The sequence below is a fragment of the Coptis chinensis genome, chromosome 8, assembly GCF_015680905.1.
Source record: "Coptis chinensis isolate HL-2020 chromosome 8, ASM1568090v1, whole genome shotgun sequence".
In the NCBI taxonomy this organism is placed as follows: domain Eukaryota; kingdom Viridiplantae; phylum Streptophyta; class Magnoliopsida; order Ranunculales; family Ranunculaceae; genus Coptis; species Coptis chinensis.
The window spans coordinates 58,229,323-58,368,609 of record NC_141463.1 but is presented as its reverse complement, the minus strand read 5'-3'; the positions used below and the strand labels follow the sequence as shown (position 1 = coordinate 58,368,609).

Here is a 139,287-nt window from a genome sequence, read left to right as displayed (position 1 = left end):
CTCGCATTACAAAATCCATCTCTCTGTCTCCTTACTGAGACAAGAGACGAAAACCCTTCTCAAAACCAGTTTTGCTCTTTTAACAAAGAAAATAAATCCCCGCTACCCAGATTTCGCAAAAAACCATTTCACACGAAAGCTATTCATATATTTAGTTTATATCGAGTAAAAACAATGCAAAACATGAATATCACATATACATGCATGGTTGAATACGCAAACTATCTTTCCCAATTTAAAACAATCAAATCATGCATGAAAATAAGCATGCTACATATTGGTATGCAAGTTCCTACCTTAGCAAGCTCCATTCTCCTCAAACCCACTTAACCGAATCGATCCCGCTTAACCGAATCCACTCTTATTTAACTCCTATAACAGCATATACACGTAGGTTATTAGAATTTATCGAACGAACGCGAAATTCTTATCTAACGTAAGTCGAGAAGAATCTCGACACTAAGAATTTGGTTTCGTGTAATTGTTCCTCTAACTTCTGAGTTAACAAAAGCTGAGGCCATTTCTAGCAATTTATACCTCGACAGTCTCCAGCGGGCTATTTCCAGCCACTGCAGGCCCTCACCTCAACGCCAATCATATCACTTCCACTAACAAGTGAGATTTTTCCTAACTCCAACAACAACCAAGTCCACACCTTCAATTCACATTAATTCTAACAATAAAATCGGTGGGTGCTTCTTCTCCTCCACTCAATAATCAACATGAACTGCTCCAAATGGAGTGAATAACAAAAATTCTTACTCAGTCAGTAGGAATCGCTCCTTTAGCTTGCTTCTTTACCAATATTGCTCAACTCTAACTTCTCCAACTCGCATCGCCAAAATTAAAACCCCTACCATTATTTTCAGTAATACATCACAAGCTATCGAAATAAGTTTAAAAATTTGTTTGAAATGAAATTAAACTCACCTCTCGCAGCGATACGACGAAATTCCAATCAATTTGAATCTTCACGCTTGGGTTTAAGTTTTCTAAGATTGGGTGTGAAGAATTGTTGGTTTGGATCGATTGAATTTGGGCAAAATGGGGTTTCTCTCTCCTAGGTTTTCAACTAGCGAAATGGGGGAAAATTTTGGGTACGATATTGGGGTTGTGCGATTTGTCTGGTGCGATTTTTCTAAGTTTTAGCTAAAAAGGCCATCCTATCCCTTACCTTGTAATTTAGCATCCAACAAGGTTTTGATCCCCGCTCTCGCGTGTAACGCCTCAAGTTTGCGCACGTGATACCGTAATCGCGACGCTGTGGTCGAAGGACTTGCCCAGTTCTACAATTTCCGAGTTTACAGGCGACAGACTCCTCTTGACTATGCAAGTAGTTAATTATGCGCACACGAATTTATCATGTATCGAATTATTTTATCACTTATTTTTTTTTTTCGATCTTCGTATATTCTAAGTAACCAATGTTATGAAATTTTAGAATTTTCCAAGTGGTTTTTCCTGAACTAACTTGGTTTTTCTTGGTCGGTGTTAAATTAATTTACGTTACGTCATGCTAACGACTATCCGACTGGCCACGTATGTAATTGTCCCTAAGGTTCGAGTGTCTTTTACTAATTTACCCTTAATAAGAATTCAGGACTTTACATATATTATGAAAGGCATAAATAGAAAATGGAGTGAACAGCAGCCAAGAAGCACGCCAATAAACATATGTTATGATTATAGTTTGTGACTGTGGGACTACGTCAATATTCAGGTTAGGTCATTGCCTAAACCGACAGTTTCACATTCCAGAACATCTCAACAGTTGTTTGAGTTCTTCAATTAAAGACGGTTCTATAGGAAAGGGGGAGCAATATTCTTATTTTTATTTTTGTCATCCAAACTGTAATATGCATAGTTTGCGTAATTACAGCTTGAGGGGGAGTGTTAAAGTATGTAAAGTATCCCATGTTTCTATAAGTGTGGATATGTAATTATGTAAAGTATCTCACGTTTCTTTAAGTCTGGATATGTAAAGTATCTCACGTTTTGAGTAGCTTGACATCCAAGTAAGTCAAGTATAAATATATGAACTAAAATAGAGAAAAATATGACTCTAACCTTATTATTCTAGCCTCCTTTCTTATCAATTCTTCTTCTTCTTGGTTTTTCTCTCATTAGAACAATGTCACAACTCTCTTAGCATCACCACTAACATGGAATTCTACACCAATATTATTGAGATTCGCCTAAAGCCCGCACTTTACATATCTAAGTGTCCACCAATATTACTTCACTAATAACGATATTTAGCTTCATCATTTACTTGCTCCAAAATCATTAAATCCTTTTACTTCACGTTTCAACCCTTAATAAATGTGAAATCAATTCTAAACATAAGTAATATTGACGGTTAACTAACTTGTTCGAAAAGAAACTATTGGGTATCCATACCGGCCGAGCCTCAAGTTATTTTAAGTCCACAATACAATACGATAGTTGGTAAAGCAAAGTTTTCACTCCAGCCCAATTTAAATATTTAGTATATATCAACCCATATCAATCAGCTGCTATATATATTCACTAGTCAATGGCACGTGCTACGCACGTGTCTCTATTTCTCTCTCTACTTTACGGTCTCTCTCACGTCTCTCTCTAATTTACACAGCTATCGTTAAATTTGAAAACAAAAAGACAAAAGAACGATATTAACTATTTTGCCATGCCAAAAGACAAAAGGACAAAAAAACAAAGTAATTGCCCTGTAGTGGGCGATAGTAACGATTTTTGCCATACAAAAAAGCCAAAATACGATGAGTTTTAGAGATACATTAAAAAAATATTAAATTACTATTGCTCTACTATTTTAGATATATTGCTCTACTGTAGCTAAGGGTCGCGAGAATTAAAATATTTTAGATATATTATTTGTTGGGTGAGAGGTCAGCAAAACTAATTGCTAAACTTTATATGCACATTCGCACCTCTTGTTTTTCTATATTCTCAACGATATTTTCAAGTTCGATTTACCAATTATTTCACATATACTACTTTCCTGGCCATGGTTGGATGCAAATATGCAATGTGAGTTTGAATGCAGATTGGTACATATGTTTTTCGATCATATATTTCACTCGCCCTAATAGAGATAAGTACCAAGATGGAAAAGTAATCGGATTGAACTATTGAAGTCCAAATATTTCCAAAGGAGACTTGCTTCCACTTGGCAAAGTTTGTTATCCGTTACTATAAAAATTTGAAGTGATGAATGTAGGGGAGTAATATCTTCATTAAGGAATATCATGCACGCGTGAAGCATAAGCGAACTCAGGACATCGACTTCCAAGACCGATCTGTGAGTAGCTCCCTTGTGAAGACATACGCACGCAGCATAGGCAAACCCAAGACACCGATCTCCAAGACCGATCTGTGAGCAGCTCCTTTCATGTAGGTGGTACGAACAAGGATGTCTCAGTACAAAGAAACGGCCAGAGACAGAATGCCTCAGATAAAGTCACCACCAGGGGTAATCATTACCAAAATCTTACTTGTACTTTCCACCACCGGAAAATAGGGACTACCACGCCAACTCCCAATCAGCACACAACTTATACTAAAACCAGCCCAACACTCATTCACAATCTCCACCTTACACGTGTGCAAGAGACACACGTGTCTCTAAGATTGACACTTCCACAAGCCTATAAATACCACCTATTTGAACTACGTGAGACCTGATTCCTCTCTCCCCTGAAAAAACCAAAAGAGGATACGTAGGCAGCTCGCTCATCAGCGAACTCGGTCTCTCCAGAAAGCTTCAACCCATTCCCCTTTCTTCGCTACATCTAAAGGAAAACCAAAACGCCCCTTTACAATGAGGGATCCCCATTGGCTTCTCTTCCTTTAATTGTTTGGTGAAGTTAGTTAGTTAACTGTTACAGTCATTATGTTTTTTCAAAAGCTTGACATTACATTTAAACATTGTTCCAATCTGTAATCACGTTTCAAATGCCTGAAGTAAAAAAATACATTAGTGGCCTGGAACATTAATAACGGTTTTTATTTAATATTTTATTCTTAATTAATGGTATCAATGTATAAGGTCATACGTAACGGTTACACTCAAAATATAGGTCAAATTTTTACATGCTTTGTTTGCAAGCTTCGTTGATTCTTTCGTGCAACTTGCCCCAGTGGACAATTCACATGCATGCACACACCATTATTAATCATCTTCGTTCTATATAAAGCTGGTTTTCGTCATTCTAATAAGCCACTGACATAATCCTTAGAAATAGAAGAAGAAGGAAAACTAATTCAAATGTCAAGAGATGAAGATGATGCAAGGCAATTTCACTGTGTTAGGAAGTATGAAACAATTGTTAAACAGGTAGATTAGATACATATACATATCTGTGGAAAGAAAATTTTAACTGTCCTCCTTTTTATTCTCCCATATTCTGCTAATCATACTGAGCTACTAGCTGGAGAAGACCATCGTAGTCATTGTATCCATGTCTTCTTCTATTTGTATAGGATCGAGCGAATTATATTTACCGCACTGCCCAGCCAAACGTGTATTTACGTGTGTATTTGTGAATGATAGTAAATATGAGATTAGGATCACTAATGTACTTGTGTACGTTTAGAAGTCTATACTGTATGTAGAAATTAGGATCACTAATTAGTGATCAGGTAGGATATATATAATTTGAAGGTCTGTTCGTAACTAAATCCCTGAGATTGAGCACAGTAAATTAGCATACCATATATATAATATCCCTGAGAATTATATATGGTATACAATTCAAGTATACCTAAATTATAGCACACTAAATCCCTGGAAAAAAAAAATACTTGAATTGTATACCATATATATAATATGCTATAATTTACATTATGTCTTTTTGCTATTTTTCCATCCATGTAAATTTTGATTTGTAATAGATACTTGTAAGTAATTTCTAACTGCGACCTATAGGCCACTCTTACATTCTTTATCGTTCATGACCGATACTTTCTAGAAAATACCCATTACAAGGCCGGTATGATAATAATGAGAACTACCCTTGCAAATAAGTGTGATGCAGGGGTGATCCAGCTATAGTATACTGTCTACGTGCTATAACTTCTATAAGAGAGAAACTGTTGTTATTCATGACATATATATAGATTTGTGTTGGACATTTTGGCATCTTGAATCAATGGTTTTTGCAAATTAAGTGATGACTTGAACTATCAATAGATACGATTCAGGATTCGAAAAAAAAAACATACCAAGTTGTTATATTTTTGCATACTAAACATGCCATTGATCGTTAGTTATAATATATTACTTCCACGTATAAAACTTAATAGGGGTGTGGGTCATCTGTTTTCCGGTTCAATGAGCTGATCGGCATGGTAGATGCTAGAACAAGGCCACAAAAGCGACGGAAGGTTTCTTCGGTAAAGGTTTTTCCTGTTTTGTTTCTTTTATTGAATTATTTATTTTGGATTTCAACTCAAACTGAATGAGATAACCCCGTCAAAATTAATTTCTTTGTTAGTTCTTTTTATTGGCACATGAAAATCTCAAATATTTCTATCACAAATACGAATGAGTAGCTCTGAAATATTTCCCTGTTTCTGCTTTTCAGAGCTGCTCTGAAATAGTTTGGTACCAAAAAATAAACCTCTGGAATATTTTCTTAAGTAATACTAATATAAGTTCGTTTCATTATGTTGTAGAGCAAAAGAGGAAGCACCAATCTGGCTGCCGCACCGAGTGAACCTGGGATTAATGAAGTGTTTGTCGAAACCATCACAAAGTATCTCAATGAATTGAATGCAGAAGACTAATCTTTGCATATGCCAGATGGATGCCTTGTGCTGATATTAAATAATTTTAATTGTAAACTAACTATTGAATGATTAGTGTAATCCAGCCTTCTAATCAATGATGTAAACGTATATAGTCATCCTGCTTCAACATTGAATCATTGATGGGAATTGGTCATATAGAATAAAAGTACCTTTTAAAATATTATTCTATGAAGTAATGCAACTAGCTTAGTGTAATACATTAATGTATGTATGTTCTAGGAGTGTGAAAAAAAACCGTTGATCCATTCTGGGAGAAATCAGAGAAGGCGCAGGCACACTTATGTTGCACATGATGAAGGCGCGGGCGCGCTCTAGTCGGTTTTGACAGAGGTTCGATAGATTTGTATGTTTTCTATAAAGGAAAGTCTCCACTCCTTTTAGAAACTAGAGATATAAATATGCACTCATATTGTGCTATATATAACCCTCTATAACACAAACCTAAATCAATCAAGCAATAAACCTTTCTTCTCCCGTGGACGTAGGCTGGGGCATTGGCACCGAACAACTATAAATTCTTGTGTTTTGTCTCTTTGATTGGTTGTTTAATTCTACATGGTATCAGAGCGGAGCGCTTAATTTCTCCTCTAAATCAATCTAAATAAACACAAAATACTATGTCAGATCCAAAACCAAACCCAAAATCTGCTGTAACAACAGAGACTGATTCTATTCCCGGTTGGAAACTGTCATCAATTCTCTTGAATGGAACAAACTATATATATCTTGGTCTAGGGCTGTTTCACTATCTCTGGGTGGCAAGAGGAAATTAGGGTTCATTAATGGTGCAAAGGTGTGTCGTGCCATTGATGATGCCGAATATAAGAATTGGGTTTCTAATGATCAGCTTGTTCGATCTTGGTTACTCAATTCTATGGAGTCAATTATTGCTGGAATTTTTACTTTCTCTGATTCTGCAAAGGAGATGTGGGATTCAATTGAAGATTTATACGAAAACCAGAACAATTATGCCCGTGTTTTTGAACTTCAACTCGCAATCGGTGCTTTGCAACAAGGTGAGAAGACTTTTACAGAACACCTTGGGAATTTGAAGAAATTGTGGGATGAGTTAAACATATATCATCCACTTTTACAGATTTTTCACAATATTTCGTAGTCTTAAACCAGAATATGAAAAATCTGAAAAGCAATATTCTAATGGAAAGCACCCTTCCATCACTTGCTGCTGTTTGTGCAACTATTCAAAGAGAGGAAACAAGAAAGAAAACCATGAACTCCGAGGTGAAGTCCTCAATCTCTGAATCTACTGTATTACTTGCAGAAAACAATTTTCGAAAGAAGTCACAGGGATTTGAAAAAGGTAAGGGAAAAAGGGAACCGTCTCACTGTGATCATTGTGGAAAGAACTGGCACACCAAGGACCGTTGTTGGGAATTATATCCGCATCTTAAAAGGGAAAAGGAACTGTCCAAGAAAGAGCATGCTGCAGTAGCCGAGACATCAATGTCCAACTAAGATATTAGTCATCAATTGAGTCAAATTCTCCAACAACTCACTAAGTCCATGCCATCTAGCAAAGGTCAGTATGTCTCAACTCATGTGTCAGGTAATTTACATGCCTATTTTATTATGCCAGAAAATAGTAACTCATGGATAATTGATTCGGGGGCTACTAATCATATGGCTAATTGCCCTGCCTCTGTCCATAATTTTGTGTCCAAAACGGAAAAATATAATATTTCCATAGCCAATGGATCCACCGTTCCCATTCTAGGTAGTGTTCAAGTGAATTTTTTTCAATCAAAGTCTCAAGAGTGACGCTCTAGTTGTTCCTTCCTTCCCTGTCCAACATCTATCTGTTGGCAAACTTACAAATTCCTTAAATTGTGATGTCATTTTTTCTCCTAACTCTGTCGTCTTTCAGGATCGAAAGTCAAAGAGGACGATTGGTGAAGGGATTTATTCCAATGGGCTCTATTTGTTGAAGTTGCATAAGGAGGCGTGTCAAGCTAGTGGTTTACTTGAGAGTCGCATTTTGCATAAAAGACTTGGGCATCCATCTAGTCATGTCCTGTCAAATTTGTTTCCACATATTTTTATAAACTCTGATGATGTTTGTCAATTTTCTAAACAAACTCGTTTACCTTTTCTAAACTCGCATACTATGTCTAATAATTTGTTTGAGTTAATCCACTCTGATTTATGGTGACCTGCTCCCGTTAATTCTTATAATGGCTATAAGTATTTTGTGTTCTTTATTAATGATAAATCTCGTGCTACATGGTTATATTTGTTGAAATCGAAGACTGAGGTTGTGAATGTTTTCAAAGATTTTCATAATATGGTTACTAATCAGTTTGGTGGAAAAATCAAGATATTCATATCAGACAATGGCACTGAGGTTTGTAAAGGTCTGTTACCTGAGTACTTTCGTAGCCAGGGGATAATTCATCAAACTAGCTGTGTTGGCACACCTCAGCAGAATGGTGTGGCTGAAAGAAAAAACATACACCTTTTGGAGACCACTCATGCTCTTATGTTGGGCATGAATGTTTCTAAGCAATACTGGTGTCATGGCGTCTTAACTGCTGCTTATTTGATTAATTGTCTTCCCAGTCAGATTTTTGGTTTTAAATCCCCATTGGAAGTGCTTAAATCTAGGTCGTTGGATCTCTCTCATCTACGAGTTTTTGGGTGTGTTTGTTATATACATTAGCAAGCTCTTCACCGCGATAAATTCAATGCTCAGGCTACTCGATGCATTTTTGTTGGTTATTTTACCACATAGAAAGGCTACATTTGTTACAATCCGGTGACAAGAAAACTGGTTGTCTCTTGTGATGTACGATTTGTGGAATCTGAAGCTTTCTTTCAAGATCTAGCTATGCCTGGGAATCGGTCCCAGGGAGAGTGTTTGGCAGATTTGGCACGTCTCCCAGTAGTTATGGCTGATTTGGCACCTCTCCCAGCAGTTGGTGAAGGCATGGTTCCTGTCCCAGCGGTTGGTGCAGGTATAGTTCCTGCCGCTGAAGTTATGGGTTCTACTAAAGAAAGGGCACGGGCGCGCTCCCAGACTGAGCAACTAAGGGGAACACGCTCTCTAGTGCCTGACGATTTTTCAGTAACAGAGGCACGAGCGCGCTCCCAGAATGAGCAAACTGAGGCGCTGGCGCGCTCTAGTGCTCCTCCAGCTCCTCGACAATCTGAACGAGAGAGACGACCTCCAGTAACTCTCAAGGATTACTATAAATCTGATAGAAAACTGCATCCTCCAGTGACTCACATGAATTTTTATTCTTTGCATGATGTTTCATATCCTAAGAACCTAAGAACTTTAGAGAAGCTAACTCTCGTCCAGTATGGAGAAAGGCAATACAAGAATAACTTCGTGCTCTAGACGAGAATAAAACTTAGGAGATTGTTATGTTACTGTACGGAAAGAAAACTGTTGATTGTCGGTGGGTGTTCAGAAACAAGTTCAACAGTGATGGTTCCTTAGAGAGGCCTAAAGCTCGACTTGTTGCAAGAGGATTCACCCAAACTTATGGTCAAGACTACAAGGAGACTTTTGCACCATTTGCAAAGATGAACACGTTTAGAGTTCTTGTATCTCTAGCTGTAAATCAAGACTGGAAATTATTTCAGATGGATGTTAAAAATGTATTCTTACATGGAGATCTTAAAGAAGAAGTGTATATGAGCTTCCCACCTAGACATATGAAGGAGACTAAGGTTGGATTAGTATGCATTTTAAAAAAAATTATCTATGGACTTAAACAATCTCCACGAGTGTGGTATGCCAAGCTCAATTTTGTTCTAGCTATGACCGGCCTTAAGTGAAGTGATGTTGATCCTTCCTTAATTGTTAAATCTAGCAGGTCAGGCTTGGTTGTTGTTATTATTTATGTTGATGACATAGTTATCACAGGTAATGACCATATCGAAATCTCTAAGCTCAAAGATTTACTACACAAGAAATTTGCCATCAAGGATCTGGGTATTATGAAGTACTTTCTTGGGATCAAAATTGCTTATTCAAAAAGAGGCATATTTCTTAATCAAAGAAAGTATGTGTTGGATATTTTGAGTGAAGCAGGTAAGCTAGGGGTAAAACCATCTGATTCTCCAAATGATAGTGGAGCCAAGTTGTACAACACCGGTGATCTTCTTACTAACATTGGTCAGTATCAGCGATTAGTTGGTAAACTGATATATTTAACTATTACCCGACCAGATATTTCTTATGCAATAAGCTTGGTTAGTCATTTTATGCATGCTCCAAGGACTCCACATATGAATTCCGTCTCTAGAATATTGTAGTATCTGAAAGGGTCACCAGGCAGAGGTATTTGGATGTGGAAAAATGGGCATACATCTATTACTACTTATACAGATGCTGATTGGGCAGGATGTCCAGTTGATTGGCGGTCTACTTTCAGTTATTGTACCTTTGTGGGAGGTAATTTAGTCACTTGGAAGAGCAAGAAACAGAATGTAGTGGCTTGTTCTAGTGCAGAAGCTGAGGATATGGCTATGGCTTCCACCACCAGTGAAATCAAATGGCTTCGTGCTCTTCTGAAGGATTTGTGTTTTGGTTTGCATCTGCCAACTACACTTTACTGTGATAATCAAGCTGCTATGCACATTGCTGCAAATTCAGTGTTTTAAGAGAGAACTAAGTATATTGAAGTTGACTGTCATTTTGTGCGTGAAAAAGTACAGTCTAACATTGTCACTACCTCTTTTGTTATAAGTGACCAACAGCTTGCAGACATTTTTACTAAGGGATTTCCAGCTTCCAAGTTCCATGATATTCTCTCCAAGTTGGGCTCGCTGGATATCTTCGCACTAACTTGAAGGGGAGTGTGGAAGAAGTCAGAGAAGGCGCGGGCGAGCTTATGTTGCACATGATGAAGGCGCGGGCGCGCCCTAGTCGGTTTTGACAGGGATTCGATAGATTCATATGTTTTCTATAAAGGAAAGTATCCACTCCTTTTAGAAACTAGAGATACGAGTATGCACTCATGTTGTGCTATATATAACCCCCTTGTAACACAAACCTAAATCAATCAAGCAATAAACCTTTCCTCTCCTATGAACGTAGGCTGCCACATTGGCACCGAACCACTATAAATTCTTATGTTTTGTCTCTTTGATTGGTTGTTTAATTCTACACCTATCACCCAGTAAGGCACCCGCCACCCAAACCCACACCGACCCGCAAATAGACCTGCCCCACCCCGCTACCGTTTCTACGCGGTCGGGCTATGGGTGTAGGTTATATGCTCAAACCCGACTCGTCGAGCTGCATGACCCACACTGTTCCAAAAGCCGTTGACCCAACCACATTGACCCGCACCGTTCCAAGACTCTAACTCTAATATATTTGTTCTTTTAATTAACTTTTGTAGGAATTTGGGAGATATGAACACAAACTTATGAGTTCAGCATCAATTTTGAAAAGTTTGAACATTGTGCAAATATCAAAAGTTATTCAACTTTTGAATTTTGGAGAAAATGAACCATTCGCCCTTGTATTAATTTCGAATTTTTTTAGTTTATATTTTATTATTTTGTACCATAAATCCTTTCATCTTCATTTTATCATACTATGGAAGACAATCAATTTACAAATGGTAAATCATATTAAAAAAGTTCCAAATTTTCATATATGGTTTTGGGTTGGTTCAAGTTATAGTTTTTCATTTTTGTTTATTTTTCATTGATTGATTCTATTTTTTTTAAATCTATATTATGAATTGGAAGGATATTACTTGCATAATTAGGATTTTTTTTTTTTTTTTTTTTTTTGGTGTGAAATTGGGTTAAAATGACAATTTCCACTTGATCCGGATGACCCGTCCAAAATCCGCCCCGTAAGAACAGGCTGGTGATGGTATCCCCTAGACCCGTCCCGTTATTGTGTTGACCTGCAGTTGACCCGACCCACCCCGTATTACACTACCTCTATGCTCAAGTATCTTTATTTTCTATGGAAAATTAATCAACTTTTGTTTCTACAACACATTTTGCGATATCTTTTCAAATTCTATAAGCTATAAGCTATGTAGAATAAACATTTTTATTTTGATTGTGGAAAAAAATATGTCAAGATAATTAGTCGAGATAAGATAAAGGTAAAGTTAAATTACATTCTCACACATGATTTGGAAAGATAAATTTATTACTTCGCATGGATCTTTATGTGAATGGCTCATATACACTTTTTCTCTCTACCTTTACTTCCATATATATATATAGTTGAAATTGGGACAAGGTTCCATTTAAATTTTGTAGTAAGACTCTGTTGCTCAAGGATTGAAAGCGGTGTTTCATGAAAAGAGTAGCATCGAGTAGGAACTACCACTAGTTGGCAAAGTAGTACACGGTAGCGAGTAATGAACTTAATTAGACACATCTTTAAAAGCTAATATTAGTTCTACCCTCTTCAATTGAGGAAACGTTTCTAGAGTATCCACGTGTCATGACTAATTACGAAAAATCAGGAAAACCTCATCAATTGAGGGAGAGTTTTCAGAGGGTCCACGTGTCATTGCTAATTATGAAAAAACAGGAAAATCAAAGAAAAGATGCCCAAAACACTAGCCTCAATTTTCAGAGTGTCTACGTATCATTGCTAATTACGAAAAAGAAAAGATGCCCAAAACACTCGCTAATAACCAAATCTAATTACAAAAAAGTAGGAAATAAAGTAGGAAACACATCAATATTCACGAAGCATACACCATCCTTAAAAGGTCTCTGAATTCCTTCCATTGAAGGTTCATATTTTTTTCCTTGACTCAAGGTTCGTATTTTTTTCCCCTGGTACACCATCCTTGAAACGGCTCCAAATTCCTTCCATTGAAGGTTCATATTTTTTTTCCTTGGTAATAATAAGAAGGAAAAAGTCTCTTTGTATGTAGTTTTTGGTACATAAGAAGATTTATTTGTTGCTTCCTACAAAAGCTTTCACCACTCTGACCACCACCATCACTAATACGCACTAGTCCACCAATTCCATATTTATCCACACTGACACCTCCAATTAGTATCGAGTTTTACAGTGCTCAACTCAAATTTGGTCAAACACATTTGGCTGCTTCTGAGTTAGCTGACTCCTTTTCTTTCCAGGCTTCCAGCAGTATTATGTTCTACATGATTTCTGTTGACGAGAATTTATCCAGCAGAAAGCGATGGACACCAACAACAGTCCAACTTGAAAAAGTGCATCAGGTATTTGATCAATTCAATGGAAGTCCAAATAAAGAGATGATTAACAATTTGAAAGCTTAACTAAATCAACACGGTAATGTTTCAGAAAAAAAATATATAGTTACTTGGTTTCACAACATGCGTGCTAAGTTGAAAAGAAAAGCACTCATTAACACAAAGAAAGATTCGGATGAAATTCAAAAATTCAAATTTCTCCAAAGAAGATCAAGCCTAATAATGTGGAATAAACTTCTGGTGACATTGTTCCTTCACAAGAAAGTATGTCTTAACTTACAATGATTCTAACAAGTACTTTATATATTCATCATACTAATATTAATTACTCTTAATTAAATTGCATCCAGGTCAGCATCAGGTATCAGTTAGAAAAACAACATCTAATAATGTGGAAAGAAACTTTTGCTGACATTGTTCCTTCACAAGAAAGTATGCCTTAACTTACAATGATTATGACAACTACTTTATATATTCATCATACTAATATTACTCTTAAATTGTAGGTCAGCTTCAAGTATCGGTTACAAGAACAACAACCACAAAGTCTACCGTACCCCAATCAAAAGAAAACAAAGGAGGAAAACACAGAAGAGAAGTTATAAATCTAATCGTCTTAGTAGAAAGAAACGTAATGGTAAATATTTTCTTCTTATGTATTCAATTTATTGTTCTTATACCATCAAATACTTTATTAAATGACATATTATTATTTTTAAAATAGTATTTATGCCGGGAACAAATGAAGAAGAAGCTAAAATAAATAGAGCTAAACGAAAAGATATGCTGAATTTGAAGAGCATTGGAAACGATAATTACATTGATGATGATTACCTATCACAAATGAGTAGATCTAATTCCGACATTGAAGTGGATAATGAAACTGAAGTTTCCATTTCACGTGGAATAGATGTCTCACATAAAAGTAATTTTCTTACAATAATGTTTTATATTCTTATTATAATAAAATTCTTTAATTTTAATTAATATTTTGCCATGCAGGAGGTTGTTTTGAACCTTTGGATTTTGGATGTCCAACATCCATATGTTCTCACTGTGGAGCTATTGTCTTGTACAAAAAAAGGAATGATAGTGGCAAAAAACCTATTAATCCTAAATTCTCCATATGTTGTCAGAATGGAAAAGTTCAATTGCCTCTTCAAAAGATACTCCATAATTTTTGAAGAATCTTTTGGATTGTAATGGAGGGTCAAAATCATTAAATTTCATGGAAAATATCAGCATTTATAACTCAATGTTTGCGTTCACATCCACTGGTGGACAAGTTCAGAGCCCAGTTAATGATGGAAAGGCACCCTTTGTTTATAAAATAAAAGGGCAAAATCACCACAAAATTGGAACATTACTTCCAACTGAAGGAGTACGTCCAAGGTTTGCACAGTTGTACATACATGATACTGAAAATGAAGTCACCCACAGGATGAACTCTCTCAGTAAGAAAATTGTTAAGAGGAATCCAAAATATGCTTTAGATTCTAGCATTGTTCAAGGGTTGATAAATATGTTGAATGTTACCAACGAACTCACCAAGACTTATAGAATGGCAAGGGATAGATTTAAAGAATGTCATATGGCCGACATCAACATACGATTAATAGAAGAGAAAAAGATTGGAGACTTTATAATTTGCCATCATCAAAAGAGATAGCTGGTCTAATCATTGGTAATGGTGATGAATTTAACGAGCACATAGGTATTATTGTGGACAAGAAAGGATTTGGCTTGAAGAGAATCAACGAATTGCTTCCAAGTTTCATGGCAATGTAGTATCCACTTTTGTTCCCCCATGCTGAAACTGGATACAGACTTGACATTCCATATATAATAAACAATATAGTAGTGGGGAAAAGAAAAAATATTAGCATGAGAGAATATTATGCTTTTAGATTACAACTCAGACTTAATGAAGGCCAGACTATAGTTCGTGGGAAAAAATTAAGAAAACAACTTTGTGTAGATGCTTATACAGCTGTTAAACAAAATAGAATGGATTGGGTTTGAAATAACCAACAAATGATTCGTGCAGAATTGTATCAAGGATTAGCAGATGCAGTTGTTGTTGGTGACACGAGGCCTGGTACTGTAGGCAAACAATTAGTTCTTCCTTCATCTTTCACAGGAGGTCTGTGGTACATGGTACAAAACTATCAAGATACCATTGCAATATGCAGACACACGGGTTTCCCATATCTCTTCATTACTTTTACATGTAACCCTAAATGGCCATAAATACAAAGATCTATTGACATGATAGCTCCTGGTTATAAACCAGAAGACTTTCTTGACGATATTGTTGCAAGAGTTTTTGAGATGAAATTGCATGAACTGATGACTGATTTACAAAAGTGCAAGAAATTTGGAAAGGCTTGGGCAAGTAACCTATATACTATACTGTTTTAAATAATTTAAAAAGTCAAAATATTTTATGAAGATGTTAATAAACACGGTTTTTGTTAATGTTTTGTAGCATTATACACTATTGAATTCCAAAAGAGAGGTTTAGCACATGCTCACATTTTACTTTTTCTGGACAACGCTTCGAAGCCCACTACTCCTTCAATAATCAACAAGCTCATATCAACAGAGTTACCTGACCTAATTGGTGACAAAATTGCCAATGATTTAGTTGTATAATTCATGATACATGGGCCATATGGAATAGAAAACTTAGATTCCCCTTGCATGAATGAGAAAAAGTGTACTAAGTTCTATCCAAGACCATTTAGTGAAGAAACAACTGTTGACGACAATGACTTCACAGTTTATAGGAGGCGGAATAACAATTGGAAGGGAATGTGAAGAAGAATATAGAAGTTGATAACAGATGGGTTGTTCCACACAATGTTGATTTGATGGTTAAGTACCAAGCTCATATTAATGTGGAACACTACAACAAGAGAAGATCAATCAAATACCTTTTTAAATACATTAACAAGGGAAGGGACAGAGCTACTACAATTATTGTTGAAAACTTGGTTACAGACTAAGATAGTAATCATCAAATAGTAAAAAACGTTGATGAAGTTGCAAATTTCTTAGACTGCCGATTTTTATCTGCTTCTAAAGCGGTTTGGAGACTATTGAAATTTGATATTCAGTACAGAAGACCAGGCATTGAAAGGTTACCATTCCATCTTGAAGATGAGCATTTGGTTTATTAGAGTGAGAGAGATGATGCAAGAGATGTAATAAAGAGGGAATCTTCATCAAAAACCAAGTTCACATATATAGTGGTTTAAAGCAAATGTTGAGTATCCAGAATTAGCTAGGGGTCTTATGTATGTCGATTTTCCTACTAAATTCGTATGGGATAAAATGGAAAGGAAGTGGAAGCCAAGAAAAAGTGGGAAGAAAATTGGACGTGTCTACTACGCACATCCCACATCAGGAGAAAGATTTTATCTGCGCCTGTTGCTGAATATCATCAAAGGTCCTTTGACTTATGAAGATATTAAAATTGTTAATGGAAAAGTTTATCCAACTTTTAGAGGAGCATGTCAGGTATATTTTTTATTACATATTACATATTAACTTTTTTTTTTTGTGTATATTGTTTTCTCGCCTAAAATCTGTCACATATACTTTTAGAAGTTCAAACTGATTCATATGTACTATTTAAAAATATTGTTATATATTATTATGAAATTAAAAGTGATGCATGCAGACCAAAAAACATATTTATTTCACAATTTTGACTGATAGGGAAAACTAATTTTATAGAATAAATGCAAACCTCTCTATTTATAACTTGATAAGCACTATTCTTCAGTTGTGGACCATCTATTCCCTTGAGAAAAAAAAAATTGTATCAAACATACAAAAAACCTTTCATCAGAAAAAGATATTGAAACAAAAATAAAATAGCATTAATCATAAAACCTCTTTTATGATGGTTTACTATTAAAATGTAATTCATATTGTTACATTCTTATTCCAATGTTTCATTTTTATATCAAGGCACATGGATTACTTGAGGACGACATCGAATGGGATGACGCTATAGAGGAAGCAAGTCATTGGCAAGTTCCAAAAATTTTAAGACAATTGTTCGTTACATTGATTTTGTTTTGTGGGGTGACATATCCTAAAAAACTTTGGGAGAAACATCAAAAGCACCTCGGAGAAGATATTTTGTTTTGATATAGAGAGAAGAACAATATTTTTAGGAAATGTGTTGTTAAAATAATCTTGAGCTAAGCTCTCGATCATGCTAACCTCCCCATCTATAGACGGATCTGGTAATTGTTTCATCATTTTAAAAACATTTACCTCAACTGTAAGATGGCCAAAAGATAAGGACATCTTACCATCACGGCAATTTATAAGGGCGTTGGCAGTTGCTAAGAAGGGGCGCCCTAAGATGAACGGTAATGTAATCGTTGGCGACTAATTTCGTATCGAGGATAACAAAATCAGCAGGAAAGTTAAAAATCATGAACCTTAACAAGCACGTTTTCCACTACACCCTTAGGATACTTAATTGACCTGTCCGCTAATTGCAACGTTATTTTTGTAGGTTGCATTTCCTGTAGACCTATTTGTTTATACAAATAATATGGGAGTAAGTTAACACTCGCCCCCAGGTCTAATAACACGGTCGTCGTGTGGGAATCTCCTAGGATGCATTTTACAGTAGGACGACCAGGGTCCTTGTACTTAACAATTCCATTATTTTCGGATAAAGTTGGGAATTGTTCAGTTAGAAAGGCGTCTTTAGGTATGTTGGTCTTACGCCTAGTAGTGCACAACTCTTTAAGAAACTTAGCGTGATTAGGTAGCTTTTTAATAGCTTTGAGAAAATGAAGGTTTATCGTTAGATTCTTGAAAACGTTCCTAATCTCCTCAAAGTTTGTATCCCTGGTTACCATGGCTAACTTCTGAGGGAATGGTGGTTTTGCTCTATATTTAGCGTATGGCTCGACTTGATTTGTTACCTTGGCTTTCTGTTTCTTAGGTTGTGGTTTAACTGGTACATCTACTGTGGTAGGCTCTTCAGTTTCTATTTCGGTATCTAGTTCGATATCCGGTGTAGGGAGTACTGATGGGGTAATTATAGGCATAGTTACTTTGTTATCAACCACTCTTCCGAGAATCCGGAGAGTGGTGATGGCATTCGTGTCACCTACTATTGTCGTTTCCGTACTAGTATTACCGTTTACCCTCAAAAGGTCGTGTTTGTTGTTTTAGGGTTTGGTAAAGCTTGTCCCGAAACACGCCTTTTGGTTGGGCTTTCTCTTGGGCTAATTGTTGTATGCCCTGATTTATAGATTGTAAGATCTATTGATTTGATTGAGTCATTGATTGGAAAAGTTGTTGGGTAACCCGTATAAAGGCGTCGATACGGTCCGGTTGTGTAGGTGTAGTAGTCACGTGGTGCGATGTGAAACTATCTCACGTTGATTATTTATGGGTGGGTTTTGATAGTTACTATTGTTAACCAAAACGATACCTCTATTGGTATTATAACTATTATAATTACTCTGACCTTGTGCTACACCTTGTCGTGGTTGCGCTTGGTTGTTATAATTATTATAATTTCCTTGACCTTGTCCCTGTCCTTGCCTAGGTGAAGCTTGATTATAGTTGTTTGCTTGCCTAACATTTTGGTTATTAAACCCTGGAGGTGTAACTTGTTGATTGTTTTGCCAACTAAAGTTGGGATGTTGTCTCCATGGGGCATTAGGAATAGGATAGTTATTAATGGAGCAAACATTATCTTGCTCTAATTGTTGTTGTTCATAGGCTTAGAGGACAATAGGAGTCGTGGTGCTTCGGGACTCAAACAGAAATTACATGGGTTGGAGTTGACATTCATGACGGGGATAGGCTTTTGTTTAATAGAAATAGCCTCTACCTTTTTAGTTAGAGATTCGATTAAATTTTTAAGTTCTGGATCGGGTTTCATCTCAAACATACCGGTGGCCTTAATCTGTTGAAGAGGAACTAGCGAGCCGGGGGATATCATCACTCCCCAATTGTTATCAAGCGTTTAGTTTGTTCTTCTAAAAATTTGTAAGCCTCCGAGGCTCCTTTACTTAGGAAACTACCCCATTCATTATGTCAAGGACTTCTTTATGATGATGTTGAAGTCATTTGAAAAGGCACTAACTAACGTGTCTTTTGCTAGGTTATGGTGTGGACACTCTATAAGCAGATCGGTGAACGATTCCAAGCCTCGTAAAATGATTCGTGAGGATTCCGCCGGAAAAAATGAATCTTGGAAAGCATCTCATCCGTTTTTAGGGGTGGGTAAAAATGTTCCATAAATAGTGAACAAGTTTAGCCCACGAGTCCACAGAGTTAGGCTTGGGCGAGTTAACCAAAGACGCCTTTATCGGGCTAAGGTGAAGGAAATACCACCGGTTTAATTTGTTCCGCACCAACCGTAGGATGATGGAATGTTGTAAGAACTTGTTCAATCCTACGCATGTGTTGGTAAGGTTTTTCATGGCCTAAACCATGGAAAACGGGTAACAAATTAAATATGTTTGGGGAATTCGAAAATCCATTTAACGGGTCTCTAGAACGATGCAAGATTTAGGGCTATCGCCAAAGCTTTGTAGAAGTCGGAGAGAGGAGTCTCTCTTCTTGACCATTATGTCAGGTATGGTTGGTGGGATAGTAGTTAGAGGTGTAGTGATTGGTATACTCGATATGTTTGTTTGTTGACGGTTAATTACGTTCGGTGTTTTTCTCCGACCAGACCTTAATCTCATGCAAGTCTAAGTCTAAACACGAAAACAATCCAAACAATCTTGATATATTAGTATGAGCCTCTAACTGGAGATGCGAGGTATGGAAGAAAGGAATACCTGATAGCGTCCTTGCTTCGCTTATGAATAGCGTCTTATTTACGCGTGTTCAGTGTAAATAACAAGTTAGAACACTGAAAAACTTAAAAATCGAAGTTTGAAACAAACCTGTTAAAATCCGGGATTTTTGGCTTAGGGCGCGGGTGCGCTCGCTTAGGGCGTGGTCGCGCTCCGTGTAACTTCAAGTTACAGTGTTTTAGGGCGGGTCGCGCTCAATATGGGGGTGGGTCGCGCTCAAGGTTCCAGCGTTTTGAAAGAATTCCGTTTGAAAGGTAGCGCAAAGGTAATTTTTCGCGGAACTTTTCAACGCTAAAACGGACAACCAAGATGAATCAAACAAGGGTGGGTGGGTTTAATGGGACTTAAAAATGACTAATTATACTATGAAAACAATGCTAAAGTGAAACTAAGATGGCAGCGGCGCCATTTGATAAATGATAAAATGAATAGTTTACCTACGAAATAAAGCGATGAAACTCTATACGAAAGTAAAACTACAAACTATTTACAAGTCTATATTTATCAAAGTTTCTACTCTCAAATCTATCGAAATAGAGTGGAGTAACAAGTTCGTTCCACTCCTAGTTCTCTAGCATGTGATGTTTTCTAGTCTAATTAGTCGGTCTTAAGTCTAATAAAAGGTTTACAAGGGGAATTCTATACTACGAGGTGAATGAAATTAACAAGTTACAAATAACGAAATGATACTGAATATTGAATATGAATCTAGATAAAGAATTAGAGGGGAATTGATTCCACCTCGAATCCAACTTAATCACCTAGCATAGACTGTTGTAATCCAATTTTTGGACTGAAAGAATTGGGTTTTGGGCCTGATTCTCTGGCCCAAAACATGGCTCTAAGCCCATGCACGATTTTTGGATCTGAAAGTATAAAAACAAAAGCTTAGCTCTTTGTTAATGGTAGATAATTAATGGTAGATAGGTTAGAGTAAAAAGTAGCCATTAGAATAGCTTCTAGATCTAGATTTAATTGTTTTAATTAAGTTTAATTTCAATCCAATTCTTGTTTTAGATTAAATTCTTAGAATCATTGTTCTTAATTAGTTTGATAAATAAAATAGCTAGTTTGTCAATTTCGATTCTTGTCATTTACATTTGTGTTAGATCTGATTTCATTTATTACTTGTTACCATTTCTTAGTTGTTAATTAGAATTTAATCATTGTTTAATTAGATTAGTAAATTTCGAATTCTTTATATCATGTTTAGTTTAACTTTAATCGGAAATGATTGTGTAATGATTCTCGGCTAAACCTCCATTAGAGGGGGTTGAGAAGCCTTGATGAAAGCTTGATTCCGACTATCGTAGAATCGTCGTAATTTCCTTTCCACTCTAGAAACGATTAGTTCACCAAGAGAATGGGTTTAATCATTCACATGCTAGTTATGAATTGGTAGGAATGTCATGTGTAATTAGGGATTAGGAAGAACCAATTGTTCTGCGAAGCAGTTCAATTCGGATTACAACGATTCGTCGTTAATAGGATTAAGTCGAGTTAAGGTGGAATCAATCCCCCTCTAACTCCTTATCATTGAATCAACGTAGCATTCCCTTAGTTATTTTGATAACCGACTAGTTGCATCTTGTGGGTAGTTGCATCGTAGTCTATTTGCCTTTTCGTAAATCTCTCATAAGACTTAAAGTTAAGAGTATTTACACGTAGAGAACAATAACATGCGGAAGGACTAGGAGTGGAACGAATCACTCTACTCCACTATATCTCATAGGATTGAGAGTAGAATCTTTGATAAACATAGGCTCATAAGATTAGTTTTAGTTTTACTTCCGTTTAGAGTTCCATCGCTTTATTTCGTAGGTAAGACTATTTCAAATTTTAGTTTTATCAAATGGCGACGACGCTCGTCCCGGCAGCGGCGCCATTTGATAAATGATAAAATGAATAGTTTACCTACGAAATGAACGATGAAACTCAAAACGTAAGTAAACTAAAACTAAGTTATGTGTCTATATTTATCAAGTTTTCTACTCTCAATTCTATCAAAATAGAGTGGAGTAACAAATTCGTTCCACTCCTAGTTCTCTAGCATGGAATGATTTCATAGTTAACTAATCAGTCTTAAGTCTAATGAGAGGTTTACGAGGGGAATTCTATACTACGAGGTGAATGAAATTAACAAGTTACGAATAACGAAATGATACTGAATACTGAATGTGAATCTAGATAAAGAATTAGAGGGGAATTGATTCCACCTCGAATCCAACTTAATCACCTAGCATAGACTCGTTGTAATCCAATTTTTACGCGTTCTTGTAAAGGATTGCTTCGTTCTAATCCCTAATTAACATGGCATTTCTACCAATTATAACTAGCATGTGAGGTCGTTACCCATTCTCATGGCGAAACACGACCTTCTAGAATGGAATAGACTCTACAACGATTCTACACTTATACAACTAAGCTTTCATCAAGGCTTCATCAACCCTCTAATGGAGGTTTAGCCTTGATTCATCAAACCATCATTTCCCATATTATTATAACTAAACATCATATCAAAATTCTAACTTGACTAATTTAACTAACAATACTTCAATCTAATTTAACAACTCAGAAATGATAATCAACAAGAATTTAAAACTAGATCTATAATTTGAAATGACAAAAATCGAAATTGACAAATAGCTATTTTATTTATCAAACTAATTAAGAACAATGATTCTAAGAGTTTAATCTAAAACAAGAATTGAATTTAAACTAAACTTAATTTAATTAATGAAAACTAGATCTAGAATTATCTATTGTTTTAGATCTAACTAGCTACCATTAACAAAGAGCTAAGCTTTGGTTTTTATATGTCCAGATCCAAAAATCGTGCATGGGCTTGGAGCCATGTTTTGGGCCAGAGAATCAGGCCCAAAACCCCATTCTTTCAGTCCAAAAAGGCCTCTTCAGCTGCAGTTGGCTTCAACAGACTTTTCGTCCACTTCTGCTCCTCTGATTGGGTCAAGGCTTGGACCATTGGAAAGCTCTTTCCGAGCCGGCCGTTTTGACATAAGGTAGGCCCCATTCCAAAGTCCGAGTCCAAAGATACGGCCTTCGGAAGTTCTCACGACTTGTGTCTTTGTTTGGCCCGTGTCGACTTTTCACTTTTGGACCGGGCTTTAGGAAGGCTTTGTCTTCTTGAATCTAGACCTTTAATCACGGAACTCCTTAGTAACCGACCTTAGCTCCTTTATCTCGCTAAAGTGGCACATTTCTGCACATAATGGACTTTGAAACCTGAAATGCATAAAAACACGTAATCAGTGTTAACTCTTAATTATTACTCACATAATTGGTCTAAAAGTATGACTGTTATAGGGTTAAAACTACAGTTTTGGGCTCTTATCAATTACCATTTGGTATTCTAGGCGTGCATAGCCTTGTCAACTACATGTGTGAGGGAGTTCTTGATTTTCCCTCATTTCTTGAAACTTTTGGCTCTTCATTGCAAGACAAAAAGTTAAATAACATATTTCAAACTATGAGGATATTCAAAGTATCAGCAAAGTCACTTACAATGAACTTTCTCCTTGACATTTGCTTAAGAAACATCTCCCATTCTGGTAAGTCACAGTCTGTTGGCTTGAGACATGCAATGTCCTTCTTCTTTTTTCTATAAATTCTTATCTTTCCCCTCAATCTTGATTTATGCGCCCGCCACAACCTTCCAATTTGTTGGAGGGCATAAGTTCTGCGCCCTTCATCTAAGATAAATTTTTGCTACAAGAAATAAGAAATAGTACGTAAAATGTTTTGACAACCCCACCATCATAACTATATATATTTACTGAAAAGCAAAGTAAAAAAATAAACAAAAACACTTGTGCTTACCAAAACTGATTGCCAATACAGATCTTTGTACCTTTTTCTGATTGCCCTCCAATCACTATAAGTTAGTGGCACCATCTCAGATGCAATACTTCCCAAATAAGAAGAAAACTTGTCTGAATTTTCTCCTACAAGTTGCCCAATCGCATTGAAGGTCACCGTTAACTTACATCCACTATCAGTTGCCATTACCTTGGATCTACAAAGACCTCTTGGTGTCTTGCTTGATTGGTGAGATTCTTTGGTAGAAGGATCATCCTCATCACTTTCAGATTCTTCATCCGAGTCGATAGCAACATCCTCATCACTAGAATCTCCTTCACTCTCTTCTTCAATCAGTGGTCCCTTTGACTTGGCTCGGTTGGCAGTACCCTTACTTCCATCCTCGTCGCTACAATAATCTTCATCACTTGAGTCATGAGACGAATCCATTTTTGTCCTAGATCTTTTTTCAACTTTTTTGAAGCTCTATGATAAAACCCCATTAAATGAAAATAAAAGATTATAGTAAGTTATAAACAACGCTTAACAAAAGAAACACGAATAACTAACATATATAAACAAAAATATTATGCAAAACATATTTAAACAACACCTTAGACTTTGTAGAACCCCCCCCCCCTCCTTTGTTGAGTTGTGAGATTCATTTGAAGTAGGGTTCTTTCTACTGCCATGAGAATAAGAATTTGGGATTATTTCGTCGTCTTCACTGAAATCATGGGCATCTTCTTCCGCACTAAAGTCCCCATCAGTGGGATCAACGTTGTTAGTATCTCGGCTTGCCATTTTACTCATCTTAGATCGTTTAGTTGCTCCTTTTACACTCTGTGATTGTAATTAATATAATATAAGTGTTAACATAAAACACACTTAGATTGAATTAAAGTGTAACATCGAGGATTGGGAGTGAATTGGGATTGGGAATGCTTGTGTGTGTGTGCTGCATTGGGGGATGCTTGTGTGGGTGTTGAATACTTCTATGTGTGCACTAATATGCATTTTATAAAAGGACATGTGTCTTTACCTTATTATTCTTCTTAGAATTAGACTTCTCTGATACACATGATTTTTTCTTTGACAAGTGGAAGTCATTGGCTTGAGAGGTTAGTGGGCTACCATCATTTCTGTCTAATATGCGTATCCCACCATTTGAGGAATTCCTAAGAGCAGCTACAATAGCTCCTTTTTCCTTCAGTTTCCTTTTCTTAGCTTGTTTTGAACTCTGTCAACATACCAACAAAAATTATGTTAAATGAGAAACCTGTGTATATACAAACATGATCAACAAAAAAATCTTACCTCCGCTTTCGACATTTGGTTTGAAGTGTCCTAAGTCCTAACTTCCTTGTCAAAATCCTGAAATGACAATGATGACGCATAATGTGGCAGAAAACATCAGGACACAAATATGATATGAACAAACAACCCAAGTGCCAAAAACAGATCACAACACATATTAATAGGAACAAACAACCGATACTCATACTAATACGCACAAACAACCCAAGTTCCAAACAAATCAAATACTGATATTAATAGGAAAAACAACCATAACTCATAACCAGAAATATTAATCCAAAAAATATTTTACTAATTTGCCGAAAAGTACATGCTTACACATAGTCCCCTCACGGTCCTTTCTAACATAGCTACCATCTTCATCAGCAATGTTCTTGTCAATTCTCGAAACATCTAATGGTAACGAGAATATATCCACATTCTCCTCATACATATCCAAGTCATGATGGCCTCTTGGCGGGCTTTGTAATACAACATACCAATTCGTCGAATAAGCTGTTGTCCCTTGAATAAAACACTTATTTAAGCTTTGTGATGCTAAAATGAATGGCTCTTTTTTGAGTTGGCGTTGTCCTTGATGGAGGTTAACCAAAGTAAATCCATCTTCCACCTTGACACCATTTCCTACATTTGCCCAATCACAGTAAAAAAGAGGGACTTGGAAGCCAATGTAGTCGAGCAAAATTATATCTTTGATGACCCCATAGTAAGAAACATTGTTCATGACTTGGTTTCTGTCCTTTAAACTAGATCTACACATGGTTGTTGACTCAAGTGAAACACCACTATTTTGGTTGGACTTCTCAGCACTTTTCTTGTGGTAGCGTTGACCTTTGACAATAAAAGAAGAATACGACATTGCAAGCTTTCTCGGTCCATTAGCAATCCACCTTAATGTCTGTGAGATATTTTCACTAGTGTCGTCTACAATCTGCCCAAATTCATGCATAAATATCATATGATTATTATCTATGTATATATGTAAAAAGGCCGGGTAACAAAAAAACACACAAAAGTCACAATTGAACCTTCTCACGTAGCCATTTAGAAAAATTCTCTACATGTCTCTTCCACAACAAATTTTTATTTCTTGAGAGTTGTTTGTTTTTCTTCCGTAACTCATCCATGTGCATCCTAACAAAAAAAAAATGGAAAAAGGTAAGGTACATCATTTCAAAACTCTAAATTTCAATAATTATTACCATACTCACTCAAAATATGGCTCGACTACGGTATTTGTATTGAATAAACACATATAGATGGGCAGCATGCAACCTTTCTTCACTTAATCTAATCGAGACTCCTTTAGAATTTGGCCTTCCATCAAGTATTGCATCGCTTGCAAAACCATCATTTTTACTTTGCCGATTAGTTATCTCAACGGTCTGTTTCATAAATTCACTACAAAATCTCATGCCCTCTTCTGCAAGATAGCACTTTGCAATGGAACCCTCAGGCCTTGCAAAGTTTCTGACAAATCCTTTCAAATCTTTCATGTATCTAAAGACAAGAAATAACATTAATAGTAAATAAGAAACAAGTATTGGAATATAACCATTAAAGTTTTATAAATGAGTTTCAATTCACCTTTCGAACGCATACATCCAACGCAAATGAACTGGTCCACCAAGCTACGCTTCTCGTGCTAAATGATTTGTTAAGTAAATCATAATATCAAAGAAAGATGGAGGAAAAAACCTTTCTAACATGCACAAAGTCTCTGCAACGTCTCCCTCGAGCTTTTTTAGTCTCTCCGTATTAACGACTTTTTTGCATAATTCATTGTAAAAGGCACACAAGTGAAAAATTGCAGTCCTTGGTCCTTTAGGAAGAAGTCCCCTTAATGCAACAGCCAACAATTGTTGTATTAAAACATGAAAATCATGGGACTTAAGACCTGAAATCTTAAACTCATCCCCTGAAATAACCCTCCCGATATTTGAGCTATAGCCATAAGGGAGCTTTAAATCTTGTAATCTCTTGCAAAAGATCCTTTTTTCAGCTTTTGATAGAGTGTGTGGTGCGGTGGAAGATAAATTCTCTTGCCACGAACTTACGGATGCAATTCATGCCTAATTCCCAATTCTTGCAAATCTTGACGAGACTTAAGATGGTCCTTTGATTTGTTCTTCACATTAAATAATGTGGCAATAATGCTTTCACACAAATTTTTCTCTTGGTGCATTACGTCTACATTGTGGACGCGAAAGGATTATCTTTGAAAAATCCAAAAATGATTATTATTGCTCAAAAAAATAAAGTTGGCTTACTTAGGCTATCCAAGAGGGTGGAGGACCATTGAGTATGGAAACAATGCCCTAAATGCCTATTTATAGTGGCTACAATGGGGGGCAGCAAGTAATTTCTAGACTTTCAACACTAGCATGTATGGTATGTAGTGATAGAGTTCTTATAGACATCTTAGTGCATAGAGATTGGTCAACATAGGCTTCTAAATAATTACTTTCAAATATATATAGATATAGAAAGTGTAAAACATTACCTCCCAATAAGGCAAGTCAAAAAATATTGACCTCTTCTTCCACATTAGAACCGGTTCTTCCCTCTTCCTCTTCTTTGTTTCGCCTACATCTTCTTTTCTTTCTTTTCCAAAGTCATTTTCTATTTTGTCCACCACAACCTTAATTTCTGAACCAGACATAACTTTAGGTTTCTCCCGATCCTCGTTCTTTCCATTGAACCATCTTTTTTTCTTCCGGAATGAGTGATTTGGCGGGAGAAAGCACCTATGATCCATATAAACTGTTTTCCCGCTAAAAGGCAGCCACATTGAATTTGTATTAACACCACAAGTAGGGCATGCAGTTTTACCCTTTGTCGTGCAACCGGCTAAGTTCCCAAGGGTGGGAAAATCATTCACAGTCCACATTAGTACTGCCTTTAGGTCGAAGGTGGTCTTAGTAAATGCATCGTAAACCTCCACTCCCTTATTCCAGAACTCCATTAAATCATCTATAAGTGGTTTCAAATATATATCGATTTCATTTCCAGGTTGCTTTTTTCCAGGAATCAATAATGCTAGCATCAAATGTTCCTTTCTCATGCATAGCCATGGCGGGAGATTTATGCATTATAACAACATGACGGGCCAACAACTATGTGTTGAACTAAGATTACTAAATGGGTTAACTCCATCAGCAGCAAGACCAAGTCTAAGGTTGCGTGGTTCTGCAGAGAACAATGGCCACTTCTTGTCGACCTTTTTCCATGCCTCAGAATCTACCGGGTGTCGCATGTTACCATCTGTACTCTTATTGTTGTGATGCCACCTTAACTGTTCAGCTAACTTTGGCAATTGAAACATTCTTTTAAACCTTGGTATTATAGGAAAATATCTTAACACCTTTGCGGGAACACCTTCCTTAATCTCATTGGTTTTCTCATCCACGAACCATTGCGAAGATTTGCATTTTGGACACTTATCAATTTTCTCATCCGTAAAAAGACAACAATCATTAACACATGCGTGAATCCTTTTCTCTTCGAGCTGAAACTCCTTGATTAAAGAGTCTGCTGAGTACGAGGAGTCAGGAATGGTGTTCCCTGCTGGTAACATATCTTGTAATACCCTTAGAAGCCCATCAAAAAAACTATCCGAAACACCATACGTAACTTTAAGCTTATACAAGACACTGTTGCCGCCAACTTTGTATTTGGTGCAACCTGGATATAGAGGGAGTTCAGCATTTTCAGATAACACTTCAAACTCAACACCCATTCTCTCTTCAATAATCTCTGGTTCAAAAGCATTCTCATGCTCAAATGCATTTTCACGTAATTCACATGTCTCTGTAGTTTCTATACCAGATTGCACTGAATCCAGTGATTCCCCGTGCAAGAACCAAGTCTTATACGTCAAATCCATACCTTTTATTACCAAGTGTTCGATGACCTTATCATCATTTCCACGATGAAAGTTCTGACATACTTTGCAAGGACATCTCAGGTTCGTTTCTCCTGTTCTTTTTTTCGCGAGTTCAACAAACGTCTCAACCGCTCTTCTATACTCTACTGTATTTCTATTAAAGATAAAAAAAAAAAAAATTAAATTCACCAAAATGTGAGGTAAACTGATCAAAGATAAAATTAAATAGTTTTACCTACGAAATAAAGCGATGAACTCTAAACGCAAGTAAAACTAAACTAAATTATGATGCCTATATTTATCAAAGTTCTACTCTCAAGTCTATTAGATATAGTGGAGTAGAGTGATTCGTTCCACTCCTAGTCCTTCCGCATGCTGTGTTCTCACGTGTTTGTACTCTCTACTTAACGTCTAATGAGAGATTTACGAAAAAGGCAACTAGACTACGATGCAACTACCCACGAAATGCAACTAGTTGACGATGGGAATAACTAAGGGAATGCTACGTTGATTCTATGATAAGGAGTTAGAGGGGGATTGATTCCACCTTAACTCGACTTAATCTTATTAACGACGAATCGTCAGTAATCGAATAAAGCGCCCAGCGAACATTTGGTTCTTCCTAATCCCTAATTACACATGGCATTCCTACCAATTCATAACTAGCATGTGAGCGATTAAACCCATTCTCATGGTGAACTAATCGTTTCTAAAGTGGAAAGGAAATTACGGCGATTCTACGATATTTGAATCAAGCTTTCATCAAGGCTTCTCAACCCCTCTAATGGAGGTTTAGGCGAGAATCATTACGATAATCATTTCGATTACATTTAAACTAAACATGATATAAAGAATTGAAATTTACTTAATGAAACAATAATGAAATCTAATTTAATGACTAAAATGAAATAAGGACGAGGAATTGAAATTAGATCTAGAAATGGAAATGACAAAATCGAAATTGATAAAAATACTACTTTATTGATCTAATCAAAATGAAGAACAAGATTCAAAGGTTTAATCTAATACAATAATTGAAATGGAACTAAACTTAATTAATCTACATGAAAACTAGATCTAGAAGCTATTTTAATGGCTACTTTCTATTCTAAGCTACTTTTATTTTCTAACCTAAAAATCTACTATTCTTTACTAAAAAATCTACCATTAACAAAGAGCTAAGCTTTTGTTTTTATACATTCAGATCCAAAAATCGTGCATGGGCTTGGAGTCATGTTTTGGGCGGAGAATCGGACCAAAACCCAAATCTTCGATCCAAAAGGCCTCTTCATCATCTGCAGTTGGCTTCAACAGACTTTCCGTCCACTTCTGCTCCTCTGATTGGGTCAAGGCTTAGACCATTGGAAAGCTCTTTCCGAGCCGGTCCTTTTGACATAAGGTAGGCCCCATTCGAGGTCTGAGTCCAAAGATATGTCCCCGGAAGTTCTCATCGACTTTTTGTGTGTTGTTTTCTACCCGCGTCGACTTTTCGACTTTTGGCCGGGCTTTAGAAAGGCTTTGTCTTTTTGAATCTTGGCCTTTAATCATGGAACTCCTTAGTAACCGACCTTTGCTCCTTTATCTCGCTAAAGTGGCACATTTTCGCACATAATGGACTTTGAAGCCTCAAATGCATAAAACACGTAGTCAGTGTTAACTCTTAATTATTACTCACATAATTAGTTTAAAAGTATGACTGTTAAAGGATTAAAACTACAGTTTTGGGCTCTTATCAAACCACCCCCAAACAGCATTTTGCTTGTCCTCAAGCAAAGATGAGAAATTAACATAAGTGACCAAAAATGGAGTTCTATCTACTTCTCGTTTCACCGAGTGCGATTGCATTGACCATATGCAACAAGGCCTTAAACCACTAGGGATTCCCTAGTGGATGAGTTATAGCCTCGTGAGAGTTTTCCAGTGAAGGTTCTCACAAACTTCATCTATACTACAACGACTAAGAAATAAAACTATTGTTTCCTTATTCATGCTCCAAACTATCTATACATCTCACTAGCTATGAACAAGAATAACCAAGTCAAAAACCTAAGCTAATATATGAATAATAATCAATCATCTATAATAAATATATATACAATGAGTAATACTATGAAATGTCTACCAGGTCCGTTTCTGAAACTCGGAATAGCGTCCTTAAGTAGGTTCTCACAATAATAGTCAAGATACAACACTCTGATTTTTCCACTCAAGTTTAGCTACTTAGTCTTGCATGGGCACACTTTATCTTACAATCTCAATGACAACAAGGAAGCCGGAGTCGATCAAACACATCTGCCACTTACTATCACACTAACCTATTCCTAATTGAGCTAGAGGTCTTTATTAGGTGTTACGGGGATTAGGAGATGGTTTAAGAAGGAAGGAAATGGATATTCAAAAAGGACAAGTCTGAGATAATAGAGTCTTCATATTATGTAACTAGAGAAAACCTTATTATTTACTTTTGCTTCTACACTTTGTTTCCATCCTTAGCCATATTTTTTTCTTTTTCTTTTCTTTTTTTTTTCTTTGGCTTTTGACTCCCTTTTATTCTATTTTTGGAGTTTTTATTTTATTTCTATTTTTATTTTTCTTTTCCTTGGACGGAAACTTCTTTTCTTTATTTTTACGGAAGCAATTAACTAACTTTTGTTTACAGGTTTTCTCTTCTTCTTTCTTCCTCATTCTATTCTCGGACTTATTCTAAATTGGGTAGGTTGAATTTTTTTTTATTTTGTTTTGTTTTTGTAACGGGGGTAAAGGATTTGTGGTTTATGGAAGGCTAAAGAAAGGCTCGGAGGGGCTTACTAGCGGAAAATAATTCATAGGTTTGAATTTCTGGCTATATCGATCCAAAGAGGGCCTAAATTTCTCGCTTAGGATATGGCATAGTGATCAAGCAAGTGGGCGTGTGATATCTCTATCCGGATTTTACTTCTCCCTTGTGTCATTTCTCAAATGTTTAGCTCATATAAGGCTTTTAGGCTATATTCTCACAGGATTTGTAGAATAAGTACTCTAGCCTAGATTTGAAACTTCTTTGCTAACAATCATAGATACTCATGTAATATATTTATAGATAGATGCAAAGATTATTATCTATATATTAACCTAAGTTTCTAACAATTATTCGATGCATGACTCATTGAGACTTCTAGATTGTTAAGAGCATGGAGAAAGAAACAATACCAATATTCCTAAGTGTATAGCATAACTTATTTATTTATATTTTTGAAATTTTGAAATTTTAACTAGAAATAAATGCATATTATACATATCTATATCCTAACAGATACCTTAATTACATGTGTTTCTATGCCCCCAAACAAAAAGCATGCTTTGTCCTCAAAGCAATTAAATAAAGAGGGTAGGAAAAATACCATTGAAACGCGTGAAATTCAAGAACATCTATAAAACAAGGTTATAACGTACTAATATAGGAAATAAAAACTGACACAACTCTATACGAGTTCTACCCATTATGGGGTTAACAAGAATGAAATTGCTTGGGACATAAGCGGACACTAACTAGAATGAAACTTACCTTATCCCCGCGATTACTTTCGTCATCTTACTCATCCTCTTTTTCCATAAAGAAGTGAGGTTCCTTTTGCGTCTGCCATGCCATGATAATTTGCCGGGCTTCCCGCCATTTATCATCTATGATTGCTAACCTAGTAAGAGCCACTTGGTCCGACGGGGTGTAGGGTGCAACCTGATGAGGTTTATCCTCCTCCCCTTGCCAAGTCATTACGCGGAAAAATCGAATAATACTATTGGTGGGTCGATGCGATTAATCGACCATAATCCAATCCGTAAAAGCGTGTACAAAAAGCAGGAAAGAAACATAGCATATCATTGAAATTAAGGCGGGCATAAGAAGGTACTTATGCCTCATGCTATGGGATCGAGCTAAACTAGACATCAAGGTTCGGGAAGGTCATGACACATACGTCCGCGTGGCTAAAGCAAGGAAGGCGCGCAAAGTGGCATCATTCACGTAAGAAAACGCGTCATTCCCCTAAAATGTTTAGCATGATCCAAAACATAACAGTTCCTATGTTCATGGATAGGCTACCAAAGGCGGCGTTATATATTCCCTTGGTCCTCGATACGGAAAATGCCCGCCATACGACTCATGCAAAAACTTCGTAAGTGTAGACATACATATTGTCTACCCAATAGCACCATGGGTCTTGTATTTCAGCCGGGCATAGCAAGTCCAAGAACAAATGCTAGCAAGAACACGGTAATTTCCATTGGTTCATTATCAATGTTGATGGAGAACACTTGTTCTCCATCGGTCTTTTCAAAAAAAATGTAGTTATCGTAAAAAAAATAAGATGCTAGAGTGGGAGAATAAAGTGCATCGGATCTTACCATAAAGCGGCTCCCGGCGATAGCGAATGTGATAAACCCAGCGAAACCAAGCACTATAAGTAGTGCTTTGGAACAAATCTTCGAAAGACTGTTCGGTATCAATGTTGGAGATGTCATCTCAAAATTACACTCTGGAATAGCTGCGAATGATCCGGATACTCTGGCGCCAAAAAGCTGGAAATTTCACGGTCCACGGAAGTCGTATGCCGAATGCTTCTCGATAGAAGCGGTCGCGTTCTAAAAAATTGAAATTTCAATGTTTGGCGCAGGTTGCGTTCAGCTTGATGAAAGGCCTCGACAAAACTCATAAAAATATACAGAGCGCTTGAGAGTCTTGGAAGTCTTCGGAGTTGCGTAAACTTCGGAAAATGAGCGAAACGAGGGAATCGCGGGAGTGAAAGGTGAGTGATGGAGTTTAGGTGTAGTGTGAGTTGTGAGGATAGATTGTATCAAGTTTATATAGGTTTAAAGTTGCTAAAATGGATCGGGAAGTTGCCAAAACTAATTACGGCAGTTTCCGAAAATCCTAAAATTTCCAAACCGAAAGCGGAAACAACTCATTTTCTTGATTCTAATTCAAACCCAGTATCTTTTAGGTTGATTTTATGATAGAATGTACCTATTTAATCTAGATTTCATCCTACCTTGATATTTATTCATATATATGCCTAAACAGCCATATTTTCACCTTGACTCAAGAATAAATTCTAAACGAGGGTTATATAAAAATCATCTTTGGAATAGATAAAACCACCCCCAAACAAGTTGGGAAGGTGGGGTCAATATTAAACAACCACGATAATGAAAATAACCCATTATATTAAAAATAATTCATCGCGAGTACATTTCACTAAAAAATTCAACTTACGGAAAGAAACTTACATAAAAATAAATGGATAATGTAATGAAACTACAAATAAAACATCAAACATCAAACTATACTATCCCTAGCTACTCCGAACCGGTAGCGGAGGGCACATGGTCCGGAGACTGTTCTCGAGCTCTCGATGGACCCGGCACCATTCGCCTTCTTTCGGCGACGGGCGTCGTGTCTCGAGGGTGTATCCTCGAAGGAGAGTCCCGTGGCGTGGGAATCGTGGTCGGCATCTCGTCCCGGAATCGGGGGCCGAAGCTTCTAGCGTCGGCTCATCTCATTCTGTTTCCACCTCGTCCTCTCTGCGGGTGCGGACCTCGGTTATGATGCATCATTGCCTGTCGAGTCCGGAGGTCTTCACAGATAGTGTTTAACGATGCCACGATGGATCACAGCCATGCGTTCTGTATCTGACCAGCACCTCTCCAAGGCATCCGCGTCAAAACACGTCAAGTCCTCCTCATCCTCCGAGGCATCTTGATTTCCCCCAGCCTCCTCTTCATTCTCAGCTTCACCATCCTCTTCTTCTTCTTCTCTATCCTCGGTAACCTCCAAACCCGTTGGACACACTCCTTATAGATGCGAGGGTTACGGTGGAGGGTGATGTATGTCCGATCGATCGCTGGTGCTCTCAACTTCGGCATGATCTTTGTTATCAACACGGGGAGAGGGCAAAGACCTCCCTACTCCCCCTAATCATGCTCGATAAAACTCTAAGATCAGAAGTCATACTTCCGCTCTGGAGTATCCATAAGATGTGGAGGCAGTTCGGGCCGATGTCGCCGACCTTCCCTTCCACGGGCGTTAGAGCCAATCCATCGGGTCAGAGCGGTGGTTGGTCCTAAGGGAAGTCTGTCGAACATAATCGCGATCTCGCATTGTAGTCGCCTCAATAACTATCTAGTGCATCAATGGCTCTACCCCATTATGTTGGGACTCTGCGGGGGTGACATCAGATGGATTCTAGGCGGAATGCCTAGAATCTCAATAACAATCTAGTCGTCACTTCCTTCCTCTTCGCCACAACTACAAAAATCCTCGCCCCTCCAACTCCCTCAGATCGTAGAACCGTCGGACTAAGTCCTCGCGTGGTAATAGGCTTCGGTCGAAGTACCACAAGCTACTCCGATCTCGGACGATCATCTAAATCACCGTAAAACGGGCGAAGTGGTCGGGTAAAAGCTTGCTCGCAAAATTCGGGCGTTGTTGAGCCATTGGAAGTTTGAATATGATTTGGTGTTTGTAGAAGGTGTAGGAGTAATGAGGAACGACTCACCGATAAAAACAAATGGTGGTGGTGGTGTGGTGGTAGCGGCAGCTTTGAATTTTAATTTTTCGGTGGTTTTGGTGGTTTGACTTGGTGGAGGTGGTGTGGGTATGGTTTAAGAGAAGATTTGGAGTTAGATTTGGATTGTGGGGTTAATTGGGTTAATTTTTTTTTTTTTTTTTTTTTTTTTAAGGGTTTGAAGCTTTTTAATGGCGGTGTGTAAAAAAAACGATGAAGGGAAGGTGAAGGTAAGGGCGCGGTCGCGCTTTCGGTGGGCGCAGGTTGGGCCCAAGCCCAAAATCGAAATTTGTGATTTTTTTTTTCCGATTTTTCGCAAAACTTCAAATCAAAATTGTCGCTTCGTTACCGGTCCAATTTTTGCGAATGAGATATGGAAATGATCAGGAGAGAATTTCCAATCCAATTATCCATAAAACACTCTATTCCGACTGTGGATGACATATAAGATAGTGGAAAACGCCTCGAAGTGCGTGCATAACGTACGTTATGCGAACAATTGAACTCTAAATTCATGGATTATGTCAACCCGAATCGTAATACAATAAAACGGCCTAAAAGCAACTCTAATGGGACATAAATATTTAGTGCGAAACATTTAACACCCCACTCCCAAACAAATTTTTACAACGAAGCTTAGAAAATTTGTTTTTAGCGATGGTCTTTTAAAGTCGATTCGAGACTTCCTAGGTTACTATGCTTATTCTTTAATATATATATATATATATATATATATATATATATATATATATATATATTTATATATTTATTTATTTATTTATTTTTTTAATTTTAAAAAAGAAAACAATAAACAAAAGGACATAATTCACCCCATAGAGAAACATGACTCAAAAATCCGAGAAAACATATAAGAGTGGAAAACGTGAATTATGTTTAAACGTGAACTTAGGTTCCGGTACTTACAGCCACACACTCCATAGGGAGGGCCCGGTTACCTTAATGGTGCACTCACCAATATATGAAAATGAAAGGAAATGCACCAAACACAAAAGTTGAGTCGTTTATAGTCGGATACTCGAGACTTTATCTAGGCGTATGTATGAACATCATGCGGTTTATCATATATCAAAACCGAAATAATTGTGGATCATTCCATAAATAAATATCACTGAAGACATATCCAAACACAATCAAGCACCAAGATTTCCTATGACTTAACCTAGTGAAATGAAAGCGAAGTCGGATAACCCTATTATGTAACCTATCATGCACCTTATTTTTCATTTTTGAATGAGTGGGTGTTCTAGTAAATAAGTGTGGAAAAGTGAATGGTTGTGGAGAATATGGTGGATATGGATAAGTTGTAGAAAGATGGTGTAAACAATGAGGATGTGGTTTTAGCACAAAACTCATTCATTGTGTGTGTAGGGGTCATCTCAATTCTGAAAATGAAGGTGTCAAATGGTTTGTCCTACAAGTAGTTGTTTACTAGGTGGATTTAAAAAATTATGGAGCGGGAGAAACAAAAGGGTCGAGTGCAAACTCGGGATTCCTTTGAAAAAGGGTGGGAGGGGAATCGAGGTGGGTGTTGTGCAAAGTAGTTCTTGATAGGGTGATTCATCACCGCTCAAAGAAACTCATCGAATTGCTCATCTAGATTGGTCATATCCTCGTTACTATGATAGTCCTCTACATCTTTGAGAAAGTCATCTATCTCATCCTCATCCGTAATATGTGTATCGACGAGTGTAGGGATGGAAATGTTGGAGTCTGAACTTCCAAAGGAAAGAAATTTGGGCATATGATTATCGGGGGGCGTGTGTTTGTTGAAATAATCTCGAGCAACGCTCTCGATCATGCTAACCTCTCCATCCATAGGCGAATCGGTAATGGCGGTGTCTTTGTTTTTAAAACATTGACTTCAAAAACAAGATGGCCAAAAGACATGGACATTGAACCATCGCGGCAATTAATGGCGCATTGGCGGTTAAAAAAAACGCCCTAAGATGATGGGGACAGAGTCATTAATGACTTACGTGGTCGAGGATGACAAAATCAGCCGGATAGTAAAAATCCTGAATTTTTACCGAACATTTTCGGCGACACCCTTAGGATAGTTAATAGACCGATCGACTAATTGCAGCGTCATTCTAGTGGGTTGCATCTCGTCTAGACCTATTTGTCTATACAAATAAAAGCGGGAGTAAGTTTACACTAGCCCCCAAGTCTAATAACGCCGGTCGTCAGATAGGAATCTCCTAAGGTGCATTATCTGAAAGGGGGCGACTGTGGTCCTTGTACTTAACAATTCCATTATGTTCGGATAGAGTTGGGAATTGTTCCGCGTTAAAAAGGCGTCTTTTGGTATATTGGTCTTCGCCTAGTAGTAGTACCAATTCCTTAAGAAACTTAGCATGGTGTGGTAGCTTTTTATAGCTTCGAGGAAGGGAAGGTTTATAGTTAGATTCTTAAAACATCCCTAATCTCCTCGTAATTTGTATCCTTAGTTAACATGGCTAATTTTTGTGGAAACGGTGGTTTCGTTTATATTTAGCAATGGTATTACTCCGGATGTTTAACCGTGGCTTCCTGTTTCTTAGGTTTTGTTGTGGCGGTACCTCTACGATGGTAGGCTCTTGGTTTCTATTTCGGTATCTAGTAATATAGCGGTGTAGGGGGACTCTTGGTGGGGTAACTATAGGCATAGTTACTTTGTTATCAACCACTCTACCGAGCGAGAGTGGTGATGGCCTTTAGCTCACCTACATTTTCATACTCGTTACTAGTATTATTGGTTACCTCAAAGGCTGTATTTGTTGTTTTAGGATTAGGTATTTCGTGACACGGAAACGAAAACTTTGGGTTGGGCTTTATCTTGAGCAATTTGTTTGGTTAAATTATTAACGGATTGTAGAAATTTGTTGGTTAGATTGAGCCATGGTTTGAAAAAAGTTTTTAGCTCACTTGTATGAAGGTGTCAAGGCGATCCGGTTGTGTGGGTGTAGTAGTCACGGGTGGTGTGGATTGGAACTAGTTCACGTGAATTATTTATGGGTGGATTTTGATAGTTATTATTTACGGAACGATACCTCTATTAGCATTATAATTATTATAACTACCTTGACTTTGTGCTTGACCTTGTCGAGGTTGCACTTGGTTGTTATAATTATTAAAATTCCCCTGACCCTGTCCTTGTCGTAGTGGGGCTTGGTTAAAGCTCTGCGTAGGCCTAACATATTGATTATTGTACCCTTGAGGTGTGACATTTTGGTTATTTCTCCAACCGAAGTTAGGATTTTGTCTCCAAGGGGCGTTAGGTGCACTATTAATGGAACAAGCCTGTTCATAGGCTATAGGGACGATGGGAGTCGGGATGCTCGGGCTCCAACAGAAACTACATGGATTTGAATTTACATTCATGACGGGAATAGGATTTTGTTGAACCGAAATGGCCTCTACCTTTTTAGTGAGTGATTCGATTAGAGTTTTTAGCTCAGGATCGCGTTTAATTTCAAACATACTGGCGGCCTTAATTGTATTAGAAGAACTAGCGGAGCGGTGGATATCGTCACTACCCCCCCAGTTGTTATTTCTCTTAGTTTGGTCCTCTAAAAATTTATAAGCCTCCGAGGCTCCTTTGCTTAAGAAACTACCCCCATTCATTATGTCAAGGACTTCTTTATGGTGGTGTAGAAGTCCTTTGAAAAAGGCACGAACTAACGTGTCTTTCGCTAAGTTATGATGTGGACACTCTATAAGGAGATCGGTGAAACGATTTCAAGCCTCGAAAATGTTTCATGAGGATTTTGTCGAAAAGAAATGAATCTTGGAAAGCATCTCATCCGTCTTTAGGGGTGGGTAAAATGTTCCATAAACAAATTTGAACAAGTTTAGCCCACGAGTCCACGTAATTAGAGCTTTGGGCAGTTAACCAAGGCGCCGCTTTATCGGCTAAGGTGAAAGGGAATACCCTTAATTTAATTTGTTTTCGCACCAACCGTAGGATGGTGGAATGTTGTTAGGACTTGTTCAATCCCACGCATGTAATGTCTGATAAGGTTTTTCATGGTCTAATCCATGAAAAACGGGTAACAAATTAAAAATATTTGGAGGGATTTGGAAATCCCCCGCTGGGTCTGCTAGAACGATGCAAGATTTGGGACTATCGCTCAAGGCTTTGTAGAAGTCAGAGAGAGGCCTCTCTTCTTCGTCGGCATTGCGGTCGTGATGTGTGTGAAATAGTAGCTAGAGGTGTAGTGGGTGGTATACTAGATAGACTTGTTTGTTGGCGTTGTTGTGTAATTACGCTCGGTGTTTTTGTTCGGCCAGACCTTAATCTCATACAAGGCTAAACCCAAACTTAGCTAAACACATCAACACTCCAAACAATTCTGATATACTAGTATAAACCTCTAATAGGAGAGCGAGGTGTGGATGAAAGGAATACCGATTCGTCCTTGCTTTCGCTTTATGAATAGCGTCTTGTTTACGCTTGTTAGGTGTATATAGCGAGTTAGAACACTGAAAAATATGAAAGATCAAAGTTGAATCAAACCGCCGAAATCCGAAAAAATTTTGTTGTTAAGGCTGGTCGCTTACAGATAGAAGCGTGGTCGCATTTCGGTGTATCTTAAATTCGAGTTTAAGGCGGATGGTGGCTCGAGGGCCGATGAGTTAGAGGGGCGCTCGAAAAGGGAAGGCCATCGATTGTAATAATCGCCCGGAATTTTTCAACTCACGAAATGGACAAACCGCATTATGAATCAAACATGGGTGGGTGGGTGAAATGGGACTTTAAGAACAGTACTAACACTACGAAAACAATACGAAAGTGAAACTAAGATGGCAGCGGCGCCATTTGATAAAAGATAAAATTAAATAGTTTTACCTACGAAATAAAGCAATGAACTCTAAACGCAAGTAAAACTAAACTAAATTATGATGCCTATATTTATCAAAGTTCTACTCTCAAGTCTATTAGATATAGTGGAGTAGAGTGATTCGTTCCACTCCTAGTCCTTCCGCATGCTGTGTTCTCACGTGTTTGTACTCTCTACTTAACGTCTAATGAGAGATTTACGAAAAAGGCAACTAGACTACGATGCAACTACCCACGAAATGCAACTAGTCGACGATGGGAATAACTAAGGGAATGCTACGTTGATTCTATGATAAGGAGTTAGAGGGGGATTGATTCCACCTTAACTCGACTTAATCCTATTAATCGAATTAATCGTCAGAAATCGAATTGAAGCGGCGCGAGAACAATTGGTTCTTCCTAATCCCTAATTACACATAGCATTCCTACCAATTCATAACTAGCATGTGAACGATTAAACCCATTCTTATGGTGAACTAATCGTTTCTAGAGTGGAAAGGAAATTACGACGATTCTACGATATTCGGAATCAAGCTTTCATCAAGGCTTCTCAACCCCCTCTAATGGAGGTTTAGCGAGAATCATTACTAATCATTTTCGATTACATTTAAACTAAACATGATATAAAGAATTGAAATTTACTTAATGAAACAATAATGAAATCTAATTTAATGACTAAAATGAAATAAGGACAGGAATTGAAATTAGATCTAGAAATGGAAATGACAAAATCGAAATTGATAAAAATACTACTTTATTGATCTAATCAAAATGAAGAACAAGATTCAAAGGTTTAATCTAATACAATAATTGAAATGGAACTAAACTTAATTAATCTACATGAAAAACTAGATCTAGAAGCTATTTTAATGGCTACTTTCTATTCTAAGCTACTTTTATTTTCTAACCTAAAAATCTACTATTCTTTACTAAAAAATCTACCATTAACAAAGAGCTAAGCTTTTGTTTTTATAAATTCAGATCCAAAAATCGTGCATGGGCTTGGAGTCATGTTTTGGGCCAGAGAATCAGGCCCAAAACCCAAATCTTTCAGTCCAAAAAGGCCTCTTCAGCTGCAGTTGGCTTCAATAGACTTTCCATCCACTTCTGCTCCTCTGATTGGGTCAAGGCTTAGACCATTGGAAAGCTCTTTTCGAGCCGGTCGTTTTGATATAAGGTAGGCCCCATTCCGAGGTCTGAGTCCAAAGATATGTCCTTCGGAAGTTCTCACGACTTTTGTGTCTTTTTTAGCCCAAGCGTCGACTTTTCAGCTTTTGACCGGGCTTTAGAAAGGCTTTGTCTTCTTGAATCTTGGCCTTTAATCACGGAACTCCTTAGTAACCGACCTTTGCTCCTTTATCTCGCTAAAGTGGCACATTTCTACATATAATGGACTTTGAAGCCTGAAATGCATAAAAACACGTAATCAGTGTTAACTCTTAATTATTACTCACATAATTGGTCTAAAAGTATGACTGTTAAAGGGTTAAAACTACAGTTTTGGGCTCTTATCATAAACATACATCAAATTTTCTAAAAGCAATATAGGCAGTTCATTTTAGAACCTCTTCCAATGGACCCAAGCTTTATCCATCATTATGCTACCACTTACTAACTTCAAACCTGATTTGACAAAACCAAAAAAATTAAGTCGTTCTACGTACCACATATCTACATTTAAACCCTCAATTTAACTTTTCCTTAATTATTTAGCTTACACCTACAGAAGCACGCTAAACTATATTGCTGAAACTAGAAGCCATCATCACAACCATCAATGATCACCACTTGAACCAACAACAATTAAACCATAGATTAAGTAAACATAACCACTAATAGTTACAACCAAAATAAAAGAAAGCTACAATCAAAAAGTGAAATTTAGTAACTGTAATACCCATTCACATAGACCATAGTTATTGGTAGTAGCGACAAGCAATAAACATGCATACATAAATAAGTTAAAAAAAAAAAAAAAAAAAAAAAAAAGCTTAACTAATGATGCCTGTTCAACACGTTCTCTAATTACTAATGATTTTGGCTTAAAATTACAGAACCCCGGCCAATTCATAATTCACTAATTACAAACGATTCAGCATAACATACAAACACACCCTAATTCATAATTAATTAAAAATATCAAAAATACGAACGAGAAACAAACACCACACTTCATAATTCACTAAAGAGATACAATACACGAAAAAATTATCGTCAATACATGAAATAAGTGCTTAAATATATATTTTTCCTTTGACAAACCAAGAAAACTACAACATCAAGCAACCTCAATTGTTTGCTCGGTACAAAGTACGAAGGAGTAGGACATAAGATTTTCTCATTATAATGATAAAAGAATATGATTCAAGTTATATTGTAGAAAAATATATTAATAAAACATTAAAATCACTTGTTGACCAAACGGCATACGAAAAACGCAATGTTCATCTCATGGTGATTGTTACTTCTAAGTTTTGACTAATCGGGTGTGGAGTTAATAATTTGAAAGAGGAACTTGCAGTCCAATTAAAATGTGCAGCAGGTATAACTAAACCTTAGCATATGCAGACCACTAAGCAAATTAGAAGGTAAATGGTACTTACAAATGAATAGCCGAAATGCAACAACTGATGTCAAGTAAAGCTAATGTGGTGGTCTCTGCAACAAAAAGCGAGAACATAGCATAAGAGTATTGTGGAAGACACTATGGTAGAATCACGCTTTAACTTAAGAAACTTATCAAGGTGGAAATAAATAACAAATCACAAGCATTTGTTAGTTAAAGTCTTGCTAATCGATATAATTGTGATCTATGGCAATAATTACTATCATTTAAAAAGTTCGATCAAATAAGAAAGAGCTATCTAATATGTAATGAATTAGAGAAAAAGAGACTAGTTCACCGGTTGCTAAATATTCTGAACAATCTACTCAGTGTGATGAGTCAAAACTCTTTATACCTCTCTATAACACTTGTTGCAGGTTGGAGTAATTTATTAACAGCCTACTATTATGCTCTTCTATATCTCTAGACTTTTTTTCTTCCCAAATACACAAAAACGTGAAAATGAAAATGGCCTTAGCAAAGGACACACCAGCAAGCTACATGAACAAATTGTCCCATATATTTTAAAACAAACATTGAAAATTGAGAAGCAGAAAAGGGTATGAAAAGTAGACATGGCATTGAAAAACCTGTTGGGGAATGAAATTGTGTTGTTGGAAACATAATCACTCTAATACATGCAGACAGGACGATTATGATGCTTATTAAGACAAAAATAGGAGTTGTTGGTGCACATGTACTGGATATGGGATCACGTCCAAATTGATAGTGTAATGATCATTAACCAAGCCAGCCATTTGCTACCATAAATACATTGCACTTAATCCAACTACAACAATAATGATTATCACTAAACATTGAAGTGTAAATTCACATGTTCACTATGGTTTTCCTATATACGAATGTTCACAAAGAATGAACTATTCACCATTCATTACTTACACGGTTGGAGATAACGAATATCTTAACTAGTGGATATCGGAACTACATTACTCAGATTGTAGTATCAAATTATAATTTCTGATTGGAATCTATACACTATAATGAATGCTAAAGGAGAATACAAAGCATTATCGATCATCCTATCATCTCAATATACCTGATGGTTCTCTTCTCTCAAGTGTGACAGCAGTTTCTGCCTCAATTGTCTCTTCTCCTCGTGGCTTATTCCTCTGCAATAAATGTTCCAAAAAAGAGTTATGAATTTCAATGTAAAAGTAACTTTATATGTACAGTCCTAAGTAAGTAACAAGAAGTCTAAGTTAACCTTTTTCAATGTTCAAATATCAGAATGTTCAAGCTAACCATTAAGCTGGAAAAGTATGTTCAAATATATGATATGGTAAGGCAGATGATATTAAGATAGCAACTTAATCCAGATTCCAAGACTTCCTCTAGTGCAGCAAGGAAATATCATCTCACGTCATAAAATCAAGTGTGCGCTCAGATTAAGCAAGGAATTTAGTGTAACAGTTCTAAGAGATGCTCGCCTATCACAAGTTCACATTACTTAACATATTGAGTAAATTCATCTTTACATTTCTACTGCGAATGTAAACAAGTTCACACTACTTAACATATTGAGTAAAAAGCTAAATCTACTTTATTTTTTCAAACTCAGCATAAAAATCAAACAACTTTTGCTCTGTAAAGGAGTCTATATCATCACAATCCACATGAACAAGCCAATGATTCTTATCGCCAAGTTTAGGGGGAGCTTGTAGTGCCTCATCCAGCAAAGATCCAAAAAATTTAACCTTTAGAGGATTCCAAGCATAATCAGACTCGTTGAAGTGATGGTTACCAAGGATTATGATATCATTTATTTTAGGAGTGCTAGTTTCATCAGGAGAAGGTGCTGATGAAGAGTAAGATGCAACAACAGAGTGACGACCAACATTGGCGATTATGAGAATGGAAGAGAGAAATGATGTTGTTGATCTCATTCTCATGATTGAAGATCAACTGGCAAAATACTGACTTTTGGCGGACGTTGTTAATGAGAGGATTGACGTGGCTAAAAAAACTGGAATTTTTTATCATTGCAGCAGCCATTGCTTAGGGTTATCGGAGACCAGAAAAAGAGAACAAAGGTTTTGCAATAAAGAAAGAAAAAAACAATTGAAGTAAAATTGCAATAAAGATAAAATACTTAAGGCTTTCATTTATATCAAACACATATTTGATCAACCATGACTAACCTCTACTAATAGACACAAAATGACCATATTTGTGGCTGGTCTTATAAATCCTTGTACATCATAAATTGTCATCGTTTTTCGTGAGTTGGAAATATGAGATATTTAATGAGACTCCATAGAGAAGTGGTTTGGACGTTTAGATTCTAGTGAATGCATTCTCTTTCTTTGACTCTTTGAGATTTCAATGAACCTCATAGAGAGTAACTTCTTATCCTAATTTATATATGACAGAAACTCAATGACTGTTCATTGATCAAAAATCATCTAGAGACAACCTGATTTGGTTCCATATGCCACTACTTATTCTTCATCTTTTACAAAGTTGTTTTAAACTTCACGTAAATGTCCACTTAAACATATAATCGCACAAGAAAAATTACTGAACCGTAAATCATCTATGATCAACAATTTCAATTTGACTGAATGAGCACAAACACATTAAGTGCAAAACATTCAAAGAACCTTCGAAAAATTCAAAAGAATTTACTTTTCTTGTTAAAAATAAGGAGAGGAAAGATTTTTGATGGGTCGGTGGTGGTAGATATGGTGGTAGGATGATTGGAGGTGGTCGCACGGTTTTGGACATGGTGGTGAGGTGATTGGAGGTGGTGGAAATAGGGTTTGGATTTGAGAGAATGGTGGTGGTGGTTTTCTCTGTGAGTGTTTTATTAAATTTGGAAAGAGGGTAAAAAAAAAAAAAACCCCGCGGGCTTGAATTTGGGATTTTCTTTTGAGCGGCTTAAAATTGGGTGTGTTGAAGTCAAACATTGACCCGCCTACAATAGCAAATGTCCAAAAACGCAATCAATTTTATAGCTCTTTTCCGTTAAACGCAATTGTAAGTTGTCCCATCTAGAAAGACTCATTGCACTAAACTAGCGACGCTATCTCCAAAAATTTCATTGCGTTTTTTTGTAAGTGCTATTGAATAAATGCTATCTATGTGCATTTTTGTAGTAGTGTCTAAAGACTTGTAATTATAGGAAGTGCTATATTGTAGGATCTACTCTAAGGATCCTACACTATATATATAGGTGTTCTCAGTGTAAATATATTACTATGAATGAATGAATAAAAGAACCCTAATATTCAACATCAACATTGTTATGGACCTAGAGTAAGCTATCTCTATTAGAGCATTTTAGAAGCTCCCTAGGACACATACAATTATAGGACAAAGAGGTTAATTCCAATTAGTATCCTACATCCATGATCTCTGAACTGGTTCATACCTCATTCATGAATCAATTTAGCGCTCATTCATGTTATAGGACTGATTGTACATTGTATTTTGATTACTTTTTGGTGTTATGTGGTATTCAATTAGCATTTGGGCATCTTTTCGATAAGAAATAACCTAAGTTACATTGACACGGACACGTGTGTCCATATTCGACACGGATACAGAGTGTCTGACACGGTGAAATATCAAAAACTAAGGTATATCACACATAATATGTGTCCATATTTGTTCGATACGGACACGTGGATACGTATCCGACACAAATTATTTTTGAAATATGGTGTGTCCATGTAACATAGGAAATAACATATAGTTGTGCTATATTTGTAGTATACAAACTCCTCCATATCAGGCACTAGAGCTTTCTACCTAGGAGGATTATATTGAGCGGAAGAGCTTGGGTGGGAATGAATTGAAGTTGAGAAAACATTTAAAGTAGGCAGAGCATTTCAATTACAATTGCTTCCATGTTTTACAACATGTCCTTATTGTTGTTGATAAAACTTCCAACGTATTCAAGGAAGGGACTAGAATGTATGCAAACTAAATGCAATGACTCGTCATCGTTTCACTTGGAGGTGTGGATGGATTAGACAATTACAACCACTTTAAGAAACTATACAATGGTTAGAAACCACTTGCTTAGTAGTTGAATTATATTGTTTGCAGATAGGAGTGATGTGGAGAATGTGAAGAATGTGAAGAAAATGATTGCTGATCGAGCTGAAGTAAGCGAGGGTATGGCAGTTATACCTTTCTGTATAAGATCTTCGTAAAACTTATGTCAAGGCCAAAACTAATGATCTAGAGCTCAAGCTTATGAGAAAAATTATTCTTGGAGTAGTTAGCCGCCTAGCCAGCCTATTTACATATCATAGACTCAATTTCTTATGAAACTTGCATAGCAATCCAATTTCGACGTGACCTTTGTTTGTTTGGGATTTACAAAAGTCATTCAATTTGAAGATTAGTTATCTGTAATTTGTTGGGGTATTATTTTATATATATAGAGCAAGAAGGAATAGAATCAGGGACAAAGTGGCGGTTGTGTTCATTTTATCTTTGTAAAATTACCTTTATTTATCTAACAAGTTTTTCAAGCAGCATATGATGCCATTGTCAGTTTGTCACCATTCTATCAATGTTGTTCAAATTACTACTTTAACATGCCCTTTGCTGAATTGTTTATTATTTTCTTTTTTTGTATTTATTTATTAGGTATCTTATTTTATAGTTTATATCAGATTTAGCATATAGCAAAACTTTGTACCATTTTTATTTTCTGTCATTGAAAACCAAATACCAGAGAATATAATAGATTTTTTTTTTTTTTAAAAAAAAAAGCTGAACTTGATATATTTTTTAGACCGCCCACAAAATCTTTGAGACACCCGCAATACAAGTAGAAAAAATTGCAATGTTTAACGTAACACAATTCAAAAGTGACTTTGTACTTCATCAGACAAAACAAACTATATAAACGCCTCAGCAGTCACCGTTATTTCATTTCCTACCACACCCGTGTCTTTTCTAATTTCCCACAATATTTTTCACCATTATTGAGGACTATATATCATGCAAATATAGATTTTAATGTAAATGGCATAGAACATGTTACCATGTTATTTCTTAGGGCATCTCCAATGGGGGGTGTAAAATTACACCTCCACATAGGCGCCACATAGGTGTAATTTCTCCATGTTTTCACTTCAAGTGTCGTCCGAGTTTAAAATTTTCAAATTATAACTTTAGAAATAGATAGAGACAACACTCCAAGTGACGTCCGAACATTTTTTTTGTTCAGACGTGTGTTAAAGTGTCGCCCGGGCTATTTATCAACTGATAGCGAGATGAGAAATTCCCCACCCACTTTATCAACTAATAGTATATTATCTACAGTTTAGCACTCTTATTGGATAGAGTTTTTTGACACTTGAGTGTAAACTTTCCATTACACCCCATATTAGAGATGCTCTTAATATCTTTACAAAGTTCATTATCTTCACAACACGTGCAACGCACGTGCTCATTTACTAGTACATAATAATAAAATTTGTGTATATAATCATCATGTACAAATAATAAATGTTCATTAGCTTATTTGTAAAGAAATATCCCAACAAACACATGATGAGGATACTGGCATTTATGCAGCTAACATTGTCCTTCATTTCGTTGATGAAGGTGAGAGGATTGTGGCAGCTAGCACTAAATTCCAATTGAGCTATAAGCCAAAGTATGACTATAACCCTATCCTCATTGGTTCCTACAATGGGTTTCTTCTATTCAGACATTTTCTAAATGGTGCTTTCCTTATCTTTAATCCTACGACACAAGAACAAGTACTTTTGACTGGTCAATATTGCGAGGGATGTGCATTATACTACCACACCCCAACAAATGAACTTAAATTTCTCTACAAAAAACTGTCGGGCAACCACTTCTTTATACTTGGCCTCAAGTCCAAATTGAGAAGGGAGATTTCAAACCGCGCCGGGGCTCTTTGCATTTGCCACGCCGCCCCTGTTATCTTATATGGAAGAATGCATTGGATGGCTAATGTTTATTGTGTTTGTTGTATTCGTGACCCTCCTAGGCTTAAGTCAAGGCATATCAACACTCCACAGGTATACATTTCAGACCTCAAGTCTTACATGATTTTGCATACTCATACCCTTGCTTTTTTTGGTTGAAAGAAAATTGGTTATTGTCAAATTGAAACTGTACTTACAACTTTTCTTTTGCTAATCTGCCGTTAATAGGAATTGCATTTAGACTTTTGGAATCTGAGATTGTCATAATTTCTATCCTTCGAGCACAATTAATTGACTACTCAGCACGTAAACAGAACAAAGATACAAAATTTTACTGAAAGATTCGCTGAATTACCTGCATTTCTTGGGTTAACCAATATTACCCCACTAGATGAGCCAAATAAGATTTTTTAGATGGTTGGAAACCCGTCGGTTCGGTCTCCCCGAAATAAATACAAAAAAATTAAATTGGGTTGACTTTTATGGATTTTTTTGTGTCATTTTGGGGAGGAGACCCTAATTTCCCAGTTTATAATTGTGGTGGTGTGAATCGGCTTTATTGGAAATCAGGTTTTGTGGTGGTGTGAATGGCTTCATCTTTTATTTGAGGAGGGGTAACACTAGTTCACCCGCATTTTTTAGCAATAGAAGGTAAGCCACTTCGGGTTTTGGTCCGCATTTTTTACCATATATCCCCTAATCGGGCTTTTAACCCTTTTTTTTCAGCTCTGCCACTCTTTTTTTAGGGTTTTGGCGGGTTTTCTTCCTAAGATTTTTTTTTTGGTTGCTGCTTTGGCTGCAGCATCTTTGACTTGAAATCTAGCCAATGATTTTTGACAAGCGTCTCTTGCTGAAGCCATTATATCCATTCCATCAACAACAATACACTTGAGCTGACGTCTAAACTAATTTCATTCGCCATTACCACCAATAGAATGATATCACGTCATTAATTATTTTCACTGATAGTGATGATAAATTTTATTTCATGACAAAATAAAATTTGTGAAATAGAAAGAAAACCTTTTTTGACTTCTCATCAGCCACTTCTCCAGGAAGAATCTTTGGCCTCTTTCTTGGCCGCTGAAGTTCATCTGATAAAAGAAGAATTGTTTCAACAACGTGCATGTTTACAGCCAACTACAGTAAACAACAAAATCAATACTGGAGCATGTAGCAAGCAAAATGTAGGCTGGTAAGTGTGAACAGCTATACTGGTTCAGCGACTAAGCAATGTAGATCTTTCTCAGTCCATGAGTTCTCTGATGTCGGTCTGGTTATAAATTTTTAAACATTGCTGAAATTTCTTTTCAACTGAATTGGAAGACAAATTGATGAGAAGGTATGCATGTTACATGTATGTCAGTCAGTATCCTTGAACTTGATGAGATGTATTTACCAATAGGATCTACTATCCCTGGGGGTGCTCGTCTAAACAACCGTATTCCATCTTCCTCTACCACCGGCTTATCATTTGATGCTGGCCGGAGCAGGATCATTAGCAACCACCAAGCTCTTTTTTAAGATTTCGTCCAACATCTTTTGTGCCTGTCATGAATTCCAGTAATAGTTGTATTAGTTGCATTAAAATGGTGTTAAGCATAAAACTGTTAGGCTAGTGAATTAGTGATGTGGGCTCCTTCAACTACAGCACTTTTCAGACAAAAGATGAAAAGGATTTCTGCATCTTATAACTTTATCCTTGTGTGCATAGCTATTTCATTCCCCATCACTGAATAGCAAACCTTCATTGCATGCCTATATAATCCTTCAGAATCCCCAGGAAAACATCTTGTCGAATTTATAGAAACGTTAAATTTAGATAAGTTTGTTTTTATGCACAAAAGAAGTTTCATATTATTCAACTCTCAGCAAAAGAAATTCATAAGTTCATCTTTCAAAAACTGAATAGTGAATACCACCTTTCTTTTTTCAATTAAAACTAACATATTCCAGAACATTTGACCCTTGAAATGAGAATTAAGATCTTCACTAAGCAACTTCCATTGAAACCATAATTTTCTTCAACCTTAAGTTGCAGGTTTTTAAACAATACTACAAAAAATCTAAATTAGAAATTCAGTTCCACAAGCACTGTTCCAATACTGCTATATACTATATATTTTCAAACAATCCCGGCCACTACCCAAATCATATCACTACCTTAAAGTCTACAAAAAAATCACAAGTTACAATTTTTTTTTTTTTTTTTGGCCGTGAGGGGAATTGAGCGGGTGACCATTGGGGAGCAAACTGGTTTTAAACAAAAGAATATATATTAAAAAGGTGATAAATAGAAAATAACTTTTATTTGGTAGAATGGTAGTGTTTGAGAGGTCGAGGTTTGTGACTGTTCTCTTCATCTTCTCCATTTATAACACCGTTTGATTTCGATAGTTTTTCATTTGTACTAGTATTGTAACAATTAGCAACAGAATCAATTGCCGCCTTCCATTCAGCATCTCCATCTTCTTCTCCTACTACTACTACTGCTGCTGCTGCTGCTTCCTTTAGAGACGGATGCGAATTGAGTAGGCTAAAGCCGAATCCAAAAAGTCCAGCCCAATTTAAATATTTGAAGTGGGCTATCACAGAATAAGTATGAGGCTATCGGCTACAGGTGTTCATGGTTCGGTTCGGTTCGGTTCGGTTCGATATAAATACAATTGTACAAACCACAACTGTGAGAGACCGGTCCAAAAATTCAGAATCAAAACCGAATTAATACACAAAAATTGGTTACAAATAAGGCTAAATCTATGGTGCGCAGGTCGTATGGTGTGCTGTCAAATCTGGGCCACTCATACCAAGGGGTGCGTGTGTATTGTATGGCAGAAGTACTGATCCAAAAGTCTATATCCTCTGCGCACCATACATCTCGCGCACTGAAGAAGTGCTCTACAAATAATTGTTATGCAGTGGAAGAGTGACTGCAGAGAGAGAATGGTTATTGAGGAGAAAGAGAGAGCTTTTCGGTGAATTTGGCTAATTGGCTAAGAGAAGAGAGATTGGAGATAAGAAGTGAGATAGATAGAAAAAAGGGGAGTGACATTCTAGACCCCCACTGCTCTACGCCCAAGAATTGTTCGCTCCGCTCACTTGATTAATATGTAAAAGTTTAGTTCAGTTTACGAAACATATCATTTCATTATCTTTTACTAATTTAAAAATCTTTACCCCCACCTACAGTGCTACAACAGTAATTTAATACTAGAATAACTACATAGTATTGGGGAGTGAGCGGAGCCCTTGTGTACCAACATATACTATAGTTATTCGAGAAAATTAACAGTTAGTAGGAAAAGAGAGAGATACCTCGGCAGCAAGATATTCGAGGAGGAAAAAAAACAACTAGGAAGAGTCAATACCTGGTTCACTCAAAATCAGCTCAACAAGCATTTTCATTAACACTAACTATAAATAAAACAAAAATTCTGATACGCTCAACTTCCAACTTCTTTAAGTTTGTGGTTCCTAAAAAAAAATTAGCATATTATATTCTTAAAGTGGGGGTTAGTAAATTACTCTTCTAATTTCTACGTATCATGTTTATGCTTAATGAACTACAGTATAAGAGCATCTCTAGGTGGTGGTAGCATACTCTTCAAATTTGAAGAATGCTACCACAAAATCTGATAGCAAATTTCGACCAACTCTAGGTGGTCGCGAAAATGGTCATAAAATTCATTGGGGACCCACCCGCGACATTATTAATGGGCGGCGCCAAGATTACATCATTGTCGTGACAAGGATATCGGGCGCCAGCGCCCGATCTAATGTCGCGTGCTATGTTTTATTTAATGTCGCGCGATAGTCGGACTTTTGTCATTTTACAAATTTTTTTTCAACTCACTCACTCTAGTTAGTAGGAAAAAAAATGAGTTCCGACGACGAATCCGTCTATAATAACCAAACACGATGGAGTGGTGGCGGTGAGGAAGAAGAAAACAATGCATACATGGGTATCCCTCCTGATCCGCCTACCCATGTATCAGAGGCTAAGGACATGACCTTAGAGCAAGTCATCGAGAGTAACGTGCATTGGACTTGGCTACAGGCTTCTGACCTAGTTACATTGCAGACTTATGAGCATTACTACAAGCATCGGGTTTAGGGTGTCTATTGGTCATTTGCTCCCCCACCTGAGGGTAAATCTGAGGCAACATTCATACGGTTAGCAATTTGGGTGTCAGACGTGAATTCCAGATTGGCCAGCCGTCACAACCGACGTTTCAGCTTGGACCTGTGCACACATTTGTTCCAGTCAGAGTGGCCTTGGGTTTTCAGTTTGAGCGATCCGAGTGGCCAGACGATTTACCAGCCCATTTCTTCTATTGATGCCACTCGCGTCGTACAGTTAGAGCCTGACCTTGGCATCTATCTATGGTAATTATTTTTATTGGTTTTGTTTTATTATTAAAATATCATAAATTATTAATGAATAATTATTTCAGGATGACCTACGCATGAGATATGAGACAAGCATTCGTGTAAATGATGGCTTGCGCTCCTCGGTATTCGCCTACAGTGTTGAGAGAGAGAGACTTCTTTCCCAGGCTCATGTGGATTATGACGATTTGCAACGCCAGATTGATGAGTTACAGGCTCAGATTGATCGCACAAGGGTGAGTTCATCACAGCATGGACAGACGGAGAGTTCAGCACAAGGACAGTCGAGGAGGAGTTCACGGCAGAGGAGGCGTATGTAGGATAGTCTAGGAGGTTGTTGTATGACGATTATTATTATGTTGTGTGATTTAGAATTGTTCATTTGATCATTTTGATATGTTGTGTGATTATTATTATGTTGTGTGATTTAGAATTTACTTCCTTTGATTTAGCAAATGAATTACAATTTTTATTAATAGAACGACAACTAATACATGATTGCAAAAATATAAAATAAAAATAAATAAATAAAATATAACTATTACATATCACCCTTATTACATACTACTAGAGTTACTCTAATTATCAAGCCAGTCATCATTTTCTTCATCATTGGCTTCTTCGTTGTTGGAAGCTTCATTTGTACTACTTGCTCCAGCCTTTTTTTTTTTCATATTTAGCTACAATTGCATCTTGTTTTAGATCTAAAACCCTTCGCAAACGAGGATTGACATTGTCGAGTGACATTGCCAACAACCTAGTCTCATTTTCCTCCTATTTAACACGGAGTTTTTCTTGCTTCAAAAATAACTTTTTTTGTGTCTTCTCTTGCTTCAATTTCATCATACTTTGAAATTGCTCATTTTGAATCTCTTCTTTATTTCTTCGACTTTCTTTAAAAGCTTCAAGAAAATCATCCATATTTTTAGCAGTGGATGCAACATTACCCTCAATGAGAAACAACTTTTTCTTGTTCTTCTCAATTTCTTTTGCTCGCTTCCTACCGACCGACCTCTCCAAAACCTTCGCAGATCGCTAAGGATCGTACTCGAAAGTACTGAGTGAAGGTGAAGGGGTAGAGTAAGGCGTTGAAGGGGTTGAGGGTGAAGAATCGAAACCTTCAACATCTCCGGATCTTGCTTTCTTCTTTGGTCTTGGAGCAAGCGTTTCGTTGCGTAACTGAGTTCTTTGCCACTTTGGCGTATTTTTTATTAGATTATAACAATCTTGCTATATCCATGGTTTTCCAGTAGTAGCCGCATAAGTTGTTGCTGCGTCTGAAAGCTACGTTTAAAAAAAAAAAAAATCAATATCAAGTAGTATATAAAATGAAGTATAAATTAAACGAAGTATAAACGAATCTTACAATGTCTTCACGTCCCCACCCACTTGGAGGTTGTTTTTCAAGCTTTCTTAGTATAGCATGATATTTGTTGAAGAACGGTAAAATAATCGCCCAACGTTGTGAGACTCCCTTCCACTTATGGTTGCGGTCAAAACCTTGAATTTGATTCATTCTAACCATAATTCGTTCCCAATAAATTTGACCTGATTGATCATTCCCTACAATAGGATCTTCTCCAATCTCAATCCATGCTCTAGTAAGAGCAATATTTTCTTCATTTGTCCAACTTTGACCCCTTCCTTGTTTTGGTTGTGACATTGAGAGTGTTATGTGTGAAAGGTTGAGAGTGTTGTGTGTGAAATGGTTGAGAGTGTTGTGTGTGAAAATGAAGAAGGAGATGAGTGTAGATATAGGAGGTAGAAATCTGGCCGTTTTTTGCCCGTTGGAGCACGCGACATTAGGAGTGGCGCGCGCCAGTAGTAGTGGCGCGCGACAGTGGTAATGGCGCGCCTTGGTTGTGGTCAAAGTCAAAAAAGTGGCGCGACATTACTATTGTCGCTCCGCATCCGCATCCAAATTGCCAAATTTGCGAACAAGAATGCGAACAAGCAGGTGATGCGACCACGAATGCGACCACCTAGAGTTGGAATTCCGGGAAATTCCGACGCATTTCTTCAAATTTGAAGAATGCGACCACGGATACGTCCACCTAGAGATGCTCTAACTAAGGAAAAGCTTTGGAATGGGAAAATGGAAAAACTCACCTCACTAGGTAATCTGAAATCCCATAATAAGAATCAATAAAAGTCAAATGAAAAATCAATCCACAAAGCATCAAGTGCAAACATAACAACTCCTAAAATATCAGTAAAATAAACCAAAGAATAAACCTTTTGTTGGAATATATTAAAAATAGTAGCATCTTCACCAATTTGAAATTCATCCACCACAATCGAACTCTTCCATTTTGTTTATTCAAGTGAAGTTCTAGTCCGAATTCTACTTAAAACTTATTGAAATATAAATGGGTTGTTTGGATTTCGATTTAAATGTGTTTTGAAAATGGGTATTTTGAATGGTATATGAAAAGCAAAAAATATTGAATTAAGTAGAACGGTAAGTGAGAGATAAGAGTGGGTTTGAGCAGAGAGATAATGATGAAGTGTAGCAGAGACGAGCGAAAGAGAAATTTTGAGCAGTGTGGAGAGATTGAGGACAGTCAGACATAAACCTACCAAACAATATTTTGGGCCATATACCCCTCCTCCCCCTTTGGCTCAACAACTTTCACTCCGCTCACTTGATTAAAAAATGTGTGACTCTTGGTCATTTTTTTGTGACTGTTTTGCCCTTATAATTATGTGATAACTACGAATTTACCCCTCCACCCAAAAAAAAAAAAAAAAAATACTACGTACAAAAAGATTAAATAAGTAATTCAATTTATGTAGATTATCTTATAGAATGGCCCAGACCAGACGAGATCCTGACACTTGTCATGCATCCAAAGGTTACAAAGAAATATTTAACACATTTTCTTAGATCCATGACCTTCCTCAATTGGAGTGGGCTTTTTGCAAACTTGGACCCTAAAATCAGGACCATAATAATTTTTCCTTAAATTGCTCACAACAAAATTTTCCCGCACAAACCATTTAAAACCCTAAAAAAGTAAAGAAAAACACTAAAACCAAACACAAACACATCCTCATTTCATTCATCATGGACCCTAAAAACACCTTCATACTCGAAGACGAGCTATGCAACACGGGACCCGACGACGAGACATTAATTCGCGAAAAGAAACGCTCTAGACGCGTAAGTTTCGCGGAAAACACATCCGTCCACGTATTCGACCGCGACGACGAATCCTCCGACAACAACACATCAACAACAAAATCCCCCATACAATTACAATTACTACTTCCCCAATCAAATAACAACGAGGATGATGACGTGTCAGATGAAGAGCAGGGCCCACATCCATTCTTCATCGAAAATTATTCCTCTCCTGGTAGTAGTAGTGCCCTCGGTTCCGCCACTTCCAACGACGGTAAATAAAAACTCATTTTACTTTTACTACTGTACTACTTATTATTATTATTATTATTATTATTATTATTATTATGAAATTGCAGAGGAGAATTTTTTCGGGCCGGTATCTGCGAGTTTTATAAGATTAGGAAGGAGACAATCTGACTTGTCAGTTGCGTCGGACGATTATGATAATAATAATTGTGAAATGACACTTGACTCGACTGCGTTTTCAATGCATTTTCAAAGTCTTGTGCGGTCCGATTTCGGTAGTAATGTTAAGACACCTACTAGTGTGGAGTTGGGGCCGAGTGGTGGTGAGAGTTTTATGGAAATGAGTGGGGTGAAAAAGGTGGTTATGGTTGGTAGTGGTGGAGATTCTAGTGGTGGTGGTGGTTGTGATTCGAGTGATATGAGTTTGATTAAGACTTATTCTAGTAAATATGATTATGCAAAGTTGTCGCCTGGTTTGGACGCGTTGCTTGCTAAGAGTAATAATGATATTGAGTGTGCGTTTGTGGATGATAAGGTGAGTAATTCAAAGTCAGGGGGGAAGTTGGATTGTGAGAATGGTTATCGGGATTTTATGGAGAGGGGGGTTGTTGAGAATGTGGAAATAAATGGATTTAAGGCGAAAGAGTTGAATGACTTTGAGAAAAGGGATACTCCTATGCGGGTTGTTAAGACGGTAGAGATAAATGAATTTAAAGACAGAGAGTTGAACGGCATTGAGAAAGGGGATACTTGTAATGACATGGAATCTGATGGAAATGGCAAGTTGTTCGAGGCATATACTGGGCTTGAGACTACTCCTATCCGCGAGAAGATTAAGGATTGCTTTGTTGGGGAAGTAGATACTGAGCTTGCTAATGCGTCAACCTCTCACCAGAATCAAAGTGGCAACACGTCAATCCAGGTAGAAAGCTTGTTATATTTTGACTTTATGTATTTTATTTTTGTTTTTTCTGTTTCTTTTATCTCCTTTACATTGTTGAATATGGTTTTCTGTGTGATAACTTCCCTTATGTCTTACTATACTGCTCTTCAGATTTCAGAGTACTTAAGCCCATAACCAAATTAGCGATAAAAAAAAAAATCCACCAAGTTTTTTGTGTCATTTTGAACTTTTGTTTTTTGTTTTTTGTTACTTATTCATTTAATGTTATCGTGTATCCTAAATATCATTTTATATGTAATCATGTAATGTATCTATATGAGCAATACCGTACATTGATCTATATGAGCAATACAGTACATTGGGAACTTTTGTCTTACAAGTTGCATTACAGCACATTTGTATCTGTTGTGTGGGATTGAAGTCTTTATGCCAAGCCAGGCTATTTAAAAAAGAGAACGAAATACCTGTGTGGGGGGTTTAGCTTTTTACTATGTTATTGGAATGTAATATGCTAATGTAATTATGATCATAATAGATGTAACAGAATATTTAGGATTGCTCTTTCTATTATAAGTTTTGTGGATACCAAAGTATAGAAGGTATAAGTGCCCAAGAAGTATCCTTGTATCGACCGTTGGATAGGCGTCATATCCTGTGGACACAGATACATTGAACATATTGAAGTATCCTGGTCTCATGGGATGCATATGCTAATCACTCAACTCCAGATGTGCAAACTTCCCCTGATCTCTGTTCCCTGTGCAAGGACTACAGAGCACGTCAGACCTCTTCGGTGGGCATAATGCAATCAGTTGCAAAAACTCGATATCAAATATCTCAATATGTATCTTGAAGACTTGAACATTTCCCAACTCCATTGAATGGTGAGCTATAGGGGTGTGCACGGGTCGGTTTTGGAGTAAAACCAACCATGTCGGCGTATAACATGAACCGAACCGAACCGAACCGATATTTTAGATTTAACCGATCAGAAACCGAACCGACCAAGTTACTACCTAACCGATATCCGATCTGTACCGATTTTTTTCGGTTTTAACCGAACCGACCGAACAAATCTGTGTCAAATCTGTGCCGCCTCAATTGCTTTTGTATTTTAGAGTTTTTATTTCATTTTCGAGATGAAGGTTCAAAGCTTGATGACAAGAATAAGATCTGAAAGTCTGGTTTTTTGAAGGTTTGGTCATACTAGATATTTGGTAGAGATAGGGGTATAAGGGGAACTTTGCTTTCATTTTTTTGGGTTTTGGTCAAAAATTGAGTTTGGAAAGGAGTGGACATCACGTGAACCAACAGTGCACAAGTGCAGTAAGTTTGTTGGTATACATAAATTATGAGTTTAAGATACATTTTTCTTCGTTGGCATATGTACAATATTATAGTTTATTAGATAACATGTGCAACTATGATCTATTATTATTTTATTTCCACACATAACCGTCGGATCGGTTAATTTTTGGGTTTTACAAATTTAAACCGACGTCCGAACCGATGTAGTCGGTTTTGCAAATTAACAACCTGATCCAAACTGACACTAAATGGATAACCGACCCATATGACTCGGTTCAGATCGGGTCGGTCGGTTTTGTCGGATAAGACGGTTTTTTGCTCACCCCTAGTGAGCTATATTGAATGTGTTGGATAGTTTAGACATGAACTCTCTAACAATGAGAGAAATTTCTGTATGCTTTTCTTTTTATGGAAGTTTACCATCCGTGTTATGCAATAGGCTGATAACTGCTATATGGCTTGAGAAGGTCGCATGTCATCCCTCTTTGATGATGCTCAATATCAATTTCATAAGACAATGAAACATATTTAAACTGCCCTGACATAATTAATAGCAGACTTGTAGGAAAATTAGTTTCTTTCTTTTTAGAGAGAGAGAGTGTGTGTGCGAGCACTTCTATCCTTCTCTTTTTTTTTGCTTTTCTCTTTGTGTGAATGTGAGCTTGTGTGACGTGGGCTTATCTCTGTAAATGTGAAGCATTAAATTTTTTACTGTTATCATCACATTTTGACATGCAGAAATTGGTGGAATCTTTAGTTCCGGACACCATAAATAAAGTGACACACGCTTTATCAGACAGCGGTCTTATGCTTCCCTTTATCAGAGAACATCCTCTTCTCAAGACAAATAATGAATGTTTAGATGGTTATGAGCTTGGCGACAGACGTCAGGGCCGCCCAATTTTAGAAGGAACACCTCAAGTACAAGATGTTGATAATTCTGGACGGAAAAGAAGAATTGAAATCATTGAGACTATGGATAATAATAACAGTAGTGAAAACGGAAAAGGTTACAAGAGACAGAGAGTTAGTCTTGAAATGGAGGGTAGTGTATCAGAATCGCACATGGAACTTTGTCTAGCTGGAAACAATGAAGTTGAAAAGAGTGGAAGGCATGAAGAACAAGGGCATTGGTCCAATGTATGTAAGCTTGTACACCACAAAGCTTTCTTTTTAATCAACCAAAAAAGAAAGTAATAAAATGAAAAGAAAATAAAAGACATTTCTAGTTTATTATTGTGATACTGTCATCATGCTAATTTTCATGGATTCTTCTGCTCTTTGTTACTAGAAATTTAGATATTCCATTCTTTTATTTGGAATTAACTTGAGAATTCGCAGGTATCCAGAGAACTTTTTGGGACAATAGAAGGGCTTCTTTTGCCATCTGTAGGAAAACTTGATACCCAGGAGGTGTGTTCTGCTCTTGTTATATTGTAGGCGTATGAAGTTTTCTTATTATACTTTTTAGCTCATTAATTGCTTACATTCAGTCTTAAGCTTGTTGAAGTTGCAAATCCTTACATTACCACGTTTCTGGGTTGCTTGTTAACTTAATGAACCACATTGTTCTTCTTCTCTGTGAATATAGCTTGACATATTGGAAGATCTGTTGGGGAGGATGCAAAAGGCTGCTAAATATGGGAAGTTTTCCGCTCTTCTCCATTTCCAGGTCTGCTAAACATTAGCTTATCATGACTTTTACTATGAAAGCGGACCAGACCATTTTTGTTGGGCACCTGTTCCTTGGGTGATTAAATAAGTACTAAAATAATAAGAAGATTTTCTGCTAATTACAATTCTGTAATCACTTTCTTCAGAGAACACATGATGTTTCGGGTAATAATCACCAGCAAAGGTGATGTTTCTAACCTCCCTGGTTTTATTATAATGATTGTCTGGTTTACATACTTTAAGAAAACAACCTGCGTCTATTTTGCAACTGACTAGACAATTTATCCAGAGTAGCTGAAGCTAGATGGTTTCAAGAAACTCTTGTTTGTGAACGGGCAAAGTCGTTAATATTGCATATAAAGCAAGAAAGACTTTGCGTAATAATCTATTTCACATCGTTTTCATTCTGATATGTATAATCCTGCCAGCGTGCATCACGTTCATTGCTTACTATTTTAAGTGCAGAAAAATGTCCAGTTGTTGCAGTCTGGAATTCAGGAATCTCAAAAGTTGAAGCTCAGTTTGAAAAACATTGTTCTAAATAATCCAAAAGATGCCCTGAAAAAGGATGTCCCTCTACCGTTTCTTTCAGCAAATCTTAGTAGCACTAATGCGGTAAATGAATCTAAGCTCTGCACGCAGTTTATCCCTCATTAAACGAAAAGTAAAAATGGAAAAAGAAGGAAAGAAAGAAAACATATTTATTCATCATTTGGCTCTGTAACTCAGGAAGTTCTTTTATAATACTTTGAATTCCATGACTGTTTCTTTTTGTTTTACTGGCTTTTTATATGTTGCTCGAGAATGTCGTGGTGCCAATAAAAGTGTTGTTGAACTGACTAACTAGTATATTGACCCTGAACATAGTTACTTTTACTTTGAGAGACTGGCTTCCTGAACTGAGCGACACAGAAAAAATGGCTTCCTGAAAGCATTATTTCCCTGGTCTTTAGACTTTCTTTTTAAGACTAGGGGTTAAGCAGACCCAAACCTACATTGATTAAACTTAAATTCTTACACCTGCATTGAGAAAACATAAAGTCTTACATAGGTTTTAGTGTTTTACCATATTTATATTCCTTTAATATACTACACATATTAGCATCTAGTGGTAAGTACATTGGATACATTTTTCTCTACTGTTAAGCTTGCCAACAAGTCAGCAACTCTGTTTGTTGCTCTGTAACATGCTTAACTTCTTTTTACTGTGTTTAGGATTTATAGATAAAAAAAAATGTGAACAAATTATGAAAACATAAAACCTAGTATGATGTTTGTGTCAAAATACATGAAGAACAAAGAGACTAGAATATATATTACTATTAAATATGGGCATCCAATTCAAATCCAGTTGGTTATAAGTGGAGAGGCCCCTAGAATTTTTATATTATTTTGCAAGGCTTTAGTCACCCGATGTAGGATTATAACTCTCAACACGCCCCCTCACATGTGTTGTATTTTTTAGCCTAACACGTGGACATATTTTAAATGGGCAACGTCGAGTACGAAGGCCATTTAGGCCAGAGAAATAGCTCGCTATGATACCATATTAAACATGAGCATCCAACTCAAAACCAAATGGTTATCAATAGGTATGACATGAGGATAAAAGAAGGTTGATACAAAGAATGAGAAGAAACTGGAGGTGGACATTTTTATGATCCAAGAATCAAAATGGGAGTGTGTTGCTAGGCGGAGGACCATGCAATTTTGGGTTAGAGGAGAAGTGGGTTTTGCTTTGGTTCCATCTTCTGGTAGGTCGGGGGGTGGGGGGTATCATTACCATTCGGGACCAAAGAAATAGTGGAGGTTGGAGAAATTATTGAGGGAGTTTTTTCTTTGACAATTCATTGTAGATGGGGTGAGAGTCAACCTTAGTGCATACTTTTCAATGTTTTATGGTTTGGTGGACTATAGTTTGAAGGACGTTTGGGTTGAATTTGATGAGAGGAGTTGGAGTGGGGATGTGTGGTGTCTCGTTGGTGAATTCAATGCGATGAGATTTATTTGTCCAAATAGAGGTAGTTCAGAGGAGATAAGATATTAAGATTCATGGGGAAGTTTTCTTCTTTCATCTGTAGGATTTTCCTTGTTGGCATTTTTCATGGTGGGGACCAATATACTTGTTGGTCAAGAGGTGTCGTGAACCCTTTTATGAGCCACCTCGACAGATTGTTTTGGCACTAGAATGGGAGGAGTTGTTCCCTAAAGTGACATTACATGTGATTTCAAGACCAATCTCGGGTATGTGCCTAATTTTGTTAGAGTGTGAGAAGATGAAAGGGGTCCTAAGCCATTTATATTTGAGATGATATGGTTTCAAGAGGAGAGCCTCATTCCCTTGATGAAAGTGATGAAGTGGTGGTTGGAGTCTTTCGATTATAATGGGAATGCTGGCTTTGTTTTTTGGAAAAAGTTGAGTAGTCATAAAGAGAAGCTCAAGAAGTGGAACAAATAGGTGTTTGGAAGAGCAGACACTAGGATCGATTGGTATGATGTTAGAAGAGTTGGCTTTGTTGGATCATAAGGAGGAATCTGTGTTATCTAATGAGGAGGTGGAGCTAAAAAGCAATATTAAGAAGGTTTGAAATTCTCTTCTTTTTTTCATAGAGGAGACTTCATGGAGGCAAAGGCTATGAGAAATCAAATACAAAGTTCTTTCACACGGTAGCAAAAGCTAGGGGAAAAGCCAATTATCTTTCAAAACTTTGTATTGGAGGTGTACTAGTGGAAGATAGAAATGTTGTAGCGAAATGCTAATCATGTGGTAGGATACACGAGTTGAAAACTGTGGTATGTAGTGCCTTTTATTCATTTATATTCATTTTGGTTTTACGAACCGGTTGGGTCGAGAACCGAGAACCGGACAGTTTGACCAAGAGTCGGTGTTGCCCGGTCAGAAAATCCAATGTCAACCGGTATCAACAAAGAATCAGATACTAATAGGGTTTGAATTGCCGATTTCCTAATAAACTCGGTGGAATCGCTGGTTGACTCAGTGTTGTGAAACACTTCATGATTTGGGTATTTCATTTCTTTAAGTTCTCTTTTCATTTGAATCAAATTTTTGAAAATTAAAACTGAATTTTCATAGTAAACATGAAGAAGTTCCATAAAATTAAAGTAGAACCCATAAAAACCCATGTATGAAGATACCCACATCAAACTGAATCTCCAATCCACTGTTTCAAATAAAAAACATAATCTGTAGGGAGCCTTTTTTTAGTCAGGGTTAGATCAATCTTTAGAATGTACAATCAGGTGCTCGCTAGTGCAAACAAAAGTTGATACCATCAGATAATCAGGTCCTAAAACCATGATATTGATTTTAAATCCAACGAATCACGACATCATTATAGATAAGAAAAATCGTGAAAAGGTGGCTGTCGTTGTTATAATGTATACTACCCGCCATTTTTCGTTTGATTGTGATTTATCTAGTAAAATGTGTATTGGTGACAAACTTTTGAAATCATTGCTTTTTATTTGTTATAATCTGATATGCTTTGCGCCTTTGCATGATATCATTTGATGGCATTGATTATGTTCTCAGATGGCATTGCTTTTTTGTAAGTTGTTGAACCTTACAGGCTTATTAAATTTATCAAGGTTCACTTCGTTAACTTTGCAGGATGCATATAACAAAGTGATCACGAAGCAGCACGAAGTTGGAGCGCTCGACGAAAAAGTAAAGAATTTAATGAACTCTGTGTTTGCTGGTTGTAAGATAAAGGGTGGACAAAATCCTGATGAGTGCATTATACTAGTCGATGATTATTTGAGGAAAAGAACACGATGCAGATTAACTCAAAAGGAGTTTCAGGTCTCCACAATCTCCCTGTTACTACAATTTGTTTCAGAAAACACATTTCTTGTGTGCATAGACAAACTATTTTTTTTTTTTTTTTTTTTTTTATTGGCAAGCCTGTTTTAAATGAGATCAGTAACTCTTTGATGTTGGCGGGGTTCGTGCCCCAGACCTCTGCTATCATCACCCAAAGGTTTTACCAACTTTGCTATAACTACTCTTTTGTTTTGGAATCTACCAGCTGTGGGAAGTGGATAGATTGAAGAGAGAGGATGGTCATTACAATCTTGGTCTTAACTATTGCGACTTACTCGTCCAAAGGTTGGTGTTCTCTTCTAGTCAGTTGTTTGTTTTTGCATATGGAGGATTTTTTTTGGCTTAATGTAAGTGGTTACAATTTAATTTTTTTTGCAATTCTTTTATTCTGCTTTTGGTGACAGTTTCACAATAAGTCGTACCTCAAAGTTGGTCGCCTTAAACATGCTCAACAATGTAAAGATCATGAAGGTAGTAAATTATGTTCTTTTTGGAAGGTTTTTTACTATAGTTTTTGTGTTCTTTTGTAATAAAATGCCTCATTGTCATATAGAGTTTCCCAAACGTGAATGCTTACACTGCCTTGGGATTTGTGTTCAACGATGAAGCCGCTCGAAGTTTTGTCAACTCTAAAAGTTTGGCTGTGGAAACACAAGTAAGTGCCATCCCTTATTACTCAACCTATTTTTCAATTTTCCGCTCTCCTTTATTTCACTGGCTAAAGAATCCAAATAGCCTTTTTTCCCTTCTACTTTCCATCCCTAAGTATGGTTTCCATACATTCTTTTGAATCTCTCTCTCCTTTTTCTTTTTCGTTTTCATTTTTTTTAAGTTTTGTTTTTTAGCCTAGTATTGTATCAGAAAGGATTACTGCATTGTGAATGACTGAATGTTTATCTCATATGATTTTCATTTAACTTTGGTGATCTTTATGTGTGAACCAACAATCCATGTTATTTCAGTGTTACTTAGCATATATATCATCGATGAATTCGATAAATGTGCAGTCTACCTTCACACTGTTCTCTCAAATTGCAATGGATGTTGTGGACATCATTTTTTCCTGCAGATGACTAGATTCTTTTTGCACAATCTTATGGTCGTGGTTGAGGAAGTACAACAATCGTGCATAGAGATAAGAAATCTTGCCCAGTCATGTTTTCGTCCACCATGCGGTAAAATTTCCTTCTAACCTGCTTCAGTAACAACATTTTTACTTCTTTTCTTTTGATTAATTGGTACTGTAAGAGTGGAAGGGGGCTTATGAAGGTGTGGACAGTACAAGAGATGGGATGGCCAATTAAGTTCCTTGAAGGATGGGAAAAGACATTAGTAAGGAAACTGAAAGGACAAAGAGTAATCAGCAAAAAGTCGAGAAAGATGTTTTGTTCTCCTTTCAACTGCTATATAGTATGTGATGAAGCTTGTACGAATTACTATCTGGCAAACATTCAGTACATGCTTCATCATGTGTATGTTCATGTCCTTTAGTTGGCTCTTTTGTCATGCCAATATTTCATCCTTGTTTTGTCACCTAATCACATTTTTTGGGTGGCACATCTAAAATGTTCTGATCAGATTTTCGTCTTGTTAATCTGTTGTCATGAACCAACAAATGCCTCTGATGAGCCAAACAACGAATTTGATGATTCAATTATTGTACATTTGATTAAACATGTGTATTTTGTTTTCATTAAAAAGTTTTCAACTTAGTTTTTTTTTTCCCCCTATTTTACATAATAGCTTTCTGCAAAGGTAGATATGCAATTTGAAGTGATTTCTTCCTTCTTGTTGTCAGTTGGGCAGCTAGAGTTGGAACTTCGTTTTGTGGATTTTAAGACTGGTAGTAAGGTGATTTTGACTCTTGATGTAACTTCTTTGAATCGGTATGTCCTCTGTTCTGTCATTTCTTATTATTGTTGCTCACTAGCATCTTTTGTGTTTGCACTACGTTTGTGGAATCCCCACCTCTTATATGTACAGTTACTTTTCAATGTGCATCCTTTTGTTGATGTTTTCAATAACTCTCACAAGGGCGGTGTCCACTGCCATGTGTACTATAAGGATGACGATTATAGATATTTAGTAGGGTTTCATCTTTATAACTTCGAAAAGGGGGGATTATAGCAGCGCCTTTATACATAAGCTTTCCAATTATGTGTTAAATTGACACAGAAACGTGTGTTTGTATCCGACACAGATACAAAGTGTTAGGCACGGCGAAATTTCTGAAAATGGGGTATATCACATACAATATGTGTCCAACACGGACACGTGGATACGTATTCGATGCGGATTATTTTTGAAATATGGTGTGTCCATGTAACTTAGGTTTGAACTCAACTCTTTGTTTAAATTTACAACAATTTTAAATCTTGAAAATAGAAGAGAATAGTGAATGTTTTATATTGGGATATGAGGATATTTCAGGACACAGTCTTAGTCTAGAAGAAACCTGGGAGAAACTGAGGATTTGAAGAGACTACAAGTTGGGAGATATTTTGCTTCCATATTTCTTTTTGCATTAAAAATTCCTCAAGAAAATATGAGAGACTGCGGGACTGAATGTGTGGGCCTTTTTTTTCCCCCTATTTGAAACCAATATTGTAGCATTTTAACGGTTAGTTGTTCATATACACCATTACTTTTTCTGGACAGCGGGGTCTATCCCCTTCAGGTCCGCCCTCGAATATCTGTGAATCCAACACAAGAATCACTCTCGACTGATATTGAGGCAGCCATCAGAACTCTTAAAGCTGGTTACTGGATGATTCTAAGACTCTGCAAGTGTGTTTCCGAAGTACTTAATGCATCAAGCAAATAGAATATGAAGACTATCTCTATGTTGGATGAGCATCCGTAGGTTATATCTACGATTTTTTGTTTGTAACGTGAAATGTATTTCTTTTGCTTTTGCGTTTACTAAGCAATTTTTCATATTTTTCCTTACAGTTTTCATAATATTCATGTGAATGAGTTTGTATCTTCTTGAATGTGCTTGTTATTAAAGCAATTTTAGCAAATGTTTTATGGCATCACACAAGTAATTAGTAGTGTTTTGCACTTCCAATTTTTGTATTCATAAAATCTCGTTTTGCATTTTATTTGACGTTCACGTACCTGACATGAGACAAATTACTGTGGTGGGAAAATATAGGTAAGTAAGAGCATTTCCAATGCAATTGACTATTATTCACCTCCATGTAGGCACTATTTTTCCTTTTTTTTATCGTTTTGGTGAAAAACAAGGTGAGGCTGCCCCAATGTAAAGGTGAATATTAATTTCGGATGGGATGTTAGATTTCGTTAAGGTGAGGCTGCTCAATGCAAAGGTGAATATTAATCTCGGACGGGATGTTAGATTCCGTCTAGATGTAAAAATCGAAAAAACGCTCCGAACGGAATCAAACATTCTGTCTTTAAAAAAAAAAAACCCCAACTGTTCCTTTTTAGGCCCTTTTTAGTGGTAGAGAGAGACACCCTATTGTCATGTATTAGGTCATTTCGAAAATACTTCTTGTGGTCGTGATGGTATTCGAGCTCAACATTTGTTAGATGCTATGAGTGGTGTTGCAGCAGCTATATCGTCTGATTTGCTAGATGCATTGGCCCCTGTGGTGAATCTTTTGTTACAAGGACGATGTCCACAGCCGTTAGCGGAATTCATTGCTAGTGCTCCGCTTACTCCACTTCTCAAGCCGGATAATAGTATTTGTCCTATAGCTGTGGGGATGGTTTGGCGTCGTCTGGTCTCCAAGATTGTAATGAAAGGAGTTTCCAAAGATGTGGTAGGATACTTACAGGGTTTTCAGTATGGGGTTGGTGTTTCTGGTGGAGCAGAAACGATTTTGCATGCTGTCAACCAGATAGTGTATGCTAACAGCGATAATACATCTCTTTCGATGCTGCTTGTAGATTTTCAGAATGGTTTTAACATGGTTGATCGGACTACCATGTTGAAAGAGGTTCGTATCGCTTGTTACTTGACTATTGCCCTTGGGTCGAAAGTACTTGTATTGTCAACTCTTGCGAGGTTATATTTGGGGATGGCTACATATGGTCTCGCATCGTGGTTCAAAGGAAGGACCCTTGGGTCCCCTTCTATTTGCACTGGTGTTGTATCCCTTGGTTCTGCGGATCCAGTCCAGTTGTCAGTTATTGCTATATGCTTGGTATCTAGATAATGGGACCCTGATTGGAGATACAGAACAGGTGGTGACTGCTTTGAGTATGATTCAGGGAGAATGACCTTCTTACGGGCTGGTTCTTAATGTGGCTAAAACAGAGATATTTTGGTCGTCACTGGATCCACGTCACTCCACCCCTGGTCTCTTTCCTTCAGATTTGTCCCGTCCTCAGCAGGGAGTCAGGTTGTTTGGAGGTGCGGTCAGCACTGATTCATCCTTTATCATGGGCCTTGCTCGCAAGCATGTTGAAAAGGTTGTGATCTTGATGGACCGTTTAGATATATTGGAAGATCCACAATGTGAGTTAGCTCTATTATGTGCTTGTGCTGGGCTCTCTAAGTTGGTCTTTGCGATTCGTACTTGTCCACCATTTCTTTTTAGAGAGGCAGCTAAGACTTTTGATCGACATCTCCGCAGGGTTCTCCAGGGTATTGTGGTTTCTGATGGTCCTGACTTCGGTGATTTGCAGTGGCGTTTATCGACACTCCCATTACGTCTTGGTGGGTTAGGCATTTATTGTGCCACTGATGTCTCTACTTTTGCTTTTGTGGCCTCCCGTTGTCAGACTTTTGAGCTTTAGAACCACATTCTTAGGAGTTGTGGCCCAGTGCCTTTGGATGAGATTCTTGATGTTGCTAACAGTGCATTGAGTGTTTGTCTACCCGATTTTAACCTCAGTTCTATAGCTGTGAATGCTACCGTCCCCTCAAAACCACAAAAAGTTTTGGCGGAAGCATTCTATGGTAAGATTGTTGCTGGTCTTGAGAGAGAGTTTGTGTTATCTGCTCGTAAGAAAGCAGTTATTGGATGCTTGCAGTCAGAACATGCAAAGAATTTTCTACTTACTATTTCGATGGAGGGACTTGGGCAGCGTATGTCGCCGGTGGAGTATCGTTCTATTCTCCGGTACCATCTCATAATTCTTTTGTACTCTGATGGTGGTCTATGTCCTGTTTGCAAAAAGAGTAGACTAGATGCTTTCGGGGACCATGCAGTACATTGTAGACATTTTCCAGGTTTCAAATACCGACATGATCATGTAAAAGATATTTTATGTGATGCATTTTGGAATGCTGGGGTACAAGTGAAGAAGGAAGCTCCCGTGAATTTTGTCACTGATCCGAATGAGGGAAGAACGACACTTCATGCCTACGGATGTTTTGATCTACAATTGGTCTGAGGGGAGACATGCATGTGTTGATGTAACTGGAGCCTCTCCGTTGGTAGGGCTTGGGAATGGAGTCTTTGAGGTGGGAGAAACAGCTAATAGAGCAGCGGCAGGGAAAATTGAGAAACACGAGGAAGCTTGTAGAGCTAACTAACATTGTTTCATTCCGTTCAGTTTTGACACTTTTGGTTTCTTGACACAACAGTCTGTTGAGCTGCTTAAGAGATTGCAAAAAGTTATGGACTGCAACGTAATGACAGCTGGTTCTAACGAGTTTGTCTTTAGGAGGATAGGATTTGTTATTCAGAAATGACTTGCGGTGCAGCTTGTTGCACGTTTGTCCTAATTATTTGTAAAATTCGTTATCATTATCAATAAAATTTCCACTTAAAAAAAAACTTAAAAAAGTTGAAAAATCATGCGAGACGGAAAGAAACATTCCATCCGAAAAAAAAAAAAACCCGTTTTTTTTAAAAAAAAAAAAAAACACACACACACACAAGATGAAATCCAACATTCCGTTCGAAGTTCACAACTCAACTACTATCTTGGTTGAAGGTTTCACCTTCGTTTTGACTTGGGAAAATAGTCACCATTATAATCACCTTTGCATTGGGCAAATGTTTTGAACAAAAAAGAGGTGAATAAAGTCACAAACTCACCATATCCACCTGCATTGGGAATGCTCTAATGGTGTTGTCAAGGCCTTGGTTGGTCTTGTTGGTACCTTGATTCCACCACCACTGAATTTACTGTAAATGGTGTAGAAAAATCAATAGAACCTTCGTTTTTGTTACAAGGAATGCTAGCTAGCAGGCAATTCACTTGACTTTTGCATTCATTCTTACAATCAAAGTTGATTCTCAATGCAAAAATTGTGTTTTTAGGGTGACATCGGCAGCCTTCCTCGTTTCCCAGTAGAACTACAAAATTCGGTCAAAGTTGGGCTCAGGCCATAAGTTTGGAGTAGCAACTTTATTGTACCACAACACCTTAACTCCTCAGTTAGGAGTGTAAAAAAAAACCGTTGACCCATCATCCGGTAGGATACCCGGTCTTCACCCGCCACCCAAATCCGCACCGACCCGAAAATAGACCCGTCCCGCCCCGCCACCGTTTTTATGCGGTCGGGCTATGGGTGTAGGTTCTATGCTCAAACCCAACCCGTCAAACCGCCCGACCCGCACCGTGTCAAAAGCCGTTGACCCAACCCCGTTGACCCGCACAATTTCAAGACTCTAACTCTAATATTTTTGTATTTTGTTTATAATTTTTTTAAACTTTTGTAGGAATTTGAGAGATATGAATACAAACTTATGAGTTCAATATCAATTTCACATATTCAAGTTTGAACATTGGAAAAATATCAAAAGTTCAAATTCAATTTTCGAATTTTAGAGAAGATAAATCATTTATCCTTATATTCATTTCGAATTCTTTTAGTTTATATTTTATTGTTTTGTACCATAGATTCTCACTCCCATCTTCATTTTATCATGCTATGGAAAATAATCAATTTACAAATGGTAAATCACGATAAATAAGTTTCAAATTTACAAATATGGTTTTGGATTCAAATTCAAGTTTTTTTATTTTTGTTTATTTTTTATTGATTGATTCCATTTTTTCTCTATGCTCTGAATTGGAAATATATTACTTGCGGAATTAGAAAATTTTTTTTTGTAAAATTGGATAAAATGATAATTTCCACCCGACCCAGATGACCCGCCCAAAACCCGCCCCGTAAGCTAACCCAACGGGCCGGGTGATGGTACTAAGACATGACACTTCAACCCGCCCCGCCCCGCCCCATCGGGGACCACTGGATTTGTATCCCCTAGCCCCGCCCCGCCCCACCCCATCACTATTTGACCCGCGGTTGACCTGGCCCGCCCCGTATTACACCCCTATCCTCAGTATGGGTGATAATTTGGCCCTCCGACCCTCAACCCGGCCCGACCCGGCCCTCAAAAATGCGCGTCAAAACCCTCAAAAGTTGGCCCTCACAGATTGGCCCCCCGCCATGCTTGTTAGGGGCTAGGTCTAGGGTTCTGAGAGATAGGCCCTACCAAGATTTAGGCCCTTCCAGTGCCCTCACTTGGCCCCCCTTTTTTTTTTTTTTCGATAAGATATATTTTATTTTTTACATTATATATGTAGGGTACCACAATTATCTCTATTTGAACTAAATATTTTCACTACAAATGATGTTTAATAATAGTAGTTTACCACATATCATATGGGGTATTTTGTAATTTGAGTAAAAGAGGTCAAATATAAAAAAAAAGTGAACTATGATTATTTTTGTAAACCCAAAATAGGAGTGATAATTTATGTATTATAATATATATTTATGTATTATACTATAATTATCTAAATTGTATAAAAAATCATTAAATTTGTTTTCAATAGGGAATAAATTATAACATAATATAATATATGACTTTTGTAATTGATTTAATGATATGTATATAAGTCATACATAAAGCAAATCCAACCTAAAACATAGTTAAGTATGAAAAATGTAGATGTTTTAAGAATATCATCTCTTCCACCATCTCTATCTATTTTTTCTAAAGATATAAGAATTAGTTTTGTATACTTATATACATATCATTAAATCAATTTAAAAAATCAAAAAAAAATAGTAAACTAGTGTGAGGTATAATTAGACCGGGGCCCGACCCGCCCCCTCATTTGGCCCTAAAAAAATGAGGGTCGGGGGTTAAGGGCTTGAGTTTTCATGCTTGACCCTACTCGACCCGGCCCTCAATATCAAATAGGGGCGGGCTGACCCGACCCTCAATCATGAGGGCTTTTATGGTTTGAGGGGCGGGCTAGCCCGGCCCAGCCCTTTTATCACCCCTAATCCTCAGTGATAGACAGGAGTGAGGTCCATTAGACTGATAAACTTCTATGGTTGGGGTGGAACTTGGGTCGGGTTAGTCGAAAACTGATGGGCTAAACCCTGATTTTTATGAGTTCTAGGCTAACATTTCAGATCCGTGGTCTAGGTTTGGTCTTGTAAAATCAAAACCCGACTTAGTTTCAAATTGGGCTCAGGTTAGAATATCAAATAACTGAAAAATTCGAGCCCGTGTACATATATGTACGTATATCTTCTATTCTTTCAATTTTTTTTTATAGAGAACAATGGAATCAATTAGGATTGTTTCCCTTTCAAATAATCAATTCCCTTCAATTTTGTTTGAAAATTGCAATTTTGGTGTTATTTATCTCATAATTTAAAAAAAAAAAACCCCAAAAAACTTTATCAACCCGACTTGGGCTTGGGCTGAAAGTTTAAGAGCAGACTAAGATTTGGTCCCGGGTTTAGGTTGACACATTTTGAAACTTGGGTTGAGCTCAGGTTAGGCCTTGACCCGCCCCGAGTTCCACCTATTCTATGGGCGGACGCAATATTGCAGATAATCATCTGTTTTTTATGTTTAGCACAATTTCGTGAAAAGAAATAGAATTTAAGTGGCGCCAGAAATCAAACTTTGTTTTGTCTATTTTACTAAAATTCTTCCGTTGATAACTTGATATCATAAAAATGTTCAAATCTCCCTCTAAACTTCACCGTTCACATATCGTATCTATAAGAAAAACAAGGTGACTCTAATGGTGTGCCAAAATAATGATAAAAACCTCCATTAGTGACCCCTCTTGAACTATTAACTATATAAACTTCACTGGGCACATTCGTTATAACTATCCCTGTTACAAACCTTTTGATGATAATAAAGTGATACTTTGATCTTGTACTTAGTGTGGTTGTTAGCGCAGGTCTCTGGCACTTAAATCCCCAAATTCAGTGTGCTTTCGAGGTCCACAGAAAAATCTATTGCCCAAGTCCCTCCAAACATTCTACCTCTTACTTTTGAGTAGTTACAACTTATCAGTAGAAATATTGGTTCCTGAGATTCGGGTGCTTGCAGCAAGATTTGATGTGGCCGGCAAGAATACGTCTCATTAGTCTTTTTTTCGGTGACTAACAAGTCTCATTAGTCATTAATTCATTATATTATTAGTACTTGTTGACAAACTAATGAAAAGTATGCGCTTTTCCCTCCCATTTTGTTTCCAACAACCAAGTTAAGTAGCACCAAAAGACTGATACCACTATATGCCTGTCCCAATATTGTGATTCCTCACTTATTCTTCCATGATACTATAGTACTTGCCTGTGAAAATAATAGTACCTGATGCCATCAAATGATTGACCCCACCCTCTTGAGCATGCGGAGGACCACGCTTGTCCAAAGGCAGATGATACCGTGTTCCAAAATAGCACGAACTGAGCAACTGAAACAGATTCCCATTTACAAATAAAAAGCCAGGGAGACAGATGTGCTTTGACCCCGCATTTGACCCAACAACAGCTGCTATTAGCAGCAAGTGTACAAATTACTGAACGATGACAAACGAATGATGTAATACCTGCACCACACTTGCACTGTCCTCTTATCTTTTAATTCACAACAACCAACCCCCTGTGCTGCTGACAACAACTGTTTTAAGTGTTGCTAAGTACTAAGTACCCTCCTAAAGTGACCTCATTTCAGAGATCCCCTTTTGCCCAAAGTTCTCCAACTAGTCTCTCTTGTGAGGCCTCTTTCTCCATTGAGAAAGAAGCAATGCAGTTTTTCACAACTAAAAACATCATAATTATTGTCCCCCCGACCCCACTCTCCACCATTTATACTATTGCAAGATTTGGGTCCAGTGACGAATCTTTAATTTATATAAATAAAGAAATGATAACATAAGATAATTTAAATACAAAATTTTCCTTTCCTCTTTTCTGTTGGGGAGATCTTCTAGTTGATAAATACTACTGTTTACACGAAAGACCAATTGACAAAAGTGAAAGCAATGCAGTGAACTGTGTTTTCTTCAGTGAGGACTTTCCAGGCTATCGCTTGTTCATAAGACACGTGCCGCCCCATCGTTGATACGCAGATTCCAGCTGGTAGATATGCAAACCCCTACAGAGACAATAAAACACAAGAACTGATTATTGTTTTGAATTTGAAGCAAGACTGCCTAATATGATCTTAGAAACAAGAATGAGGAACTAGTCTAATATGATTTTAGAAACAAGAAAGAGGGGCTAGAAGTTTGATCAGTGTTTTCATCTTCATTAACTACTGTTCATTAAAGTTACCTGCTGCATTATCTTGGCGAAATCGGAGCACAATGCCTTCCGACCGGATTCGTCAAATATTTTATCCAATGTAATGTCTTGTAGAGCCACCAGAGTGGTCTCCAGCATGTCAAATCCCGCCTGATTGGCAAAGGTGAAGACTGGTAGTGACTGTAAAGCAAACAAAGTACCTGGTTAACATTTGCAGATTTATGCAAGTAAAATGCCTAAGAAAATGAATTGTTTCCTGTTTGCAACTTGGTAGATTCATTCATGAATGGGGGACTGGGAGTGAAATAAGAAAATGGTGCAAATTAGAGGCTTATCCTTTGTTGACAGTCTCAGAAAGCCACTGGCATCGCAAGCAAAATACATAAACAGGAAACCAAGAATCATAAATACTTGTTGCTTGAGGAGCAGTGGTACCTTCAAGGAACAACACAATATGGCATCTGGATGGTGCCAAAGCAATTTCAAAACCGAGTCGCCTGCGTCGCTACTGGACCGCAACAGTTCTGCTCCTATATGGTAACTGGGGACAAAGAAAATGCATGTTTTACCAGTAAAAGGGGCAACCACATTTAATCACATACTACTAGCAGTGATTATATATCAGAGATGAAACCTTACAGGGAAGGAGGGGGTGGGGAAACAAAATTGAAGAATGCAAAACTTGCCTATAGCTCTGGCAGATCCAATTAGCAAGTGTAAGAGCTTCGGGAGAAGCTGGAGATAACTTTGGTCCCAAATGCGGGCCCAGGCCAGAGGGAGCTATGGCCATGGCAACTCTCTGCACAGAAGAAACCACACTACGGACATACTGGCGTGCCATGGTTGCAACACTATCCTGGAGATGATTCTCAAAAGGGAATTGGAAAGCAATTGTCAACACCGAGCGACTGTTATAGGCATTTGGAGATGCATCTCCAGCACCCCTGTTTGTCGCTTGACCTACTTCAAGGCTTGATGCTAGATCCAATGTTCGGTGTGCAGTTATATCCTGTGTTTCACACTGTATTACAGTAAGTATTAGTTTTGAAGGCAATTGACAACATTCATCTACTTTACAAAGATCTTATAAAACACTGCAATAGTGCCCAGCATAGATGCCCAGAGACAGGAAGGCATTGACAATGATTCAGTCCGTAGTTTGAAGATTAATGCATCTTTTCTGTAGCTACTTACATGAGTTCTTTTAACAAAAGACCAGGTAAAGTATCCAATGGCTTGGTTAATATGGAACCAGTTTTTCGATTGGAGAATAGTGTCTATCAATACGCATTAGTCTAAAGAAAAAAGAAACATAAAATTGAAATGCTAATATAAATTAGATATAAACTCAACTTGTTTTGAATCCAACGGTATGATCCGAAACCCTGAAGGTAGTAGTGGAGCATCATCTGGAAACATTTCATCGATTGGAGCAAAAACAAGTTCAGAGCAGGCACCTACTGCATTCTCGTCCACCCCGCTGCAAGTCTGCAAATACAGAACCAACCAAAGTGAAACAAAATAAAGATAAATTGGTTTCAATTATTATTATTTTTTTGCTAGTTAATTGTTTTCAATTAAGAGAACAAAGGAAATAGATAGCATGCTAAATTACATATACTTAGCCTTTCCATATTTCAATGAACTTTAAATCAACCAGTTAAGAAGCATACAGATTTGAATTGCCTCCATTTTTGGAGCAAATTGATATCCCATTGTTTTTCAATCTAAAATCCTTGTTCTGGCACTTCAAATTTCGCAACATAAAAGAAGACTACATGAGGCAATGGAGACTAACCTGCAAGAGATGAATATCTCTGGATAGAAGAGCATCTTCTTGAGTAAGAGCATGACCTTCAAGCCGGATTATTTCCAGCAGCTGGAATGTTCAATGAATAAGAACGAAGAGTTAGTGAATTAAAACAATCATGCAGGCACAGGCACGGAAGGAAAAGAAAAACTATTGGATGAATAAAACTGCAGAAGAGTTGCAGCATCACTTCTCCCGACACTTTTATACCATCTAGCAAGAAAGCAATATGCAGATATCACTCTTTTTGAAAAGTGCCTACATACTAAGTTACATTGGCACGGATACGTGTGTCCATATCCTACATGGCTTCGAAGTGCCTGACACAGCGAAATATCAAAATCTGAGGAATATCACATACAATACATGTCCGTGTGTGTCCAACACGGACACATGGATACTTATCCGACTCGGATTATTTTTGAAATATGGCGTGTCCATGTAACATAGCCTACATATTATCTTAAAATCTATTCACAGCATTCTACTAATTCTAGATAGATTGCATACACAAATTTATGAAAAATGGGACGTAAATACATACCTCCTCATGTTCCACGGTGTGACCAAGCGGCATGATGACTTGACTCCCCGAGAACCTGGTGGATTTAAAACCTCCAAAAGCATATGAACCCGCTTTTAGTGATGCCGCAGAGTATGCATCCACGTTATAGTCGGCCCACTCTGACCGGTGCTCCCTCAGAAACCGAATCAGCAATGCAGGGTGAACATTCTAGCAACAAGACCAACGAAAATTCAATATTTATTAAGTCAAAAAGATTAGTAATATAAAATCAAAAGGAGATCTTAGATTAAAAAATGAGGTGACTCTCCAAGCGAAAACAATAATCTCCTCACCAATTGATACATCTACTCCTTATTCCACTGACCAGTATACTGCATTTGGAAGGGAAGCCTCCGGAGAATCACCCTCATTTTCATTATATTTACAAAGAAAACTATTAAGTACAAAATCCACATTTGAGGATTCCAATGGTATAGGATTGAAGGTTCTCGGATCAAGTGAAAATCAGATTCCGAACTAGACATATCACATTAAATATACAAAATAGCACAAAGATGAGAAGTCAAACTTTCACTAGGAAAAACTTTTAATTTCCTATACAAAACAGCATAAACAACTCCACACAACCAAGTAAAAGGCGCTCCCCAAGCAACCACTAATTTCAATTCCAGTACCATACAAAATAAAGCTGTATTTGACAGGTACAGGTTACAACCAATACGTGTTTGCGATGCTGAAATGCAGACGCAACAAGAATGAAGTCTTTTAATGCTGACTTCAACATTACAAATTCATAAAATCTCAGTTTTGATGAAGAAATCATGTAGTTACTTGCAGATGACTTGAGGGCATGTGAGGCTACCACAGAAAATATGTACTTGATAGAGGCCACACGCCCCACACTTGACCAAATCAAATTTGGCGTCTGAAAATAGGAAGTGAATATAACTGGGTAGAGGCTGCTGGCATCTGGGATAATCCAGCCACTAGTTTTAACTTTTAACTGTCAACTTTTCAGTAATTGCCACCAACTGTTACCCCTCCTTGTCAATATCCTGTTTGGTAATCACAGTGATAGATTCTAATAAGTTTTTCACATATCTGAGGTTTGGCCTGATATTTCTACAGTTTCCTGGTCGGTTTTACAAAATTGTAATTTTAACTTTTAAATAATTGATTGGAGCCAGCCAGCCATGGCTGGGTATGATCCCCATCTGAAGTCCTGGAAAAAAGCCTTCCAACACTTCAAACATAATAAGATGAAAACAAAAGTACAGATGTTATAAAGATGGGCACTCGTATGTCAACTCACTTGGAGTAGCATGGATGCCTTCACACAAAGGACACTTCCAGGCAATGGGAGAGGACTAGCAGCATTTGGATTGACACCAATGTTCTTGCCAGAGTTGATGGCAATCATAAAATCGTCACTACCATCACAGTTCATCAATGACCAACCATCATCGTTGAATCCACTGACCGCATCATTGAATCCCCTGAAAAACATCAAAAAATATAAAACTCGTAAATTTAATTTAAGAAGCAGGTTCTTGAACAAAACAACCACAGTATAACAGCATATACAGAATTATGTACATTTACTCCACATGTAAATAAAAAGAGTAATAAGAAAATGAGTAACTGATATCACCTGCTCAACTTTTGACTAAAGTTTCGGAGAACAGCAGGCTGCCTACCCAAGCCATATACAACTTCACCACTCATCTCCTGAGCTATTTGCCTGATGTGGCGCAGTGCCTTTGAAGAAAATGCACAATCAGTTCCTATTCTATTTCATCAAGGGTACAGAAAGACCGAAAGAGCCATTCTCTCGAAACTAGTACAAACTCAAATCTGACACTGTAACAAGCTCTTTCTTTTCCCCCAAATACTTGAACAAATTTGTAAGTTTGAAATAGAAATTTCCATTCTTAATCACCAACAGTAAAAGTGTCTGAGATAAAGTAAGAGTGGACCAAGAGTCCACTAGGATATTGGGTGGATCAGCATAACCAAAAATCTAACATGGATGAAAAAGAACTACTTCCTTTTGACATGGGTTCACCGTAATCATCAAAGCTTAACCTTAGAGATCCTCAATTGAGGCAGTTCTATTCAGTGTATGAACCCTAAACTTGAAGAGCTTGTCTAATTTTAGAATTCCAAAATACCAAAACCTAGTTCCTAGATCAGGTCCACACATATCAGGAAGGCATCTACAGATGGACCACTGCGGATTTGGGTTAACGGTTGTGTTCATAAAAGGGCTTCAATTGACGTAGATGTACAGATTCTTTCCAACATAAGCAATAAAATTTCATGGTGAATCAGCAAGGAGTATAACAATGGGCATGCTTTAATAGTACGGGCTCAATGTAACACGAATACTTGGTAACTCACCGCAATTGTCATCTTCTGAGCTACGACTTTTGAAGACTGATAAAGAGGTCGTAAAACCTCAGGAACACTCCATGCCTATACCAACAAAAGAGAAAATAGAAAATTAGGTTTTTGGAAAAAAACAAATACATATAACGCTAGGAAAAGCTTCCAAACAGAAACCAAACCTCAAGATCAAGGTGGTCAACAATGTGGATGATGGACCCTCCCCCCTCACATGAACGAATCAAATAGCCACTGGGCAGTATTTCAGCTCTTACAAATTGAGGAGCAGCAGATGCATTTGGACCAGTAACACCACCTGATAGTGACCTTTCGCAAACCTTCAGATACCAATGCCATAAAAATAAGAATAGACATAATATTGGGTTGGATTTAATATAGCAATCTACAAGATCTAAACTATTGACGACAAATAAGTAACCATTTAATGCTATTGCTGATTTGCTGTAAACAGAATTTTTTATGTTCAGCATCAACAATAATCAAATCAAATTGCAACCAGTACAAACTTTGCAACTGAATTTTCTTTTATCACGAAGACAACACGGAAAGTCTAATAATTAATACTGATTTTTCGAAAAGCATGTAAGGTAAAGCAAGGCCACCAAATTATCTATAGATTCTCTTTCCTTTTTTTCAAGACAATCAGATAAATAATCAAATTGTCACAGTTATTGATTGGGGAGATTTGTTATAAAAATACAATGCATGAGGTGACATTCCCTAGCACTCTTCACAGTTCACGTTATATATGAATATACGATATGTCCTGCTAGGCCATTCCTGCAGTCTCATTTCGACATTCATTACTCACAGGGGTCTGGTTGTTTAATACTGTCAAGGGAAGTGGATCATTCAAAACTTATAAACTTGACACACTATAGATCACTATGATGAGACCAGTTACTAATTCGCAGTTCCCTAAAATAAAACTAAGAAATAGAGAGCTTAAGACATTACAGCAGAAGATGGTGCAATTACATACCACAAGACTGCCATCTTCTAAAGTTGTAGTATATCTTAGAGTCCAGAAGTCGCGTGCAGGAGCAAGTGTAGTTGGAGCATACATCTGTAGGTAACAGTAAGTTAATGGACATATATGGACAGATAGGGGTGATGACTTAAAAGTGAAACCATGTAAGCTATTTCAAATCAGAAACGATGCCAACAACAGGGCATGAATATGCTATTTTAAGATTAGGTACTCAACATTATTCAGCAACAATATTGGAATATCCCCGATAACATAAACGGTAACTTGTAATTCAAAATTTGTTGTATACCTGCATATATATCAGTTCAATTATCCCCCCGTTTCCAGCGGGGAAAACAGTGAGAACTTCAAGGCTCCGACAATCTCGGAACCAAGAGGGACGGTCTTTGAGGATCTCCGCAATCTGTCAATGAATGACATTAAATTTTAACTTGCACTGAATTTCTTAATGAGCAAAACAAAAGATGGGACTAACTAAACAAATTAATGATGATCACCATAGGATTTTTAAATTTCACAGAGTGATTGTTAAATATGTCATTTAAGTGTTTTAAGCTGGCTTCAATTCTCAGATTGTATGTTTTCCCTTTTCAAAATTTATTAAAGCAGTTATGTCTGCTCCATCAATATAGAACTATTCTATTGGTCAATGCCAAATCATACCTTTGTGGGCTCTAAACTTACTAGACCGCAGGCTCGCGCTGCCACTCCACTACGACTGTGTGAAATGGCAACAATCCCAACCGAATCCGGACCAGGCTGCGAACAACAAGCAAACAATGAATAGACTTTAAGAGAGAACTAAATAGATACGTATAACGGAAACCTGAGACAAGACAATGACTATGAGCATTCATCTTAGTGGTATAAATGACCATTATTTATGAAAAATAAGGACAGCAGACCTTCATCCCGGGCATTTGGACCCAATTGACAGCAGTTCCCGTAGCCTTGGAAAGGAACTCTGCCAAAGTCTCTTCTGCAACTGAGAGGAGTCTGTCAATAACATAAAGGGAAGAGATCAAAAGCAGTAAAATAAAAGGCAAAGTAAAAATGATTGGGAGAGTGTGAGGATTAGATTTTAGTGTCAGAAGCATTAAAGATTACCCAGCAGGGTTAGTAGCATCCCTTAGAGAATGCTGAGGAGTGGTAACAACAGATTCACAGCTTGTGTCCGTAGTAGCAGCAGATGACTGTATCAGAAGGAAAAGAAAATTTAGAATTTCCACTGGTAAACATGGTTTGTTACTCTAGGTCACAAACACTGAGTCACTAACATGATGCACAGTATTAATTCCTGGATTTAAATTACAATACATGGTGAATTCGGCAAGTACCAAATCACACTATATAAAAGTGCAAAGGCATTGAGTTCCCCTTTAGTTCTTAGGTACCAATGAAGCCCTTTGTTCTGTTCTCTCAACATGTAATCCAGATTCGAGTACAAATAAGATCAAAATTGTGGGTTTACAAAGTCTCTATGATGCTATGATTGCCAATTAACAATCACCCATAATGCAAATACTAATTTGCAAGAAGAAGATCAATTAATACAAATGCATTTTCCAATTAGAAGGCAAAATACATTTTGCAGTTGCTGCCGCATATATCCATTCTCGTAAACCAGCTGCGACACCTGTTTCTGAAGACGGTCATTCTCCTCCATCAGCAACTTGTTCATTGCACTCAATTTCTTGTTAACAGTCTGAAGCCGTGACGCCTCTTTTCTCTGTTTCTCTCTACACCTGCAAAGACACAACATATCATTCCTAAGTCCCCAAGATCTAATAGGATCTTAATTTGAGCAGATCAATTATGCATACCTGCGATTTTGGAACCAAACTTTGATCTGTTTAGGTTCAATATTAGACAAAATAGGACATTCACGAATAAGTTGTTGCCGACGCATCGAACTAGGCTTAGGACACTCAGCATAAACTCTTTCAAGTGCTTCAACTTGTTCAGTAGTGTACCTAACATACTTCCCATTATCAAGATGCTTATTATAACTTCCTCCACTACTACTCTCTCTTTGATGCACTACAGCCATAGCCATCTTTTTTCCTTCTTCACTTATTAAATTCTCTTTGAAATCTCCGTCTCACACCAAACAGTGCTTACTCTTTATTTACATAAACAACAACTAGCTATAAAAAAAACAGGCTTATTTCAATTTCAAAACCAGTCCACTTTTTTTTACCATTTCTTGATTTTCCATTTGGTGAAGATCTAGAGAAAATGACAAGACTAAGAAGTAGAAGGATAGTAATAATTCATAGTTGGTAGGAGGATGGAGGATGGGTTTTATTTAAAAAGGAGAGGTGGGGGTGAATAGAGGAGAACAGGAAATGGAAACAGAAGAGAAAGGAAGCAGCTACTTCTTAGCTGAACAAAAGTTATTTAATGTACTACTGGCCACTGGGTGACTGATGAGAGAGAGAGAGTGTGGCTTAATTTAATACTTTATAATAATAAAAATAATCAAATGGTGATTTACGCTTTTGTCCTTGTGTTTTTGTTGTTCGAACTTGTGTTTCCAAGTTTTTTGATGGGTCTGCTTTTGATGGCTAGGGATGTGTTGATTTTGTAAGATTCTTTTGGTTTGGTTTTCTTACCTGATGTTGATTGACGGATGAGATAAATGACTTGAGTCTTTGGAAATTTTTAATGGCCTCTCCTGTAATCCTCTTTCTCTTTTTTTATGTATTCTTCTTTCCCCTTTTTCTTTATATGTTTTTTCTTTTTTTTTTACCTTTCATTTGGAATTTGGATACTTCTAAAAGCTCATTAAGGATATATTTTTATTCCAAAGTGATTCTCTCTCTGAGCACACTAATGACCAAGAAAATGGACTCGTTTGCTCCAGTAGTGTAGCAAATATTAGCTACTGAACAATGGTGTCAATCCGAAAAAATGCAGAGGATATTCTGTGTTTCTTTCGAACCGTAAACAATGGATTTTTCTAGGAGAATTTTGTTAATAGTACTTCTGGAATTGGTTCAAAACTTCTGCCTCGAGCTCCCTTAATGCTGAGTGAAAGCCCAGCTCAGCCCCCTTTTTTTGGTTTTTTTAGTCCTATTAGTGATGGACTCCATATTGTGTTGGGCACACAAAAAAAAACAATTATTATGAGTGTGCCATTGGTCTTAAAAAGTCTTAAAAAAACAATTATTACAAACGTGTCATTGGTCCCAAAAAATTGAATTCGAAAACCCCAAGCTTAAACGATCCGGCTAGGTCGTTCATTGTGCAAATCCAACGATATGGCTATACCGGGTGTGCCCACATCGTTTGGACTAAGTCCCAAACGACTTAGCCACACCCAAACGATGTGCCTACACCGGTCAAGAGGCCAAAAAACATAACTTTATATTTTTTTCAAAGTTCAAATTTCAAACGGTGTGGCCATATCGTTGGGAATTTAGTCCAAACGGTGTGTGGCCATATCGTTGGAGACTTAGTCCAAACGGTGTGGTCATATCATTGGGGACTTAGTCCAAACGGTGTGGCCGGGATTTGAACTTTGAAAAAATATAGAGTTCTGTTTCTTGGCCTCTTCACCGGTGTGGGCACATCGCTTGGACTAAGTCTCAAACGATGTGGCCAAGTCGTTTAGGACTTAGTCCAAACGGTGTGGCTATATCGTTGGAGACTTAGTCCAAACGGTGTAGCCATATCGTTGGGTTTACACAATAAACGACCTAGCTGGGTCGTTTAAACTTGGGGTTTTCGAATTCAACTTTTTGGGACCAATGACACACTTGTAATAATTATTATTTTTTTTTACTTTTTGGGACCAATGACACACTTGTAATAATTGTTTTTTTTTTTGGGTCTGCCCAACACAATATGGGGTCCGTCAATAACAAATACCTTTTTTTTTCCTGTGTCCACTTTCGAGTATCAACCAAGATTCCTAATTAGAATTCTTTTAGCGCGAATGGTCGGCGCACATCTACGCGTTCGACTGGATTTGATAATTTGTTAATGGATTACATAATAAGCAATCGACGCTTAAGGAGTTGCACATTGCAACTTGGTACGTGTGAAGTGTCTATGGACGAGGTTTCCTACTGTTCTATTGGTTTTATATACACCGAAATAAAACTAGCCAATCTTTAGATATATATTATAGTTATACACTCTTGGCTCTATTAGGGTTCACAGAGTCTCCAATTTGTTGTAAATTCTAATACTAATTATGAAAAAAAAAAAAAATCCAAATCTTTAAATATATCTACTTCTACTATCTATATATTAAAGCATATATCTCTAAGAGAGATTTTTCTCTCTCCTAGGTGGTGTTTCGACCAAATATGATCAAAACACTAAATGGTGATGAAAAAGATGAATAACGTAGAAAAATAGTGAAAAAACGATGGTGATCGAGAAAATAATGAGACTGTACCTTTTGGTTGCCTACGTACCCAAATTATCGATGTGATCAAATCTCAATAACATAGTTCTGTATGAAAAATAGTTTGACATTTATATAGGTAGAGTAGAGACTCCTTGTAGCTCAAGTATTCTTGTAGCTTAAGTAATTGTAATTGAATATAACTCTTAACTGACAATTATATCTCTGATAAGAAACAAATGTGGACATAAATTAATGTACGTTAGTGGCAAGACATGTGGCTAAGGTTCAGCCTTAGGCACATGGGTTAATGGGGATATACATTGATCCATGGTATTGCAAATTGGGTTTTAGCCCTGTCGATTAAATGAATAAAGTGAAGACCTTTACCAATGGACGTTTGCCACGTAGGTGGGGGTCGAAACACCGCCCCCTCTTTGGTATGCTAACAAAGTTCATATGGCAAATAAGAGAAGAAAAATCAAGGAAAAAATAAAATAAGAAAAGAGTGAGCGGAATGTATAACAAAATGTCGTGTGAATGTAAACGATGGGAAAATGAACTGTCGGAAAAAATTCGTGAATTATTGTAAACAAAAAAATGTCAAAGTAACTTATATGGGATGCAATGTAGTTAAATGAAAGAAGGCTGAAGTGAGAATTGAAATGGGTGGCACAAAAAAAATTGCAAAAGAAATTGATGGCAAAAATTGTACCGAAATAATTACGTAATAATAATAAAATTGATTTTGACGACTCATACCAGTAGGAGATTTATATTAGGATTAGACAGTTAAAATTAAATGTAGGGCCAGTTTATTAATAATAGGAAGAAAAAGAAGTTAAAGACGAATTAGATTCGAAGGTGAAGATTTTAGTGACTAAAACTGGATGCCAACTTCGGATTAGATAAGAATTTGAATTAGATAAGAATTCGGATTAGATAAGAGTGTGGAGTAGATAAGAATTCGGATTAGATAAGAGTCTAACCAGCAATGTAAAACTAGATCAATGAAAGACTGAAACTAATGATGCAACACATTCTCAACAGTTGGACGATGAATGAGCTTTCCAGACCAAAATCTTAGTTTTCTGGGAAGTCATGCATCTGTCACAAACTCATGCAATGGACCTATCCGTGAATTTAGAGAAGATATTTGGCCTGAAATATTTGTTCGGAACCCAGTAACTAAGGAGGCGAGGTCTATCCTTAATCCTAAGAGCAAGTCCAATGGGAGGCTATATGGGCTGCTAAAGGCAAATATAGCACCCCAACCACAAAAATGTCATTCCAATGGGGCTGCTAAAAGGGTCTTAAATTTGGAAGAAGTAAAAAACCCAGCCAAAATTAAGACTTTCGCTAGCAGCTGCCATAATAAGTTTCGGGATACGGACGACATAGTTTCTGCCGTCTGTTGGTTATTATTGTCTCCCATTTTAATTAAATGGACGGACGGTAGAAACTTTGCCGTCTGTACCTGGCAGACGCAAAAACTGAGAAATCTTGTTCTTCTTTTCATATACAAATTCATATCCACTCACTCCACAATCCATTATCATTCATTCCACAACTCAACAATTCACACATCCATTCAACTAACCAAAATTCATTCATTAAACAAACATAATTCAATTCATTCATTAAACATAATCCATACAAACATCAATCAATACAAACATAAACTAATTTTGATTCGAACCCTCACCAGGTTGCTGGCCTCTTCTTTGATTTACTCCCTTGTCGTGATTCTCGCAATGTCATTTCTAGAATCTGCGCTTCTAACTTTTGTTTCTCTTCTTGCTCGGCCACCAAATAATGATTGTATTCATCGGTCGTAGTCATAACCGAATCGCGCATCCCATACATCATTAGCTGCGACTCAGCATATCACACTCTAAGTGTAGCCTACAAAAAAAATCAATAACTTTAAGAAAAATCATCACAATAAACCAAATATAATTCAAATTTCAAAATATAAACCAAATACTAACCTCATCTACAGTGTCAAGATCCGGGACAAGGTTCGGAAGATAACTTTGATCAACATGAGGTATAGGTATGTAGACATGCATTCCCTGAGATGTAACTATGTCATAGCTCCATGGGTTATCCGGATCGGAAGGAGCTGGAACAAAAGCCTCGTAAGGACCTTGAGATGAAGAGTAAGGCTCAGCAGGGTGTGGGATATGCAAATCACTTCTAATAGCCTTATGTCCCACAAAGTCTATATTAGCAGCTCTGTACATGTTAGTAGGCAATATAGGACCTCTTGAGATGCGATCCTAGTAACTATCATAGTCACCATTCACATCTAAATATAGAGAAGCTTGTGGCCACAAGTCTTCATGCATTCTAAGGTAGGACCTCCACTGACTGACTCTTCCCAATGGGCACATATTCTCCGGAGGAGGGTGTGGGATGAAAAGTGTCCCAATGATTTGGTGCCAACACCTATCGCCTAGGTATAACACGATGATACCTCCAAACTCAAAGACGATTCGGCATATTGTAAGATTATATGAACGACGTACATGGTGAATCGCCTCACGTAACCAAACATCATCCATGATATCTCCCTCCACATCATCAACATTTAATTGTATATATCGAGTATGAAACCATTGTGTCCACTGTATCGCTAATGATGACCTAGTCTTGAGTTGGTTACGATCTAAGTGAATGTTGTGGCGTCCTTAACCACTTCGGCAATCTTTAAAGTCATTTATCCATGCTCTAATCAGTGGGACGATATCACGGTCCATGTTCGATTTCAGAAGAGGAGCCATGGTAGGTACGTACTCATACCACCAATACTATCATAAAAACAAATATCAAAATCAAACTTGTACATAATTTAAAAATTATAATACTATCATAAAGTTATAATACTAAAAATTTAAAGCTTACTTGTAAAATAGGGGTGAAGCCACCACATTGGCCATCCGCAATATTAGCTATGACTCGACACGCTTGATCCAACGCGTAAATCAAAGCTCCAGACATAGTATCACCCCAATCATACTGATGCATGTAATCTAACCAAACCAAACACTCTATCCAACCTAATCTCAGTGAACTATCATCCGTGGGGAAGAAACACTGCGTGATTAAGTAAAAATATAATGCTCTCAAATATCTCTCTCGATCTGTACCCGTCAGACACCAACCTTCGTCACTCTCTTTTGTCTTCTCCGTGAATTCATTCATAAAAAAAGAAAGGTTTGATACCACCTTTAGCCCAATGCTCCGGCCTTATATTCGACCATTTTAGTTGTGCATAATCAAAAGTTGCAAACCGACCATCTCTAAATGTAGCAGCCTTTCCCCTTCCTACACTCATTCCCGTGAGCATAGTAACATCCATTGGAGTGATGCCTATCTCGCCTTGTGGAAAGTGGAAAGTGTGAGTTGTGTCCCACCACCGCTCGATCAAAGCGTATATCAAACTACGGTCGGCGTTTTGATAACCACATCGAAACAATAACCCAAACGGAGATTGTAAAATTTCATTTCTTATGCCTTCAAAACAATCTCTTTTGGCAACCATTATCTTCCACCAATTGTTCACGGATGCCCAACAACACCGCAATTTCATCTCCCCCCCTCCATAAACATTTATTCAAAACATTTATTCATTAAAATTAAAGTAAATACAAATTATGATGTTAAAGAAATCAAATTTAACGATCAAATGCTTACCATATTTACACGATGAGAGATGTGAGTTTCCGGGTTTCTAGCCAATGTAGCATGTGTTAGTGGATCTACTGGGTTCGGAAATTCAATTACTGGAGGGTTTTCCAAATTATAGTCTTCGTTTTCATCCTCATCGGCGTTTAGGGTTGACATCGACTCATTTGTCAATCTAGTAACTGATTTTTGACCGAAAAATCGTTTACCCTTGTTACTCATTTTGTGTGGCACCTGCAAATCAATCAACAATATCCTCTTAACTTTAATTCAAACAACACTTCTAACATTCTAACATCAATTCCAATCACGCATAATTTCAAACCATTTCAAACTAACATTCTAACATCAATTCCAATTCAACATTCTAACATCAATTTCAACATCAATTCCAATTCAACATTCTAATATTCTAATATTCTAACATTCTAACATCAATTCCAATTCAACATTCTAATATTCTAACATTCTAACATCAATTCCAATTCAACATTCAACATTCTAATATCAATTCCAATTCAAAATTCAACATTCTAACATTCTAACATTAAAGCATTCAATAAACAATTAACAATTCAAGAATGAAAATTGTCATTTTAATGTTACCTTTGAGTGAGGAGACCGAGTGAGTGAGAAAGAGAGGAATTTGTTTGAGTGGAGGAGTGGAGGAGTGAGGATTTGTTTGAGTGGTAGAGGAGTGGAGGAGTGATGATTTGTTTGAGTGGTAGAGGAGTGGAGAAGAAAAAGAAATTCACGTTTTTAGTGACTGCCCTATACAGACGGCATAGTCTTTGCCGTCTGTTGCAATTAACATACAGATGGCAGAGTTTTTGCTAAAAGTGTGATTGGAATGATTTTTTTTGTTTTGGGCTGCTAAATATGGCTGGGACTGCTAAAAAGCCTATGTGGCACCTTTTAGCAGCCCTCCATTGGACTTGCTCTAAGAAGTGGATATCGGGGGATTAGATCTTAATCCATCAATTCCTGGTCCATATTACAAACTATTATTCCCCTATAGGGTCGTTAAAAAAAAATGCACATTGAATATGGGTTTGACCTGTTGTCTTCAAGTATAGGGGTGTGTAGGAAATCAGAGGAAAGGGTCAAAATCTCTAGCAGATCAGTGGTCACTGGTAGGGCCTTTTTTGTGGATGGTTTACTCTATTTCAGGGCTACTGATGATGCTCTTTGGTTCAATATTAATAAAGATCTAGCTGGTATGAAGCCATTGACCTTGTCCAATAAGATGATAGCTTCAATAGTAAGTTAGACAAGTTGAAAAATGCAGACAAGTTTATCAAGGATGGGGAACATTGTTGTGGAAAACGGCTGCAACATAACCTAAACTAATTCATGATCCTGTATACCTCGTGTTTCCTAGAATAGGAAAGAAAACCCTCAGACAAGTTTCCTTATCCTGTTCTATAGAAAGTTCTTTTTTTCCACTTAAGGTAAAATCCTTCATTGATTACAGTGAGAGTTCTTGAGTGGAAAAAACCTTGAATGAACTATGAATTCTCTTGCTTTGACTAGCCAAAATTTTCCATCCCTTCAAACAGCAACCACAGCTGCACAGTTACAAAACCCCACGCAAGCGGTGGAAAAAGATAGCAACCAAGGAGCAAATGGAGCTAACTCAAGAGGACAACCACGAAACTGGAACGCGCTTTTCCAGGGAGAACAAGGAGATACTATCGAAACTGGGCTTAAACAGTTTAACCTGAACATGGTTGAAGGTGTTGCACAAGTTCCAGAATAGTTAATTAAAAAAGGCCGGACTTTATGGAAAGATTATGTTGTGGGGTTTTTCTTAGAACAGAAACTTCCATACCCGGTGGTCAGAGAACTCCTAAGGAAAAAATGGAAAACAAAGGGGGACTATGAGATGGTTGCGGATGCAAACCTGTTTTACTTCAAATTTACCAATGAAGAAGACAAGAGAAAGGTGCTGGAAATGGCACAAATATACATGGCAGGGAAATGTTTCATTGTTACCCAATGGAGTCAGGATGTTGAAAATAGGAAAAACACAGTCAAGGCTATCCCTATTTGGGTAAACTTACATAATGTGCCAAAGGACTTGTGGAATGGGGAAGGCTTGGGATTTCTAGCAAGCAGATTAGGGGATCCCCAGAGGATGGATAAAGCCACTGCTTCAAGGAAAAGGTTAATTTATGCTAGAGTCAGTGTATCAATAGAGATTAATGTAGAGTTACCTGAAACCTTTGATATCGATATGGGTGGGGGTGACATTAGAACGATTTCGGTGGAATATGGCTGGATACCCAAGCTGTGTGACTGTTGTAGGAAGTTTGGACATAAGACTGCAGGGTGTTTGAGGAAAAGTAACATAGGGGAAAATGATAGATAGAAGGAGGTGATGGAGGATAATTCGGTCACTATTCCTGAGAGTAGCACACTAAGGAATGAAACAGGGGTAGAAATCACAAGTGTTGCTGAAGAAGCAGAAAGGCAAGCCCCAGATGACCTATCAGCAGATAGGGAGGAGTTGACAAATAGCAATGCCAATGAGGAAGGAGAAACATGGAACCCAGATAGTGGAACTGAGACTGAACAAAGTGCTGTGACGCTGCCAGTAATAGAGGAGGTGGTGAGTACTGAGGTTAGTACAGAGAACAGCATAGGGATCAGGACAGTGGTAGTTATGAGCACAGAGGTAGTCGAACATGGTGAAGTTGTAAGAGAGACTGAGCTTAGTGGGGATTTGAATAGAGAAAGAAGAGATGAGGATTGTGAGATGGACCAGGGGGTTCAGACAAGGGCAGAATATGAATATGAGCAAGTTACAGAGATACCAGTATCGGCAAGTGGTATAGAAAATGAACAGGAGCAGTTTAGAGTGGAAACAAATGAAAACAGGGTGAATAATTCAGAGGTGGTAGTGGGAGAATATGAAAATGCCTTAGTGCCTTATGAGGAGATCTCACAAGGTATTGAACTAGGTACATGGTTTAACCCTCTGATGTGTTATGAGGAGGAGCACGATGAATACAATAAAATCAGTGAAAGCATTAGGCTGGGGGAGCTGTCTGACGTAGTAGTGTCTGAAGAAGAGACGGAATACTTCAAAGATAGAAATTTGATTCCTTTGTCTGAAGAGCCTCAAACGCCCGCTAAAGGTGGAGTTGTGACTCGTAGTCAAGGTAAACATAACCAATCAGCCAGTGGAAAAAAACAGCAAGGAAGTAAAAATAGGGGGAGACCCAAGGGATCAAAGAACAAAAAACATCATCACTAATGATAGGTCCTATATGTGTATGGAATGTGAGAGGAGCGAATGACCTTTTAAAAGCAAAGGAAATAAACAAGGTGAGAGTTGAAAAGAAGTTATGTTTGTTTGGGATACTCGAAACAAAAGTGAAAAAGGAGAAGTATGACGGCATAAGAAGCATTTGTTGTCCTACATGGGAGCATGAAAACAATTATGAGAAAGCTAGGTCAGGCAGAATTTGGGTATGCTGGGATCCTTTTGTGGTAAAGGTAGAGAAAATAGATATGACTGAGCAATTCATTCATTGTAGGGTTGAATTCCTACCAAAGGCGGAAGAGTTTTTCCTTACAGTGGTGTATGCGAGCAATTCTTTTCAGGAGAGGTTAGCATTGTGGAAAGATGTGATAAGGCTGCAGAGCTCAATCACAAAACCTTGGTGTGTAGCGGGAGATTTTAATAACATCAAAACAGTGAACGAAAGAACAGGGGGTGAACCTATGCATCCTAAAGAAGCCCAGGATTTTATTCTCTGTCTTCAGAATGCCGGGTTAACTGATATCAATTCTAGTGGATTCTTTTACACTTGGTGGAATAAATCCGTGGGTGCGGCAAGCATTATGTCAAGAATAGATAGATGCCTAGTAAATAGTTTGTGGATCCATAAATATCCTTATTCAGGGGCTGAATTCTTACCTCAGGGAGTTTCCGACCACTCCCCTATGCTTCTCACATGGAATGATTTCAGCCGGTCCCCGACTCCTTTTAGATTTTGTAACTTTTGGGTTTATCAACCGGAGTTTAAAAATATCCTAGAAGAAGTTTGGAATACAAGAATATATGCTAATCCCATGTATGTTCTAATACACAAACTCAAGATGCTAAAGGAGAGGATCAGACCTTGGGCTAGGAGAAACTTCTCAAATTTACATGAGAGAGTTATAACCGCAAGGCAGCAGTTAAGTGATGCACAGATTCACCTACAGAATAATCCATCGGATGTGGGTCTGGGATTGTGTGAAAAATAGGCAATGCAGAGATATATTGATCTTGCAAGAGCGGAAGCAATAGATTTGGCCCAGAAGGTTGAAGCTCAATGGATGACATAAGGGGATAGGTGTTCGAGCTTTTTCTTTAACTCATTGAAAGAAAAGGCAGCCAGGAAGGGTATATGGGCAATAGCGAATGAGAGGGGTGAAACAGTGCATGGACAGGTAGAAATAACACAGAGCATAGTGAATTACTTCACTCAGATGTTGGGTATTGCAGCGCCACCGGTGAGTGATAGAGAATTTTTCACGGAGCTGAATGTCAGAGATAGTGTTGACTCAGGTATGAGTACGATGTTGGAAGCTGAGGTGAGTGCCACAAAAATCAGGGAAGCCTTGTTTGAGATGGATAACAATAAGGTGCCAGGACCAGATGGGTATAACCCGTTCTTTTTCAAATTTTGTTGGGATACAGTAGGGGTGGATGTTGTGAATGCCATCAAAAATGTCTTTAGAACAAACAAAATGCCCAGGGGAACAAATGCTACATTTCTATGTCTAATTCCAAAAGTGGCTTCGCCAGCTAAAGTGGAAGATTTCAGACCGATTGCTCTGCGGTAATAATGATTTACAAATGTGTTTCAAAAGTCATCACCAACAGATTGAAGATGGTGATACGAGGCTAGTACACGACAATCGGTCGCTCATCATCAGGAGAGATCTATACTGGGATAACATCCTTTTATCCCATGAAGTTTTGAGAGGATACTGAAAGAAGACATGGAACTCCAAGATGCTCTATAAAACTGGACATAAGGAAGGCCTATGATATGGTGAGTTGGCAGGCCATCTTGTACATGATGGATAGATTTCGGTCCCGCACAAGCTGAAAAAGTGGATTGATTATGCATTAGCACACCTTATTATTCTCCTCATAAATGGCGCTGAAGAAGGTTTTCCCGGAGGTAGAGGGTTAAGGCAGGGAGATCCCATGTCTCCATATTTGTTTGTGCTAATAATGGAAGTTCTTGGCTGCCTAATTAGAGAGAGTGTGGAAAATAAGCTGATCCAATTCCATTCTAAATGCAAAAGGAGTCAACTCACGCATCTGGCTTTTGCGGATGATGTACTTATCTTCTGTAAAGGGGAAGTGAATTCCATATATGCACTCAAACAATGTTTGGGGGACTTTAGCACAGCTATTGGGCTACAAATAAATTCGCAGAAGACTACTATCATGACTGGTGCTATGGGACAACATGATAACTTGGATTTGGCTCAGATTCTAGGTATTGAACTCGTCACCCCTCCAGTGAGATACCTAGGACTTCCTCTCATATCAGTTAGGCTTGGAATCAGAGAATGTCAACCACTGATAGATAAGGTAACAAGCAGAATCAAGGATTGGAAAGCAAAACTGCTATCTCATGCAGGTAGATTGCAACTCATATTATCAGTGCTTAGCTCACTACATGTTTATTGGGCCAGAACATTCATCCTGCCAAAAATAGTTCTAGAACAAGTTGAAAAAATTTGTGCGATGTTTCTATGGAGTGGAACTGATACAAAGAGATGTGTGCACCAAGCGAGCCTAAGAACCACATGCAAGACAAAGGAAGAAGGGGGTCTGGGGATCATGAATATGGAAGTATGGAACAAAGGTGCATACTGCGGTTTGGTCTTCAAAGTAGCGGCGAAGGAAAGCAGTATCTGGGTTGACTGGGTATGGAAGAACCTTTTGGCCCATAAATACTTGTGGACGATGACAGTCCTGCATGACTGCTCATGGTCATGGCAGAACATTCTACAGAGCAGAAAAGAAGCGAGTGAGCTTATTCTTTACTCGATCTCCAATAGAAGAGACACGTTAGTATGGCACGATCTATGGTGTCAAAGTAGCCCTTTATTGTTCAATGCACAGGCAGTTGCTGAAATTCAGCTTCCACTAAATGCCACAGTGGATCAACTCTTATCAGAAGGTGAGTGGAACGAAGTGGTACAGAATATCCAATGTAATAGGCTACGAGAGGATATCTTGAGTACACGTATCAACAAGCATCTAAATCAAGATCGAGTGGTGTGGAAACCTCATCAGAGTGGGAAATTCACGTCGAGAAGTGCATATGAAGCCCTGAGGGCAAAAAATGAAAAAGTTAGATGGCAGAGACTTGTGTGGGGCAGATTGGTTATACCAAGACACTCCTTTACGACCTGGCAGCTGTTTTCTAATAGCTTATCAACGCAAGATAGGCTGGTGCACAAAAAAATCCTCTCTTTCTCCTCCTGCTGCTTGTGCAACCAAAGTAGAGAGTTTTCAAATCATCTCTACTTTGAATGCGCGTATTCGCGAGAGATCATTGATGGCATAAAATCAGTCCTGGGTATTATGACGGATGATAAAAGCTTAAATAGGGAGTGGTCATCGCTGCTGCGGTTATGTAGAGGATCCAGCTTAGTGGCATATATTTATAAGGTCTATATATGCGCGGTAGTTGATGGGATATGGAAAGAAAGGAATGGGAGACGTTTCAAGAGTAGGGAGAGACCAGCGAAAGTGGTCTTGAGGAAAATCATCAGAGATACAAAAATGTATGTTCAGACGCAAGCAGTTGAGATTGAAGATTCGCTGGAAGCTAGACAGCTTTGTCAGACACTAGGAATTCAGGTAAAGTTCCGAGAAAGGAAGAGGCGAGAGTGCAATTGGATCCCACCGGAGGAAGGAAAGGTGAAGCTAAATGCAGATGGTGCATTGACGGCTGAGGGGTCCGGCCATGGAGGTATTATCAGGAACAGTCAAGGAGAGGTGGTAGCAGCTTACACGGGAAGCGGTGATGTGCAAGCTGTACTCTACCAGGAGCTGAAAGCAATTGCGATTGGACTCGAGCTATGCTATGAACTAGGATATAAAAAGGTAAAAGTTAAAACTGACTCCCTTACAGTAGTGAATATCATCACAAAAATTGCAAAACCACCATGGACTTGTTCGAATTTGGAAGCCTTGATATCAAAGCAAGCAGCAAAATTCAGATACTGCTCTTTTGTGCATGTGTTCAGGGAAGCTAACAAGCCGGCAGACTTGCTTGCAGGGCTTAAGACTTCTGTCTGTAATGACTTAGTAATGTTTACTCCTCCCCTAGATAGAGAATTGTATAGACTCATAGAGGAGGATGCTATAGGTACGATCTATGTAAGACTTGGTTGATTTATACAGGTGAGGGTCAGCCTAACCCTACCTTATCTTAAAAATAAAAATAAAAATACAAGGTAAGTATATATCCTTGCACTTGACGTTCTTCATACTTTATGTTGTCCCACCTTAAAGATATGGGATCCTTTAAGTATAACTTGGAGGAAACATTCACATTGTTTGCTGCCTTTTCCTCAATTGCAACTACCTCATTAGAAGTCCGCTCAACTTCCGAACTCACTTTTACTGTCAATGACTATAAACAAGGAAATATAATTGCTTTCGCTTTTAATCTCCAATTCCTGTTCAGACAAAGACAAATAGCTTCCGCTATAAAAGAATACTTGAGGCACCAATGTCTTTCTCATATGACCTTACGTTCTCCAAAACAAAACAATGTTATCTTCAATTCTCTCTGTGTTCTTGCTATTGACGTTGATAACTACTTCTTGTTCTGGTGCTTTAGCTGCTTGTGCTTTAGTATTTTGTATCAGTTATTTTAAATTTTGGTTAAGTCTGAAAGACTGGCGAAAAGTTATTTTGTTTTTGCCGCAGGTAGAAACGAAAGTGTTATACGAGCGAAAAGTCCACGAAGAAAAGTTCCAATTAATGTCTTAGAAGAATTAAATAAGCTGACAGAAAGGTTTGCTAAGAAAGTTCCACTTAGAAGATTGCATTAATGCCTTAAACAAAATAAAGAAGCGGGAGAAAAGTTTCGCTCAGAAAATTTTGCTCAGAAAGATTGGCTCAAGAAAGCTGTCGGAATGATTCACTCAGAAAGATCGTCACATTGCCTTAGAAAAAATAATGATGTTGTCGGAAAGTTTCAATTTGCTCGGAAAGATTCGCTCAGAAAAAGCAGATCAATGCCTTAGAAAAAAAAATAAATAAATAAAAAAAAATAAAGCTATCGGAAAGTTTAACTCGAAAAGTTTCGCTCAGAAAGGTTGGCTTAATATAATGCTTTAGAAAAAATAATGAAACTGTCGAAAAAATTTTGCGCAAAAAGTTTTGCTCATAAAAATTGGCTTAATGCCTTAGAAACAATAATGAAGCTGTCGAAATTTTTTGCTCGGAAAGTTTCACTCAGAAATACCAGCATAATGTCATATTGCATCACTCTATGTGACATTAGTAAAACCTAATCATATCTAGAACACCTAAGAGAATTAGAAAATAAGAAATGTAGATGCACAAGAATTGTTGAAATTATTCATAAAAATCTGGACATTAGTACATAACAACACTAATGGGTCTAGAGATTTGCACTAGCATTCAATTTTGGTTCTTTTCATTTTGTGTGAAATAATAATTTCAAATAAGAGTTGTGAATAATTAGTTTAAAAAATAAGCTTTTTTTTTTTTTTTTTTTTTTAAAATGCTTGGTTAGGTTGGGGTTGGCTCACTCTCGCTCAATTTCCTAGCTCCGCCACTGACTGTATACATTATCAAAATACACAACCGCAAAATACAAACACCCTAAAATACGTCTACACTCTCCCCAGTCTCCAATCATTTACATCCACACTCTTAATAACTTAACTCAACTTTTCAACTCTCAATACCTCCACCTTTTAACTCCCAAATGGATGATCCATCACTACCTAATTCTGGAATGGGTGATTCATCACAATACAACTACCCATATCTCAATATTGAAGAAATTGAATAGTATATGGTGTTAGAAAAACCAATTGAACATGAGGAAGAAGACAATATACGAAATTGAATAGCATACGAAAAATAGTTATGTTGGGCATTGAAAAAGCTTATTACGGTAAGGGTTTAGGGTTTAGGGTAAAGCTCTCAATGCTTATGAAACAAGCGTGGAACCTTCTAACATAGGATTGTGATTGGGTGTCCTTCATGAAAGGTAAATATACCAATCGAACAGGGGGATGGTCAAATTACAAAACATCCACTGTTTGGAAAGGTATTAAATGGGCTCTAAGTGAAATGAAGCAGCTACATGGATGGACTGTGGGCAATGGCGCTTCTATTAATCTTTGGAGAGAGAATTGGTTGTTGAAGAAACCACTTTGCGACTTCTTTCAGGATGAGAGAAAGGATATTGTTAAGTTCCAGTCAAAGCTCAGTGACTGCATTCAGGGAGAAAACTGGCATTTTTCTGAAAATATGATTCAAGTGTTGCAACAAATGGGTATTGATCTGGGAACTATTCCGCAGCCTAATAGCTCAAGAGATGATACCAGGGTATGGATAGCCTTTTTTACTGGGAACTTCATAGTGTCGGAAGCTCATGAAGCCATCAGAAAAAAAAAGCAGCCAAACCATCATGGTGTAAGTATATATGGAGCTCTAAAGTTCTCCCAAAAACACAAGGGATAGGTTGGAAGTTGGTACACGGTGCAACTCGAACAGATGACCAACTTCAAAGGAGGAAAATGCAGCTGGCTTCCTGATGTTGCATCTGTCTCAATCATCAACAAACTCTGGACCATATTCTCTATCAATGCTCTTTGGCCAAAAGAGTGTGGAAATATGCTCTAGACATTTTTAGCATTCGCAAGGATCCAGAATCATTTCAGGATGTGCAGTAGCAAGGGAAACATTACAGCTCTCTCATACTTGATATGTCGAAAGCTTGCTCTTTAACAATGATGGTGAGTCTTTGGAAGAACAGAAACAGAGTGTTATACGATAATAAAGCCTCAAGCTTCTCGCAAATTTGCTTTTTGGCAAGAAGATCAATCATTCAAGCTCACCACAGATCTGCAGGGCATATGGAGAACTCAGTTCATGACTTAAAGATTCTTAGATTCTTCAATCTTCAACATAAGCTTAGAAGAGCATCGAAAATCCTTGAATGTTTCTGGACTCTCCCCCCACCTGGAATCTTAAAGATAAATACTGATGGGTGCTCGAGAGGGAATCCTGGGAGATTAGGTTGGGGAATGGTTATGAGAAATTATAAAGGTGAGTTCTTAGGTGCAGGGGCAGGAGGACTGGGAGTCACTACGAGTTACATGGCTGAAACAGTTGCTATTGCGGAAGCCATAAAAAAGGCGCTGGACCTTGGATGGAAATATATATGGGTAGAAAATGATTCGAAATATGTAGTCCAAGTTTTTCAGGAAAATAAAATACATTAGAAAGTCCGCGAAAAGTGGCAAACTATGAAGGAGCAGGCAACATGGATCAACATCACAGCCACTTGGAGGGAGACTAACCTTGGAGCCGATGGTTGCTCTAAACATGGGGCAACCTTGGCTCAAGGCGAAAGAAAATGGTGGGACAGTAGACCACTCTTCATAAAAAATCTAGAAAATCACTACACCACTTATTTTAGATTTATCAACTAGCTCACTGATGTTTTAGGGAAGGTACACAAATGATGTACCTTCCTTAAGCAGTTCTTAATCTTTAACTTATACTTTTGTAATCTTTATTCTTTATTAATCAATTACCTTTTAGCAAAAAAAATATTACGGTAATGCGATACCAACAGTGAGATATCGTTCATCAATTGTGAATTAGATAGATAGCCATTGAGAACTACAAAAACTGTACTGTCCATGAAAGAAGTTTATCTGAGAAATTGTTTTGTTAAAAAATGGAGCCAAGCTGCTGGCTTTGAGGGACATTCTCAGCACTCAGTTATTGAGATTGAATTAGCATTTCGGTAAATAAGCACTGCGAAACACAAAACACACTATTATCTATAAAAATATAGCAATTGGCAACCGAGTATATGAGACTTTTTCAGCAACTTGATATTCAAGTCTATTAAAATTTCGGTAACCGAGTGAAAAAAATACAAAAAACCAATATACAAGATCACTGCAGGTGCCGACTAGCAAAGTCGGTAAAATTTTTGGGTGATGATACCAAAAGTCTGGGGCTCGAACCCCTGCCAGCATCAAAGAGTTACTGATCTCATTTAAAACAGGCTTGCCAATAAAAAATAAAATAAAATAAAAATACAAGGTCACTAGATTAACCGGAGAGTGCTATCTAATTTTTATGTGATGAACCGGCTGGTTTTTTTATACCCGAAACCGGTTTTCGAGTCAGAGAGTGCCCTCTTAGAAATTGGGGCATGTATTTAACAGACCCTATATATTTATTTGTACATTATAATTTTACTAGAGATTAAACAGCTTTGGTGTTATGGCATATATATATTTTGTGTATGATCAACTAATTAGAAATAACTAGCTTTCAAACCCGTCCTACGAACAGCTGTCGTTAAATTAAATTATTCTAAAAAATATTAGCAACTATGCACAACTATGAGATATGGAAATTATATTAATCACTCATTCAATTTTCTTGCGTCACTCTCTATAAAAAAAACACCAAACCATGATAAAACTCATCGACTTATTTTTGTTATTAGATTATTCAATAATAAAAGTTTGATTGAAATTTTGTGAGAATGCCCAATGTGGCAAAGATTATATTGAAGCTACTTGAATAACAAGACATTCTCAATCATAATAAAAGAATTATAATAAACACTACTTAAAATGCAAAACTATACTTGTCGAGACATTATATTCTCCTTACATATAATACAACTATGTTTCGGGGTTAGTTCAATGCATTTGCATCAAGTTTCCAATTTTACGTTAATTATTCTTTGATGCTAGTTCAATGTAGTTGCATCTAGTTTCGATTCCCATTAATTATTCTTTGAGGTTAATTCAATGTAGTTGTATCAAGTTTCTAATTTCTCGTTAATTATTTATTAAGGTTAATTCAGTGCAGTTGCATCTAGTTTTCAATGTTTCATTAATTACTCTTTGAGATTAGTTAATTGCATTTGCATCCAGGTTTCAATTTTCTGTTAATTATTCTTTGAGATTAGTTCAATACATCTACAACCAGTTTCTGATTTCCCATTAATTATTTCTCGAGGTTAGTTTGCATCTAGCTTCCAATTTCTAGTTCTTTATGCTTTGAGGGTAGTTTGATGCAGTTACATCCGGTTTCTAATTTCCAGTTAACTATTCTTTGATGTTATTTCAATGTATTTGCATCTAGTTCCCGATTTTCCGTTAAATATTCATCAAGGATATTACATCCAATTTCTGATTTCCCGGCATATTAGTTAATCTATGATTTTAGTTTAATGCAGTTGCATACAGTTTCCGATTTTCTGTTAATTATTCTTTGAGGTTAGTTCAATGCAGTTGCATCCAATTTCGATTTCCCGTTAATTATTCATTGAGGTTAGTTTAGTGCAGTTGCATCCATTTTTTGATGTTTAATTAATTAATCTTTAGATTAGTTTATTGCATTTGCATCCAGTTTATGATTTCTCATTAATAACTCTGTGAGGTTAGTTCAATACATCTGCTTCTAGTTTATGATTTCTTATTCTTTATTCTTTAAGGTTAGTTCGATGCAATTTCATCTGGTTTCTGATTTCCCGTTAATTATTCTTTGAGATTATTTCAATGCATTTGCATCTAATTTCTAATTTCCCGCCAATTATTCTATAAGGTTAATTCAATACAGTTGCATTCGGTTTTTGATTTCCTGTTAATTATTTTTTGAGGTTAGTTCAATGCATTTGCATCTAGTTTCCGATTCCTTGTTAATTATTATTTGAGGTTTATTTGATACATTTTTGCATGTCGTTTCCGATTTTCCGTTAAATATTTTTCAAGGAATTGCATCTAATTCCTAGTTTCCCGTTAGTTATTCTCTGACATTAGTTTAATGCAGCAACAACCAGTTTCCAATTTCTAGTTAATTATTTTTTGAGTTTAGTTTATTATATTTGCATAAAGTTTCCGATTTTCCGTTAATTACTCTTTGAGCTTAGTTCAATATATTTGAATCCAGTATTCAATTTCCTTTTAATTATCCAATGTGGTGTGTAATACCAACATTTTACTGATCTATCTGTAGTGTATTTGCAAACATGACATAAAAATAAATTATACTTGATTTATTATATGGGATAATCAAAGATTATACAGTTCCCGATTTCCCGTTAATTATTCTTTAAATTATATATGACTCACTATGTGAGATCTTCAAAGATTATCTGCGAATGGATCCTGTCACATTAATTATTTTGAAAAATATATACAACTATATATGCAGAACTATTATATACAAATATTGTATTGACCACTCATCCAAATTTCTTATAATATGAAAACCCCACATACTCTCTAGTAAAAAAAAATAACTCGTCATTGATAAAACTTTTCAACTTTATTTTGTTATTTAACTAGTATTTGCCCGTGCATTTGACGAGGAGATATGCGGGCCTTCGCTCCCCGACACGCATAAGCCACCTGTATTACTACAAATACGCAGCCTTCGGGCGCTCGGACGCCAAGATCCGCCATCCGACGGGCACGGATAGCGCGCTTCGGGCGCCCGACGAAAGCATCCCCGTACTAAAAAAACTCCCACTGAAGTCCGACTAAAAAAATTACAATCGAAACCCATTAGTAGCCCGAGAAAAAAGCTCAACCGAAGTCCAGTCGTATTTGTTGACTTCAAGAATGATGCAACACTCTTGTTCCACACAATTAAACAACCCACACCTCATAAGCCCTAGGATTCGCCACCTCATAAGCTAGATCTAAAGATTAGGGGGTGGTGTTGGATGTCCAGCACCACCCTTCTTTGTGATATAGATAATAAAAGTTTGATTGAAGTTTTGTGAGATTGTCTAATAAGATGAAGTTCATATTGAAGCTACTCGAATAGCAAGGTGTTCCCAATCATAAGAAAAAAGATAAGATAAATACCGTTTTAAATGCAAAACAACATATAACACAACTATATTTTGAGATTAGTTCAATGCATTTGCATCCAGGTTTCTGATTTTCTGTTATTTATTTTTTTAGGTTAGTTTAATGCAGTTGCATCCAGTTTTCGATTTCTTGTTAATTATTCTTTGCAGTTAGTTTAATGCATTTGCATCCAATTTCCAATTTCCTATTAATTTTTCTTTGAGGCCAGTTCAATGCATTTGCATCTAATTTCTGATTTCCCGTTAATCATTCGTTGAGATTAGTTTAATACATTTGCATCCAGTTTTCGATTTCTCGTTTATTATTCAATGAGGTTGCATTTGCATCTAGTTTCTGGTTTCCCGTTAATTATTGCTTGAGGTTAGTTCAATGAATTTGCATCCAGTTTCTGATTTGTCGTTAATTATTTCTTGAGGTTAGTTCAATGCATTTGCATCCAATTTCTTTTTTGAAATTAGTTCAGTGTAGTTGCATCCGATTTCCGATTTCCGTTAATTATTTTTTAAAATTAGTTTCATACATTTGCATCCTGTTTCCAATTTATAGTTAATATTTTTTAGGTTAGTTTAATACAATTGCATCCATTTTCCGATTTCCCATTAATTTAATCTCTAAGGATTAGTTCAATGCATTTGCATCCAATTTTTGATTTCCTAACAATTATTTTTTGATGTTAGTTCGATGTATTTACATCCAAGTTTTGATTTCCCATTAATTATTCTTTGAGGTTAGTTTAATACAGTTGTATCCATTTTCCGAGTCTCCATTAATTGCTTTTTAAGATTAGTTTAATACTTGCATGTGCAACCAATTTTCGATTTTCCATTAAATATTATTTGAGATTAGTTCGATGCATTTGCATCTAGTTTTCTATTTCTCGTTAATTGTTCTTTGACGTTAGTTTCATGTATTTTAAAATATTTGTCATTATTGGTTTGTCGTTATTATTTTTTTATTTTCTATTATATATTTTGTCATGTTATTTTTTGTATAATTTAGTTTTCCACATGTAATTTATTTTGATTTGGTTTAGTATATAATTTATTTAAGCCCAACGTTCACTTTAACTAAGTCAATAGTTATATAATTTATTTAAGCCAACGTACGCTTTAATTGAATTTCATTATTCCGCTAAAATTGGAAATTATAAAATTCATAAATTTAATTAGAATACGTTGTAATTATTTTTGCTGGAATTGTAGTTTTTGAAATCCTTAACTATGACTAAATGTCTAAATCCCACAGTGGATGACACATCAAATTGATCCAACTTTATTTCTTAGGCTCATATATATAGTGCATACAATACAATTTTATTTGTTTTGGGTGTACACCCGTACTGTTACTTATTTTATGATTAGTTTACTTTTTTTTTTCCCCTTTTTTCTCATTCACATGTGTGGTTAACAAATGCATAAAGTAAATATTCAAGCAAATCAATTTATTTTTTCTTTTGTTCTTTCATAGTTTCATTATCATTTTCTAGAAAAAAACTTTGTTATGTTAAAATTCACCTGAGATTAGTGTTATTCTTTGTGGCATAGAGTTTTAGGAAAATCGTTTTTAGCTGAAACTATTATTTTTAGCAATTTAGTTTTTTATCTTTTTTTTCCATAATTAGCTATATTGTTTAAGGAAAGTTGGAGACTCTGTAAAACTCTAAATGGGATTGGTTCTTTATTTATATCCTACTTGTTCGTAATTAGTAATAGAGTTTAGAAAAAACTAGAGTCTCTGTGAGTGCTCCAAAAAATAGATTGGTGAGGGTATAACTATAATACTAGATTTTGAACCCGGGCATTCGCCCAGGATCTTCTAGGTCTTTCGTGATATAAAAGAAATACTTTATTGTGATAGTTTTTATATTAAAAAAATTTATTGTCTAATTCAAGTACAAAATGTGTGGCTCTTTCACGTAAAACTCCTAAGAGTATAAGCAACTAACCCAACCAATGAGGCAGTGACCTACTACTCATTTTACTATCATCACTTGAAGTTTCCAAGTTGAAGTAGAGTTTGGGCGGATGGAGATGACTTGGTGCCAAGTCTTGCTTAATTCAATATGCTTTTACCTATATATAGCTAAATTGCTAATACCATTGGGGGTAAGATAATGCGTATGTGACATGTCTGTATACACGCGGTTTATGCTGCAAATAGATAGTCTTAGAATAATAATATGAAGTCCATTTATGTTGTTGAGAATAGAAATCAAGACATAATTAATATTGTTCTTTCCATGATCACCGTGTTATGTTAGTTTCCGGTCAATTTGTATTATTTTTTACTGTGTTTTCATGGCTTCATTACCTATTACCTATTCTTTCCGAAACTTTCAATTATTTTTAAGATTTTTAGGAGAGAGCTTCAGATTTACGTATTTTTGAAAAAATAATTGCTAGTTAAACATAATTATTTTTGCTAAATTTGTGGGTAATTTCTTTCCTATTTTTGAGGAAATAATAGCTAGTTAAAAATAATTATGTTTTAGGAAATAATTGTACATACTAATTTGAATTGCACTTAAGTTGGGAGAGTTGTACTAAAAGAGTACGTCCTGTTAAATGGCTTATGTTGATATTTAATTCCAATATTGAAGAAAAACATATACGTACATAATTTGTGAGGGTAATAAGATCATGTTTCCTATTTTTAAGGAAATAATTGATATATTATTTAGGAATTTGTATGGTAATTTCTTTTCTATTTTAAAGGAAATAATTGTAGTTAAACATAATTATGTTTACGAAATTTGTGGGGACTAATTCGAATTTCACTTAAGTTGGGAGAGTTGTACTAAAATAGGAAATCATGTGATAGAGCTATATTAATCGTAAGTAGGCACTCTTTTAGAAAGTGGAAATTGAATCAAACTCTCTAAAGAGTCCACGTGGCATGATAGAAAGTATTGTAGAAAGCCACATAGGAGAGAGAAAAAGTTATCTCTCATATTAGAATGACACCTGTTCCCCCACTTACATGGCAAACATCCATTAGTAAGGGTCTCTAGTTTATTCGTTTAATCGACATGGCTAAAGCCCAATTTGCAATACCATGGATCAATGTATAGGCCTATTACGCATATGTCTAAGGCTGAACCTTAGCCACATGGCTTGCCACTAACGTACATTAATTTATGTCCAGATTCGTTTCTTATCAGAGAGATAATTGTCAGTTGAGAGTTATATTCAATTACAATTACTTAAGCTACAAGAATACTTGAGCTACAAGGAGTCTCTACTTTACCTATATAAATACCAAACTATTTTTCATACAGAACTACGTCCTTGAGACTTGATCCCATCAATAATTTGGGTACGTAGGCAACCAAAATATACAGTCTCATCATTCTCTCGATCACCATCGCTTTTTCACTATTTTTCTACGTTCTTTATCTCTTTCATCACCACTTAGTGTTTTGATCATATTTGGTCGAAACATAATTGGCATTGTCTGTAGGGATTATTCAACACCTTCGATCACGTTCTACAAAACTTATGACGAATACTAGAAGAGCTCAAGTTCCCGATTCAATTACTGTCGATCATCGCGTACATGATGGTCAAGGTCAAGTTTGCGATAACGGACTAATCCTTCCTACTTATTTTCAACGAAAGGTTACACGTGACCCTACTGCCGTTCCACCGATATACCAAATTATTCAGCGCGAAGTTATTACCTCTAATGATTCTCCATCGTTTGATGCGCATAATGTAAGTCTAATGTCTCGCAAAACACTTCTTCGATAATTCAAGTGTGTACAGAAACAAAACAATTACTACAAGCGTCGTCTAAAACGAACCATTCCTCTCGAAGATGATGTGAAATCTATCGCACCACAATATAACACATGCAAATGACATCGTAGCGTGTGGGATTGTTTACGTGGTGAGGATGAGATTCCTGTTATTCACAATGTACGGTCATCCATAAGTTCTCAAAAATGGTGTTGTATCTGTCACACCATAACATAATATACGCCAACAATATAGTTGCATGTGGGATCATTTACGTGGTGGTGATTATATTTTCGATGTTCCCAATGGTTATCCACGAGTTCAAGACGATACATACAGACCTCGTAATGGTTACTTTTCACGAATCTTAGCGAAACATATCCAATTCATATTTGTCCATTGCCGTTTCATAGTGTCGATAGTCGTCTCATATTCTGTGTTAGCAAGACTCTTATATCAGCTAAATCGAGGCATTCTTGCATTGGGAAAATTGCATTGGCCTTGTTTCATGCTGCCAGACGTCTTAAGCTTATTTCTAGGAAGGAATAGTCGAAGTTTATACTCAATATCCATTGTGCAAGTTTTTTCGTAATGTCTACGAATCGAGTTGCAGAATGCAATAGTTACCTTAACGCTTACAACATTGTTTCTGACACTTATACAGTTAAAAAGAGACAAACTTTGGTTTCGCTAATGGTTGATTTTCTTATTGATGATATTTCTATATTGAATGCGATGAGGAAAACGTCGATACCTAATTTTCATTACCTCCCGAGGGCGATGACTGGCAATACTTATTGGCTATATCAATTGATTGTTGGATTTACACCGAAGGTTCGCATAATAAGTCTGGCTCTGGTCTTGGTTTTGTCATCTTGAAGCTGAATGAAGACATAATTGAGAGGTCTCTACGTTTAGGTTTTGATACTTCAAATAATGTGGCCGAGTACGAAACTGTTATTTGTGGTATACGCACAGTGGCGGAGCCAGGGGGCCAGGGTACGCCTTGGCTCACCCTGAGTTTTGGTAGAAAAAGCAATTAGTATTGGTAATTTTGTAAATTTCCACTTTCCTTAAGGTTTCAGCATACCCATTATGCTTTGAATTGTCAATTATGCCTATAAAGAGTAAAATAGTAAGTGTCTCTAGTTAGATAAGCTAAGGTTTTAAAAGTAATTTTGGAATTTATTAGTTGTTTAACTTGAACCTGACGCATTTGAAACACAAGTGCACATGGGTTTCACACTTTCACGTACACTTCATACTAGTGCTATTGTAAGTTTGTCATATGAATGTTTGCATGCTCCTCTAACCATCATAGGCCATGTGGCATTATATTTTGACAAAAGAACAACAAAAAATGAGAGCAAAAAAAAGGAGTAAAAGAGTATAGATATTTAAATGCACCTTATCAATTAACAAAACAAACAATTTGATGAACTAACCTATGCAATTAATGATTTTGTTTACTCCTTAAGAAGTATATTAGGTGTGAGTTACGATTGTTCTTTCAAATTAAAAATTTTTATTACGTAAACTTTAATATGATTTTGAATTTGAAAATTGACAAACTAAACTAACAGTACAATTGTTTTTTTGCATAAGAAAAAAACTAAAAAGAAAATTTGACAAATATTAAACTAAAGAAAAAAAGTAAAGAAGATATGTGTACACTAATTGAATTGTGCTGAAATTTTGTAGTGCTAATTGGCTCACCCTGGAATAAATTCCTGGCTTCGCCACTGTATACGCACAACTCTTCAACTGGGAGCGACTAAGTTACGATTGATTATTCTAAGTCGCTAGCCACTTTGAATGATCTTATGCGGCTCGCGATGATAGAATGGACGTTTATTTGGACTTAATTCAATGAATTGCATGAAATTTTACATCTATCAGTATTGTGCAGTATCCGCATTATGAAGTAAGGCATCCTGATTCTATTGCATACTTATATATGGAAATCAGACCATCGCTGCTAAGACAACACTTGATTAACAACGTATGCTATCAGATGATCCCAACGAGCTTGGCACTGATAATGTCTCGGTATCTATCATGGCTACCGACGACGATCATGCAGCTAACAATGCTTCAGAATTCCTGATGACCAAAAACTCTATCGCAAAGGCACAAGTCTCAATCCTATCTTTCTTTGTTTGGGAAGAACGAACGATTTACTATGTGAGCACCACTCCTGGGGGCGAAGTCTCACTCACATCGCAATGACCTAATGGTATTGGTGACCATACATGCCAAAGGATGTTAAACGTTTGTCCGAAAAGTGTGTGCCTTGTCAAAAATATGATATATGATATGGGTCAAACTTCCCGCGATACAGCGTCATCCAATCCATAAACCTTAGTCAGTTTGCGAAGTGGGGTCTTGACATTGTCAGTCTACTTCCGAAAGCTCCTGGCAGTGTTCGTTTCTTACTTGTCGCAACTGATTATTTTACCAAGTGGGCTGAAGCTGTGCCCTTAGCCCAGATCCATGCTTCAGATGTTAAAAAGTTCTTATGGCGTGACATTGTTTGTCGTTTCGGTATTCCAACATCATTGACTTCCGACAATAGCAGACAATTTGACGCTGAAGAAATTCGACAATTTTGTTCTGACTTGAAGATTAGTCACAATTTCTCGGCACCATACCATCCTCAAGCAAATGGACAAGCTGAAGCTACTAACAAATCCATTCTTGCAATGCTCAAGCGGCGACTTCAACAGGCTAAAGGAAATTAGGTTAAGGAACTTCCTGTGATTATGTGGGCTTATCGAACCATGCCAAAGCATTTACGAGATTTTCTCCGTTTAATCTTACTTACGGTATGGAAGCAGTCTTGCCTACAGCTAGAGTTGATGACTCCTACCACACGAACTTCTGCCATGGAATTGGAGTCGAATGATTAAGCATTTGCTCAAGCCAAAGCCTTGATAGATGAGACGAGAGATGTTGGTCTTCAACAGTTAATTCGTTATCAGGCTGATATGATAAGAAAGTTCGACTTAAAGTGTTTGAGAAAGATGACTGGGTACTCTGTCGAAAGACAAGGTTGATAGGTTCCGGTAAATTTGGAGAAAATTGGACAGGTCCATACATCATTGATCGCCCTGCCACCAAAAGATCTTATTTTCTCTGAGATTTAGATGGGACTGTTCTTGATAAGCTGTGGAATGCGTTTCATCTGCGCAAGTTCTATAAGTAGATTTTAGTTGTTGTTTTCCGGTTATACTAAAAAAAAAAAAAAAAAAAAAATCTTTTGTTTGTTTCTAGTTCAGTTGTTTATTTTTCGTTATTATCTTTGCACTTTTCAAGACTCGGTCATCAATAAAGATGTAGTTCTTTCACTTCAGTTCCAATGGTATTATTATAGTTCTAGCGAACCTTATTATCGCTATGACAAAATCTGGCGAAGTTACCACATTTAGCTTCGTCAATCTAAGTTTGAACGCTTTTACGTTCATTTAGTACGTTACTATCGCTATAACAAAATTTGGCGAAGTTACCACGTTTAGCTTTGTCAGTCTAAGTTTTGAACATTTTTACGCTCGCTTAGTTCGTTACTATTGCTACGACAAAATCTGACGAAGTTATCACATTTCGCTTCGTCAGTTTAAGTTTGAACGTATTTATGCTCGCTTAGTACGTTTCTATCGCTACGACAAAATCTGATAAAGTTACCACGTTTAGCTTCATCAGTCTAAATTTGAACGCTTTTACGCTCACTTAGTACGTTACTATCGCGATGACAAAATCTGACGAAGTTACCACGTTTAGCTTCGTCAGTTTAAGTTTGAACGTTTTTACGCTCGCTTAGTCTAATTTTGCCAAGTTACGTTAGCATTGGGGGCGTTTTTCTCTACATGGGGGCGTCTTGTTCAACAACACTGTCAGTTTTCCACAGGTACGTTCTCTAACACAACAACAATATTCAATAGTGTTTTGATCCCCACCTACATGGCAAACGTCCATTAATAGGGGTCTCCACTTTATTCGTTTAATCAACAGGGCTAAAGCCCAATTTGAAATACCATGGATTGATGTACATGCCCATTAACTCATGTGTCTAGGGCTAAACCCTAGCCACATGGCTTGCCACTTACGTACATTAATTTATGTCAAGATTCGTTTCTTATCAAAGAGATAATTATCAATTAAGAGTTATATTCCATTACAATTACTTAAGCTACAAGATTACTTGAGCTACAATAAATCTCTACTCTACATATATAAATACCAAACTATTTTTTATATAGAACTACGTTCTTGAGATTTGATCCCATCGATAATTTGGGTACGAAGGCAACCAAAAGGTACAGTCTCATCATTCTCTCGATTACCATCACTTTTCTCACTACTTTTCTACGTTATTCACCTCATTTGTCACCACTTAGTGTTTTGATCATATTTGGTCGAAACAAATAGCAAGCCCATACTTTATTTTTATTTTCATCACAAGAATTTTTAGCTCTATGGTATTACATTCACACAATCACATAATCATTGGTTTAGGAAAATCCAATGGTTCCTTATCAGTTTTTTGCTTATACCACTTGTACAACTCTTTCCGTTTCAAGCGAAACTATCTGCCAGCTTTATTATTTTTTCAAAGGCATTGTGCTGATCTTTCTACGAGAAAATTTCCGAGCAAAATTTTTTGACAGCTTAATTATTTTTTTGTCAGCATGAGCTGTAAATAGTAGATTGATCTTATTAGTATATAGGATGATTTATTTTCCTTATTCATAAGATTAGATTTAGTTTCTTTCTTTGTAAGATTGTTTCCTCTTGTATAGGATTGTAATCCCTCTATATATTGCCTCCATCTTGGAGAAAAATACATAATCATATATGTAACCACTGAAATCATATTCTAACATGGTATCAGTAAACCAGTTGAATCAACCACCATCTACCACCAGCCGAATCATATAATTTTCTTTTTCGAATCAATCGAATCAACCACCATAACTCATGGCCGAATCAACCATACGTACCCCGAACCCGTAGATTATTATCCACCAAGACAATTATGCTTTTCCCACTGGTATCTCTTTGGATGAGACCAATTATTCATTATGGTCGCAACTCATGGAGATGTGTATTGGCACTCACAACAAGGCTGGATATCTCGCTGGAGAAGCAAGAAGACCTGACCTCGGAGACTCCAATCTTGGAACATGGATTACAGAGAATCACAAAGTCAAAAGTTGGCTTATTGATTCAATGAGTCCATCCCTGATGCAGAGATTTATTCGTCTCCCCACAGCTAAGGATATATGGGAGGCTATATCGAACACCTTCTATGATGGATCGGATGAAACTTGTACCTTTGAATTGAATCAGAGATCTTTTTCTACCAAGCAAAATAGTCGACCATTATCCATATACTACAATGAACTGGTTGCTATTTTTCAGGAAATCGATCACAGGACTATCTCTCAAGAAGGCACAGTTGTAGGGGTGGTCCAGTTGCATTCTGCGATGGCTAGGCTTCGAGTTCATATTTTTCTAAGTGGACTCGACTCCGGCTTTGCTTAGGTTCGTGGAGAAATCTTACGAATAGATCCAAAACTCAATTTGGAACATACATATGCATATGTCCGAAGAGAATTTCAACAGAGACAGACAATGGGAGGCTCTCCTCTAATCTCTGAGAGCTCTGCTATGTTGGCTAACCAAACTCGATTTGGACCTTCGTCTAAAAACCGAAACACTCAATCAACTGGAAAGTATGGCAGCCTAGTCTGTGCTCACTATGGGGAAACAGGTCATTCGAAACAACGATGTTATGAACTCATTGGCTACCCTGAGTGGTGGGACTTCACAAAGAAGTAGAGAAAGAAGATTGTGGGGAAAGCTATGGTGACATCTATGGAGGAAGACAAATCACAGCCTACAACAAATGTTGCCCACCCAGGTATTGTTGGTAATGCATCCGTTTTTTCTACAACTTCTAAGAATAGTGTTTGGATTATTGATACAGGTGCATCTGATCATATGACAAGGGACTTAGGCCAGTTACAATCTGTTCTTCTTTCTCCCCAATCTGTTATCTCTACAGCGAATGGTAGTACCTCTCCCATTACTGGAGAAGGCTCTGTCATCTTGTCTAATACTCTTACATTAGATAGTGTCCTTGTTGTTCCATCCCTTGCATATAATTTGTTGTCTGTTAGTCAAATTACCTCTACTCTTGCTTGCACTGTAACCTTTTGGCCGTCCTTTTATGTTTTTCAGAACATTCTAACTCGGAAAATTCTTGGCTATGGTGTTAGACGGGGTAAACTCTACTACTTGGAGTTGATAGAAAGTGGGGGAATGAAATTTAGTCAGGCAAACCAAACTAGTAGCACAGATAAAGCTTGAGCCACTATATGGTTATGGCACCGTAGAATAGGACATCTTTTTTTTGGGTATCTTAGAAAATTACAACCACATCTTTTTTCCGTTCAAAATGATTTAGTCTTTCATTGTGACATTTGTGAACTGGCTAAGAACCATCGTATTTCTTATTTACCAAGTTTGAATAAATGTTCAGAACCTTTTAGGGTCATTCACTCTGATGTTTGGGTCTCGTTACTTTGTTACATTTATTGATGAGTGCACTAGAATGACTTGGGTGTCTTTGCTGACAACAAAGAGTGATGTTTGTACAACATTTCAAGAATTTCATAAAATGGTAGACACTTAGTACCAAAAGAAGATTCGTGTTTTGCAATCCGACAATGGTACTGAGTATGTAGCTGTATCCAAACTCGTCAAGTTTCTCAACCACCATGGGATTCATCATCAGACCTCTTGCACTTATACTCCGCAGCAAAATGGATTTGCGGAACAGAAGAATAGACAAATAATGGAGATTGTTCGTGCCTTTATCTTTGGCATGAACATGCCTTGGTTCTATTGGGGAGAGGCTGTGAAATCTGTTGCTTACCTCATTAATCGAACACCTTCCCGAGTGATAAACTTTCAAACCCCCAAGAAAAGATGCACTCTTTACATTTAGTTCCTCACCTCCCTAACCTTGAACCCCAAGTCTTTGGTTGTACTGTATATGTTCATATCCCTAAAGCTTTGCGAAGTAAACTTGATCCATGTGCTAAACGATGCGTCTTTGTTGGCTATTCTGAGTTTCAGAAAGGATATAGGTGCTATGACCCTCAAACCCAAAAATTACATATGACTTTAGATGCCTCTTTTCAAGAATTAGAACCTTATTACTCCAGGGGAGTCTTGGAACCTTCTCCTCAAGGGGAGAGCTCTAGTGATGAGAATGTGCTACAAGAAGGTGGCGGAGGAGATGAGTTTATAGAGTTAGAAGAAGTGAATGAACTGGTTGGGATGATAAATCAGCAAAATGAGAATGAGTTGTTACCTATGTATGCACCATTAACTGAAGAATCGACCCAGAATGTTCTTCCTCGGGTAATCTCGACCCCGAATGTTATTCCTCAGGTAATTTCGAATCCCATGTTTGATGAGTCTGATGAGTTGTTTGATGTGTTTGATGAGTTCAATGAAACACATAATCCCATGTCTGATATGTCTAATGTGTCTGATGTTCCTAAATATTCACAAAGATCAAATAAGGGAGTCCCAAAGAAATAATATGAACCTAATCCTAAAGCAAAGATCAAATACCCAATTAGCAATCATGTGTCTTTCCATAGGTTGTTAGGATCGTATGCACTTGCTATTAATCAATTATCCACTATATCTATTCCTAGTAGTGTGCAGGATGCATTGACAAATCCGAAGTGGACAAAGGTGATGAATGAAGAAATGGAGGCACTATGAAGTAATGGTACTTGGGAACTTGTTCCATTACCCGTTGGAAAGAAGACAATTGGGTGTAGATGGGTGTTCACTGTGAAGCTCAAAGCAGATGGAAGTATTGATAGATATAAAGCACGGTTAGTTGCAAAGGGATATACGCAAAGGTATGGGGTAGATTACCAAGAGACTTTTGCACCAGTAGCAAAGATCAATACAGTTCGGATTCTCATATCAATAGCAGCAAATCGAGACTGGCTGCTAAAACAATTTGATGTTAAAAATGCTTTTCTCAATGGAGATTTAGAGGAAGAGGTCTACATGGAGTTGCCCCCATGCATTGGATGTAGTTCTTCGTGTAAACAAGAAGTTTGTAAACTGAAAAAGTCACTGTACGGGTTGAAACAGTCACCTAGAGCTTGGTTTGCGAGGTTCTCTTCCACAATGAAGGCATTTGGTTATAAGCAAAGTAATTTAGAGCATACCTTGTTTATAAAATGCAAAGAAGGGAAGGTAACAGCTCTAATTGTGTATGTTGATGATATGGTCCTGACAAGAGACGACCCATGTGAAATGAAAGCATTACAGGAGTATTTGGCTACTAAATTCAAAATGAAGGATCTGGGGCATCTTAACTATTTCTTAGGGACCAACATTGCAAGATCTAAACATGGGGTTTTCCTCTCACAATGGAAATATGTGATAGATCTTTTAACCGAAACTGGAATGCTTGCTTGCAAACCAGCAGAAACGCTTATAGAAATGAATCATCAGCTGGGACTTTTTCCAGATCAAGCTCCAACAGACAAGGGTCGTTATCACTGGTAAGTTGGGAGATTAATATATCTGTCACACACGAGGCCGGATATAGCTTATGCAGTGAGTGATGTCAGTCAGTTTATACATGCACCAAGTGAACTGCATATGAATGCGGTATATCGTATCTTGAGATACTTGAAGAATGCTCCAGGCAAAGAGTTGTTGTTCTAAAAAAATGGTACCTCGAACATTGAAGGATATACGGACTTTGATTGGGCAGGTGATCCAACAACCAGAAGGTCCATATATGGTTATTTTACTTTCGTGGAAGGCAATATTGTCACTTGGAGAAGCAAGAAGCAAGAAGCAGAAGGTTGTGGCGAGATCAAGTGCAGAAGCCGAATTCAGAGGTATGGCTCAGGGTGTATATTAATTGTTATGGATTAGGAGTGTCCTAAAAGATTTAGGTATTGCATATGAAAAACCTATGAATCTTCATTGTGATAATAAGGCAGCCATTGAGATTGCCCAGAATCATGTACAACATGACCGCACCAAACATGTTGAAGTTGATCGTCATTTCATCAAGGAAAACCTTGATCAAAAGGTTATACAATTTCCATTTGTTAAGTCCAAGAACCAATTAGTTGATGTGCTTACGAAAGCAGTTTTAGGAAAGGTGTTCCATGGTATAATCGACAAGTTGGGCATGATAGACATCTATGCCTCAACTTGAGGGGGAGTGTCAGCATGAGCTATAAATAGTAGATTGATCTTATTAGTATATAGGATGATTTAGTTTCCTTATTCATAAGATTAGATTTAGTTTCTTTCTTTGTAAGATTGTTTCCTCCTGTATAGGATTGTAATCCCTCTATATAATGCCTCCATCTCGGAGAAGAATACATAATCATATATGTAACAACCGAAATCATATTCTAACATTTTTTATTTCTAAGGCATTGTGCCGATCTTTCTACGAGAAATTTTTGAGCAAAATTTTTTGACAGCTTCTTAATTATTTTTTCTAAGGCATTGTGCCGATCTTTCTACGAGAAATTTTCCGAGCGAAAATTTTTGTCAGCTTCATTATTTTTTCTAAGGCATTGTGCCGATCTTTCTACGAGAAATTTTCCGAGCAAAATTTTTTGTCAGCTTCATTATTTTTTCTAAGACATTGTGCCGATCTTTCTACGAGAAATTTTCCGAGCAAATTTTTTTAGCAACTTCATCTGTTTTTGATTGAAAGAGGTCGGGACTATATACATAGATTATTCCAAGTTCTTCAAGGAATTATATACGTACTGAAATTATTTTTACCGGATTGCGAGGTCATAAATAGTAATTTGGAAATTCAATCATCATCTCTAGAATTACAAGTCAATCATTAGGTCCAGTATAGTGATAAGCACCCAAAATTGTAATATTAAACCCCGAGAGACATAGCATTTTGGTCAATTATGTTATTAATAATCATGTAATAATTATATTTTCGTGCTTTTGCAGGTTTCCGCAGTTAACGTGAATATAATGATAAAACATGCATCAAAGTACGGGAATACTGGAATATTTGAAGTCTTCCCACTCAACCTAGTGAAGCCCAACAAAGCCTGATTAGAGCCGAAGTTTCCAAAAGAACAAAACCAGTGCAGAACGGGCCCACATGTAAAGAAGCAGCAAACTTCTGAAGCTCACATCTTTCAAACCTGGACGCCGACTTCGGCTAGTGAACTGCCAGAGAAACTAGGGCAACGAACTCTACGCAAAGACAGAAAGTTGTAAAAATGTCAAAATCGACACCGCCACTAGACACACCACGTGGACCCACTCTACGGGCCCAAAAGGCATGACGAGTCAACATAGGTAGGTGGCAAGTGATGCTCACAATTTTGTGCCACCTTGCAAAAGGAAAAGACACGTACGAATTCAAAGTTTGAATTGAATTGGGCAAAAGGACAAAACATTAATTGAAAGTTTTGTTTCGTAAACAAAACTTTGGAAGGAATACAAACAAGAAAAAGACAAAAAACAAATTAAATCATGTCAAGACAAAACTTTGTATTTCAAAGTTTTGAAGGATTCAATTTAACAAAAGGATGAAATAGATTAAAAGGCTTCACGAGGAGAGACCAACCTATATATATGTGAGGGGGGTCTTCAATATTTCTCCTTCAGCATTTTTATGCTTTAGCTTATGCTCATTAGTTAGTTAGTTAGTTAGTTAGTTAGTTAGTTCATCGTCTGTAGCTTCATTCCAGTACTTTATATTCCGTCATTTTCTCTTCCAGCAACTTGAATAATGTAAGTTATTTCTTCTTAATAAAAGTCATTTCTTTTCAAGTTTAATTCCTGTCCTGCATTTACTTATTTATTGTATACAACAAGTTTAATTATTCCTCCAATGACCATGAGCTAATCCCCGGGGAGGGTTATGATGCTCGTGTGAGAATCCGGATTGACACTCTAATGTTCTAGAATCACTGCTTAGGAATTAGGTGTAGATTATACATCTGGTCCTAAAATGATTGAGATTGTACAAATTTGGAGTGTTGATGCTCCATAACAGTCTCGTGAGAGACCCAAAATGTCTCGCGCGCGACTATCTAGTGTCAGACAGCTCTCCAATTTGTCCAGCTGATGTAGAATCAAACTAGGAGCTGAAATGATATTCCAGAGATGAAATATTAGTTCAACTCCTTGTGCTAGTGCGATGCGACTCAAAGATGTGGGCATTTCGCTAGGGATCGATACTCGACGTCGTCTCGGGTTTGTCTATGAGTATGATTAACAGTTTATGTGGTAATATAAACTGTTGAAAAATGATTCTTGCATGAGTATGATTAACCCTCTCCCTGTTTCTCTATCTTTGTTTATTTACGTCGAAATCACCGTTATTATTTTATGTTATTTGCATTACCGTTAAATTACTTAAACCAACTAAATAACCTAAAATCCTACTCACCAAAAGTTATAATTCCAGTTGTAAACTTTGCCGTTGGACGATCCCTTACTCGACCTATCCTACCAAACCCACGTGAGTAAGGTAACTTGACTAAACGGACGACTATACGGACTTTGGACTTTGGACTTTGGTCCTCAGACTTTGGACTGTGGACTTCGGACTTAAGTATAAAACCAAACAAAATGTGAAATCATCGTTTTATCATATAGTGTCTCGGATCAACTATCCATAGTGCGCATCTCGCTTTTGCTTTAACTTTGGTTACCACAAGTCATAGACATTTATCATCTGACTAATGCAATTTAGATTTAAAGAGGCGGAATATGAGCCATTACCAGGTGAAAAGTCAGAAAACTTTTTAATTCGATCTTCCAACCTTCTTCCAGTTGCCTTCCATAAATCAAAGAACTAAGAATTGACCAATAATAAGCTAATCCAAGATTATAAGCATATATATATAGAACACTCAAAAGAATTAGGTTGGATTTAGTTGGGTTTTTTTTTTTTTTTTTTTTTTTTTTTTTTTTAGCTTGTGATTTTCTTTTTGGTAAGCCTGTTTTAAATGAGATCATTAACTCTTTGATGCTGGCGGGGTTCGAGCCCCAGACCTTTGGTATCATCACCCAAAGGTTTTACCGACCTGCTTGGGTTTTTGGTATAGAGTGAAGTATTTTTTTTTTCTTTTTTAGAAAGTGAGGGTGAGCCAGGGTGTACCTTGGGACCCCCCTGGCTCCACCACTGTATACAGTTGCATAGTGTATATTAGTTAAGGGCAATTGGAGGTTAACACTATTTTTTTAGTCCTATTATTGACACCCCCCAAATTGCGTTGGGTAGACCCCGGCTCAACTTGGGGGTCTGTAGTTATGTTGAGCATAACTAACACACCAAAACATACACCCCCACCAAAAAAACTTGACCTTCACAAAAACCCGAGAAACTAGAAAACCAAAGTTACCATCATTCATCTCCATCTCTTTCTATTCCACCAAAAACCCTTAATAAGAACGGCTAGTCATTTTGCCTATTAGCAATAATCAACAAGACCCAGCGCATGCCTTTTTTGATGGATTCATAAGGCTCTGATTCGCCTACTGTCTTAAAAATAGATGACACTAATTTACTGAACATAAACATTTAGCTTCCAAAAGACATGTGTGTGCCTTGTAGGGTGGGTTCATAAGGCCCAACCTGGCTTTGTGCGTCAGTTTGATAAGGTCAAGCTATGCCAAATAAACTTGTTAATTAAGGCCCAGTTTGGTCGTTTAAAGAATTATTTTTTTTTATTTTTTTTTAAGTTTCAAACGACCTATGATAGTCTATTGGATTAACATCGGGTGGCACACTATCGCCGAACAACAACATGTTGCTCCCAAAAGGTCGTTCAATGCCTTCTCTTTTGGTTTCATAAGGCCAGGGTTTTTTTTTGGTGGAAATTTTATTGATAATAATAACGAGTTTTACAAATGATTAAGACAGGCGTGCAACTAACAAGTTGTGTTATAAGTTCTTTCTGAATGACAAATCATATCCTCCTAAATACAAACTCGTTAGAACCAGGTGTCATTATGTTATTGTCCATAACTTTCTACAACCTCTTGAGGAGCTCAACAGATTGTTGTGCCAAAAAACCGAAGGTGTCAAAATTAAACGGAATGAAACAATGTTGGTTAGCCCTACAAGCATCCTCGTGTTTCTCAATCTTCCTTGTCGCTACTCTATTAGTTATTTCTCCCACCTTAAAGACTCCATTCCCAAGCCCTACCAACAGAGAGGTTCCAGTTACATCAACACACATGTTTCCCTTCAGACCAACTATATATCAATATATTCGCAGGCTAAAGCGTCGATTTTCCCTCATTCGGATCAATGATAAAATTGACAGGAGTCTCCTTCTTCGCTTGTATCTCAGCCCTCCAAAATGCATCACATAAAATGTCTCTAACATGATTATGTCGGTATTTGAAACCTAAAAAATATCTACAATGTGTTGCATGGTCCCCGAAAGCATCCAATCTATTTATTTATTTATTATTATTATTATTATTATTATTATTATTATTATTATTATAAGCAAACACACATACATTCAAACCAAGCATCCATATATCCATACATCAAATTTCACCAAAGCATACATCAAATTCAAGAAAATTGTATCGATAACCAAATTACAATTCAAACCACATAAACATTAATTAAATTGTATTTTGGACTTAGTCGCTAATACGTGCTATTGGTATTTCTGACCCATCATTAGTGTGCTCATCTTCCAATACTAGACCAGAAATGCTCAATACCATAAATTATGCTTGCCTTGCTTGTAATACCACATCCCAACTATCTGCAATTAAGTAGCGAGCTCTACGCCATTTGCGCATTGGTTTTGAAATCGGACAATCATCAACAAAAGTTCAAGTTTAACAAAATGACATCCATGTATGAAAACCGTACCCAACACTTTCTTCACTCTCTCTAGATTTGTTTGGCTTCTCAGTGGCATGATAAGATAGCAGTGCATACATCCTAAATGTATGAGGACAACATTAAATCTCGAAGCAAATAGGTATCCAACATGAAACTGGTTGAACATCATCCATGTCATTCGAGTTTCTAGGGTTCTCAGAACCCAACAAAGGATCTTACATGAAGAACAATTGTTTAATGATGTATTATACTCTAAAGGACACCAATTGTTTAGTAATGTAGTAGTAGGTTTACTTTATTAATTGGTTGTCTTGGTCATCGATGATTTCTTGGCACCTCCATTGTTTGACTACTTGTATCGTCTATTTCTTCACTTTCCACAGTACATTTCCTCTCATTTGGTCATCTTAGAACCCAGCAAAGGATTCTTCATGAAAAACAATTGTTTAATGATGTATTATACTCCAAAGGATACCAATTGTTTAGTAATGTAGTAGTAAGTTTACCTTATTACTTGGTTGTCTTGGTCGTCGATGATTTCTTGGCACCTCCATTATATGACTACTCGCATTGTCTATTTCTTCACTTTCCACAATACATTTCCTCTCATTTGGTCATCTTCCATCCATTCCTCTTCATTATCTCTCATTTTGTCTTCTCTCAATTTTCTAATTTGTTGTTGCACATCTTCTCTCATTTCTCTAATTTGTTGTTGTACCTCAAACGTTTGTTTCTCAAGTGGTTCATCTTCATGCTCTAAAAAGTTTGGGTATTCCATCTTAGTGTTTTGATTAAGTTGTTTAAGACTTAAGGTTTAGTGATTAGGGTTTAGGAGTTTTAAATCGGGGGGGGGGGGGATGAAAAGAGGTTGCAACAAGTTAACTTGATGCAGTTAGAGGAGTCCTCAACACAAAACATATTTTTTAGGTCAATGACAAACTTGTAATAAATTTTTTTTTTTTTTTTTTCTGCTGCTCAACCCAAAATGGATGGTGCCCATAGTGAGTACAATTTATTTATTTATTTATTTTTGTTTTATAGGGAATGCTCTATTACAAACATGGTTTTTAAGTTGGGACACATTATAAAAAGGATTTCATTGGGGATTCACTAATTGTGTTGGGCACTTTCCAAAAAAAATAGAAATATTCCATGTTTGCCATTATTACCCTAAAAAACATGTTTTGTGTTGGGCACTCTCCCACCTATATCAAGGTAGCCTATTACAACCTCATATTGCCCTTACCCTCAAACACCCAACTTCTTTGTCTTCTCATTCTCATACACCCCCCCACTTCCAAGTCCTAAACAAACATAATTTTCTCTCCAAATTGATAATCAAGCATATAAAATGGAAGTTTCCAATAATATAGAACATGAAGATGAACCAATTGAAGATCAAATGCATGAAATAGAAGCACAAATTAGATAAATGAAGAGCAAATGAGCGAGAAAATTGTAAAAGAGCTAAACACTAACATAAACTTTACATTTCAAACTTAATTGAAGTTACTATTCCATGAATAACAAGAAGAATCAGTTCAATCAAAGAAATTGTAAGAGAAAGTTTAAGGAATCGAGTGGCATTACATACCAATATAGTTGAGCTCGAGGTATGCCCTTGGGGCAACTTTGGTGGGTTGTCTGGTTTGGGGGGAGGCAACACTTGTGTAGTGGGTCATTTGTACATGGGTGACGCGACATAACCAAGTCGTTTGTCACATAGCCAAGTCGAAAACTCGAAATAGGATGTAATATTTTGTGGGGCGACACTTATGGGCATAGTACAAAATGACCCGATATTTCTCGATATATCGTGAAATATACCGATTTTGTAGCTAACTAGCACCGACATTTTATGAATTATGCCATGGTAGGAGTATCTCACTTTACCAGTTAAAACTCAAGGTTTTTTTTTTTCGATAAAATCGGTATATTGTCAAGAACCAAATATATTAGAAGGATAGGTATAATTTTGTTGCTGGAATTTTGCCTCTATAAACTTTTATAACACTGGAAATCATGTGGAATAACCAAGAAAGAAGATAATCTTACTAGAAATAAGAATAGAACCAAGTGTAAATCTATATACCACTTAAATTTGTAAGGGATGGGCTATGGGATTCAAAGGGCTACAAACACACATTTCAAAGAAGACAACGACTCTTCTTGTTTTGTTGGCTTGCTTGGTGTAGTGTTAGTTTTTTTTTTTTTTTTTTTTTTTATCAGCAAGCAAGGTTGTTAATGGGGGCCCCTACCCCTTTATTCATAATAAAAAGCTTTTGAACTGGATTACAATATCTCATACTCTCTTCCTATTACATCATCATCTATAATTTTCATTACATCATTAGAAAAAGAGTATATACTAATATCTACATATGCCTCATCAAGAATAGTACTAGCTAAAGAATCCGCTAATTTGTTCGCTTCTCTATAAATGTAGACTATACTAAACTCCTCCAGCTCTGTCTCCATTCTTCTAATGCTTCTCATCATCTTGTTCGCTTCCCATGGAAAAACAGATTTATGTATAAAAGCTATTACATTTTGAGAATCTATTTGTGCCCGGAATTTCCTAATGTTCTGCGCAATTGCTAATTTCATACCCTGTTCCAGGCCTTGAAGTTCCACCAAAGCAATAGTGTTATATTATGACTTTCCTTTTGCTGTTGCCGTGATTCTCCCCTCTTCATCTCTAAGCACAACTGCCCATGCCCCTTGTTGTCCTTGCATAGTGTTAGTACTTGAGAATGTTTAGGCCTTGCCTTTGGTGTTCACGTGGAGATATCTTGTGGTAATAATATGCCTCATCTTTTGTTTAGACCATACACGTAGGTGAGTAATTTGGAGGTCAAAGTTTGTTTTGAATTTTGAATAATGAACTAAATCCTATTAATGAGGGAACGTGTAGGTATGTAAACATTACCCATGGGGATGAGGATCCATAGAGGCCCAACCCTTTTGGGGCGGGTATATGGAGAATCCCCGATTCTTCCAAGCAGGTATAGGGCGGGTACGGGGATTGGGGTCCTCTATCTGACCACACCCAAATTAAGTATGTATTGTATATAATTTGCATATATTATTTATATTATGTATATTTATCAAAATATTGCAAGAGAATAAATTAAACTCATGACCTCATTTTTAAAATCGCAACCATTTTTCCACTAGGCTAATGCAAAATCCATGAAAGATCTTTAATATAAAGAAGAAAAATAGTTTAGTTATGTGATTAACTGATTATAAGTATAAAATTTTCTTTTGTTAAGTTGGTTAATGGGGGGTGGGGCGGGTATGGGGAATCCCCGATTACCTCTCGAGTGGGGATGGGGCGGGTATGGAGAGTGAAATTGAAGTCGGGGTTTGCAAACTTGCCCCATTTACATCCCTAAGAGCGTGTGTGAACCTCCTTTTGCTACTGATATTTTTCAAAATTCCGATATATCTCACTATAATTCAGAAATATCATTTTACAATACCTCATCTTGCCAACACATGATCCAATATATCTGTTGAAAATAGCAGAATTTGGGCAATCCAATAAATTAGTCTGGCACGAAAATTTGTATTATGCTTATGGGTCATTTTTGCATGGGTTACGCGACATAACCATGTTGTTTGTGACATGACCAAGTCGACTATTATAGGCCGTGGTCATACTTTTTGAGCGGCCTAGCCAAGTCATTTTGGAAATATTTGTTAAAAACAATAATTAAACAAACGTAAATTTTTTGCTAATTGGACATTGTAAACTTGATTAAAACATTATAATTAAAATTTAGAATATTTAATTGAACAAAATTTGAGTAAATTCCAAAAACATGTCTCTAGACGGCCCAAACAAATCATTGTATAGTGCACTCAATCGATATGGTGAAGTCGTTTAGAACTAGGTTAATCGATATGGTGCCACCGTTGTGAAGGATGCATAGCAACATGGTAGAGTCATTGTGAAGTATGTCCAGTGACACGGTAGAGTCATTTAGAACTTGTCTTATGGAATTTTAGGCTTGAGGTGACCCTGCAACATCGACTGGAAGTGTTTTTTGCGACCCAGCTAGATCATTTGGAACAAAATTTTAGACTTGGTGGGAGATGCTCAAATTGGGTTTTCAACTTGTAAAATACCACAAATTTAGCTAGAGACTCTCTAGGCCACCAAACCTCCAAATTAAGGTTGTTATATGAATGGCTAAACAACATTTTTTTTTTTTTTTTTTTTTTTTTTTGTGAAGAATGACTATAAACAACATGAATATACAAATATGCATACAAGTTTTTTCAAGTTTCAAAGAACCAAATCTTACTTTTTTTTTTGATTGGTAAGTAGAAGTTTTATTAAAACATAAAAAAGAATGGTATGGGAGCTCGCTCCACCAAGCTCCACATTTACAGCCTAAAGTACTCCTATATTAGGTCCTATGTCCCTAATGAGAAGCTAGCAAGATCTGAAAAATTCTTCATAGGGAGCCTCCCATTTATATAACCATGGTGGCCTACCCTCATACACAGTCGTTTGATCTAATGGTAATACTGCCCCAGCTTTCGCTAATGCATCTGCCGATATGTTGGCTTCCCTCCAAATATGTGAAAACATTATAAAGGAGATCTGTTGAGTACAACTTCTCCATCTTGCTTGGAATTCCCACAGGATCACATTAGATGTAAAAGCTTGTACTGTTGATGCCGAGTCAGATTTTACCCAAAGCTTCACCCATCCCTTGCTGAGTGCAAGTTCAACGCCTTTAACTACTACATAACATTCAACTCTATCATTTGAACCCATCCCCACACTTTTACTGAGACCGAATAGAAATAGTCCCATTGAATCCCTGAAACAAATGCATATACCAGACGGCCCTGGGTTGCCAAAAGTAGATCCATCCGTGTTCAATTTTACAATATTGGGTTATGGGGGAATCCAATAGCAAGACTTCATATGCGGTGGTCACTTCAATCGAGGTGTTACGTTCCATAAGGTAAGCACTTGCACTTCCCATATTAAGTTAAAACTTGTTGCCTTACTGCATTGTTTTGTACATACGATTTGCAGCTTGATGGAATTCTGGCAATCAACAAGATTTGGATCTTTTTCTTCGAAGTTGACCTTGTTTCTCGTCTTCCATAAACATACCATCCCAGCCGTTAGACCTGAGTTCGACACTTGTTTAAGTAGTGAACTGCAATTCTGTGCCAGTTTAATAACTTCTTTGAATCCTCTAATTGGTTGCTGGATGAGGAAAGATGAAGCATACCAACTCCATAGTTGTACCGAGAAAGCGCATTCACATCAAGTGCTTCAAGGATTCTTCCTCAGATTTGCATAATTTGCACCGTGATGCCAATCTAATGCTTGAATTCTACACTCTGTTATCCGTTGCAACACATCCCTTCACTATTTTCCAAGCCATTCCAGAGGTCCTTAGATGAATAAAACCATTCCATATTCTTGTATGCCAACCCCCCTTTTGTGCAGTTTTCCGTATACTTTCAAAAGCAGACTTTGTGGAAATTTGTCTTTAGTGTCAGGACACCAAATTTTCTAGTCTTCTCTCTAAGAGTTACATCTTATAGAGGTACTTGGAGTAACATCTATATTATTCATAATATGATGCAGAATTTGTCTTTAGTGTCAGAACCAAATTTTACAAGTTTATTGCTACCTTCTTAGTCAGTTAAAAAATAGAGACATAGAGATGATTATGTTAGGAACCACAACCCAAATATACTTACTCTTTACCAATTACGACAACATTACAAGCCTTTATCTCAAATGTACCAAGTATAAAAATGTCAATCCGAGCCTAATGAAGATTTACTATGTCCTCAAGACAAAGACAGATTTTCCCCCTCACGGTGCTTCAAAGTTGGATAAGAAACTATTTCCCAAGATAGAATAGATTTTTCCTTCTATGGAAAACAACACTTCAATTCTACAGAATCAGCAAACTCAACATTGTGTTTTGACTAAAAATAGATAGGAGAAGAGATGCATAAAGGGATGTCCCTTCATGCAAAAACGTACGATATTTATAGGAGATAGGTGCATTTTCGAAACAGCAATGCAACTTTTCGAATAGTCGCAACTTTTCCAAAAGATGCACCATTTAAGCATAATTGGCATAATACAACGTTTCGAACCGTCACATCTTTCGAAAGGACGTCGTACCTTTTTGGCATAATATAACTTTTCGAACTGCTGCACCATTTCAAATATGTTTTTCTGTCTTTACTAATTTAAGAGAAACTAGTAAGCTTTATGGGCCCAAACGGATCGGATTGGACCTTGTTAAAAAATTGGTTGTCCAAAAAGAAGGGTCTGCCCATATTGTGTTGGGCAGACCCCAAAAACAAAAATAATTATTACAAGTGTGCCATTGGTCCCAAAAAGTTGTTTTGTATTGGGCACCTCCCAAACCATTGTGAATTTCACTTGTTGCAAACTTGCAACCTTTTCAGCCCTTCTCTTCTCTTCCACCATCCTAAATCTTAAACTATGAAAACTATATCCTAACACTAACATTAAACACTAGGGCTGAATATGCATCTGTATAGTGGCTGAATGAGAAAATTCGAACACCCTAGGCTTAAATGACCCGGCTAGGTTGTTCGTTGTGCAAACCAAACGGTCTGGTCACACCGTCTGGACTGAGTCCAAAACGATGTGGCCATGTCGTTTAAGATTTGGACTTAGAAAAAAACTTACTGGTGTGGTCACACCGTTTGGACTAAGTCCCAAACGACTTGGCCACACCGTTTGGGACTTAGTCCAAACAGTGTGGCTATGTCGTTTGGGATTTGAACTTTGAAAAAATATGAAGTTCTGTTTTTTGGCCTATTGACTGGTGTGGGCACACCGTTTGGACTAAGTCCCAAACGGTGTGGCCAAGTTGTTTGGGACTTAGTCCAAATGGTGTGACCACACCGGTAAGTTTTTTTCTAAGTCCAAATCTCAAACGACATGGCTACATCGTTTTGGACTCAGTCCAGACAGTGTGATCAAACCGTTTGGTTTGCACAACGAACGACCTAGCCGGGTCGTTTAAGCCTAGGGTGTTCGAATTTTCTCATTCAGCCACTATACACATGCATATTCAGCCCTAGTCACATGCATATTCAGCCTTAGTGTTTAATGCTAGTGTTAGGATATAGTTTTTATGGTTTAAGATTTAGGATGGTGGAAGAGAAGAGAAGGGCTTAAAAGGTTACAAGTTTGCAACAAGTGAAATTCACGTTGGTTTGGGAGGTGCCCAATAGAAAACAACTTTTTGGGACCAATGGCACACTTGTAATAATTATTTTTGTTTTTGGGGTTTGCCCAACACAATATGGGATCCGGCAGTAACAGGACCCAAAGAATATACACTACACACTACCTAGTCATACCCATGCCCAGCCGAGCCGGCCAGTTAGACGGCGGAGGCGATGACGTATGTGTTTCTTGTTGAGCTTGATGGTGTTCCGTCTCCATAGAAAATTAGTGGTACCCCTTAGGGCCCAACCCAGTAGCCACAATTAAGTTCTATAAACTCAACAACTCTTTGGTGTTCTTCCTATCTGGGACTAAGTGTTTTTCACACTAATTTATCAACCATTTCATTTTAAGTGGGGTAACTTAGGAGACAAATTACTTATTGATTTCTCAATGGATTTGTGCAAATCCAAATTCCATGTGTTTACAACACTTTGAACTTTCAATTGCACACCCATTTTTCTAATAGATTACAAAGAGATTCTTGAGTTTTTTGGAATTTGAAAAATCATATATATCATTAATTGAATCATGAGTCTAATCAAACCATCACAAATCCAGCTTTTGAGATCATTGATTTCATTATTGAAACTATTTCGATTTGATTTTTTTGTTTAATAATTAGTCATTAATTGATTTCATTAATGGCCAATTAATCTTATTCGGTTAATTGAATCAGTGTTGGGTTTCTTATCCGAATTTTCTTTGTTGGGTTTCTTTGAATTGAAAGAAGAGAAGAAGCTAAGAGCATCTCTAGGTGGTGGTAGTATGCTCTTCAAATTTGAAGAATTTTTTTGGAGAATCTGGTCGCAAATTTCGACCAACTCTAGGTGCTCGCAAATATCGACCGCAAATGCAATTGTAAACCCTACTACGCGTGCCATTTATCGGGCGGCGGCGCCAAGATAATAATGTCGCTAGCGACATTACCCTTTGTCGCCCCCAAAAAAAAAAAACTCACGCGACATTCTTACTGTTGCACTAAATTGAAAAAGTAAAAAAAAATAACTTGCGCGACATTAGTAGTGGTAGTGGCGCGCCGATTACTACTAGCGGCGTGGTCTTTGGTCAAAGTAAAAAAAACTTGGGGCTTACATTAGTAATCGACGTGGCGACATTACTATTGTCGCTCCGCATCCGCATCCAAACCTCCAAATTTGCGAACAAGAATGCGAACAGACAGATTATGCGACTATGAATGAGGCCACTTAGAGATGAAATTCCGAGAAATTCTGAACTTTTTCTTCAAATATGAGGAATTTGACAGGTTATACTACCACCTAGAGATGCTCTAAGCACGAAATAGTGAAACTAGTTTTCTCCGATTTTCTCGGTTTCTTTCGGATTAAGTCGTTTAGAGTGGGGGCCGTATTCAACTGTATGTTGCGCCCAACACAAATGCAGACCCCCAAAAAAATTGTAGGCTCCGTATTTTTTAGGGGCATGCCCAATACAATTTGGTGAGTGCCCAACACAGGACCCATTAGAAAGAAATTAGGAGAGTATTTAAGATTACCCAATCTATAAGGTCAATTTGTCTGGGAATAATGGGTTGCAACTATGCAACTTTTCAAATGTGTTGTTTATTAGCAATCTCCTTCATGACAATTTGTTTGCTTTTTGCATTCGCACAAAGCATTTGTCACGTGCTACGACCTCCACTTTGTGCAGTTTAAGCGCTAATCGGGAGCAAGTCGCTCCAAGAGCTTATAGCGATTAATCAGAGATTAATCGGAATTAATCGCCTTAGTTAACCTATAATACATATGTCGCATATAAGTCATATAACTATAGTACAAAATATCAGGATATGGCAAAATATCGATTCCTGATTTATAGATATGTATCATGGATATATATTTCTCTTTGGAGATATTTGACATTGTCTTATATGCAAATATCGTGGATATATATAAAATATTGATAAATATCATAGATATTATGGATATTTTTTTGATATATCATGATATATAATTTATATTTATTTGAAATATAATAGTAAATATTAAATAAAATTATTAACTATACAAAATATTGTCAAATATCACTAAATATCACTAAATATCATTGAAATATCATGGATATTTGCAGTCTTATATATCTCTAAACATATCGTGATATTTATATATCTTTTGTTGACATATGGATATGTATTGTGAAATATCGCAATATATCGCGATATTTTGTACTATGGATATAACAACCTAAAACAAAATAAAGTAAAAAAACTACAAGCCTGAGTGGTGGAGTGCTAGTTGGCCTAAGAGTTTTCTTTGGTGGTTTTTCACTTTTTACAGTTTTGATTATTTTTGCTCGGTGAAGTGAAATGTTTTCAATATATAGATTCGTAGGCTTTTCTTTTTTGGGTTTTTTCGTAGACTTAAATTAAAAATAAAATAAATAAATAAATAAAATAAAAAAACATGTAAATCTATTAATCGATGCTTTTTTTATACCAATTTTCCGATTAAGTAGAAGAAATTGCCCGTTTTATGGCACCCGCTCAGACTTCTAAATTTTTTCTTGATCGGATCGGTCGAAGGACGCATAGAGCTTATGCGCCGATTAATAGGCGCTTAAACTGCCCAGGGCTCCACTACATGTATATATATCTACACTATATGATAGCTGGGTCTTCCGGAATACCCTTCCCAATATCGAATAGGCAATTTAAAATCTCTTTATTTACTTAATTTAGAAACACCTCCCTCACTAAATTTAGAATAAGTCCCACTTTTATTAATATAATTTGACCAAGACCCTTTTTTATTAATAATTTAGAAACACTTATCTAATGTCACTTAAATTAAATAATTATCTCCATTTCCCATATTAAAATTAAAACAAGCCCTATTTTATTATTGATAATTTAAAAGAACCTCCCTAATGTCACTTAAATAATATAATTATATTCCATTTTGTTTTAAAAAAATAAATAGATGAGTCTCTCCTATATAATTACAATTTACGATTAGAATCCAAAAAAACCATACTAACTATCGATCTCGAGGGACGGGTTTCAAGACTTAAAAAAACCGATGCATAGCACGGTTTGCATACTTGTGAATGAAACGTTGAAACCCCAAGTCAGCTTGAAATCGCATATACCGCACTCTAGCAAATTATTGATAGTTAATGTACTCATTTTTTTCAATTCAATTGTAAAACCAATAATAAGTCACTAAAAAACCAAATGGACTCCAAAAGTTAGATTATGTCCTAAGTGATAAGAAGTAAAGAAATGAGAGAAAAGAAAGGCCGCTGCTGGAAGCAATATTCCTGTGAGTTCAGAACTTTGGTGTTAATTTTTGGTTTTATATTTAGTTTGATGTACTATGTGGTCCAATACTTCTTATAAAAATGGTACTGATCGAGTATTCACTGAATATCACCTGATTGTATATCTTATAATTTAGAAAAGAAAATTGATGATAACATAAACTATAGCCGAATGTATATAAACTATAAAGCCGAAAGGGGTAGACAGGGCCCTAAGGTGATAAGAAAATATCAAGAACAAAAAACTAGTTTTCGTACTTTTCCCTAAGGGTACAAGGCTTCTACTTTTCCTTCAACAATTCTAGTTTGCTTGGAGGAAAATGTCATCTTTATTTTTGGAAGTTTGAATGCAGATTACATGCTCTTTAATCCTAAACAAGTTTGATCAAGTCTTAATTAGTTTCACTGATTTCTCATAGTATAGGAAATAAGAAAGTTCTCCACTTCTCCATTGATTTCTTATAGGAAAATTAATTTCAAACTGGCACACCCCAAGTCTGCTCGCATTTGTATATGAAGGGTCCAATGACTGCATACTTGCATTTGGCAGTTAAAGCTTTAGCTCCTGTAGTCAAGGAAACAGACAAAAAAAGAGAATAAGATTCTCATTCAAATGAAGAGAATTGAACTAGATGTTGAAGTGGTGACCTTCAGCTAGTATATATATGAGCTATGCGCCTATGACGCTATGTCCTAATGTACTGTATATTTATGGTAGTGGAGGATAAGCGCGCGATATAGGTTGATACTCCTTAGCCCTTACTTCCTTAGTTTTAGCTTGCGATTATTAATTAATTCATTATCATATCGTCTAAACGTTAGATGCTTCAAGGTGAACATATTTGTGAACCATTTTTGCACATTTCCCCAAAAGTCTATAACATAATATATGTTTTTTTGCTAAATATAACATAATATATGACCGAGTTGAATATACACATAGGAATTTATACAAAAACAAAATCCTTTGCAGTATCCACGTTTGTACGTGGTTATACATGCATTTTGAGCTTTATGCATACAACGAACTTGTTTTTAGTTTAGGCTACTTGTTGCTCATGAAGTATGCATTGAAGAAGAAAACAAAAGTTAAAAATTGACATATTTTGGAATTATCGTATGAACACTCGATCAAGACTAAGATAAAAAAAATAAAAAATACTCCAAACTTGTACAATCTGAGCTGAGCTTGATCTTCGAAATTGGATGATCGAACATCAAAACACTACAGTTGACTCCGTATTTATCCGATTAGGTGTACCAATGAGATTAATCCATGTGGAAAAATGTTGAAAAATTAGAAAAGCAGTTGACTTTCATTTGCAGACAGAAATTGAAAAGGGTTTCATGCACCATATCTGTTCTTGTCGGAATTATTGCTGGTAAGCACCTCGGACATAATCCTTTGGATTCCAATCACCCCCTATTTTTACTAGTGCAATCAATAGTTTATGATGAGCTCTAACCAAGTCAAATGCTTATATTTTCGTTCTCTCAAAAGAACCAAAAAAAGTGCTACAGTTAGCGAAATATACACCTTTAATTAGTCGTAAGGATTACGTCAAAATTGTATAATTTCCATCGAGATATGTGCTATATTGTAGTTAAGACATCATCAATGGATGATGATGGTGAGAAAATGATGCCAGTAGTGATTTGTCTTCTTTAATGATGGGATTAAAATCCTTCCACTTTGTCTCCCTCCTTTCTTTTCCTGTTCTCCTTGGTGGAGGGTTTCTATCTCCTTTTTCTTTAGCCATGATATTACTTTATTTTTTCCGTGTAAAGGAATAATGCAGTGCTTCATTCCTTAGCCTTTGGCCCCTTGGGACCCTATGTCCGGGGTGATACTATCCTAGTCACCCCAAAAAATGTTGCGTGAATTGGTTCATCTTTGACGTAGACGTTGCTTTCAGGGTTGGTGTTGCGGTGGAAGTGCGCCCCCACCATCTCATCCACAACTAGTTATCAAATTCCTAAGGCATTGCCGAAGAGATGCATGCGGACACAAGCATGACCTCCTTTTCTCTCTTCTCTGATCTCTCTCTCTCTCTACCTTTGCTTGTTTAGTACATTTGTTACACTTAGACTATCCAAATCATTGCCCAACCCATGCTATGTTCTCCTCACTATAAAAGTGTAGTCCCATATCTAGATATAAAAGATATATGGATCTGTATCCTTTTTGGTTAGGGATAGTGTTGCTGAAGCAAAATTAGTATTATGAATTCTCTCACTCAAGATGAGAGCCATCAAACGCATGCATGTTTCCGATCTTTCTACCATGTACAGTACCATGTTCGTTACGGGCTTAAATGATATGGTTAATGCATATCATATCTATGATTTAAAATTTTAAAAGACAATTTTTGGGCTAATTATTACAAAGATTTGATTAGTTATTAGTGGTTAACCTAGCTAGTCTTAACATCAACTTACTTTTAATTAGGTGCATGGATTCCTTGATAAAGTGATGGACTATATGACATATGGGACAGTGTTAAATGGTCATACAAATATATATATTTTTGGTAAAGATATGGTCATATACCTATGAATGAGAATAATCACTTGCATTTTTAAGGCTCGCACAGGGCCAAATGATGAGGCTTGGGGTTGGGGTGGTCCGGACTCCGGAGGGTGGTCCCATATTTTATTGTTACTACATTTCCTACTACATATTTAATGTACCATAAATATCCTCAAATTCTGCAGGTCACCAGTTTTCATCAATTCCAGATTTAAGTCCATATTCCACGTACCGTTATATTATATTATTTTAAGAAACTCCGTCTCTGAGCCCATTAATTAGCCGGATTTGGGATGAATCTCCATGGCAGTTAAATTGTCAAGTGAAACACACCCGTGAGCCGAGAAAGTACATTAAACCTCCATCTTTTTTAAAAACATAAAAACAAACTGAAATCAGACGAAAATGCCCTGTAAAACATCTCATGCACCCTCTTTCTTCTTCTTCCCTTTCCCTCCCTTCTTCAAAAAATAAGAACCATATTTTAGGAAAACATAAATAAATAAAAATCAACATGTTATAACAATGAAAAAAACAATAGTAACATTAAAAAGCTAAAAAATAATCTAAGATCTAATAATTGTTTTTATTCAAAAAACCAAACTTAGTAGTCAAAACCCCCAATACGTCTTTGCTTAATTTTCATATTGTGATTGTTTTAGAAACGAAAAAAAAAATCGTTTTTAAAATGAAAATAATATGAAAGTTTAATTTTAAACTTATATATAGATGAAAAACTTGTTTGGTAATTCAACGATTCAAAGTAAACATTGTTATGCAAAAACTTATTTTTGTACTACAATTTCTATGCAAAACAAAATTTGCACTATATAGTACATATGAAAAATAAATTTTCATATGCAAAAATAAATTTCACAATGAAAAAATAAATTTGCATATAAATTTTAAAATTGATTTTTGTACTATAATTTCTATGCAAAAGTAAATTTTCATATGCAAAATTAAATTTATATATAAATTTCACTATGAAAAATAAATTTGCATATAAATTTTACTATGCAAAAAACAAAATCATATGACAAAATAAATTTATATATAAATTTTACTATGCAAAAACAAATTTTCATAAGAAAAAATAAATTTACATATCGAAATAACCAGTTTTAGCACAAAGAACGAAAAAAATACTTATTACTGTAGAAAAAATATATAAGTTAAAGAAATAGAATAATCAATGAAGGTTTAAAGCTACAAGAAATTGGTCCCAATAGCCATTTGGGAGTGAAAATCACTCACAAAACCAATGTTTTTTTTAATCACTCTCAAGAACAATTTTCGGGTGTAAATAACCCAGAAACCTAATTTTCGAGTGAAAATAACTCGTAAAGACAAATAGCTCATATTTGAAATAAATATTTTCCGATTTTACCTTTTTAGTCGTTTTGCTATGAACAATGAATGTTCATACCGTATGTTCCTTATGTTGATGTATAAACATTGATTATTCATACTCAAATAGGTTAACGTACCTCATACAATATGTTGAGGTATGAACAATGATTGTTCATAACTCATATTGAGGTATAAACAATGATTATTCATACCCCAATATGTGTTCTTACTGATCATACATTATGTTGAGGTATAAACATTGATATGATTGTTCATACCCTAAAGGTGTTCTTACTAATCATACATTACGTTAAGGTGTGAACAGTGATTGTTCAAACCCCAAATAGGTATGAACAATGATTGTTCATAGCTCATGTTGAGATATGAACAATAATTGTTCATAACCCAAATAGGTATGAGGTATGAACAATCATTGTTCATACTGATTGTTCATACTCCAATAAGTATTCTTACTGATCATACATTATGTTGATGTATGAACAGTATGAGCAGTATGATTGTTCATTCATACTCCAATAGGTGTTCTTACTGATCATATATTATATTAAGGTATGAATTGAACATTGATTGTTCATATCCCAAATATGTATGAACAATGATTGTTCATATGAACAGTGAGTGTTCATAGCTCATGTTGAGGTATGAACAGTGATTGTTCAGGTATGAACAATCATTGTTCATACCCCAAATAGGTATGAACAATGATTGTTCATAATCCAATTAATAAGTGTTCATATATACTGTTCATACATCACATAATGTATGATCAGAAAGAACAATGATTGTTTATATGAACAATGAGTGTTCATAGCTCATGTTGAGGTATATTGTTCATACTCCAATAGGTGTTCTTACTGATCATATATTATATTGAGGTATGAACATTGATTGTTCATACTCCAATAAATGTTCTTACTGATCATACATTATGTTAAGGTATGAACAATATGATTGTTCATACTCCAATATGTATTCTTACTAATCATATATTATATTGAGGTATAAACATTGATTGTTCATACCCCAAATAGGTATGAACAATGATTTGATTGTTCATATGAACAATGAGTATTCATAGCTCATGTTAAAGTATGAAAATTAGGCATGAACAATTGATCATACTCTAATAGGTGTTCTTACTAATCTTATATTATCTTGATGTATAAACAGTGATTGTTCATACCCTAAATAGGTATGAACAATAAATGTTCATACGAACAGTGATTGTTCATACCCCAAATAGGTATGAATAATAATTGTGTCATATAAACAGTGATTGTTCATAGCTCATGATGAGGTATGAATAATGATTGTTTATACATTAATTAAATAGGTATGAATAATGATTCATTGTTCATACTATATACATACACTGGGTCGTTACGGTTGGGCCGAGTTGTTTTTTATTTCGCATTAGGGGTATACTCAATTGACCTTTTATCCACCCGAGCGGTTTTTAATTTCGCGTCAAGGGTATACTTGACCTTTTATCTACCTGGTCCTTGCGAGTGATTAAAAAAAAATGTGTTCTTAATAGTTACTTTTTTCCCCAGTCTGTCCTGGAGAGTTTCTCCCTGTTAAAGCTACTTGTTACAAGAGATGAACTTAGAAAATTTAAAAATGCAGCTTTCGAAGGATTAATGATTTTTTCAATGTTGAGTTTTATTTCTTCAAATGAAAAACGACGAGAACCTAATTTGCACTAATCTTCTTTAATCTTCAATGGCAAAACAAGGAAATCGCTATTTTTGGTATTTCAAATTTGTTATTAGGGTATATCAAGAAAGAATTTTGGTGGGGAAATTAAAAATTAGACCTAAATTTTATTCATTTTGGAAAATAGAGATGTTATTTAGCAAAGCCATGAAAAGAGGGGGGTTATACCGTATGGGTCGAAGGTGAGGGGTTTATGTTGGAGAAAACAATACCAATCGATCCCCACTAAGATATCTTGTACTTGGACAATCTACTACTCCAATAAAAAATCTAATCTTTTACTACAACCAACAACCACAATCCTAATCTATGGATATAACTATCACAAACAAGCAATAGAAATATAAAACAAGTAAAATATACCACAACATAAAGATGTACCGTGGTTCGGCCAATGATGCCTACTTCCACAAGAGCTAACCCTTTTATAAGTATGGGAAGGAAGATTACAATCACTCCTCTCAAGTCTCTCCACCTTACTAGATCACTCCTTTCTCCTTAGAAGCTTTTCTCCTTGCAAGGGTTTTCTCTCAATTTTGATTGCTCTCAAAATTGGGTTTCTATTCAAGACTTGGTTTTCCAAAACCTAACTTCTGTTTTTATAGTAATCTGAAATTTCAGTGCGTCTATAAAATTTCGCGTTACTGTGGAGAAAATCAGAACCCAACTTATTCAAGTATGAGCGTGGGCGCGCTCTCAGATAGGCAAATCTGAAGGCTACGACCTCTTATTTTCCCACTCAAAAGTCCAAGAACTTATTTGTTTGTGTGGAGATTTGAAAAAAAACTATCTTCTTTTTTCACGACAAAGCTGTATACTTGGTCCTACGAACAAGCAACCAATTTCTCTCCTCTTTCTCATCCTCATGTGAGGGATAACTCCAACAATTTCTCCCTCCCGAACAGCGAGAGTGGATACCTCCATGCATTCCCAAATAAACAGGAAAAGTGTGCTACCATTCCGGCAGTAGCATAACAAACATCAAATTTACCTTTTGGTAAGACTTTGGTCATCATATCTGACCCGTTCTTGTCGATATGGATCTTCTCAATGCACAAATGCTTGTCTTCAAGAACTTCTCTAATCTAATGATAACGCACATGTATATGCTTGGATCTAGAATGAAAACTTGGATTCTTGCTCAAATGGATGGTGCTCTGACTGTCACATAAAACTACAAAATGTTTCTACTTTAGCCCTAGTTCATCGAAGAACCTCTTCATCCATATCATCTCTTTCCAACACTCAGTGGCTGCAATATACTCGGCTTATGTAGTGGAGAGAGCAACACACTTTTGTAACTTAGATTACCAAAAAACTACTTCCCCTGCAATAATAAACAGATAACCGGAGGTGGACTTCATAGAGTCAACATCGCTTGCCATGTCTGCATCTGTGTAACCTTCAAGTAAGGTCTTACTCCCACCAAAACACAAACTCGCTTGGAAGTGCCCTTGAGATATCTCAATATCCACTTAACATCTTTCCAATGCTCTTTACCCGGACTTGATAGAAAACGACTTACAACACCAACGATGAAAGCAATATCCGGTCTTGTACACACCATTGCATATATCAAGCTGCCCAGTGTGGATCCATAAGGAATTTTTTCCATTTGACTCTGCTCATGCTCACCCTTTGGACATATATCTTTGGTCATGCAGAACTGGCTACCAAGCGGACAACTGACTGGCTTCGCTTGATCCATGTTGAATCTCTTCAACACCTTCGATCTCAATGTAGCTTTCTTAAGAAAGGCACAACTTCCCACTCTTTCTCTCACGAGTGATCCGCATACTAAGTATCTGCTTTGCTTGACCCAAATCCTTCACCTCAAAGGACTTACTCAAGTCTTTCTTCAGCTTGGATATCTTGTTGATGTTCTGGCCAACTATCAACATATCATCCACATATAACAAGAGCACTATGAAATCTCCATCTGAAAATTTCTGAACAAACACACAATGATTGGAAACGGATTTCATGTAGCCATGCTTCACCATAAAAGAATCAAACTTTATGTACCACTGTCTCGGTGCCTGCTTTAACCCATACAAACTCTTTATCAGCTTGCCTACTAGGTGCTCTTTGCTTTTGACCTCAAACCCTTCTGGCTGGTCCATGTAGACATCTTCTTCAAGGTCTCTATGAAGAAAAGCTGTCTTGACATCTAGTTGCTCAACCTCTAGGTTCATACTTGCGGTCAGACCCAATACCACCCTGATAGAATTCATCTTAACTATAGGAGATAAAATTTTATCAAAGTCAATACTTTTCCTTTGACCGAATCCCTTCACAACAAGGCGAGCTTTGTGCCTTGGGTGTGGATTATTCTCCTCATGCTTGACTTTGAAGATCCACTTATTCTTGAGAACTTTTCTTCCTTTCGGATTCTCAACTAAGTCATAAGTGTGATTCTTATGTAAAGAATCCATCTCATCATGTATGACCTTTAACCACATCTTTTTATCTGTATCTTCAAGAGCCTCTTGATAGTATATAGGTTCTCCACCATCAGATAGTAAAACATACGTATGTGGTGGATACCTGGTTGAAGTTTGTCTCTCTCTATCGGACATTTTTACCCCATCTTCTTGTGGCTTAGGAGGATGTATTTCTGCTTGCTCAGGTGGTGGTTAATGCACTTCATCTATATCTTTTATATCAATAAGTTCTATCCCATCATGAGCTATAGGATCATCATCATGAGCTTCAAACCCATGGTTCTCTGCATTCTCAATGCTTTCTACACGTTTTAC

At 36.9% G+C, this 139,287-nt stretch overlaps 6 protein-coding genes and 1 pseudogene across 10 annotated transcripts; 4 read left to right on the top strand and 3 right to left on the bottom strand.

Annotated features, from left to right (window-relative positions):
• The first annotated feature begins 4,235 nt into the window (after nucleotides 1–4,235).
• LOC147482145 (uncharacterized) lies at nucleotides 4,236–5,959 on the top strand. The gene is made up of 3 exons (XM_086581411.1): nucleotides 4,236–4,336; nucleotides 5,305–5,394; nucleotides 5,677–5,959. The coding sequence occupies exons 1-3, from the start codon at nucleotides 4,268–4,270 to the stop codon at nucleotides 5,785–5,787; spliced, it is 270 nt and encodes an 89-aa protein (XP_086437537.1). The 5' UTR covers nucleotides 4,236–4,267; the 3' UTR covers nucleotides 5,788–5,959.
• Nucleotides 5,960–25,016: 19,057 nt separating this feature from the next.
• On the bottom strand, nucleotides 25,017–28,050 carry LOC147482144 (uncharacterized). The gene is made up of 5 exons (XM_086579217.1): nucleotides 27,521–28,050; nucleotides 26,262–26,486; nucleotides 26,015–26,120; nucleotides 25,297–25,917; nucleotides 25,017–25,043 (listed from the first exon to the last, which is right to left on the bottom strand). The coding sequence occupies exons 1-5, from the start codon at nucleotides 28,048–28,050 to the stop codon at nucleotides 25,017–25,019; spliced, it is 1,509 nt and encodes a 502-aa protein (XP_086435343.1).
• A 21,467-nt stretch (nucleotides 28,051–49,517) lies between these two features.
• LOC147482143 (uncharacterized) lies at nucleotides 49,518–52,194 on the bottom strand (annotated as a pseudogene).
• Nucleotides 52,195–56,154: 3,960 nt separating this feature from the next.
• Nucleotides 56,155–67,374, top strand: LOC147482142 (uncharacterized). 2 transcript variants are annotated; one of them, XM_086578167.1, is made up of 15 exons: nucleotides 56,155–56,582; nucleotides 56,668–57,479; nucleotides 59,508–59,909; nucleotides 60,111–60,182; nucleotides 60,361–60,441; nucleotides 60,590–60,627; nucleotides 60,733–60,820; nucleotides 60,909–61,058; nucleotides 64,075–64,266; nucleotides 64,493–64,572; nucleotides 64,692–64,758; nucleotides 64,841–64,942; nucleotides 65,357–65,462; nucleotides 66,086–66,173; nucleotides 66,946–67,374. In XM_086578167.1, exons 1-15 carry the CDS (start codon nucleotides 56,252–56,254, stop codon nucleotides 67,109–67,111), a joined length of 2,775 nt encoding a protein of 924 aa, XP_086434293.1. In that variant the 5' UTR covers nucleotides 56,155–56,251; the 3' UTR covers nucleotides 67,112–67,374. The 2 variants fall into 2 exon arrangements, with proteins under 2 accessions (XP_086434293.1, XP_086434294.1); XM_086578168.1 differs by lacking the exons at nucleotides 60,590–60,627; nucleotides 60,733–60,820.
• A 6,992-nt stretch (nucleotides 67,375–74,366) lies between these two features.
• On the bottom strand, nucleotides 74,367–82,935 carry LOC147482141 (homeobox-leucine zipper protein REVOLUTA-like). 4 transcript variants are annotated; one of them, XM_086576176.1, is made up of 18 exons: nucleotides 82,339–82,935; nucleotides 82,101–82,260; nucleotides 81,623–81,708; nucleotides 81,421–81,511; nucleotides 81,179–81,274; nucleotides 80,805–80,918; nucleotides 80,507–80,590; nucleotides 79,686–79,841; nucleotides 79,519–79,593; nucleotides 78,770–78,876; nucleotides 78,431–78,614; nucleotides 77,137–77,325; nucleotides 76,581–76,661; nucleotides 76,136–76,270; nucleotides 75,469–75,803; nucleotides 75,218–75,323; nucleotides 74,813–74,962; nucleotides 74,367–74,633 (listed from the first exon to the last, which is right to left on the bottom strand). In XM_086576176.1, the coding sequence occupies exons 1-18, from the start codon at nucleotides 82,569–82,571 to the stop codon at nucleotides 74,487–74,489; spliced, it is 2,529 nt and encodes an 842-aa protein (XP_086432302.1). In that variant the 5' UTR covers nucleotides 82,572–82,935; the 3' UTR covers nucleotides 74,367–74,486. The 4 variants fall into 4 exon arrangements, with proteins under 4 accessions (XP_086432302.1, XP_086432303.1, XP_086432305.1 ...); XM_086576177.1 differs by having other exon boundaries at nucleotides 75,469–75,791; XM_086576179.1 differs by having other exon boundaries at nucleotides 75,218–75,290; nucleotides 75,445–75,791; nucleotides 82,339–82,914.
• Nucleotides 82,936–90,447: 7,512 nt separating this feature from the next.
• On the top strand, nucleotides 90,448–90,933 carry LOC147482140 (uncharacterized). Its single transcript, XM_086579216.1, has one exon. The coding sequence runs from the start codon at nucleotides 90,448–90,450 to the stop codon at nucleotides 90,931–90,933; it is 486 nt and encodes a 161-aa protein (XP_086435342.1).
• A 7,652-nt stretch (nucleotides 90,934–98,585) lies between these two features.
• On the top strand, nucleotides 98,586–99,080 carry LOC147482139 (uncharacterized). The gene has a single exon (XM_086579215.1). The coding sequence runs from the start codon at nucleotides 98,586–98,588 to the stop codon at nucleotides 99,078–99,080; it is 495 nt and encodes a 164-aa protein (XP_086435341.1).
• Nucleotides 99,081–139,287: the final 40,207 nt, after the last annotated feature.

Coding starts and splice junctions, on each gene's coding strand:
- LOC147482141 (XM_086576176.1), bottom strand. CDS start 82,571: ATGGCTATGGCTGTAGTGCATCAAAGAGAGAGTAGTAGTGGAGGAAGT. Junction 80,919..81,178: donor TAAGTTTAGAGCCCACAAAG/GTATGATTTGGC, acceptor ATTCATTGACAG/ATTGCGGAGATCCTCAAAGA. Junction 77,326..78,430: donor AGGCATCCATGCTACTCCAA/GTGAGTTGACAT, acceptor TCTTGTTGCTAG/AATGTTCACCCTGCATTGCT.
- LOC147482142 (XM_086578167.1), top strand. CDS start 56,252: ATGGACCCTAAAAACACCTTCATACTCGAAGACGAGCTATGCAACACG. Junction 60,628..60,732: donor GGTAATAATCACCAGCAAAG/GTGATGTTTCTA, acceptor CAATTTATCCAG/AGTAGCTGAAGCTAGATGGT. Junction 65,463..66,085: donor ATGTTTTCGTCCACCATGCG/GTAAAATTTCCT, acceptor TCTTGTTGTCAG/TTGGGCAGCTAGAGTTGGAA.
- LOC147482144 (XM_086579217.1), bottom strand. CDS start 28,050: ATGAGAAAGGAACATTTGATGCTAGCATTATTGATTCCTGGAAAAAAG. Junction 26,487..27,520: donor GTTCTAATGTGGAAGAAGAG/GTCAATATTTTT, acceptor TCTTGTCTTTAG/ATACATGAAAGATTTGAAAG. Junction 26,121..26,261: donor ATTAGATTAAGTGAAGAAAG/GTTGCATGCTGC, acceptor TTTTTTTGTTAG/GATGCACATGGATGAGTTAC.
- LOC147482139 (XM_086579215.1), top strand. CDS start 98,586: ATGATGGTGAGTCTTTGGAAGAACAGAAACAGAGTGTTATACGATAAT.
- LOC147482145 (XM_086581411.1), top strand. CDS start 4,268: ATGTCAAGAGATGAAGATGATGCAAGGCAATTTCACTGTGTTAGGAAG. Junction 4,337..5,304: donor ATGAAACAATTGTTAAACAG/GTAGATTAGATA, acceptor AAAACTTAATAG/GGGTGTGGGTCATCTGTTTT. Junction 5,395..5,676: donor AGCGACGGAAGGTTTCTTCG/GTAAAGGTTTTT, acceptor ATTATGTTGTAG/AGCAAAAGAGGAAGCACCAA.
- LOC147482140 (XM_086579216.1), top strand. CDS start 90,448: ATGGTTGCGGATGCAAACCTGTTTTACTTCAAATTTACCAATGAAGAA.